The sequence below is a fragment of the Carassius carassius genome, chromosome 24 (genome assembly GCF_963082965.1).
Source record: "Carassius carassius chromosome 24, fCarCar2.1, whole genome shotgun sequence".
Taxonomy (NCBI): Eukaryota; Metazoa; Chordata; class Actinopteri; order Cypriniformes; family Cyprinidae; genus Carassius; species Carassius carassius.
In genome coordinates this window covers 10,221,492-10,365,670 of record NC_081778.1, presented here as the reverse complement: position 1 = coordinate 10,365,670, position 144,179 = coordinate 10,221,492, and the positions used below count along the sequence as shown (strand labels likewise).

Here is a 144,179-nt window from a genome sequence, read left to right as displayed (position 1 = left end):
GACAAGTGGAGTCCCTCAAGGATCAATTCTTGTGCCACACTTGTTCAGCCTGTGTATGCCTCCACTGAGTCAAATAATGAGAAAGAACCAAATTGATGATACCCAGATTTACCTAGCCTTATCTATCGCCAAATGACTACAGCCCCACTGACTCCCTCTGCCACTGCACTGATAAAATTAACAGTTGGATGTGCCAAAATGTCTTCAGTTAAACAAAGAGACAACTAAAGTCATTGCATCTGGAAACAAAGATGAAGTTCTGAATGCATACCTTGACTCTAGGGGTCAAACAACTAAAGATCAAGTCAGGAATCTTGGTGTGATTCTGAAGTCAGGCCTTAGTTTCAGTAGTCATGTCAAAGCAATAACTAAATCTGCATACTATAATCTTAAAAACATTGCAAGAATTAAATGTTTTGTTTCCAGTCAAGTCTTGGAGAAACTTGTTCATGCATTTATCACCAGCAGGGTATAGACTATTGTAACTAACTCCTGACGGGCCTTTACAAAAAAACCATTAGATAGCTGCAGCTCATCCAGAACGCTGCTGCCAGGGTTCTGGCTAGAACCAGAAAATCTGAGCATATCACACACCAGTCCTCAGGTCTTTACAATGGCTTTCTGTTAAATTTAGGATTAAATTTGGTCTAGGACCTCAATACATTGCAGAAATGCTCAATGAATTTAAACCTAACAGACCACTCAGATCATTAGGATTAAATACCAAGTGTTCACTCAAAACAATGGAAGTCCGCTTTTAGCTATTATACCACCCGCAGTTGGAACCAGCTTCCAGAAGAGATCAGATGTGCTAAATCAGCAGCCATATTTAAATCCAGACTCAAAACACATGTTTACTTATGCTTTTACTAAATGGGGACTGTGCTACGTCCAAACTTAATGTGTTGTATTTTATGCATCATCATTTTCTATTCTTAACCGTTTAAATTCATTTTAAATAAATTTCTAAACCATTTTAAATGTAATTTGCATTCTTATTATTATTGTTGTGATTACTTGTATGATTATTTTAATTCCTTTTATGTAAATCACTTTGAATTACCATTGTGCATGAAATGTACTTTAAAAATAAACTTGCTTTGCCTTGCACTGCAACTTCTGTAACCAACTCCCTGAATGGAAACTGAATTGAACAGTATGCACAGCTGAACTTTGTGTTGAAACACCCTGTTAAAATGATGAGAATCATGCGTGTTTAATACTCACAGATATAGCGCTGACCCTGAGTGCATCCACTGTGGAGTGTGTGAAGAGATACCAAAGTGCAGGTCCCACCTCTGCAGTGATGAATCCCTGGGCGTATTGAGACTCACGGCTGCACACGTTCTCTATGGTTTTGGCAGCCATGTGGTTCACCACCAACTCCTCCTGAGAAACAAGAGAGAGAGAGAGAGAGAGAGAGTTTACTATAAACTCAGTTTCGTTAATAAATTAATGATACATCTGGACAATTAATTTACATCTTTCTAAACAACTGTTCATTATTAGTTCATGTTAACTCAGGTCCATTAAATAACAAACAGATACAAATGACGGTTATTTTTATGTTGAAATTAATATTCATTACACTGAAAACAAAATATGCGTTCGAATTTCTGCTAAGAAAATACTTTCAATAAATTGCTAATAAAGTTCACAAATAATTACAAAATAATGGTAAGTAATGTTGAATGAAACATGAAATTTAAAAGCAGAGAGACTGAAATGGTATTTTCTTTAAGTGCAGGTAGACGGAAATAGTATTTTCTTCTAATAATCTAACCAATTTTGTTATGTTTAAATCAAAATGTAATAAACTTGCTCCAACTCAAAAACTATTTTGGTTGATGTTACCAGGACTTCCTAGTTTTTAACTATTTCCCTGTATCCACCTCCTCTATTCTATTATGCAACACCCCCTTTTCAAGATCCAAACAATTCCCCATGGCTAAAAGCAAGCCCCATAAACATCAGATTACATAAGTAAAGTATGTTGGGCTACTAAGAGCAATTCATGCAGTCTTTAAACCCAATCATACTCTCAAAAACGTGCACGTTTTATTGAATCTAAATTAGAGGCTGTAGCATTAAGCATTACACTCAAAGACATGCATTCATAAATTCATTTGTAAGTGGGACACACAGACCTTTACACATTTCACGCAATTACATCATGACCTAATAGTCCCTCAACACCCTCCAAACTTGAGTGAAATAATTTCCTTACATTTCATACCACAACGAATCTCGCTCGCAGACAACGAACGCTGGCTGTGTTTTTATGTATTTGGACCCCTGTCCTTGAGCGTGTCTCACTGCAACCGTATCTGGTAGAAATTAAACATTTAACAGCATTCAACAAACGGCAAGCATGCAGAGTTGAGTGAGGAAAATAGCAAATGGAGAGGTTGGGCATATTTTACAGGCGCAGTTACACTGTGCACTGCTGCTATGCAATATAAACGCCTTCACTGTAATGTAGTTCCTAGACCCCCGTCTCAAAGTTAAAAACAAGTTCAGCTTAGTCCATGGAAGAGATGCATTAATACACATACTATATCTTGGAGGCAAAAAGTAGAAAGAACTCTCATATTCTGACGCAACACAAATAACAGCAGCTACTCCAGAGTCCCTGGGCCAATAGTATGTCTTTGTGCTGGAGTCTGGTGGTCTGGCTTCGTGGAGGCTTTAGGTAATGAACTAGAGCTGGCCCTCGCTAGAGCAGGGGAAATGACTGACAGCTGCTACAGGGTGCAAGAGGTGGGGGGGGATGCTGTGTGCTTTATTTCTTGTAGCACAAGCCTTGTCAAAAAGGCATAGAAAATGAAACTAAAATCTACCAGCCTGAGGTTTCTCAATTCGAATTTAAATTCCACATGACAATTACGCTCCGTTGTAGGTGAATTTTTTGTTTTTCAAATGTACACAGCTAGTCTATTTCCACTGAGGCCTGAGTTCGATGCTTTAGGGATCATCTCACCGTCGAGGGGAGAGTGTATACTGCCCTGACTAGACGGACTAGAAATTACCCACAACTAAATAGAGCACATTTCTCATCCGTCAACATGCACACACGCATACGTGCTCTCGTTATGACCATGCCTAGCAGGCAGCACCATCCAGTGCATCTCCGTTACCTGAAGCCAAGTTCACACAACAGAACTGTAAGCCTGATTTAAGCCTGAATTGCAAATAAATGAACTCTCCTACTGTCATCGGGGGAAAATCAGCGGGTGATCAGTGCTCGACAATCTTTGTGTGTGAACTATTCAACTACATATAAAAGAGGCTTGCTGACATGTCACAGACGCCAAACAAATATCCAGAATGTTAAATATCTGGACCGGTCGGCCGACTAGACATCACATGGTGTCAGGTGGCGCAACCAGATACAGGCAATGATGGAGCAAGGCAGGGATTAAAGTCAGCAGAAGAATAACAGCAGCAGCAACATGGCTTTAAAGGGATAGTTCACCCCAAAATTAAAATTATGTCATTAATAAATCACCCTCTTGTCATTCCAAACCCGTGAGACCTCCATTTATCTTCAGAACACAATTTAACATATTTTAGATTTAGTCCAAGAGCTCTCAGTCCCTCCAATGAAACGGTGTGCATGGTATACTGTCCATGTCCGGCTCGGTGTTCATCTTCAGTTCTCTCTTCACAGCAGTTCAGTCAGTGTCCAGTCATGGCCAAAAGTTTTGAGAATTACATAAATATTGGAAATTGTTCTCTTACGAGAGTTCTCTCGTACTGCGTCTTAGCTAAGACGCTACGGGAAAAGTCTCTTTTCACGAAATACTGAAGCAAAAAATTATCCTTAATTTTGAATTTTTGTAAAGCGCATTTGCAGCAGTACACAGCCATAGACGAGACTGCTTGCTCGCTCATTGGCTGCTCTGCGGCAAGTGCACAGCCTATCGAGCGCAGGCTGATGCAATATCAGACCAATAAGGGCGCTTTGCGCCCTTCACGCCACTTCCCGCCGAAACAGGTGTGGCCCAACCCTATAAAAGGAGCTTGAAAAGGCTGACTCACCTGATTTTTCATCTCTTCAGCGAAGCTCACGCATCGCTGGATCACGAAGGAAGCAAGCGCCGTCTGATAGGCATCTCAGCGGGACGAGCCACTTCTGAAGCTGCTGGCCTTCGCCGCCTTCCACTGCCGTACCTGCTGCGCTCTCCGGCGCACATATCCTTTCAATTCTGTTATATCCAACTGTTCTTTATGCGTGTGTGTGTGTTCGCCCTGCGACACACACTCGTAAAAGAGCATGCGTCTTTCTTAAGATGCCTTTCTGCGGCTCGTCAGAGCCCCACTCAGCGAGGGAGACCGGTACGTCATCTGTGTCTCCTGCCTGGGTGAAGATCATGCAGCGCTCGCGCTCGCTGACGGCGGATGCCATCACTGCGAGCTGTTGCCATGGTGACTCTGAGGACTCGCTTGGCCTTTTTCTCTGAGCCTGCATTCTCCGCTGCGCTGAGGCGCCGTAAAAGCGTCGCTTCCAGCGGATTCCGGAACCGTCTTCATCACAACCGAGCTCGCCGGTTCGCCCTAGAGGACACGCGCTCCCTTTGGGCAGTGAGTGCTGGGCGAGCTCCGAGGATCTCGCGCCTTCTGCTCAGAAGCCCAGCAAACGAGCTGACATCGAGAAGGAGCCGAGGCGAGTGCTCACGCTGGCCGCGACGAGTCTCGGACTCGAGTGGTCTGCACCAGCGCCCCCCCTCTTGTTCCCGGCTGGATGGTAGTTTCCTTTCGGATGAGCGTACTTCTCAAAGCCCGCCTCATTTCTTCCTGAGCTTCACGAAGAGGTGGCAAAGGCTTGGAACGCTCCATATTCAGCGCGAACTCGTTCGTCTGTCTCACTAGCATTCTCCACACTGGATGATGCTAAAAACAGGAACTACCAGTCACTTCCACCGGTGGAACAGGCGATAGCGACGCACCTTTGTCCGCCCTCTCCTGGACGGCGGACGAAAGCGGTGTTGCCATCTAAAGCCTGCTGCATGACATCACCTCTGCTCGCGCGAATCTTTTCTGCTGCTGAGCAGGCTGTGTCTGCACTACACACGATGGCTGCTTCATCGAGGCGCCGGTGTACGAGTTCCGCTGTGGCCGAGCTCTCACCCAAGCGCGCCGCTGTTTCAGTTCCAGGAATTGTGACTGTCTCAGCGTTTTCTGCAACGCGCAAGCCTGCACAGTTGCCCGCTTGCCTGCATACAAAAGCAGTTATCAGAACAGCTCGCTCTACCGGCCGTCGCCCCGCGCTGCGGGACCGCAGCAGAGGATTACGGTGAGGCCGGGAGCCCCGAAGCCATCCTAGGAAAGCGCCGGTGTACGAGTCGCCGCGGCCGAACTCTCACCTAAGCGCGCCGCTGTTTCAGTTCCAGGGATTGTGACTGTTTCTGCGTCTTTTGCAATGCGCAAGCCTGTACGGTTGCCCGCTTGCCTGCACACAAAAAACGTTATCACGGCTACCCAGATATTTCCCGAAAGAGGTGTAATTTCTGGTGTCCCGGCCACGGCCAATGGTGCTATAAATGTAGTGACGATGCCCACTGCTCAGTGCCCATCTCCACATATAAGCACAGCCCTTCACACAGGGCTCGCGCCCTTAAAAGCGACTCAAGGCGATTGCACGCACTGCATAGTAAACGTGCCCACTCCTCAGTGCCCACAATCACTGTCACACGCGTCATGTGGTTTCTGTAAAAACGAAACCCGTGCACGTTCGTCCGGCCACGGCCGATGGTGCTATTAATGTAGTGACGATGCCCACTCCTCAGTGCCCATCTCCACATGTAAGCACAGCCCTGCACACAGGGCTCGCGCCTATAAGATCGACTCGAATCGGTCACGCGCTCCACATAGTAAACGTGCCCACTCCTCAGTGCCCACAAAAACTATGTCACACACGGCGCGTGGTTTCTGTAAAAACGAAACCCATGCACGTACGCTCTGCCCAGGCAGACAGCGAGTCGAAAGCAGTAAATGTGCACACTTGCAGCCCACAGTTACTCGCAGACATCACGAGTCCCACGGGACCCGCTCAGCTCTCCCCCAATCGGTTAAGCGCCGTGACGGGGTCGAGGAGGAGCGATCTGCCCGCTGTGATCAGCGCGCTCCCCGCCTCAAATGCCACAGGCCCATGTTACAGCACACAGAAGCGCCGCCGTTGGCCAGTCAACAGATCGCGCTTCGCATCCAGCCCTTAGCCATTCATGCAGATGCATGGTCAGCGCTTCCAGGGGTTTCGGATTGGGTGCTAGGCATTATAAGGAGAGGCTACTCGCTACAGTTTTTTTTCGGCGCCCTCCGCGTTTTTTAGTGCGCGTCGAAACCACGGTCAAAACAAAAGCAGCACACATACTTCGGGCCGAAATATCAAAACTGTTGAGCAAAGGGGCTGTAGAGCCTGTGTCTCAAGCTCAAAACGAGGGGGGGCTGTACAGCACCTCACATACTTTCTAGTGCCCAAGAGAGACGGGGGTCTCAGGCCCATACTGGATCTAAGACAGCTGAACAAGGCATTGGTGAAACGCAGTTTCAGAATATGCTTACGACCAGGAAGAGACTGGTTCATGTCAATAGATCTGAAGGACGCGTATTTTCAAATACAGATAGTGTCAAGTCACAGGCGATATTTGAGATTCGCCTTCGAGGGCCAGGCATACCAGTTTACAGTCCTGCCGTTCGGCTTGTCCGTAGCTCCTCGTACGTTTACGAGGTGCATGGACGCAGCGCTCGCTCCTCTCAGACTCAGAGGCATGCGAGTGCTGAACTATTTGGACGACTGGCTGATTCTGGCTCAATCACGAGCGGAGCGATCACCTCGAGAAACTCGGTCTCAGTGTCAACTGGAAGAAGAGTTCGCTGAACCCCAGTCAGATGATACTGTTTTTGGGTTTAGCTCTGGACTCACGTTCCATGAGGGCGCGGCTGTCACCACAGCACGCGTTGAGCATTCAACGCGCGGCGAGTTCTCTCCACTGCGGCGTGACCGTTTCGCTCAGAGAATGTCAGAGGATGCTGGGTCTCATGGCCTCTCCGGTTCTGCAGTTGGGCCTGCTCCGCATGCGCCCCCTGCAGTTCTGGCTGAAAGCGCGGGTACCGCACGGAGCATGGGTATCTGGTCGACTGCGTCTCAAGGTCAGTCAGGGCTGCGTTACAGCCCTGAAACCCTGGACAGCAAACGACTGGTACCAATCAGGTGTAAACCTGGGGACTTCCTCGAAAGTGAAGATGGTGTCGACGGACGCCTCCACTTCGGGATGGGGAGCGCTGCTCGAGGGCAGACCGTCCTTTGGCCTGTGGTCAGAACGGGAAAAGCTCCAACATATCAAACGGCTGGAAATGCTGGCAGTGGAGAACGCGCTGACGCGCTTTTGTCCCTGAATCAAGGGCTGCCACATCTTAGTCCGTTCGGACAACATGTCCGTGGTGTCCTACATAAATCGCCAGGGCGGTCTCGGGTCCCGAAACCTGTACAGGCTGACGGAACGCCTCCTGGTTTGGGCTCAGCGCAACATGCGCTCGCTGAGGGCAGTTCATGTGCCTGGGCTACAGAATCTGGGTCAAGTCAGGCTGTCCAGAAACAACATTCCCACGGGCGAATGGTCTCTACACCCGCAAACAGTCCGGCTGTTGTGGGAGAGATTTGGCAGGGTGGAGGTGGACCTCTTCGCGTCCCACGAAAACGCTCACTGCCCCGCGTTCTTTTCCAAGAATGAAAGCGTGCTGTCACGGAGATGGCCGTGCTGCCCGCTTTATGCTTTCCCTCCCGTCTCCCTCCTTCCGCAGGTAATAGAACGGGTGAGAGAAACAAGATGTTCAATACTGCTTGTAGCACCTTTTTGGAAGAACCAACCATGGTTCCCAGATTTGATGCGGTTCGCAGACATCGCCCCGTGGCCAGTGCCGTTGAGGAGGGACCTCCTCTCGCAGGCCAGGGGCTCGATTTGGCACCCTCAACCGGATTTGTGGTCCCTCCATGTGTGGGCACTCAACGGTTACCCGCTGATCTCTCAGTGGGAGTGCTAAATACCATCACTCAGGCTAGAGCTCCGTCGACACGACGGCTGTATGCCTCGAAGTGGTCGGTGTTCTCCAGCTGGTGTACAGCTCGGGGATGTTCACCCCTTAGTTGTGAGGTGACGGAGGTTCTCTCCTTCCTACAAGAGCTGTTGGATAAGGGCAGAGCCCCATCCACGGTCAAAGTTTATGTGGCGGCCATCGCAGCGTTTTCTGAAACAGCGCTCGGTCAGTCAATAGGAAGGAACGATTTGGTCATCCGCTTCCTTAAAGGGAGCTAGGAGGCTGAATCCTCCCAGACCTCCGTCAGTCCCTATATGGGACCTCGTGGCGGTTTTGGAGGCCATGAAGGGTCCCCCTTTTGAGCCTATCCAATCGATTAGCCTCCAGCATCTGTCGTTCAAGATGGTATTCTTGTTGGCTCTCGCTTCAGTGAAGCGTGTGGGTGACCTGCACGCGCTCTCGGTGAGCCAGTCGTGCTTGGAGTTTGGGCCTAATGACTCAAGGGTCATACTCAAACCTAGGCACGGTTATGTGCCAAAGTCCCTCAACACGCCGTTTCGGGCTCAGGTTATTGCCCTGTCTGCCCTGTCGGTGTCAGGAGAGGATGGAGACTCGAGTCTTCTTTGCCCTGTTAGGGTTTTAAGAGCTTATGTGTCTCGCTCCGCTGTCTTTCGACAGACTGAGCAGCTGTTTGTCTCGTTCAGTGGACCTTCCAAGGGAATGGCTGTTTCGAGACAGACTCTATCCAGATGGATAGTTGATGCCATAGCGTTAGCTTACGCTTCCAGGGGCCTTCAGTGCCCACTGGGTGTCAGAGCACACTCCACGAGGGGCGTCGCCTCATCGTGGGCATGGTCTACTGGGATTTCCTTGCAGGATATATGTATGGCGGCAGGTTGGGCCTCGCCGTCTACATTTATTAGGTTCTATAACCTGGAGGTTCCCGCCTTGCAAGCAAGGCTGCTGTCGGTATAGCCGAATCAGGGCCCTGATGGGAATTCTGAGTTCATGAGCGTTATGCGCTGCCGACTGTTATATGGGCAGTATTGCGTAAGACCCGCATTGCCACATTGGTCAGGCCTTGCCTCGTCAGTGTGATGTTGTATTGCCGCATCTACGGGTGCTGCTAGATATGGGACGGAGGGCTCCCCCCCTCTCCTGTCCTGGACTCTCTGTGAGTCCCTCGAGTGACTGTGCACTGTAAATCCTGGGGGTTGCTTCAGGTTTATTGGTGTGTGATCCCTGCGCGCACGGCGTTTTACATGGGGTTCCCGTAGCGTCAGCTAAGACGCAGTACGAGAGAACTCTCATAAGAGAACGTACTCGGTTACTAATGTAACCTCGGTTCTCTCTATAAGAGGGAACGATACTGCGTTCTCTGCCGTGTGTACGATTCACTCTGGTTCGCTTCGGCGATGAAATAAATCAGGTGAGTCAGCCTTTTTGAGCTCCTTTTATAGGGTTGGGCCACACCCGTTTCGGCGGGAAGTGGCGTGAAGGGCGCGAAGCGCCTTTATTGGTCTGATATTGCATCAGCCTGCGCTTGATAGGCTGTGCACTTGCCGCAGAGCAGCCAATGAGCGAGCGAGCCGTCTTCTAGAGAGAACCGAGGTTACGTTAGTAACGGAGTACGTTGCTGCTTAAGTTTTTATAATAGCAATTTGCATATACTCTAGAATGTTATGAAGAGTGATCAGATGAATTGCATAGTCCTTCTTTGCCATGAAAATTAACTTTATCCCAAAAAAAAACTTTCCACTGCATTTCATTGCTGTCATTAAAGGACCTGCTGAGATCATTTCAGTAATCTTCTTGTTAACTCAGGTGAGAATGTTGACGAGCACAAGGCTGGAGATCATTATGTCAGGCTGATTGGGTTAGAATGACAGACTTGACATGTTAAAAGGAGGATGATGCTTGAAATCATTGTTCTTCCATTGTTAACCATGGTGACCTGCAAAGAAACACGCGCAGCCATCATTGCGTTGCATAAAAATGGCTTCACAGACAAGGATATTGTGGCTACTAAGATTGCACCTAAATCAACAATTTATAGGATCATCAAAAAACATCAAGGAAAGAGGTTCAATTCTTGTAAAGAAGGCTTCAGGGCATTCAAGAAAGCCCAGCAAGCGCCAGGATCGTCTCCTAAAGAGGATTCAGCTGCAGGATCGGAGTGCCACCAGTGCAAAGCTTGCTCAGGAATGGCAGCAGGCAGGTGTGAATGCATCTGCACGCACAGTGAGGCCAAGACTTTTGGAAGATGGCCTGGTGTCAAGAAGGGCAGCAAAGAAGCCACTTCTCTCCAAAAAAAACATCAGGGACAGATTGATCTTCTGCAGAAAGTATATTGAATGGACTGCTGAGGACTGGGGCAAAGTCATATTCTCCGATGAAGCCCCTTTCCGAATGTTTGGGGCATCAGGAAAAAGGCTTGTCCGGAGAAGAAAAGGTGAGCGCTACCATCAGTCCTGTGTCATGCCAACAGTAAAGCATCCTGACACCATTCATGTGTGGGGTTGCTTCTCATCCAAGGGAGTGGGCTCACTCACAATTCTGCCCAAAAACACAGCCATGAATAAAGAATGGTACCTAAACACCCTCCAACAGCAACTTCTTCCAACAATCCAACAACAGTTTGGTGAAGAACAATGCATTTTCCAGCACGATGGAGCACCGTGCCATAAGGCAAAAGTGATAACTAAGTGGCTCTGGGACCAGAATGTTGAAATTTTGGGTCCATGGCCTGGAAACTTCCCAGATCTTAATCCCATTTAGAACTTGTGGTCAATCCTCAAGAGGCAGGTGGACATACAAAAACCCACTAATTCTGACAAACTCCAAGAAGTGATTATAAAAGAATTGGTTGCTATCAGTCAGGAATTGTCGATAAAAGCCTTTGAAACGTATGAAGTGCTTGTAATTATATTTCAGTACATCACAGAAACAACTGAAACAAAGATCTAAAAGCAGTTTAGCAGCAAACTTTTTGAAAACTAATATTTATGTAATTCTCAAAACTTTTGGCCATGACTGTACTGTTTGAGTACATGAATTACTCCGGGATATTGGTTTGTTTAAACTCAGAGGGAGTGTCAGCCACATTAAAAAAGTTAACAGCTTAAGTAATTTGTGGATTAATGCTTATTGGAGACGCGAACCATTTAAAATGATTCAGTTCGATTTGGTGAACTGGTTCAAAAAGATCCGGTTACATCGAATGATTCGTTCGCGAACCAGATATTACAAACTGCTTTGTTTTTTAACGCGCTCACAACAGACACGGAAGAGAAGACAATGCTGAATAAAGTCGTAGTTTTTGCTATTTTTGGTCAAAAAAAATTATTTTCGATGCTTCAAAAAATTCTAACTGACCCTCTGATGTCACATGGACTACTTTGATGATGTTTTTCTTACCTTTCTGGACATGGACAGTATACCAGTATACATACACACAGCTTCATTGGAGGGACTGAGAGCTCTCGGACTAAAATCTAAAATATCTTAAACTGTGTTCCGAAGACAAACGGAGGTCTTATGATTTTTGGGTGAACTATCCCTTTAAGAAAAATTTGGACAATTGAAAAGGTTGAAACAACGGATTATCACACAAACAGCTTGAAGCACTGATTTCTTCCAGGATCCATTTTCAAATAAACAACTCTTGTTTCAATTGTTGTTTTGAGTACAAATTCTAGCATTTTTTATTAATTTTTTTCTTATAAAAAGTGTTTTGGGAACCATGTAAAGTAGTTGGTTGACAATTGTTGTCAGCTCGTGTAGTGTGTGACCCCCCTGTTGTGGATCATTTACATAGTGTTATGTAGCGTGAAAACCACAACAACTTCAAGACAGACAGCAAGTCATGTAGTCTGAACAGCACAGTGATCTGCTGATGTTTAAAGTCGTGTAGTGTGAACTTGGCTTGACCAGCCAAAGGCTCCAGGCTGGGGAGTCATTACCTATGTTTCCATCCACCTATATTTATGCAAATTTCGGGATATCGTTGAAATAAAAAATGCAGGATGGAAATGTCAAGATGCATAAAAATTCTAAAATGTGTCAAACTGAGTCAGATCATTTGTGTCAGATCATTTGTTCATTCAATAAGAAGAGATGAGAATATGATGGAAACACAGCATGAAGGTAAGTTTGTCTGAATTAATGAATGGACCGCTCATTTTAAAATGCATTACAATGTATTACAATGCACATGATAACTTTCATTAACTGAAGTAAATCCACTTCACCAGCTAATTACTCTTCAACAGTGATGCTATAAAGAAACTGTAAAAAGCGAAGTTCAAATACAAAACTTTAAAGATGGCTCCACACCTGTTTCTCTGATGCATAAGGTCTATAATCACATCCCATAACCGTATCATATCATTGTGTTCCCAAACATCAGGCATCTAACACAAGATAACACGACATCGTTTAGCAACACTGTTAACCTAGCTAACATACGATTTTATTTTCTCAATAGGCTACTGGCCAACATTAATTACTAACACCTGAAGAAAATGTTACATTAGTTATCTTAAATGTTAATACAAGATAAGCATTGCTTGATAAAAGTAATTTTAATTCGGTAATTCAATAAGCTGACAAAAGTCGTTTGAAGAGAGAGTCGTTTTGTAAAGTTTGTTACCGCTATGTTGACGGGTAAATGTTACTAGGTCAAAGTGGTGTGCAAAAATGTTGACATAAACACACAGATAAACTTACATATATTTTTTACCTTGCTTACTGTTCTTATTCTCTCGTAAGGTGCATCGACACAGTGCAGATGTTCTCCGTAACTCTTACACTCTCGCGGGTTCATCCTCGGGCAAAACCCGTGGCGCTGCGGTGATGCTTCCGAGTCTTTCTCCACAGTCAGCAGAGGCTCGCGAAGCGAAGCCAGGCAAAAGTATAAATCTCGCTTCAGGCGCAAGTGGCATAGTGCAGAGCGACTCGACAAAAGACAATACAGAACATACTATCTACAGTGAAGGCGTACAGTAAAGCAATGCCCTGGTATAAATCTGAAGTACAGATGTACTCCAAGCACTCGCGCTGTTTCTGACACAAAGGTTTTCCGATCATTATAAGAGATGCAACATTAAATGTATTCTGTCCCCAGCACAGGTCCCAAGCTGTTGCAGTGTTGTAGATATGGTGTAAATCTCGTCAATCCAAATATGAGAAATGAGGAAAATGAAGCAACCAATAGAATGCCCCCAAAGAGGTCGTTACGGCAAATACAGTAATATACAGCAATTTTTAAAAATACAGTAAGTCACTGCATGTGGGGTTTGACATCACAGAAAATTTCCATTATGCAAAAGGTATTTCAGTTAATGCAAAGTGAATTTTCAGTATACTGTGTGATATACAGTAAAAACTGTAGAAACTACAGAAATGTCTAAAGTGTGCATATAAATACACACATACACAAAAAGGAAGCAATTTTTCAATCAAACAGCACATGGATAATGAAAATTGTCTTTTACAGAAAACTGGAATGGTTATTTCTTTATTTCTTTAACTTTTTTCCAGTACATCCGAAGTCTCTAGTGAACATACAAATTACTTGTCGCTTGAAACCTGTCACAACAATACTGGTTAAGACACAGCATAAGCCAGATACCCTGACCAAATTGTGCCTCTCATATATGCCATGTGCTCTGCCTGATCAACCTGGTTTGATGCACACAAGAATTATTACAGTATATGTTTATATATAAACTTGCAGCTGCCTCCAAAACCCACACAATGTCAGACTTACAGGGGCTACGGGGTGAGGACAGCTTCTCACCAGAGATCTGTCCTCCAATCCCTGCCTCATTCTCTCTCACACACCTCTGCTGAGCTTCCCAGCTCGATTCTTGCCTCGGGCCAAGCTCAAGCCAAACTTTACTGAATTTATGTATTTCTCCCAAATTCTCTCTCGCAATATCACCAGTCAGTAACTCGATATGGTAACAGGAGGTCAAACCTAAACTAGTCCACGTTTTTGAAAAAGCAGATGCACAAAAACTGAAGATGGAGTGTTAAAAACTTTAACAGCTTCGAAGCCAGTGAAATTATGTAATTTCTTTAAAACAAATTCACTGTCCTAAATGCAGAAGACTCCCCCAACATATTAACACAACTAATCGTTTTCTTTTTTTTTAAAGAAAAAGTGGTGAATACATGTGCAAAACCCATTTACACAATGCTTACCACCCATATTTGTGTCATCGTTACAAAAGCAGTTAGCATTAAATTTGACAATATATTTTACATCACTCCAAACTAACTTTACAGTGATCTGAGATTCTCAAAAGTCTTTCTTGAGTGTTCAGTGTAAATAAAAACTTAATGTCACAATAAGTTACATCAAAAACATTATATACTATTCTACTGTAAATGTTTCCTCTTTTAAGCTATAGAAAACAAACATTATGTAGTAAAGATGTTTCATGGCAATAAACAAGAAAATATGCTTCATTGAAAAAGGACATGAGTGTGTGCTTATTATTTATCATAAAAAAGTCAATTACTAAGGTTTTAAGTTTAATCCAAATATTCCTCATATATTCAATGTAATAATCATCAATATTATATTTATTAATAATCAAGTTTGATAATCAATCAAACAATCTAATAAATAAATAAATATAAATAAATAAAAAGGAAAACCTAATAATAAATACATTTCAGTCATGACAAATCTCAGGATAGTTTGGCATGGTAACTGATGTCACGTGTTAATGTGAGACTTGCTACTGTTAATACATGTGAGCATGTAAGACATGCTGCTGCTGCACATATAGCATACATGAAATTATCCACAGCAGATCTTTATGGGTGGAGCTGGGGGAGGTGGAGGTTTTCTTATAGAGTGCAAGACTTGCTTAAAGCAAACACAGAAACAAACTATTTAAAAGTTGAGCAGCAAGCTCATTTGGTGGCAGAATCAGCAGAGGTCAGTCAGTTTGTGCCATTGTATTAAGAACAGCCTGTGCCATGTTCATGAGAACTGGGTTCTTTTTCATTCAGCAGACTTTAAGTGGCCAGAGTTTAGTTCACTTAGATGACCTTAAAATGTTTTCTTCATCACCGTTTTATTATCTGATGGGTAGGGCTGCACAATTAATCAAATTTCTAATTGTGATTACAATTACAGATGCCACAATTACGTAATTGTTCAAAGTGGCAATTAAACATTCAAAGTCCAATTATGTTATTCTGAGTGCTTGTGTTTTGTTTTTCTGTCTTTCTACAGGTTATCTTAAGGGTTTTTACCCCATTGTTTTAATCCAATATATAGTTTACATTTCAGCCCTACTGACAGATATGAATATCTGTGATCACTAAACAAATAATGGTGTGGACAAGTTAAAAGTTGAAATTTAATACACAGGGTTAGAGGGGTTTGTTCAGATAATATACAGCATGTATCAGCAATAGTAGTTGTGACGATTGCGGTTGCAAGCACCACTAATTATTTCCATCTCAGCCTTGAGTGTCAGTGCCATTTTGCAACCATCTGGGAAACCATTAAAGGGGTACATTTATGTTAAATTATGCTGATTGGGCTCTTTAAAAAAAAAAAAAAAAAATTTCGTAATGGAGTACAGGTGTTTTCTATGGCTAAATACACTCATGCAAGCCTACTTTGGATTTCTATGTGTGTGTTTGTGAGAGAGAGAGATTACATAAAGCTTACAGAGGACATCTCTGTGTGGTTCCTTCTAACAACACAAGTGTCTGTTTGAAGTAGCAGCACACCTGGTCCTGAATAAAGACCTATGTTAATTGCCTGAGCCAGACAGGCCTTTCATTAGTGTGGTCTCACTGTTTGAGCTCTTGCGGTCTCTCTCAGCATCAATCCAATCAGTCCCAGGCATAAACATTCTTTTATTTCAGCTAATCTGGTCAACTCCGATAAAAAAGATGGTCAAGACATGGAAGATAGAAGAACCATCGTTAAAGACACAATATGAATGTTTAAATCCAGAGAAATAAGCCATTTTAACTAGTGACACGACCGTGTCCATAGTGTTATTTTGTCGCCTGCCAATGATGTCACACACCCTCGATTTCTGGTTTTGTAGAAAACATGTAAACACCAAAGACACGTTTAATAAGTTCTCCCCGAGTCCCGTTCGGATTGCGTACGCTGTGGGGATGAAGACCACAACTCCCATAATTCCACACTCTGTTTATTTTGCATAGTTACTTATTTGCAAATTACATATCATCAACATGAAACAGCATTCACATATTGCTTCCATTATGTCACACCTTCTATTACAAATTGAGCTGTAATAAATATGACTATTTCTATGAAAAGGTTAATACATAAGAACAATAATTTCCAAAACTGTTCCATCGCTTTTTAATATTTAAAAAAATGTTTTGTGGTGCAACCAAAGTAATGCAAATTTAACATGCAGAAATTACATTCAGAGAGGCCTAAGCAGACCTCTATAACCATTTGTTATGGTCAGTATGTAATCAGGCTGTAAAATATCGTGTGCAACTCCTAAAAAACACAATGATAGTTAAGAAAATATTGTTTTTATATATTTATAATTATATATCAAATTATATATAATAATTTCTGAAACAAATAAATTAAAATCAAAATTAATTATATGTATCCAATTGTTAGTTTGTTTGTTTTCTCCCAAGTACTTACATGAAACCAACACAGACATTTGTTTGTCATCAGTGTTGAGGAAAGTAACTTTCTATGAAGCCTGTATTTATAATACATTATAAAGGTATTCTTAAGGCATTTTAATGAATGCATAATGCATTATAAAAAACCTTATAATATGTTGTATCATTTCATGAATATTCATAAGAACAGTTTTAATATATTATAATATTTACTTATTTGTGGTCATAGCTTTTAAGAGTATGAAGAATTATAAAACAATGAACACATTGCATCAACATTTACAATGGATTATATTTCTCATAGTTATGTGTTATAAATCTCATTTCTTGCCAATTTTCTGATGCTGCTTAAAGCGGTCAAAGACCACTTATAAGAAGTAATAATAATAATAATAATAATAATAATAATAATAAAAATTAAAAAAAAATTCTCAAACAGCCATAAAATCAGATGAATGTGTAATGACACATTTGCTTTGAACTATTATTATTGTAATATCAGTTTAATTATTTTGATTTAGACAGCTGTTGATAAGTAACTCATCAACTAGTGGTCACTGGAGTATTAGTATATCTGCTACTATATATGCTTTATACACTTTATTTTGATGGTCAACAAACAGATAAAATGATTAGAAGTGTCTTTGCAAGTACGTCAACTTATTAGATTCTACTATTCTTGAGCACACTAATACTGTAATGAGAGTTAGTTGGCATGTAGTTGCATTTGCTTATAGTCGACTGATTAAGGGGACCATCAAAATAAAATCTAACCATATAAAACGTTGCATTTTTTCAATTGGTGTATTAAGCTCACATCAATTAATCAACATTAGCTCCACAGGAAAGTAGATTTAATATGGTGTTCATTGGGTGTTATAAATAATCATACTTTTAAACTTATAACCACATATACGTAAGTATTATGATGCATTATAATTATTGTTATGATTATTCATGAGTTGATGTAAGGTTTTTTATAATGCATTATGCATTTGTTATAATGCCTTCAGAATACACTTATAATGTATTATAAATACGGGCTTCATAGAAAGTGTTACCCTAACTTTTAAAAGTAATGCATTACAATATTGTGGCACTCCATGAAAAAGTAAATAACTGTGTTACTTCATTACTTTTTATGGAAAGTAAAGCATTACGTCACTTTTTGTCACCTGAGTGTGTGCAACTGCCTTAAAGGTCAAGTAAACATCTCAATGCATTCCAATGGATACTTATTTTTAAATCTATGCATATTTGGACTAATAAAGGAACATTTTGATTCTCCATTTTGATTTGGGGTTTCTGTACTTGGTTCTCACTTTTTACAAATGTTTAGGGAAGAAGAAAAGTCAAGAATTCTAAGTAACTGAATAAATAGGGTTCAAGCATCCCTTATGCATGGACCCTTAAAAACAGCTATTTGGCTACTGTTTAACATTAACAAAATACACAGTATACACTACTGTTCAAAACTTTGCACTGTAAACCTAACAGATTAATTTAACAAATGAAATAATTTCACTATACTCATATTGAAAAAAATTATTGTACTTGTATCTGAACTGATCAAGCATAACTCAAATTTAATGTGTTACTGCAAATGTAATTTTATCAGCATGCTGTGCTTCACAGTGTTAATGGAGAGTATATGTTAAAATAAGAGTTATTTTGTGTTTTTACATATATGAATAATATAGGTGGAGTAATGGATGCAAAAAAAATTTTACATCGCCATCACATCAATAAATTCTATGTGTGTTTTTTTTGGGAGAGAGGCGGTCAGATTAGTGCAGCCTTGGCAAACCTAATTTAAATAAAATAATAAAATAATAATTTTACAAAGACAAGCATGTGGAAATATTTGAATAATTTTCATAATGAATCATACACAATATGATCAGCAATGTGTATCATTAAAGTAAACAGTTTTCATTTCATGTAGCACTTTAGGCCATATGGCCAATCTGAGCTTTTTCAGAAGAAGAAAAATCTAAAATCACACACAGCACTTTGATAGCCTTCGGTAACAAAGTCATGTAGCCTTCGTGATCAACACACACTCCATGATATGAGTCCCCAGGGTGATGCATATCAGAATGGCTGTTTGTGACCGATTCAACGGAGCGTCTTTGCTAAATAAAAAAAAGAGTGTGCATGTGGAGCCGCTGAGCATGTTCGATTATGGAATGACGGAGATCAGAGACAAAAACACATAGGTTTAAACTGCATCACAGATATTCATAGAAGGGTAAGCATGCTATAGTGAGGCATTACAGATAGAGCTAATAGGGAGAGGATGGAATATGCACAGTGTGTGTAATAAATATTTAATGGAAGAGTAGTGGGATGCCCAGTTGCAGCCAAAGGCTCTGCTGCACGCCACTTACAGTGAGCACAACCCTTTCATCATCCACACACATGGAATCGCACACACACAATCGCACATGGCTCTTCCAGTTGCAGTCTGACCTGAAAACCTGTCTGTATGCTGCTCTGGCTGTCTCTCTCAATTAAGAGCACTCTCACTCTCGATTGAGCACACAATATTCTCCGGCTAGCGGTGTTACTGTCATCTTTTCTCTGTGCGTTATGCACTTCTTACCCTCCCCCAACCTTCTCCCATCATCACCTCCTGGCCTTTTTTTCTCCTTCTCTCCCTATAATTCCCCATCCCTCCTTCTCTTTCTCCCTCTCTGATGTCTTGTTTCCTGAGCTCAGCTCTCTCTGAATCAGCAGAGGTTCTCAAGCAGGTCAGCAAAGTGAGGCATTACAATTACTGCCTACATCAGCCTTAAAACACACATGGATTTATTACTGTACTCGCATGGCGCTAATGCTGGGGAATCGGTGGAACTGAATTAGCCCGTCTCTTTCTTGGCTTTCCAAAAGATGTGCCATTAATGTTTGCAGGAAGTAATTAGCAAGGCAGCATTGGGAAGGCATGCCGGCATCTGGCCATGGCCTCGGCTCCGATCGTGTCGCTGTCAGTCTAGACCTGCTTTGGAGAGAGTGATCAACTGCACAGCCTTGTGGCAGTGCTGCTGGGAAGAAAATGAGAGAGGGAGAGAGAAGTGGGGAGTAACAGTGCTGGAGGGCCAGCTCTCTCTCTGATTACTGAGCTTATTACTGCGAGGAACTAGACTTGCTTATAAGTCGTGAATCCGACAATTAGAGGTGCTTTTTTTATGCTGTGGTATATGAAGTAGTACTTAAAGTATATGGAAAGCAAAGTCACAATGATATAAAATCTGTCATTTTTTTAATTTTTGTTTTGTTTTGTTTGTATGTTCACATTGATGTTAAAATTTAATTTTCTGATTTGTGAATACTTTTTTCTTTTATGCACTGCTAAAACACTGCTGTTCTCTTTCCGAAGTTGTAGTGATTCTTTCTTTTCCAAGAAAGAATGTGAAACAAATTGGTTCTATAATTTTCATTTTTTTATATTTTGAAATATAATTGAAATAGATTTTTCACACTTTAAGCAATATCGAATACCATATTGAATATCACTTTTTTTTCTCAATATTTTTCAATATAGCCCTAATTATTACATTATAATAGATTAAAAAACACCTATATAATAGAAATAACTGCATGAAGCAGCCTTAAATTTGGATACTTGAATCACATTTTATTGAAGCCATGTCGTTTAACTGGATAAAGAATATCAAACTAAGTAACATCTACAAACTAATTATTATTATTTTTTTCATTGATCACAGTAATATCACATTAACTAAACTGGTGAAATTGTTAATTAAAAAAAAAAAGTTTCTTTAGATTATTAAAATGTTTAAAAAGGAGCTGCTGATGCATCGTTAAACACAACATCTTTTTATTAAAAGCAAAACACACAACAGCTGTTGATCATCACAGGCCATTAGTTTTGAAATGCACATTTGAAATTGACCTTGAAAGTTCAAGGGAATCAGATGAACTCCTGCAAGAACTACTTCAAGCAGCAGAGAATATAAATTTAACCGCTGACAAAAAGTGATGAGAAAAAAAAAAAAATGCTGCATAAGCAGGTTGGAGCAGAGGGCTAAAATTAGGCACAATCACTGGAGGGCACAACTTTTGCCAATTGTTGGCAGCTGACCAGCCAGAAAACAGTAGCGCAGCCACAGAACAGCTAGACAAACTTCAGTTTTACCATGCCAAATTTTTCCTTCTGAGCACTACTTTCTTTTAATGCTGCAGACCAGGGGTTGTCGGCAACACAAGCTGTAGCTCCTAAAACTCACTTCTTAATGGCAGATCTTCCCCTGCTAATAAAGGAATAATGAGGGAGTCTGTATGGTGCACGGTCCCCTGTGGAAGAGAAGCTCTCAGCACTCACAGTAAATAGTCTGCTCAGACTAGAGATGATCAGTTTGATGTCTGTCTCATGCAGATGGTTCCATTCTTAAACAATGCAGGCCAGCGTGGTTAATTGCTACTGAGACGATCGGAGGTGCAGTTACATGAGCATTTCTGCTGGAGCTGAGTGAGTGTTTTTGTGACAGGACTGACTGACGAGCGAGCGAGCAGGTAGAGGGCAATGACTCGCGGCAGGTGAATAATGCCTGTAAGGGCTGGGGGAGGTTCGCTATCAGACAGATCCCCCCACCCCCATATTCGCACACACACTCGTGCGCACACTTACACACACTCTATGAAAACAGAGTAGCAGTCTTACCGCTTCCCGAAGGCACCTCATTAACACGGTGTAGGCGGCAGCAGGAACAACCCACAATCCTCCTGGGCGCTCTTTCTTCTCTTCCTGAAGGGGAAGGAAAAAGAGTATGTGTGTGTGAGCGAGAAAGAGAGAACTGTTACTGAGACTCATTGGGGGAACAATTAAAAGCAGCAAGATGAAGCCACCATCATAATGAGGCTAAATAAATAAAGTCCTGTGACAGTAAATAAGACAAGAGGCTCGCTGGTTCAGGCAGGTAAAGGAAACACAGCTCAAGTGATAAGCAATGATAGTGTCAATTAGAGGGAAAAGCAGGGAATGCTGCGAAGCAACATCCTTCTCTCATTTAACTTCTAATGCTTGCGTTCAGCACAGCGTTGAGACTGATCGTCAACATCAACAGCAGCCCGTGAGCTAAAGCTTCATACAAGTCAAGGCCTGATTTGGATTTCTGTTCATATGTAGTTGCATTATGCAACATGCAGTAGGCTGCTGAAAATGTGAGGATTTTTTTACTCCTATCTAAATTAGTTAAAACATTTAAATACATGTGCCAACAGCTTTATAACTCAAAACAGTGATTCTAATTTATTGAAAAGCAACACTATCAAAAATTAACTGAAAGTTATTAATATTTCCAATGGAGCAAAAATATGCATCCACCGTAAAATTAAAATGATCATGAAAGTAACACTGTCAAAGAGTTTATTTTATTTTTGTTTATTTTTGAAGAATTCTATATAATTTTACAATTTAAACTATTTGTATAAAATGCATACATGAACTCAAGGCTAAGGTTCCAGGTATCATCCTGTGAAAAATAGAAACATATATACATATATATATATATATGTTTGTTTGTTTGTTTGATGATGATGATCCAAGCCAAACATTAAAATGTATCAATTATATTGCTTCAGACAATAAAATATCTAATCATTTAGGGCCGTAACCACCGTAGACACTGAGATATGGTCAAACTGAGATATGAGCCACTGTACAGGCCACAATTAGTTTTCCTGACATAATTATAAACTGGTAAAAGTGTCATTTTGCTCCAAAGCAAGCATCTATCCACATACCTAACACATATATTAATGCATATTGTGGTAGATGTAGCATCTGCTTAGGTTCATGTATGATTGCTGGGGCTTTATGTCTTAGAACATTTTTTGTCCTTTTGACATTTGCATACAAAGCACAGACATCAAGATGATGTTAACCTGTTAGCCAGCACCCCCCATTATGGGACTCAAAGCTGAAAGTGTCCTACCTTAAACTTCCTTAACTAACTTAAAATTTTAACTGTAATGTGTGTATGTTTGTGTCTAGTCAGATGTTGCATGTTCCCCTGTAGTGTAGTTTAATAAACATCCATATGTATTCACACTTGGTTGTATGTGTTTGCTGCTCACAGGACGAGGTCACTTTAACATTCCGGTTTTGTTACATGCTCTGGGAGCAATGTATTAGTAGTAAAACATTTTTTGTTGCCAGAGAAATAATTTTACTTTTACAAATAATTTCATTGTACTATTAATACTATAATGCTACAAGTAATTCCTGAAGATAAATATATATTTAATAATAACCCGTTATGATTATGTTCACCTCACTTTGAGCTAATTTACTACACATGTGTCGGGGTGAAGTCAACAAATAAAACATGGCACATGTGAACATGAACAGAGTCGTGTTGGGCAATGTCTACAAATTTGGCATCGGAGGATGTCTACAGTGAAACATCACCAATGGACGATGACATCGGTGGGGGTGGGGTATTGTGGTTGGGGGGCGGTTGGAGTTAGGGGGTTGCCTGAAACTTGAATCCTTATAAGGGAAAACAAATAACATTCCTAACACCGTGTCTACACAAGAAGCGAGCGGTGTGGTGCACCGCGACAAAATACTATAGAACCACTGATCTATAATAGAGATTCATTATATATAGCTCAGTCAATAGAACTCTGTATAATTAGTGATGCTGTCTAGACTGGATGCGGCGCGGCATGACACCACAAATCCCTGACAGTAAACTGCTGCCGTGTTCTATTTATGACGTGCTGACACAAATTTCAAAAGATTTTCAATGGTCACTTTGTCACATCCTGTGTAGATGGTCTTTATCTGATGAGGCATGGCGCCACACGTCCGTTGTAGACACGGTGATGCAAAGATGACTGAGGATGATGGGGAATTATTTGCAGATCCTCAGTACCACTGACAAACATATCTTGTAAAATGTGTGGTAAGTAACGTTACTGCCGCTCCATAGTATAAACAGAGTACGTGCGATCGCGAATCTCGAAACTAAAAAGTGATTGTGCATTCAATAAGGGGGTGGGGAGTGGATCACGATGTCAGCGCAACATCGTGATGTCTATCAGCCATCGGCGATGGATGATGGCATCGTCTATCGGCCCAACCCTTGAATAGAGAAAGAAATAATAAATGCCAAATATGTCACTACAGTTTGTTGATAAAGTGTTTGGCCATCTTCCTTGGTTAACAGTAATTGCAAAAGTGGCAAAAAACCCTTGTTTACAGATAGCACTTTGGGGCGCTATCATACATCCGGAGCATTGGGGTGCAAAGTGTTTTTGCTAGTTTCAGCCCGACGCAGTTGTCATTTTCACAACCTGTGCCACATTGTTAAAATAGCAAATGCATTTGCACCCATTTGTGTGCCCATAGGTGTGCTGGTCTAAAAAAGAGGTGTGTTCAGGCGCATTGTTGGCGCATTGCTATTTTGAGGAACTGAAAATAGACTGCGCCATAGACCAACTCAAACCTGGTCTAAAGTCTGGCGTAATATTTTTTCTTTGTTATTTAAAGAGCGCATTAGTAACATGCACACAATTTGCTTATTACACACACAGGTAGGCATGGGACGATTACCGGTTTTCAGGTATACCACGATTTGAAAATGTCACGGTTTCAAAACCACTAATATTTTCCATTATACTGTTCCTGCTGTATGCACTATTTTCTATGTCTCCTCAACTACTGAGAGAGTAGGAATCCCTCAGGCTAAGTGCAGTGTAGATAGTAACACTGACCCCTCCTCCTCCTGTTGGTGCGAGTGAGCAGTCAGTCACGTGTGTGTGTGTAGGATGACCGAACTTAAGGCCTGGGTAAACATCCCATTCAGTGTTCCTTTCAGTCTCGCGCACAGCCTCGTCTGCACTCTGCACAGCTTTCAAAAGTATATTCAACCGCAGATGAGTGCAGACGGAGGAGCTCGACACATGCGCAGAACTACGGGGTGCACGGCTGTCTGCGATCCCTCTTGATGACAAAAATAACATAATGTTGATGGTGTGCAGATGGCAAAAGTAGGCATACTTTGGCCTTTACACAATAGGCAACCGGACGTTTCTTGCCTTAATACAACTCTCTGTTCTGGACTTGCACAAATTGCATTGCATTGCAATCATTTTCCAAAATGTAATTTATGTAAACATATATCTGTAAACTCCCATTAACACAGGCCAGAGACACTGAAGACGGATGCAAAGAGAAAAATAATGTAGCATGCAGATCACTCACGGTTCATGATGCACAAACTATTGGAAGAAAATCCTCAATATTGATTTTGGGGTTTATATGAATGTGTTTCTGAGGAGAGCTGACTGTCTTCTGAAAGGTTTACGTGGTATTTTCTTTTCGTCTGGTTATGAGTGTTTCTGTGCAGCCAACTTTGTTTACATCGGTAACTAATGAAATGCTGTAGCTGGTCTGTAGCTGGTGTTCCAGAGGCACCTCCTGCTGTCAGAGAGTGAATATGCATCTCATACAGAGATTCTGTTGTTTTGTTTCGTTCAGGCATTTAGTATTATTTCACAAAAGTTGTCAGAACATTTAGTTTTTGCTTCAAATTGGGTTATTATTAAATTAAATTGTGTATGATTATTATATAACTAAATGGTATGAAATTATATAACATGATATGTAGATGAATTATATAAATAAAATTAAATAACTATAATTACAGATTTAGGTTAAATAAAGATGTCAGACTTATTATTATCATTATTATTTTAAGGTAACAAATATAAACTAATTCTACTGTTTCTAATATTCTGTATGTTGCTCAAAAACAAAATATAAAGATTTTTTATTTACCCAGTCATTTAAAAATAATACATTTCAGAGCTGTAACAACAATACCATGATGCAGTGAAACCGTGATATTTTTTGCTTAAGGTTATCATACCGTCAAAATCTTATACCGGCCCATGCCTACACACAGGGCACAAACATTACATTCTGCCATGTAAGTAGCGAACCCTCCATGGCACGAGCGAAATTGGCTTTTAAAGGGGATGGGAGATGAGACGAGAGAGATGAGGTTTATTGCATGTTATGCCCAAAAAACACCCATTAGTCATTAAAGCCCGGGACACACCAAGCCGACGATCGGTCGTTTGCCATCGTCGGGCCGACAGCAAGCGACAGTCGGGCTACTTTGTTTGGTGTGTTAAACTCGTCAGCTCACATCGGCGTCAGTTTACCCGATTCAACATGCATCAGGGATGTCGGGGCCATCGGGGCCGTAGGCAAGAGTGAGAGCTCTGATTGGATGTTCAGTTTAGCGAATGAATCAGTGTCGAGAATTAAAGCAAAAGTCATGAAAACAAGCATGTGAATGAAGGCAGTAAAGACAGAAGGCTGTTTGTGATCTTTCCCAGTCATTCTAATATGCAAATCTTTTCATAACAACATGAGCCGCTTAAAATGATTAAAGTCATCAACGTTACTGATATTCAAAATGGTAAGCAAGCGGGGTTTTGTTTACATTTAGTATATCTGCGTTTGTCTCATATATCTTTGTTTTGATTTTTCATTTTAAATAACAAATATTTAATATTAATAGCTGCTGATATGAACGGCTCTTTCCTCTCACGAGTAAACGAATGCAGAACACATGAGTTAGATTGCCGTCGGCTGTGCGGTGTGTTCCAGCGCAGCTTTTTGGTCTGATGCTGCTGACATAAGGCGACAACACTGTCGGCTTTCGTTGCGCTAGTTCTTTGAAGTCTGCTTGGTGTGTCCCGGCCTTACGAGAATAGGGACAACCCGTATAGACCATGCATCTGGGTGTGCCCACCATTTTCCTGTCATTAAACTAGCAAAAGTGGATTAGGATACGCACTGAGTGCACTTGCGCTGTGCACTTTAGACCATGCACTTAGATTGTTAAAATAGTCCCCTAGTTTTTATTGCAGATAATTAATCTGCAGATAATTTATCAGTCCATTTATTATATTATTTCTGCCTGTGCACACTATACAGAAATATGAAATGGAATACTGGAAAAGGAGGGTGAACAATGTTAAAAAACTAATATTTTATAGTTGTGTTTTACCGAATGACAGGCTGAAGGAAAAACAAAGTTAGAGCGTGGCTGATCTTGCATCACTTCCATTCATTATGTCACACAGCCATAGTTTTCAACCCAGACTGCCATTGACATTCAACATGTCAACACACCTATTGCTCGCATTACACAAGAACTGAGAAGCAGAGAAAAGTGATTAGATAAAGCCAATCAAGGCCACAGTGTCCCTCTCGCCCTCGCCCTCCCCTCAAAGCTAATGTGATCAATAAAAGCTGTATGCTGTGGTATTGCGTGACCCTGAAAAGCACAACCATACAGGAGGTACACACTTATATAAGCCCAACAAAGCATGTTAGCAGCTAACCTCGGGTCCCTTACAGCGATCAATACAGCGATCAGATTAAGGTGACCAGATGTCTACAACACAGGACAAATTTTGGTGAAAATGGTCTTAAAAGGGTCATCTCATTACACCAGTTGTAATGAGGTAAAATGGTGCTGTGATGAGCCATTTATGGACTCCAGAGGCTGTGCATCATTACACTTTTAGACCTCATTGACAGGCTGCTGTACATGTGCGATGCTGAAAATCCCCAAAAAATGACTTTCACCAAAGCATTGTGTTATAGCAGGCAAATGAGGTGTTACCTTGACAGACAGTACAGGTAACATGAGTAAATGCAAAATAAGAAAAGCGTACAGTTTTCAGCGGTGATCTTTACGGTGCTAAGATTGTGTCAAAGTTTGGACATGATGCACAGGTGGTACTCATGTTGAGGTTAATGAGGTCTGGGAGGTTGTATGAATCTCTCCTCATAAGGGAGATTTTGAAATATCATGGCATACTCAGAGGACAAATATTGTCTGTAAGACATTTATGAGAAGCAAATTGAGCTGTATAAAAATTTCTGGCTGTTGAACATACTGATCTGTTCTTGAGATCGCAAACCCATGACTAGTCCCCCTAGAAGCCAAAGTGGAAGTTGTGCACTGTTCAATATTTACATCAATATAAAATATGAAAGTCTACTTTATTTTGTCCCCTCCTTAATTTCAATCAGTCACTAATTGGACTCGTGTGAATATTGATATGATATGCAAGTTATACTGTAAGTAATTCTTTAATTAGAGGAGCTTAGAAGAGCTTTTTTTTTGAGGGAGAAAAAAGATTTTAAATAACAGATAACAACAACAACAACATTACACATTTGTGCCCTAGACAGGCTTTTTAATTTACCCTTTAATGTATACAAAGTGTTAAATTCAGAGAGAAATATTCTACTAAATTAATTAATTAGGTATTTAGGTGTACAATCTATATATATATATATATATATATATATTTTTTTTTTTTTTTTTTTTTAGAGGTTGACCGATGTATCGGTTTTGCAGATAAATCGGCACCAATAGTTGATTGCTGGAACAATCGGTTATCAGCAAAATCCATGCCAATAGTTTTCCGGGTTGAGTCCGTTGCTGGAGCGGCTGAGAAGGCTCTGTTTTCATTATACAGTGCGAAAGCAGCCTCTAGTGGTTGAAATCACTGACAGCATGTGCTGTTTAAAAAGCAAGAAACTTCAGACCCGGATTTAAATGCAACTGACACAACTTACTTACCATTTGATTTGAGTAAAACTAGCCTCATATCACATACACAGAGCTGTAAAGGTATTCACAGCAACCCGTCAAAATAAAAGTCTGTTCTATTTTTCAGTAGAATGTTCATAGGCTACTACTACTACTAAAATGAAACAAACATTACCTTTCAAAGAATTTTAAAGAACCTTTTGTAGTAGTAGTGAACTTTTGAACTGCTTCATTTTTATAAATTCAACTATTATTTTCTCTTGTGGACTATATGAAAAGGTTTTTTTTTTTTGTGAAATAACATGCATTTTGTCTGATCTCTCTTATTTTAGTAAAATAATTTATTTAATTTTGTTATACCTGTGTAGCAATGAGATAGAGCAGCTCCCCCAGGGGTGGAATCAAGCATTGCTTCAATTTGCTGCTCCTGAAGTTTTCCCGGATCAGCTCTGTGAACATAGCAACTGCCTGAAGAATAAACCAAAAACAAATTTGTAGCCAGTGAATAGATTTAATTAATTTATAGTGCTTATCAGTCAATGTATAGCTTACCCAAAACATTCACCTTTGCAAGTAAGCACATACAGTATGAGCTGTCAGTTATCGTATTAGATGTGTTCTATGTATGTGCGTTGATCAATGTTGCTATGTGAATAAAATCTAAGTAATACAAAGTGATCGTGTCCCTTCAGATGTCATTAATGAAACCACTTGATTCAAATGGATTATTACAAAGCTTTATGAACTTTTTAAAGGTTGAAAATTCTGGTGGTGCAAACTTTCAATGGACAGACAAAAAAAAGAGAGAGAACATAAAACATCTTCATTTATATTCCAACAATTTAAGGGTAAGCTTTGCTTGCTGTTTCTCAAAAAGACACTGGGCAAGATTTTTTTTTATATTCAAAAGAGACAAATGTCTTACTATAGAGCATATGATTAGATGTCATTAGTACAGGATGACTCATTAATACAATCGGTCTGTTTCCCTGCTGTTTTTGGTCGGTGTTTATAAATACAGGTCTCATCCACAGATCTCTGGCCTTAACCATTAGCATTTTATTATCTTCTGTCTCTCTGAGTGCTCATATGAGCAAGTATATATGCTTCTCTCTCTGCAGTTGTTCTCTAAGTAGGGTGCTGTGCAAATGCCCTGTGTAGCACTTTTGGCCCTGTGACGGTTAAAGTCTCGTAAGTGATGATTTTTCAGGGAACAGCTGTTGGCAGCAATGTTTTGATGAGTCTTGGCAGCGAGAGTAGTGTAGTGATGATTCCTGTTACACAGGAAGTAACAAACAAGGCTAAGCTGTCTTATTCAGCCACTCATGCAAAGTAATTTCTTCTTTAGAACGTATCATCATCATCAACAAACACACACACAAATTCCTTTTTAGAGCATGCTGCCATTATCCACATGCACATAAACACACATACACATGCTATCCTGCTTTAGAAAACATTCTTGTTGACACACACACACATAGCGTGTTTCAAGCTGGGTATTAAAAGGTTTAAGCTTTAGAGATGTGGAATGCTGGAGAAGACCATGGAGCAATCCTCTGTCCTGAAATCAGGTATGGGTTTTTAAGCTAAGAATCCAGGAACTCAAGACGGAAGAGACGGAGCCGGATTCTACCTGAGGTCTAGTTGGCTCATTATCAAAGATGTGTATAAAGCATAATTAATGCTGCACTGTGCCACCGTAGAGCAATCCTATCCTTAATACAAAGCTAATCCAAAACTCTCTCTCTTGTAGTTTTATGTTTATTCTCATTGTTCTAGTAATAATTTGCACTTTATATGGTTTAAGGAACAGCTTTATCTGTGTATATAAAAGAGGTGCTTCCAGAAGTCATAGATCCTCTTCTGACTATTATTAATTTCTCATTGTCATTAGGATATGTCCCCAAAACCTTCAAACTGGCTGTTATTAAGCCTCTCAACAAAAAACCACAACTTGACCCCAAAGAACTAGTTAATTATAGACCAATCTCGAATCTCCCTCAATCTCGGTATCCTCACAATTATATTCCTTCTTAGAGAAAAATGGTATATGTGAGGATTTCCAGTCAGGATTTAGACCGTATCATAGTACTGAGACTGCTCTCCTTAGAGTTACAAATGACCTGCTCTTATCATCTGATCGTGGTTGTATCTCTGTATTAGTTTTATTGGATCTTAGTGCTGCGTTTGACACAATTGACCACAACATTCTTTTGCATAGACTTGAACACTTTGTTGGCATCAGTGGAAGTGCATTAGCATGTTTTAAATCGTACTTATATGACCGCCATCAGTTCGTAGCAGTGAATGAAGATGTATCATATTGATCACAAGTGCAGTATCGAGTACCTCAAGGCTCAGTACTAGGGCCGCTACTCTTCACGCTTTATATGTTACCCTTGGGAGATATCATCAGAAAACATGGTGTTAGCTTTCACTGTTATGCTGATGATACTCAGCTCTATATTTCTTCGCGGCCCGGTGAAACACACCAATTTGAAAAACTAATGGAATGCACAGTCGATAAAACTGGATGACGAGTAATTTCTTACTGCTAAATTCTGAAAAAACAGAGGTGTTAATTATAGGACCTAAAAACTCTGCATGTAATAACCTAGAACACTGTCTAAGACTTGATGGCTGCTCTGTCAATTCTTCGTCATCAGTTAGGAACCTAGGTATGCTATTTGATCGCAATCTTTCCTTGGAAAGCCACATTTCTAGTATTTGTAAAACTGCATTTTTCCATCTCAAAAATATATCAAAATTACAGCCTATGCGCTCAATGTCAAATGCAGGAATGTTAATCCATGCATTTATGACCTCAAAGTTAGATTATTGTAATGCTTTATTGGGTGGTTGTTCGGCACGCTTAGTAAACAAACTACAGCCAGTCCAAAATGCAGCAGCAAGAGTTCTTACTAGAACCAGGAAGTATGACCATATTAGCCCAGTCCTGTCAACACTGCACTGGCTCCCTATCAAACATCGTATAGATTTTAAAATATTGCTTATTACTTATAAAGCCCTGAATGGTTTAGCACCTAAGTATTTGAATGAGCTCCTTTTACATTATAATCCTCTGCGTCCACTACGTTCTCAAAACTCAATTGATTTTTACCTAGAATTTGGCAATTTGATAATACCTAGAATATCAAAATCAACTGCGGGCGGCAGATCCTTTTCCAATTTGGCGCTTAAACTCCTACTACCTAACATTGTTCAGGAGGCAGACAGACTCTTGCAGTTTAAATCTAGATTAAAGACCCATCTCTCTAACCTGGCTTACACATAACATACTAATATGCTTTTAATATCCAAATCCGAAAATTTCCAAAAAGGATTTTTAGGCTGCATTAATTAGGTAAACCGGAATCGAGAACACTTCCCATACCACCCGATGTACTTGCTACATCATTAGAAGAATGGCATCTACGCTAATATTAGTCTGTTGCTCTCTTATTCCGAGGTCACCGTAGCCGCCAGATCAATTCTGTATCCAGATCAGAGGGTCACTGCAGTCACCCGGATCCAGTACGTATCCAGACCAGATGGTGGATCAGCACCTAGAAAAGGACCTCTACATCCCTGAAAGACAGCGGAGACCAGGACAACTAGAGCCCCAGATACAGATCCCCTGTAAAGACCTTGTCTCAGATGACCACCAGGACAAGACCACAGAAAACAGATGATTCTTCTGCACAATCTGACTTTGCTGCAGCCTTGAATTGAACTACTGGTTTCGTCTGGTCAGAGGAGAACTGGCCCCCCAACTGAGCCTGGTTTCTCCCAAGGTTTTTTTCTCCATTCTGTCACCGATGGAGTTTCGTTTCCTTGCCGCTGTCGCCTCTGGCTTGCTTAGTTGGGGTCACTTCATCTACAGCAATATCGTTGGCTTGATTGCAAATAAATGCACAGACACTATTTAAACTGAACAGAGATGACATCACTGAATTCAATGATGAACTGCCTTTAACTGTCATTTTGCATTATTGACGCACTGTTTTCCTAATGAATGTTGTTCAGTTGCTCTGATGCCATGTATTTTGTTTAAAGCGCTATATAAATAAAGGTGACTTGACTTGACTATAACGGCAGTCCATTTGCTCTGATCAACTGATCAACTCAGTAAAACATCTGTGTTTGATGTCAAGGCTATAGGATTCAGTTTGTCCATCGTCCTCCGCGTTTTGACGGTGTGGTCTCCACTTTCCTGAAACCGGAATGAGCGCATTTGTTGGCACAGGAATTGCAAGCACAGCTGGACTAAGGGTCCACAGAACATGTTGCCCTACCAGACTGAGAGTCAGACTACTACAGCCGGTATTTTCTGGTTCCCAAGAAAGATGGGGGGGGTAGCATCCAATTTTAGATCTTTGCGGGTTGAACTGCTACCTCTGAACATACAAGTTCAAAGTGCTGTCAATCAAAAGGATTGTTTCTCAGTTCTAATCAGGGGATTGGTTTGTGACAATCGATCTCAAGGACGCATACTTTCACATATCAATTTTGCCTCAACACAGGAAGTTCCTGAGGTTTGCTTTCAGGGCGAAGCTTACCAGTATCGGGTTCTTCCATTCAGCCTAGCCTTGTCATCCCACACATATACACAAAATGCATAGATGCATCACTGGCTCCTCTGTGACTCCAGGGAATCCTCATTTTAAACTACATAGATGACTGGCTGACTTTGGCCCAGTCTCAACAGCTTGCGCTTAAACATCGGGATGTCGTCCTAGCTCACCTCCAATCTCTAATCCAATCTCCAATCCAAAGTGCACACACAACAGAGAACACGCACATCGTGAACACACACCTGGAGCAGTGAGCAGCCATTTATGCTTCAGCACCCGGGGAGCAGTTGGGGGTTCGGTGCCTTGCTCAAGGGTACCTCAGTCATGGTATTGAGGGAGGAGAGGGCGCTGTACATTTACTCCCCCTACCTACAATTCCTGCCAGCGTTTGGATTACGAGGCCGAATCTGTGCATCCTTAGATGGCCGTCCAGCCAATGGGATCTGGAGAGGTCATCTTCTCGACTGGCACATCAACTACCTCAAAATGATAGCTGTATTTCGGGCCTTGAAATACCTCCTCCAGCATTTAAGGGGCTACCATGTCCTAGAGCTGGTGGACAACACTGCAATAGTCTTTTAAATAAATTGCCAGGGCGGACTGCATTCATGCCTCGTGAACAGGCTACCTCAGCAGGTTTTGCTTTGGGCAATGGACAAGTTCCTGTCCCTCAGGGCGATTTACATTCCAGGGCATATGAATGTGGGAGCAGACTTGCTGTCCAGACAAGCTGTGACACACGGGGAATGCAAATTCCCCCCAAAAGTAGTCAGTAACATTTTGGTAAGATTATATGAAGCAGAGATGGTCCTCTTTGCTTCACAGGAGAATGTACTTTTTTCTTTTCTTTTTAGTCCTCCAGCTCCCCCGAGACTGGACGCAATGGCCTATATGTGGCCCAGGCTGTGTATTTGCACATATCCCCAATGGCTCAGCTCCTGGGTGTCCTGGTCCAGGTTGATCAACAAGGGTCTCGTCTCTTACTGATAGCGGCCCGTTGGCTGACCAGAGTGTGGTTCTCAGATCTGATATCCCTCCTCGATCTCCTATCTCAGGCCCATGGGACAGTATTTCATCCCCGGCCCGAGCTCTGGAACCTTTATGTCTGGCCCCTGAGAGGGACCAACTAAGAGATGCTGGGCTCCCAGCCGGCATAGTACAGACTATTTTAAGTGCTATGGCTCCCTCTACAAGAAAAATGTAAGCCCTTAGATTGATATTCTGAACTGAGGAAGTAAGTAATATAAGAATCAAAACTGTGACCAGGAAGACAAAAAATAAGATGTCTACTGATATAAATCTATATTTGATCTCTTTTGGATAAAACGACAGGACTTCTATAATGACTTCTATATTATTATTATGTAAACTTCATACAGTAAGTTCAATTACTAAGAGAGTAACATACTAGAATCTCTTTTATCTAGTGAGCAGCTCTACATTAGTTAAAAGTGCCCATATGAAGTAACTACCAAAGTTAATCTTAATCAATATCCACATAAGTGTGCAAATGTGTGTTCATGCGATTCCTTCCTCATTTTAGTCAGTTTCTGAAACCTCTAATGTTAATATAATGTGGAAGTAAATAACTGAGTGGAGAATTTTATCAGCCAGCATATTTTGTCTTTGACTAATTAAAAATAACAATAATAATAATGTAAATCATTTAAACTTACATTAAGAGTTTTCTAACTTAAATAATATCTTGACTTTGTAGACCTTGGATGAAAATAGTGTCACACCAAAAACCATATTTAAAATGCATAATCCTAACAATGATATCGTCAGCGCAAGACAAAGGACACATAACCATAGAGGACGTATTGGGAGATGTAGATCTGATCAGCTGAAGCTCAGAGAATCAATATTATTCCCAGAGTCATGCAGTCAAATGCAGCAATGCAGTCAAAGTGTGTCTCAGATGTCCAGGGGGCAGAGCGAGGGAGAAACAGAGTGCCCTTGATACTCTCTCACTAGTTTCCAATCACACCAATACTCTTGTGTGCCACTTAAAATTCAACTCTGAAATATTCACTCCCTCCGGCACAAGGCGCTGCAGATTGCGATGCCTTTATGCACTGACAGAATCTGGATTTTTAATAAATTTCTCTATGAAATATATATGGCAGAAGTAACTTTAAAATGACTTTCCAGAAAATGGTTTACCATCAAATAAATAAAGTGAAAAAAAAAATGAAACCAGCTCATCCCTGTGGTACCTACTTCAGAAGGCTCCGCTGTAATTCTTAGGAGTGTGTAATGGGATTGGTCAGGGGAAACACTGTCAGGCTCTTCTGAGAGTAACTGTGAATTTAGGCTAGGGGCACGGGGGATTGCCGGTGCCAAGGACAATGATTAATTTACGACTTCATTAGACTAGTGTTCAAGTATTCATGGAGAAAAACAGGCACATGGGGTTTGAAGGAGGATTAGAGAGCTATTCCGAGAGGAGACTTTTCTGCTCTACCTGTAATTCTGTAATTTCCTTCCTCCTGCATCAAGACCCTGTGTGACATTTCTATTTATAGAGGCTTTTATGGTTGCCATGACGACGAATTAGACCAAGTTTATTTTAGATGATGGATACTCCCAATGGGTGAAACTTACCTATGAGGATGTTCTGACTGCAAACCTTCCTGCTTGCACAAACAACACTCATTACAGCTCAAAATCCTTATTGTGACTTTCAATTTATATAAACTCAAGAAATAATGTTAAGGCTGGAGTACACTACACAACTTTTTGCTTGACTTTTGCCATAATTTGCAGTCGCAATTGACCAATTTCACAGAATACCCCTTGTAGCAGACTCTGATTTTTTAGTTTATTTAAATCAAATATGCTTTCCGACATGAACTTATACTATGAAAGGCTCAATGCACAGATCTGATTTTCTGATTTTATCTAATTGTTGTCTCACCTGTTTACATTCACTTAAGACTAGGCTTGTGTCCAGTATTCGTGTTTATATTAATTCCTGCCGAACTAGAATGATTCCATTGGTAATGGTTTTTAGCGACCTGGTAAACTCTTGGGTTTGAAACTTTACCAAATTTATATAAAGTCAAAGAATCTAATGGTTCTTTGACTTTAAATGCACATCAGATGTGATTATGCCAATTAAACAATGATTTCTTGCTAGCATGGACAATTTAACGCTGTTGTTTACTTAGAATAAAATTTGACTGAAGGGATGAAAAAAAAATTATGATTTTCTATAGTTATTTTATCTACAGGTTATTAGATTTATAATTCTGTTATAAATAGTTGAAATAAAGTAAAGTAGTAAAATTAAATCTATTTGAATTAATCTTATTTCAAAAACAGCGACATTAACCCCTGGTGACCAAAAATAATCAGTGAAGCCATTTTGTTTATAAAATTCACAGAGGTCAGTGTCTCAAAGACAGTTTCTTTGCTCCTGATTGTTTCTGTGTGTGCGTAATCTCTTGCATGAGGAATAAAGTGCATTCAGCCAGTTTTCATAGCAGAATAAACCCCAACAAGGAGATCACCATAAAGTGGTTCAGAATTGTTCCTGAAGAGGTTTATTTTGCAATAACAACCGGCTAAATGTACATTCTCCCATTTATTACATAGCTAGTTCCCGCATAAATAAATAATTGGACACAAAACAATGATTTGAGTTTAAATAATTTATTAGCTCACTAAAAACAAAACTTGCGGGGTAAAAATGGTTTGTAGCAAGTGTCTTTTTGTCAAGATGAATGATCAACCATTAAATAAACTTATAATTGTGCCTTGTTTGTAATTTAATCCACGGTCAAATTAAGTGACAAGGCATTGATCTTCTTCTGTGGAGGTGGTGTTTAGCCACACTATTACGTCATAAAGTGGCACATTCCACAACCTGTCGTTTTGGCAGACTGGCTTTAATTTAAGCTGTTTTTAGACTAACGAGAAAGTTTTGAGTTCTGAAACTTACAGAATGTTTTTTATAGTACAATGACCTCTTCTATGTTAAAAGATCAAGGGAATTTAGATTTCTCAGTTCATGACCCCTTTAAGGAATACGTTTGTATGAAGCAAAAGAGCGAGTTTGTAATGTGATGCCAGAAAGATGAAAGAAGTGCCATCTTAGGATGAGCAATATGTTTTTTTTTCAGCATTGCTATTGACAACGGCTGTTATCAGGGAATAAGACACCTCAGAATAGTCAGTCGTAACAATCAGAATCAAGTATTCTAGAGAGTCGTGTAATAAATCTATATAACGTCTCTGCCTAGATAAAAAAAGACAATACATAATACAACATACATAAAACAAAACATAAAATTTGAGGGTAAATGTGTCACCCTCATATATGCATGTTTCAATATATTGTAGGTCAGATGTCCAGATATTGGATTTGCATCTTTTTTTAAATAACATCTTGTGCAGTTTATTGTTTGTGTTGTTCATATGTGTGCAGATCTGAATTTTTTGTGCTATTTTAACAGCAGCCTTTGATATTTTGAGCCGATTTAGAACATATACTCCTTTTATATGTCATGTGTCCCCTAAGTTTATGTTTGAAACAACCTGAAAATCTGTAGTATGTAATCCTCAGTCATTTAGTGTATGATGCCCAGTTTTCTTCTGTACCCATTTAAATAATCTGCTACGATTTAAAAAAATTGTGTAGTGTATTCCAGCCTTTAGCTCAAAATATTATCTAAGAAGGCCCTCAAGAGTGCAGAAGAACCATAAGAAAGCAGCTCTGCTTTTCTCTTGCACTAAAAGAAATCACCATGACAAGATCAGCCGCTCAGATACAGAACCCCCACAGAGAGAGTCGGCCACTCTGAGCACTTCTTCAATACCGACCCACTGAGCCCAGAAAAGTGAGAAAGAAGAAGTCGCCGAGAGAAGCTGCAAAGTTTAAGACTGTATTGTGTGAAACACCCCAAAAACTCGGCCTTGCTAGATTACGAGGGACGGCCATTTTGTGCCTCTGACCATGCAGAGTCTGGGTGGCCCTGCCCAGTCTCCATGAACAAAGAGGTGGGGAAGTTCATAGCAGAAACGGAAGACAAATGAGTGTTAAATCAAGGACAGGGATGGAAGAAGTAGTTTTTTTATTAACAACAATGCATATGTGCCCCACTTTGATGATTAGTGAAAGCTTGTATAACCCTGTTTGCATGAGATGCTTGCCTTTGTATTTGCAAAAGGCTGAGACAGAGATGTAAAAAGCTGATTTCACCTGGCTTTTAATGGGTTTCAAGTGTTTTGGATTGAGCTGAGAAATAATGTTTTTGGTTTAGTATTTTCTCCTCTGAGTGGAAGCTGAGAATAAGCTAAAACAGAAATGCTACAGTGACACCTGCTGGTGTCTCAGGTTATTTAAAAAAATGTCCAGTTTTAATGTGAAAACGTCCATCTTGCTTTAAATATACAGACACACAAGCCTCACCTCTGTGACAGGAACGTTATCTCGGAGTTCTGTGCAGTGGGAGGCCATCAGTCCAATAACTCTCATCACTTTGCTCCTTCTAAAACACAAATTTGAACAGTTAAATGCCTTTCACCTTTGTTTGATTAAAGCTGTTCCATTTAGCTAAAATCTAACATTTAAAGATAATGACATTTTTATTCCATCTTTTAAGCTATGGAATCTTTCTTACATTGAGGTCTACTTATTTTATATTTTTCTACTCAAGTGTTTCTCTCTCTGTGTGTGTGTGTGTGTGTGTGTGTGTGTGTGTGTGTGTGTGTGTGTGTGTGTGTGTGTGTGTGTGTGTGTGTGTGTGTGTGTGTGTGTGTGTGTGTGTGTGTGTGTGTGTGTGCTTTTCAACTGTATCTTGAACCACTAGTCACAATTTGGTTTAGCAACCTCAAACAGTCTATATTTATTGACTGTATCAAATTACTGTTCATTTAAATTATTTGCAACACAGTAGCATTGAAACGTTTGGGGTCAGTATATACATGCTGTTCTTTTTTCAAATAAACTTTCTATTCTCCTAAGATTTCAGCTTTGCCATCACAGCAGTAAATTACTTTTTTAAAATCATTAAAGTAGAAAATAGTCATTTTAAATGGTGATAATTTCACTATATCACAGTTTTTCTATATTTTAGCATTAAATAAAGGCAGCCTTGATGAGCATTAAAAAAAACTTATTTTCATAAAAACTTTTTGAAAATCCAAAAAATCTTACTGACAAAAAGCTTTTTAACTGTATTGTATATAATCATACCATGATTGCAAACACACACCCTGTGGCACAATCTCTTGTGGCATTCTGCTTTATTTGACAATTTTTGCAATACTGTCTAACCACACCACATCGAACTCTAAACAGAGCAGTGCTGAATGCTGGTTTTCAGTGTCATTTAAAATTTGAATTGTTTTGTCCATTGCTTGGTGACTGTAGTGTGGAGGCCGTGTTCCTGTGAGGGGCCAGTGAGACAGAAGCCTATCATTCCTTCCACTCACAGCCAAAGGTGCTGAGAGGAAAGATCCAGTGAAATTGTGAAGTATTTTTTTTTTATTTTTCACTGGAAAGCTAAATGTACATGATCAATTAATTAAATTATTCTGCAGAATTATATCCTACAGAACTGTAACACTTACATATCCCAGTTTGGAGCATGTCGCATCTGTTGAACCAGCACAGGGAACTGTTAAAAAGAAAGAGACAAAATATGTTTAACATTTTGAGATGTTTCAATATATTTTCATATTTCAAATCAATCAGCCAGCGATATTTTTTGTATATATATATATATATATATATATATATATATATATATATATATATATATATATATATATATATATATATATATATATATATATAGGGGAGTCGTGGCCTAATGGTTAGAGATTTGGACTCCCAATCGAAGGGTTGTGAGTTCGAGTCTCGGGCCGGCAGGAATTGTAGGTGTGAAGAGTGCATGTACAGTGCTCTCTCCACCCTCAATACCACGACTTAGGTGCCCTTGAGCAAGGCATCGAACCCCCAACTGCTCCCTGGGTGCAGCAGCATAAATGGCTGCCCACTGCTCTGGGTGTGTGTTCACAGTGTGTGTGTGTGTTCACTGCTCTGTGTGTGTGCACTTCGGATGGGTTAAATGCAGAGCACGAATTCTGAGTATGGGTCACCACCATACTTGGCTGAATGTCACGTCACTTTTATTATATTATTATTTCACATAGAGCAGCTGTTACTACACAAGAGCCGTTGTTAACCGAGAAGATGCGCAAATCCACGTTCATTTTCAGCGTTTATTTGCGCATCTTCTCAGTTAAAGTCTTCTGAAGACACTTTATATGATAAACATTTAATTTAAAAGGGATGGATGGAGTAGAAAACTCTCAGTTGTCATTAAAAACATTGTCATTTGTGTTTTGAAAATGAAAGAATGTTTAGAATTACACGAGGTCGAGTAAACCAAGACAGAATTTTAATTTCCAGCTGAACCATACCTTAAGGTATTGTATGCCTAATATCTCAGAAGGGGAATGCGTTGTAATGCTTCATTTTAAGTTATTTAAGACAACTAGAAGGTTAATGTTATGTATTTTATTATTACACGTTCTGTAACTAAAATAGGACAGAAAAAAATAAAACCGTTAATACTGTATACATACAGTATTGTTCCGAGTGTTTGTATTGTCATTAGGCTGAATCTATTGATAATATAATTACGATTCAATTCATATCTGTATCTTGAGCCTTCATATTTATTATTCAGTAAGTAGTTGTGTACTAAGCAGCAGCATTAGTCAGCTGATCACTGTTACAAATGAGTTACACATGATACCTGGTCATCCTGTCATGGTTTTTGTGATAATGACCATGTGACTGTACATCATCACATTAATAGCTTGTGTTTCAGATGCATCTTACCAGCGGGGAGTGTATGAGGCGTGTGGCCGTCTCTCTGTGGTTACAGACAGTGCACAGGTAACAGAGCAGGTTGAGTTTAGTGCGTGCTGCGGTGGCACTGGCTGATCCGGCCCGGTCTACTGTCTCCAGAACACCACACACCTGTTGCAGGAGCTGAGACCAGTCCTCTGAGCTCAGACAGGACAATCGCTCCGCTAAGAGAGAGAGAGAGAGAAGACGAAGAGATAGAGCTTTCAGCAGTAGTTTTCTTTATTTTTTTTAACCCAACCAAATGTAAAGCAAGCATAAACCACAATTTTATATTGTGGTTCATATCATATCATATTTAATACATCCGGCTTTAATGGCTCATATATAGCATGATATTAAAAATATGGAGGTCAGATACGAGGAGGAAAAAAACAACTAAATTAACATTCAGGAGGCCCTGATTTGCAAAAATGTCTATGACCAAAAGAAAGGTGAAATTCTGATTGTAATAAAAATGAAATGAATCTTAAAAACAGTATAGTAAACTACAAATATCAGTTGTCACTCTGTACCCAATAATATATCTAAGTAATGTGATATTTAAAAGAATGCAGATATTTAAAAGCTTTTTTTCCCTTTTTTTTTTTAGGCAAATCACAAAATGCAATGCAATAAAATGATAATGGAGCAATTTACATTTTAACAAGATTTTTTCATGAATAAATCCAAACATTAATTAATTAATTAATACATGCATGCATACATAAATATGCACATATTGTACACTGTAGATAACCAAGTAAGCCCAAGATATTTCATTCCCCTAATGGTTCATCTTGAAATATTACCAACAATACCAAGGTTATTCTTACATTTACCATATACAATTCAGTAAAGAGTTCACAGCAAAAATGTGTGTAGCATAACTTAGAGTGGGACATTTTTAGTATTATACTAAAAGGCTTTTTGGTACCTTAAAAAATTATAAACTAATCAATAAGACAACAGCAGACGTAGTTGATTGTGTACAGCAAGTTATAAAGTTTTGATTATGTTGATAATTCAGACACCTTAGAAATTTGCCTGCAAAATAAATAGAGTAGCCTTTATAGCTTTGTGTGAGAAACAGACCTAAACTAACCTAAATTTAAGCATTAAATATTCATAACTAGAAAACTAGATCAGTAAGATTCATGAAAAATATTTTAATAAAATCCTTTTACGTGATCAAAAAAACCTAGATCTTCCAATTTACCTGAGTGTGCTGGTACACAAAGGGTTTTGGGGTCAAAACGAACTGGAGAAACCTTTAAAATCTAAAACAGAGAGCAAACTAACATCAGTGCTGGTTAGAACACTGTCATATTTACACTAGAATAAGGACATACAGTTTAGACAGTAAGTCCCTCAGACAGGGCAATGTGTTCAATTCCTGAAGTTCTCTTTACCTTCGGATTATCCATGATGGGAGTCACTGTAAGGTCACTGTCTGTGTATAAAAGGGGTTTAATACAGGCGTTCATGTCACTCTGCTCCTCCACCATAACACTGGATTCCTACGAAGCACACAGACAACATACTCCTTTCACCCATTTAACACTGGTGTCATAATTCAGCCGAACCTGCACCACTGTGAGCAATCATTTCGGAGCAATTTTATCCAATCATGCTCCCGGAGGGATACCTTCCAACAGAAATTAGCTCCAACCTGCTCCAGTTCATCTGCCTGCTCTACTTAGTTCAGGTACATTTAATTAGAGTCTAAACTAAGTTCTGAAGACCTGTGTTTCGATTGGCAGGGTCCCTACACAGTGTTCACTGCTCCCTATTTGCCAAGCAAGGGGTATTGTTCATTCTGTATGTATGTTCATTCTGAAAATCCTGAGAAGTTTGATCCCTTGGGTATGAATATGTTTGTGTATATAGTACATCCAGGTGCATTTACATACATATTGTTATTATTAATTTAAATTGTCTTATTTAAAAGTGCTAAATTAAATATCTGTTGGGTTATATATCAAAAAAATAAAAAATGTTGCAATGTGATAACTGATAATATACATATAACCACTTTCCTGCAGAGATTACCTGGAGATTGTGAACACTGTGTAGGGGCCCTGTAAGGGATAACAATGAGGTAGTAGCAGATTGTGATGTTGAATATATCCAGTAGATGGTACTGTGGTTTAACAAAAGAGCTTTGTAAACATTACCACTAGCAAGCCTGACATTAAAGGTTGAACAAGCATAAGGAATTAATTAATGGCCAACTGTGTGACGTTTTGTTGGTTTTCTTTGGGCTTTTTGGGCATGTTTGTAGTTTTGGAGTTTGTTAGGATTGAAATATGTATTTGGACACTTTCTGTTAGTGGAACATGTTGATGTGATAAAATACACCTCTGGTTACTATAAATTACAGTGAGACTATTGTCAATTTGTCTTAGAATAGTAAAGTTAGTTTTGAGTGGAGCTAGAATCATTGTTATGCAGATGCCACTTTGTAATATGGAATTCAAATTATACCGTTTTACATGAGGCTTAAGGGTCCAAACAGGTTTTTGGGATGACTGTATGGTTTTGTTTGTGAACTCACTTGAATTTCAGAGCCTTTGTCTTCTGTCTCTCGAGCTGTATTGCTTGTTCTGGGGGTTGGTCTGGAGCTGTTTAATCAGAGATACGAAAACTACTGAAATATGCTGGAATACCCTCATGACATATCACACTATACATACAAGCATGTGGACACCTATATAATTTAAAAACACACAGATATGTGTGTGTGTGTGTGTGTGTGTGTGTGTGTGTGTGTGTGTGTGTGTGTGTGTGTGTGTGTGTGTGTGTGTGTCTGCGTTTTTAAATTATGTCCATAAAACATGTCAATTGTGTCCATATACTTGACTGGTTATGTACATATGGCAAAGCAACTTAAATTAGTACTTCTGATTTTACTGTATTTGAATCTTCACACAAACATGTCCAAAGTACACAAGAAGCATCCATATCCACATATATTAAATTGTTTTAGATGAGTGTGAAATCAAAGATGTATAAATGAAGACACTGGAGAGTGAGTTGAGGTACCTGAGGAGGAAAATCGCCTCTCTGGTGTCAATGTCCAACGCAGACTTTGGTCTAAACTCTATCACATTATCTATGATAGGAAAACATCACAAAAGAAAAGGTCTGACAAAATTCTCAATGTGAAAATAATGTACTGCTATAAATGAAGAACGGGAACTAGATATGCCTAAAGTCTAGAAAAACAGATTAAGACCCAGTTCAGGCTATTTAATAGGTATGTAACACTTTTAACATCTGTAAAACAGGATGGTTAAAGAATTTACTTTTTCCATTTTTTTAATTCTACTGTTCTGAATGAAGCCCATTTTGACAGATTAAGTTTCAACATGATGTACAGTACATGAGTGTTTCAGTTGATTCACAGATACATAACCTCACTCTTCTGTCATGTACTGTATTCCCCTCTGATAATCTGTAACTGAGATATTAACCAGAACCAATCTAATACTTGTGTACGGATGTGTGTGTGATTTATTACTGAACGTAAATATCATTTGTACAGCAATGCAAACTGAACATGAGTACACAGGCTCACTCATGTGTACGTGCTTGCCGACCACACATGCACAGAGCATAAGCATGAAATCCACAGGCCCTTTGAGGGCACACTGAGTGTAGCAGTGGGGCAGGACGTGCTGACTCTCATGTCTGCTGCATTACCTAATGTGAAGGACTTGCTGAGGTTTGGGCTGGCTGGGTCAGCAGGTGCTGTCTGTGCTTTCTTGGTTATCTGAGAGGACACATGGGCCAAATGCAGGCTGAAAACACACACACACACACACACAATTAGAGAAGACACTAGACTCAATAACAGCATACAGGACATCTCATTATAAATGTATGGATCATATTTCACCTCCAAAATTAAAAGAAACAAATATATATTTGTTTGCATAAAGAAAATAATTGTGGCATTATTTTTTAAAACAATTCAGTATGATATGATCCTCAATAATATGATGTGGTTGAACAATCATATACTCACTATCACAATACAGTAATGAAAATCATCCTGTATGGTGATATTTTTTCTTTTAATAAAAACAATAAATGCAGTGCAATATACTTTCAGTGGTATTTAACAGTTTCTAGGTCATCGCTAATAAAAATATCACTGCTATATAAACTGTTGTAAAATATATTACAATATTAAATTTTTTCTGTATTTCTGATCAAATAAATGTAGGTTTGATGAGCATAAGACACTAATGCTGAATAATTATCAAAAATGGTAATATAATAAAGTCCTTTCATGTCACCATTTTGCCAGCCTACACTTCACATAATAGGCCTGTAGGTGGCAATTGTGCTTCATTAACTATACTGAACAAAAAAATTATAATCTCAGCACTTTTGTTTTTACTCACATTTTTCATGAACTGAACTCAAAGAGCTAAGACTCTTTCTATGTACACAAAAAGCCTCTCTCTCAAATATTGTTCACAAATCTGTCTAAATCTGTGTTAGTGAGCACTTCTCCTTTGCCGAAATATTCCATCCACCTCACAGGTGTGCCATATCAAGATGCTGATTAGACAGCATGATTATTGCACAGCATATAATTTTTGCCTTTCTATTACTAATAATATAGAAGCAATTATTATAATACTTTCTGTATACATTAATTCCTTTGTTTAACCATTCTATCTGATTATTAAACAGACTTCTATCCATATTAGACAGAACCGTTTACAACGACAGCGAACAAGAGGGAGAGTGTGAGAGCACTACTTCAAAGGTAGTTAAGTAATATTTTCTCAGTATTAAAATTTTTTTGCATCCTCAGATTCCAGATTTTAAAGCAGTTGTATCACGGCTAAATATTGTCCTATCCTAACAAACCATTAATGGAAAGCTCATTTATTCAGCGCTCTAAAAGCTGCCAAGGCTGAGCATCTCATATTATTAACTCATCATTATCTCTAGGTCACATCCCTTCAAGCTTGCGGTTATTATGCCCCTCATTAAGCAACCACAAGATACCTGTGAATAATTTCAGTCAGGTTTCAGGTTCCATCATAGCACAGAATCTGCACTTGTTAAAATTACGTGTTAAGTGGCTTGCGTGCATCAGACCAAGGCTGCATCTCATTACTAGTTTTACTTGATCTTAGTGCTGCGTTCAACACTATAGATTATGACATACTCACAGATCGATTACAAAACTATATAGGTATATAGGTACAATTAATGACAGTAAAGCACGGAGTGCCACAAGGATCTGTCTTTGGCCCTCGGCTATTTTCAATATACATGTTGCCACTTGGGAATATTATCAGAAAATATTCATTTCCATTGTTATGCTGATGACACTCAACTACATTACAACATTCCACACTTTAACAACACAAGATGAAGCTAATGAATTATCTAAGGTAAGATAGTGGGTTAAAAGATGTAAAAGTTTGGATGACCAATACATTTCTCCAAGTAAATTCAGATAAGACAGAGATATTACTTATTGGACCAAGAAACTGTACACAGAATCTCTGCACAATTTGCATCTAGAAGAATGTACTGTTACCTCCTCCTAACTTGGGTGGTATATTACACAGCAAATTGTCTTTTGACAATCATATTTCACATGTAACAAAAACAACATTCTTCCATCTTAGAAACGTCGCCAATCTATGTGGAGTACTTACCACTTCAGGAAAATATGATCATATTACCTCAAATTTACAATCTGTACACTGGCTACCTATTAAGTAATGTATCAGTTATAAAATATTGCTACTTCCTTATAAGGCCCTAAATGGTTTAGCTCATGCCATCCCTGAACCAACAAGCAAAACTATCAAATTTTCCTTGCATTACTATACAGTACAGACCAAAAGTTTGGAAACATTACTATTTTTAATGTTTTTGAAAGAAGTTTCTTCTGCTCATCAAGCCTGCATTTATTTGATCAAAAATACAGAAAAAACAGTAATATTAAACAGTATAAGTTTAATCACAACTCTTAAACGCCATTAATCATGTTCACCATTTCTTTTTGAATACATGAAATTAACTAACTGTATGATTTTTACCATCCTAGAACCATACATTTCTGCCATATGGACATCTCATTGACATAGTAACCACTGATGGTTAACCACTCCTAAACATTCATTTTCAGTGAAGCTACTTGCATTGTTTATACTGCAACAATGTTTTTTTTTTATTATTATTATTATTTGTTTAAAAAAATAACCGTTTACTGTCACGTGTGATCAATTTAATATGCCCTTGCTGTTAAAATAAATAAAAAAAATTATCTCCACCAACATTTACTTAACAGGAACAAGAAAATGTAATGAAAAATGAAAGTCTTCCTCATTCTCTAGATATGCAGAATACTGGTCAAATAACAATGCTCTTTGTTTTGCCCCACTCACAGCAGCTGACACCAGCTCACAACACAATCACAGCCCAATGTCAGTGCCACCCCACACTCACAGACTTCATCAGATCTGCTGGAGCTTATCAGTTTACTATATTCAACCATTACCAATCTGCAATGTCTTAAAACATCCACATACACAAATTAATTTAAAAATGATCAATAACTTCTACCTCTTCATAGTTAACAGCAATAAAATAACAAACATATGTGCATAACTGTCCTGGAGTCATAAAACAAATGACACCAAAACAATGAAACGTGATCTGTTCCCAGTAGCGGAAGTGCAAATACCACCGAAATTCTTTTTTATAACCTGCATTTGTTGTGTTTTCTAGGGTGGGACAAAGCCTTATTGTGTAAGGCATTTTGCTGAACACAGTCAGTGCATGAAGTGTGCCATAGGGCTGTTTGCCCACTTACTGCACCAGCACTAGACTGTGAGCTTCTGTGCACAAGATGATCTATAAAGACATACTGTATACAAACACCAGACTCTATAAGAGCTTTTGGCATGGACCACACTGTAACTCTCAACAGAACAAGGTCAGGAGCACCAAAACTGATATTTAGAAATGTGTCAGATATACCTGGACATTGATGAAACATCATCTTGCTCTTTTTCCAAAGTGATGTAGGTCTCTGAAAATGCTTCCCTCCAGAACGGGTGCGATAATAAAGGGTCCCAGCTTAACCTACAAATGACATTAATATAGGAGATCCACAGATGAAGCTACAGCGCTAATGTAATGTGACAGGTTCAATGGTGTGGAAGGAATAAATGCTTTCATTGTAGGTCACATCATTCATGGTCTCTGAGCAAAAGTCTGAGACTATGACTTGCATAATTTATTTGAAATTAAAGAGCTGAAAAGATTATTTGGTGTCTATCATTGTTCTGTGTATCAAATATTCATAAGTAATAAGTAAAGAAATTATTATCATTCAGAAAGAGAAATAGCAGTCTCCTGACTAAAATCAAGACAAATGATTGGAATAACACTTCCTTAACTCTAAGAAGAGAGAGTAATATAAATGTTTTACCTTTTCACAGGGTCTTTCTGAAGTAAACCCATTACTAGGTTCTCAAACTCTGGACTGGGCTGTGAAAAAGCAGGTTCTTAAAAAAAAAAAAAGTATGACATTAAATGTTTAATAAAAGGAACACTTAGATTTCTTCATTATCTTGAAGTTGAGGCGTCAGACCTTTTTGTCTTAGGGGTGGAGGACCTTCATTTAAAATGAGATCAACTAGACCAGTCATACTCTCAGAGACAAAGGGTGGTTTTCCTAGGAAACAAAAAAAGACAATCAGACAGAGAATTAAAAATGAATCTGACCAGAATGCATTTTGCTAAGGCAACAGCTGTGGATTAAGATAAAATGAGTAACCTGTGAACATCTCATATAGGATGCAGCCTAAAGCCCACAGGTCACTGCAGACACTGGTTTCTGCACCTCTCAGCACCTCAGGAGCACAATACACAGGAGAACCTGCCAGAGCAACATCTTATGACAAACCACACAAGTGCACAGTAAAAAAGCAGTTACTTCATGTAAGATCGGGATCATCTTAGATAGAAGACTGATAGAAAGTAATGAATCTAGCTGACCTTTAATTCTGTACTTTAGGTTTTGCGGAGAGATAATATTCTCCTTGCTGTCTCCCATCTCCTCTGCCATCACAAGAGAGAAGAACTCCTCTAGACTTTCTCCTTGAGCTTTAGCCAGGCAGAAATTAGAGTACTTCAGAGTTCCTGGTCCATCCAACAAAATCTGTGAATACACAGGGGCATTAGCTACTGTAGGTTTGAAAAAAATGAAACAAAAAAAGACAACTATTTGAGTATAAATAGAACATTATCCAATCATGTGGCTTAGTGTTTTTTTTAAATAATAATGAGTAGTTATTGTATTTATATAGCACTTTTCTAACCTTGAGATTGCTTGTAGAAACAAAACAGAACATTAGAAAAAAAAAAAAAAAAAAACTTAAAAACAAACAACTTCATAAAAGAAAGATGCTTATACCTTTGCAGGTGTGAGATCCGAGACAACAATGCCAGAGTCATGGATGTATTTAAGACCTTTCATCAGGTCGATGGAAAACTCTCGCACTACGTCCTCAGACAGGCATTCATCTTGAGCAACCAGTGCTGCCAGGGATCCACCTAGAAAAAAATGCAATTGCAACAAAGGTAAGACCAAACAAAATTACCCAAAACAGAAGCATTAAGCATAGACATTTCAATACCTAAAAAAAACAAGACGGGGGATTAAAGCAGACTTAGTGCACAGATAAAAGTTTATTAAATTTTTAAGGATCTCACCAGTTTTACTTTGGTATCATTGAGATACTAATAGTTTTATTAATAATCTAAATTATTATTATATTTTGTTTTTGTTTTTATTTTAATTAAAGTTTTAGCCATTTTTTGTTATTTTTTTCATATATATATATATATATATATATATATATATATATATATATATATATATATATATAAACATGTTTCAGGAGTTTTTTAGTTCATATTTTTATTTCAGGTCCCCTAGTTTAAGGATTTTTTTTTACTATAATAATTCTGAATCTTACCTGTGCACATCTCCACCACCAGCCACAAATGGTTGCTGGTCTCATACCATTCATAAAAAGACACCACATTGTCATGCTTAATGTCGTGAGCAAGTCTCACCTGTGGAGATAATGTGACATTTATCAAACAAAAAAGTACAGTGTGACGCAACCTCTTTGATATGCATGAAAACAAAACAAACAGCTGAACAAATATCACGTTTACACACATGGTTTGTGAGTTCAGGTCTCTTGGATTTGTCGCTGCAGATGATGGCCACGAAATGTATGCTGCCTTTCCTTCTGCCCTTATAAACCACCGATCTGTTACCTCTCCCGATCTCTTCATACAAAATAAAGTTCTCCATCTATGCAGTGATGTAAACATGGACATTAAAGCCTAAACAAAACAAATGCCAGTTTTGAAATTCAGTTTTTAGATGCATAGGAATCAAATAAACAAACACACCTGCAGAGACTCGAGTGTGATCACTGCGACTTAGTTTACTGCACTATCTACGAACAACTTCCTGACCACAAGGACACTACAAAAGTTCAATATCACAGACACGGAGCGATTAACACCATATTTTAAACATTTCCTGGTTCATTTTATAATTTTATAACAATATATTTGGCTTAAATACGGCGTAATTGTCTTTTGCATAAGTTTCCTTGCGCGCGGTAGACAACTGACAAACGGAAACACAATTAGAAGCGAAACCAATTCGCACGAGGGGAAGTCACCTCAGTCATACATTCACACCGGTTAAAAATAGCAAGCTGAATTAAAATTGGATAATTAAATTGTATTTTACTTAGAAAATAAAACCAATATGGTTAAATATGCGTATATGTAAAATATCCACATGCATGTTTCGCATGCGTTTATAATTTTGCAGCATTCCTACACCCCTACTATTGGACGGTCCCTCGTTGCTAGGATACTGAAGAGGACGCATTGTTGCGTTTAGGATACTGGTTCCACAGAGCACGCGCACAAGAATATTAACCTTATCATGTTACTTGTACCTGCTTCTTTAAGTTATTGTTGACATTAAACGGTCAAATACGTTGTCTTAAACATGTGAAAGTGTTGAAAAAGCTCAACAGCGAGGATGGGGAGTGGTGTGACGCTCAGAGAGGGTGTGTGTGTGTGTGTGTGTGTGTGTGTGATAGGGAGAGAGAGAGAGAGAGAGAGAGAGAGAGAGAGAGAGAGAGAGAGAGAGATCAGTTTAATGTCTGTGGCGGAGATCTTGTTGTAGCGTGTGATACCGGCTTTTCAGATTCTGGGCATCATAACGTCCTTAGCATTGGGAAGAGCACATCTTTATTCGTCCTTCTTGCGCCCAGAGCTTCGTTGAGGTGAATTACAGATCTTCAGATCTCCTAAAAACGGAGATATCAAACTGGACAGGATCGCTGTGCTACTTTTCATACAGCAGCAGGTCTATTGAAAGGGAGCCGGAGATCACTGGCTTTGTTTGTCGGATTTTAAAGAAATAATGTCAACTACGTCGTAAAAGGTTTGTCAGTTAAACAGGCTACATAATAATTTGCTTTAACAAGCAGGTTTTGGGGGGGAAAAAACTTAAACTTTTCAAGTAAACCTGCATCCAATCTGGACTATTTATTTTTGCTTAAAGGACACCCTTCATTTTATGGTAAGATATCATACATCCTTATAGCTACACAAACACTCGCATCACCTTTGATAAATATGTTTAGCAAGTGCAAATGACCAACACTGTTGTATTGAGGCTTCCTAATAACCTATACCTCCGTTCTGTGTCCCAAAATGTAGTGAGCTGCCTAGCTAGACAGCTGACCGGAACTTGACTAACCTTTTTGAAGCCGGCTCATTTAGGGTTTTGGCACATCCTTAACTCTATGCCTTATTTTATGTATTATGTATTCCCTCTTAGTGGTGAAGCATTTATCCTATTACTTGGCAAGCCAAACTACAAACTTAAGCAAGCGTTAAATAAGCTCACAGTACAACCCAAGAATCTGATTACAAGATTCTAATTTATTTCCTACTTTTAAGATTTGATTCCATTCATGTTACAGCAACCCATAGTGAAGCTGAGATCATACTTGACCTTTCGAGTAAATGTGTGACAAGGAGCAATACCTGTCCTCCATTTGTCTATACTTTTAAATTCTATTTTAAGAATATATTGAGCCTCATCAGATGGAAGACATGCACTCCTGAAACTAAAATTACCTACATTTTTCTATGTAATGTAGTGGAGAAAATGACAGTGATAGCCTACCCTATACAAGCAGATGGACTAAAGTTCAAAATCCCCTGGTCCCACTTTTTTGGCGATGATATCACACAAGGGTTACTGCCCATGCAAAAATAAACATGATTAAACATAAGAGGTGAAACTTTGAGGTGAAAAGTTTATTTGCAAGTCAGTGATCCAAAATCATCTGATGTCATATTGTATAAATTCCACTGAATTATCATGTTGACAGCTGCAGTGTTGTTTCATAGTCTCACTGCCATTTTACTGTAATTAAATTACTTATCCACTTAAAAAGTAAAGCAAGGGATTACTGCTCTTTTTTAGGTAATTTAATAAGAGTTACTTATACAGTACTGGTGTTACATACAGTAAATAATTTATTTAAACTGTTCTAAAATCAGTATTGAATTTAAAATCTAATCTGTATCTAAATCTAGTCTAAAGATAAAATTTAATGCAGCGTCTTTAACCCACTGCCCTTCAGCATGTTCACTTTTAGTTTTTCCTGATTCATAGTAACACTTTAAATACTTAGATACAGATAAGATTAAAATCAATCGAATCTAAAAAGGGCCAACTTTCATTTGTGTACACTGACAATAACAAAAAAAAATTGTGCTTTTGCAAAATAAAACAAACAGGGAGCACGTTCTGCCCTCTAGGTCTCTTTGAGCAACTTTCTACACGTCACAAACCGTGAGAAAACAAATATTTTCTGATTATGTAATCCGTACGAAACTAAAGCGAGGTACAGTCTTTCCCGTATCTGAAACCTTGAAGTGTCTACTTTTAAATTGAACGAATTCAAATTGAAAACAAATATTCTCTGATTATGTTATCCATATATGAAACTAAAGCAGGGTACAGTCTTTCCCGTATGTGAGCTGATTATATGCAGTCACCTGTGCGCAAACACCCTCATCTAGATACAAAACATATATTACAAATAATAATTAAATAAATAAACATCAAGTTTAGTCTAATTTTCACAGTTTTTGAAAGAAGTCCTATGACGAATTTACCTCAGAAGAACAGCACGATCTTTTCAGACAGAGTAATTAGAAAAGTCATTTAAATACACTATTGATGTAATTAGTAATAGTAATTAATTACTTTTTGAAAGTAACTTACCCAACACTGTACAGCTGAATATATTGAATACAGTGTTTTGACTGCCATGTCTCATAAAACAAATCAAGTTATTTTCACAGCTGGCTGTATCTCTAAGTTCTGCTGATGTCAGATCAGATTTAATCTATATCACGCATGTACTAAACTTCACAATATCAGTGCTTATGCTCTGCTCCTGTACATTGTGTTGTGCCGAGGATTGTGTAGAAACCTGAAGGGAAACAGAAACCTGCAAGATTTTGAATCCTTGTCGTTTTTTTCATATTGCATAATAGCGTCATATACCTGAATATAAGAATGTCTCACTTTTGTTTCATAGTCGTATGAATTGCAGACAGCCTGTTCCTCCCTAGAGACCAAGAAAGCATATAAAGGGAGACATATGAGTGCACTCTTTCCTCCAGGGTTAATTTGTTTCTGCATGTGATGAGCACCTGTGCTTGAGTTCATGCTGTAACAGTTTATCAAAAATAGTTTATTGCGCTCAGTCATATGTCCTCTCACATAGAGGTCAAGCTCTCTTTCGCTCACCATAACTATAGCTCTCTAGGTGCTTGGATTTTTGAAAATTCACACTTAAAATATTAGATGACTTATATTTTAATATAAATATTAAAATATAACTGACTTCTTAGTTTGTTTGTTTTTTTTTAACAATTAAGTTATTGCTTTCCTATTTTAAGTGTTTATGAGTGACATGTACATTTGTAATGCTCCAATATTCAAATTCTAGTGATTCATATAACAATAAATACTTTGTTTTGACCAATAACAAATAAATGTTAAATATGACAATTTTCTGCTCTTTAGTATAAATTAGATGTTGGTAAAGGTGATCTAAAAGTAAAAAAAATAGGGTAAATGAGTGTGCAATTAAATATCTAATATTTGCAGATAACTGATAAATAAAAATAACAAATATAATATTGCCCGATCTGTATATCAATACATCATCCATCTCTAATGTAAATGATACTGTTTGTAAGGGTTGTTTATTTATTTTTACCCATTTGTTTGCCCATATGTAGACATATCAAATACATCATGTAAATGCATTTATGATTTCTTGTCTTTGATTCCCAGATTACGAGACATTATAGAATTTTCCATAACCTGTTTGGCAGATAGACATCTACATTTTTAATAATGAATTACTTTTTAATAATATAAGTGATGTAACTGATAGCCTATAGGTAATGCCCCGTCTGCTCAGAGCACTCTGAGAAGTGAAAGGCCACAGACTTGAAATGCACTCAATTGATTTTTCTTAAAGAGTTCATCTGGATTCTCATTGTTATCTTGATTACCATCTCATGAAGGGCACATGTTACCTCTGAAGAAACTCTACTCTTTCTTTTGCTCATCATTCTGAATCTCGAGAGAATTAAGAGAATTGAGCTTCCTGAATCACTCAGTGTGCACTTAGACAGATGTTCTCCACTATCTGCAATCTGACAGCATATGATAAAATATTGGATTAGGGTTAGTATGGGTAAACTTGTTATATTTGTGGCTTTTCAAACATCACATCATGTTTCAGATTTCAGCATCACAGTTTGTCTGATGGTAGTTATCATGCAAATTGTATCATCCACACACTCGTGCACACCAGACCTCAAGTTTCCAACTGAGGTCCCTTACAGTGGTCTCCTAGCAACCGTTTTTTTCCGGTAATAACACAAGGCCTCCTCATGTTTACATTGTCTGTCCTGTTAAGAATGAGTAAAATAGGCCCAGATCTGTCTTAAATGTTCTAGATTAGCTGTTGTTTCTATCTAATGAGCTTTATTCATGTTTCTCAAAAATCTGCTTTTGTGTTGAAGCTCTGCTTCTCTGTGGAGTCTTTCCCAATCACAGAAATGACCTAACACTGAGTTCATGCCATCCTCTCTCTCTCTCTCTCTCTGAACGGTTGGGAAATACAAGGCCTGAGTGGAAGCCAACAAAGGCTTGAGGAGCAGAGCTGAATTTTACAAATATTTTCCACATCATTTGCTTGTTGAACCAGCATGCTTGGGAAATTGAGTGACAAAATGACAAGTTAAGGCAGAAAGGAGGGGAATTATTGTGTTGAGTTTAATAAGCTACAGTGAGCCCTATCTATTCATCTTAAAGCGCGCTCCTTTGTGTCAAGCGAGAGGGTGTGGAGGCCTGGAGGGGGTAGGGCTTTAACCTCTGCCCCGTGGCCTCCCGCATGGCCCCTGCTTTTAAAGACGTTCCCAGAAACATAATAAGAGTAGACTGCTTGTCCGAGACAGAGTTTGAGTACTACGGTTAAGCGCTCGCAAAAAATACAGTACAGACCAAAAGTTTGGACACACCTTCTCATTCAAAGAGTTTTCTTTATTTTCATGACTATGAAAATTGTAGATTCACACTGAAGGCATCAAAACTATGAATTAACACATGTGGAATTATATATGGAATTATATACATAACAAAAAAGTGTGAAACGACTGAAAATCTGTCATATTCTAGGTTCTTCAAAGTAGCCACCTTTTGCTTTGATTACTGCTTTGCACACTCTTGGCATTCTCTTGATGAGCTTCAAGAGGTAGTCACCTGAAATGGTCTTCCAACAGTCTTGAAGGAGTTCCCCGAGAGATGCTTAGCACTTGTTGGCCCTTTTGCCTTCTGTCTGCGGTCCAGCTCACCCCTAAACCATCTCGATTGGGTTCAGGTCCGTTGACTGTGGAGGCCAGGTCATCTGGCGCAGCACCCCATCACTCTCCTTCTTGGTCAAATAGCCCTTGATGCCTTCAGTGTGACTCTACAATTTTCATAGTCATGAAAATAAAGAAAACTCTTTGAATGAGAAGGTGTGTCCAAACTTTTGGTCTGTACTGTATATAAATGTCATGCATTTATAGGTCATGGTAATTGTAGTAATTGATCTATTTAATCAAGTTTTATTTAATTTGTTAATAAAAAAAATAAAATATTTGTGTTAAATGTTTTTATTACTATACATTAATATATAAAAAAAATGTCACAATGCAAAATGTCTTGATAATCCTAAAAACTTGTGTTATTTTATTTATTCAATAATTTGTAAATAATTTAATTTATTTATTTATTTTACTTTTAGGGTGAAATATTTGATCAAATTATTTATATGTTTAATTTAAAAAGAAAAAGAAAATTGTTTGGGCAAGACAGGATCATTTACAGTACGTTAATATATATGTCACTTTTTTAATTTTAGTGTGAAATAAAAAAGTAATTATTTCTCATTTATTTTTTTAATAACTGTTTAGTGAATTAAAATTATTGTCTTTGATTTTAAAAACATTGTGTTTCAGGAAAAATTATAGGTTGATGTGTAGTCAAAATATTTTTAATCCAACATATGTTTAGACATCAGACATGAGACTCCTGGGAATGTTTTCTGAATCAGGATCAGAATTTTCAGTAAGACTATCTAAAGTTATAAAGTCTGAAACCTGGGAGTCTTTATTTATTTATTTATTTATACAACCTATCCAACAATGTTTAAGAGGAAACAGTAAGCAGTTATGTAGGAGATCATGCAGTTTTCTGGTTTTCATGGGAACTAAAATTCACCGCTGCATGTGGCATCGTTTCTGATCTGTGATCCTGTTGAGTCAGCAGGTGTTTTGTTTTGAGTATACACTGTTTGTTTAATAGAATTCTTTGATGTGTTTTTCATTTGCCTGCATCTGATCTTAATAGCTGGGCTTTATATAAAGATGAGAGGTTATAAGCATCTCATAACCCCTTTAGAACATGAGATGGGTCTGGGCCGCAGGGTGTGAAAGAATGGCATCGAATAGAGACCAAACCATTGATCCACCTCAAGGGAGCTGTGGTGAATAGTCTCACACATTGACTAAATATCTTATAATAATAGAAATATGCCAAAATGTTTGCTCAAAGATAACCAATGAGATTTTCAAAAAGAAATGCTATTGAATATAGATAAACTAAAAAGCAAACTGATTTAACATACAGTCTATCACAAACCATGTGGGACATATTGTAAGCTGTCAGACTTGGATGTGAACAAAATGCATTCATTATTTAAATTGAATTACAAAAAATACAATAAATAAGAAATACATTGTGTAAATGAATTAGTCTTCACTGTGTAAGTTATATCCATCTATCTACATATATATACTGTATATACTACATATATATATATATATATATATATATACACGCATAATCATTTGCATTATTTATATTCTTCTTATTCTAGTTACAAAAGTGATTTAGTCAAGACCAGTGAAAGATTTTCATGAATGGCAGACAGGACGATTACTGGACAAATATTAAACTTCCCCTTTAAGACTGAAGTCTGGATCCAATATACTGTTACATATGTGCTTTCTCTCGAAACTGTTTATATTCCCTTAAGATCTAAATGACTGTGTTTATGAGGATACTTGCATTGTGTTTATGCAATCGTTCAAAGCCAATAAAGCGGCAAAAATGCTCACAAGCTCTATTAGCAGCTGATGTGCAGGTTACGCACTCCTCTCACACAGAAACAGAGACAGTGTGCGCATATAGCTCTGTTGTTTGTGTTTTAACGGCCTAAAATCAGTTGTTTTAAACTGCAGTGCTTAAAAACGCATGCAAACATTAAGTTTTCGTGACCACGCGCACAGCAACGTGATGTGAGCGCGCGCATGCTGTTATTCACGCGTCTGCCTGCATCCGCATGTAATGCATGTAGACTGGCGTCATTCAAATAATGAAAACATATTGCTGTAAACAATGGATTTGCACCACCACGAAATAAAAGATAGAGCACAATATGAATCTATAGACTTTTAATTTCGTCCATCCGATTTATATTGTCATATCGCCCAGCCCTACTGTGTAATCATGTTTGGATGACAATCGTAATGTATGTTGGATGTGCGATACCACTTATTTTGTTTTTGATACAATACCTTTTAAAGGCCAGTATCGTCGATATTGATACCAATACGATACTTCTAAAATGAACTTTTAAACTGTGAAATTTATTAAACTCCACTGTAACTTTACCTGCTGGTGTCCCTGTTGGATAATGTTTCTTTAGAAAAACAAGTGATTTATACACACACAAAAAAAAAAGTATATTGTGTAATATTGGCGTTTTCTCCTCCAATATTTTGAGGAGACTCTGCCTCCCTCGCAGGAAACACCCCTGATATACTGTTCACATTATACATTGTGAACATTCAACTACACAGTCCAGCATACAGGAAGTCCCCTCTGCTGCAGTGTTGTGTTTTCTTCTCATCCCATGATGCTGTTCTACAGCAGGAGCTGCTCTAAATGGTGTAATCAGCAGAACCACAGGGGTGGTCCAGGCCATTGCTTAGTACAAAATACAACAGCAAATCTGATCAAGAAATTTAGGGAGGTGCAGTGAAGGATCATTCCTCATTATTAATGATGACTAAATAGAAAACAATTCTGAAAACAAACCCTGCATTTACAGCATCTGTGTTAAAGTAGATTATCTTCCTGGTAGTCTTAGTAAAAGTGGCAGTAGTTGCACAAAGGCTTTGAGTGCTAATACTTGCTCATGGCAGCTGATTTATAATGATGTCATGTCAGTCCATTTACAGTTTCTGGGATTCATGTGCAATTCTTTGAAAACAATGCTGTCAGCAGGATTAGGCAATGCCTCTTTGTAAAAGTGCAATTGCTTGAAGACAGACATTGTATGGCCTGTACAGGGTTGAACTGAATTTGATGTGAACAAGCAGAATCTTGTTGCTGCAGGCACAAAAACCAGAATGGTTTTGTAATCCTGTATTTTATTATTATTAATATTATTATTTTCTGTGCTTAATGTTGGATTTTAAGGTGAATGTGATGTTGATAGCAGGTTCGTTTTTATAGCAGCTTTCTTTTCCCCCCTTTTTTTTCTTTCTTTTTTTTTTTTGTAAAAAAAAAACCCTGGAATAGAAGTCAGAATCTATGAATATTGTTTCAAAAACAGCTGTATTTCCTCTGATCTCACCTTGTGTCATGCTGATTAGTGTGATGCTCCTGTAATTGGAGTGACTGAGAATTTGCAGTCAAAGGTTTTACTGCCACTTTTAGATATTCAGAAGATAAACTCTCCTCATTCATTTATTAACCTTAGTCATGTATTGGACCTTTGCACCAAGTTTGAGCAGCTCATCAAAAGTCATACTGTTGATGTACAGAACCTTAAAAGACTTAATTCAGAATTCTTGTCTGAATAAGGCAACCCTCAAAAAAGTCTAAATGATGCATTAGATTAGAAAAGCCATGTTTCAAGAGAGAATTTCCTCAGGAAGATGCACTGTTATGTATCATTTTGAAAGGCTGTATGTGTAATGATGAGCCAGAGACATTCGGATCCATATGCAGAACTTTAATTATGAGAATGGTCAGACAGGCAATGATCAGTAACGGCGTCAGGTATGTTAGGGATAACCAGAATCGATAAGAGAAATAAGCAGATGTCGGGGCAGGCAGCAGAGAATCAGAGTCGGTATAAACAATCCAAAGGTCAGGTACGGAAGGAACAAACACAAGGAAAAACGCTTGGAAATGTCAGACAGGCTAAACAAGACTTCGCAATGATTGAGAGTCCAAACACAGTTTATATATGGGAGTGGTAATGGGGAACACCTGGTTGTGATTAGTCCTAAGAACAGGATTATGGGAAATGGAGTTATGAATGAGTCCTGAGTGGAGTGCCCTGCTGAAGTTTATGGGCACTCCAGCTGACGATCGTGACCTAGCTCGCTCTCTCTCTCTCGCTCTCTTTCTCGTGCTCTCTCTCTGTCCTGTTAAACTGACAGGACTTAAACACATGCAAATGATAAACTTTCACTCTATGATGGTTAAGCTGTGCAATTAATCCGCAAATCACATTCGTCAAGGGCTTTGGAGCAGCTGGCCCGTACAGTTAATGAATAACGGATCAACCAACAAGGCAGAGCAGGTGGCATGGGAGCCCACCAGGGCGGAGCAAAGGACCACCACAGCCAAGAAGATGGGACAGAAGCCCACCAGGGCGGAGCAGAGGACCACCACAGCCGAGTAGACGGGACAGAATCCCACCAGGGCGGAGCAGAGGACCACCACAGCTGAGCAGACGAGGCAGAAACCCACCAGGGCGGAGCAGAGGACCACCACAGTGGAGTCGATGGAGCAGGAGAGCAAGTCTGGTCAGGTAGGACCGAAACAGAGAACATAAACAGGTTAATGGTGGCCTCCGTGGCCGTGATGAGGTGGTTAGGGAGTTCCCAAACGGCCTCCATAGCCATGCCAGGATAGATGGTGAGCTGGTGGATGGCATCCATGGCCATGACAGGGTAGGACGAGAGTTCTGGAAATTCAGCTGAGATGTGACAAGGCTCTGGAAGTTCGGCTGAGACGTGGTGAGGCTCTGGGAGTTCAGTTGAGGCGTGACGAGGCTCTGGAAGTTCGTGCTCTGGAAGACCCGTGGTGATTTGACTGGGTTCAGGAAGATCAACTGTGACTTGATTTTGCTCATGAAGATCATTGGTGACTTGACTTGGCTCATGAAGTTCAACTGTGACTTGACCTGGCTCATGAAGATCAACTGTGACTTGATTTTGCTCATGAAGATCATTGGTGACTTGACTTGGCTCATGAAGATCAACTGTGACTTGACCTGGCTCATGAAGATCAACTGTGACTTGACCTGGCTCATGAAGATCAACTGTGACTTGGCCTGGCTCATGAAGATCAACTGTGACTTGACCTGGCTCATGAAGATCAACTGTGACTTGACCTGGCTCATGAAGATCAATAGTGACTTAACTTGGCTCATGGAGATCAACTGTGACCTGACTTAACTCTGGGAGGTTAATGGTGACTTGACTTGACTCTGGAAGATCAGCGGCGGCTGCCATCTTGTGCAGCGGGCTGGCGGCCATCTTGTGCAGAAGCTCAGGTACAGGGACCACTGAACGAGAAGTGACCTCCTCAACTGTAAAGGGAGAACCAGTGCTTTCTGTATGGAAAAATCTGTTCTTATGGGTGTGTTTACTGCCAGAAATCAAATCAATGAGTCACATTTAATTTTTTTCCAGTCTAGCATGAAGAGAAGTGTTATCGCAGTTCCGTTTTTTGTAAAACTAATGAAATTCTTAGTTAAGTTTGCCAGAGCAATTTTTAAGAAGGTATAGAAGTGCACTTTATATTTTTCAGATACCATAGATTAAAATCAAATCAAATCAAAGTTTATTTATAAAGCACAGTAAAAACAACAATAGTTGACCACTGTGCTGTACAATTTCATACTAAAAAGGTATAAAATAAGTGATATACACATATGCATATATACACATACACATGTACACATGCACAAATATACATACATGCGTATATACACACATTACACACCTATACACAAAAACATGCATAACACATACATACATACATAAATATAATAAAGACAAAGAAAAAAAAAAAGAGAATGAGTAAATCAGAACACTGATAAATGGTCTAAAAAGTCTAGGAACAGTTATATGCCTGAGAAAAAAAGGTATGTTTTTAGCTTAGATTTAAATTCAGCTTCTGATGAAACTGATCTGAGGGAGACCGGGAGACTGTTCCACAACTTTGGCCCAACAACAGAAAAAGCCCGGTCACCTCGCAGCTTTAATCTAGATCTAGGGACCATCAGTAATTTTTGTTCAGAGGATCTCAGAGATCTAACAGAGGTTTTTGGGTTCATAAGGTCACAAAGATAAGTAGGGGCTGAACCATACAAAGCTTTAAAAACAAAAAGTAAAATTTTAAAATCAATTCTGTAGTGGACTGGCAACCAGTGCAAGGAGCGCAGTACAGGGGTAATATGTTCGAACTTGCGAGTACCAGTCAAAAGTCTGGCAGCTGCGTTCTGAACCATCTGAAGTCGATTTATATTAGATTGACTAATTCCAACATAGAGAGAATTACAATTATCCAGCCGAGATGACACAAATGCATGGATCACTCTCTCAAACTCAGAAAAGGTTAAAAAACTCTTGGTTTTAGATAACAATCGTAGTTGGAAAAAACAAGATCTAACTACAGAGTTTATCTGTTTGTCAAATTTGAGTGAGGATTCAAAAATGACACCCAAGTTTTTTGTAGAGGGTCTTTCATAGCAAACTTAGTCTCCCAAATCATAATTAAAGGTGCCTGAAGGCTCAAAAACCATAACCTCTGTTTTGCTCTCATTAAGGTGCAAAAAATTTGAAGAAAGCCAAGACTTAATATCAGCCAGACATGCAGCTAAGGATCTCAAAGCTGTTTTGTCGTTGTGCTTCAGCAGCAAATAAATTTGGGTGTCATCAGCATAAAAATGAAATGACAGCTTGTGCTTGGTAAAAATAGACCCCAAAGGAAGCATATATAATGAGAACAAAACAGGAGCCAAAATGGAGCCCTGAGGAACTCCAAACATCAGGGCGCAGCTGGATGAAGAAAAACCATCAAGACAAACAGAAAAAGTCCTATCTTCGAGATATGATTTGAACCAGTCCAGAGCGCGACCTTGAATACCCACATATTTTTCTAGGTGCGATATAAGAATTTTGTGGTCGACGGTATCGAAAGCAGCGCTTAAATCTAAAAGTAGAAGTATCATTGAGTCCCCTGAGTCTACAGTTAATAAAATATCATTTAAAACTTTTAAAAGTGCAGACTCCGTACTATGATGCTTCCTGAAACCAGATTGAAATTTTTCAAATATATTGTTTGATTCTAAGAAGCTCTGTAATTGTACTAAAACAACCTTTTCTAAGGCTTTAGAAATGAAAGCCAAATTTGAGATCGGTCTATAACTTGATAAAACGGCCGGGTCGAGATTAGATTTTTTAAGCAGTGGTTTAACAATTGCATGTTTAAAATATCTTGGAACGGTTGCTGTAAGAAGTGACTTATTTATTATAGCTAAAATACTTGGTCCAACAACATCAAAGACCTCAAGAAAAAACCGAGTGGGAACAATATCAAGTGGGCATGTAGTGGGTTTCAAATGCTTAATTATGTCTTGAAAGGAGCTTAAAGAGACTGTCTGGAATTCATTACAAATTGGAGTGCAGAGATGCGGGACAGATAGGTCATAATTTGAAGATACTATACGCTGTCTTATGTCAACTATTTTATCTGTGAAAAACCTGAGAAAATCTTCACATACTGCAGCTGAGGTATTCAAAGAAACAGCACTATTTGGATTTAAAACAGAGTTTAAAATGGTAAAAAGAGTTTTAGGTTTATGACAATTTTTTTGCAATGATATCTGAAAAATACTGAGATTTTGCCAGTTTAACTGATTTTTGATACCCAATTAATGATTCACGTAGAATTTCAAAAGATACTTGTAGTTTAAAGTGTGTAATGAAGCAATAAAGTGTGATGACCTTTAAATGGATAGTTCACCCGAGAAAAAAAAAATGAAGAGAATTCTGTCATCATTTACTCATGTTGTTCCTGTATGACTGACTGATTCTGTGGAACGCCAAAGAAGATATACTAACTAAAACAAGTTCAACTTAATCTACAGCACAGATGGAATCACGTTTTCTTTAATGAAATCCAGATAGTTTCTTTCTGTGTGTGTGCTTGCTTGTGTGTATCTGTGTGCGTGTGTTGGCTCTAACACCAGAGTGTGTGCCTAAACATTCTAGACCATTCAAAGATACATCTAGAAACTGCATCATGCTTGTTACACACATTATGTTTCTCTGGCATATCCATTTAGTAAGCTCAGTTGTAACTTTATCAGCAGTCGTCTTTGTTAGCACTCCACTGCTTTGACAGTGAATTATGCTGTGTTGTGGCCTTGGTTCACCAAGGCTGGGATTGATTGCTTTAACGTACAACTCTGACAGACATGGCAGTCCTAATGGCTTTGTGTGACACTCTGTCAGTTTGTTGATGACTGCTGATCCAAGTGCAGCAGTAAATCATAGAAATGACTGAATGGAAGTGAGAGATCAGAGCAGACTGATTGCATTAATTCTTTATTCGCTAGGCCTAAATGAATTGTTGTATTTATTTGAAGGCTTTCCTGAGAATCATGTGGTGTTTTATTGTGCATCACATGTGGAGGATCCATTTTTTTTGTTTGTTTTTTTTTTTTTGCTTGTGTGTTTTTTAATGATTATGTTTATGCAATTTTCAAAAAAACGTTTAAATTTAATGACAACAAAATGTAAGGTAAATTGTTACAACACAATAATGTTCTAATCATTATTTTCAGGAACATTTATTTATTTATTTATTAAAGTTAAAAAATGTTATATATTTAATTTTATGTTATATATTTATAATATAAATGTCATAAATCTTATATTTTTGGCTGTTGTTTTTTATTATTATTTTTTTTTTTTGATCTGATCATAAAAACTTTGATTTGGTTTTGTTTTCCAAATAGCAATAAACTTTTTTTTTTCTTTATCTGATTTGTGTTTGTTTTCTGATAAATAGTAATAAACGTTTATCCCTTTTATCAGCAATTTAAATGTTACTTCATTATTAATTAATTCTTAATTATTTAATTTTTAAGAATCCCATCCTTTTGAGGATTGTTCTTTTCATGATGATATGTGGAGTGTTGTTTTATTCTTACATTTTGACAAGCTAAAATTATTGACAAGCAGAATATTATTGATGCTGATTGATTCTTTGAAAATTTGTCAACTATAAATCTGTCAACTAGAAACGGATCTCCACCCAGTGACTGTTGGCTTCACATTTCTTACTTTCCCCTTCCTTTCCAGATCCCTCCTATCAGAGATGCTAGTTAATTGTTGACAGAGAGTTAACACACACCTGTTGGAGTGTTCTCTCTGGGCGCTGTCCTATGGCTTCTGGGGTTGACCTGTGAAAAGCAGTCAAGCTGGACACCGCCGCATCGTCCCCGACTGCCAGAGCCTCAGCCTCAGCCCTGCCCATCCCAATCTCCCCCAGGAACCCTCATCCTCACTGCCAGCCACTCTGGAACAATCACACCACTGCTCCAGACCACCAGGAGGAGGAGTATGTAAGCGAGGCCACTGCCAATTATGCTTCGAGGAATTGCAGGGATGCAGAAACCATCACAGGTAAGAGTGTGCAAAGTCCAGCTGGACTGTGAAACTGCATGGGGTCATTGCTGTGGGTTGACATGGTTACCGTCATGGCATCAGGGGTGTTATATTGGCTATATCATAGATCTGTGTCCATTACTGCAAACTTTCTGTTTTGTTTTTATTTGTTTGTTTGTTTTTTCCTAATCAAAATGAAGTGTGAAAATTATTTTACATTTAACAAAAAAGATTATTTTAGATGAATTAAGTCCTAATGTAAATTACTTAAAGGGATAGTTCACCCAAAATTGAAAATTTTCATCATTTATTCACACTCAAGATCCAAATTTATATGAACTGCTGGTAGTCATTGACTTCTGTAGTGTGGAAATAAATACTATGGAAGTCAACGGCTACCAGCAGTTGTTTGGCGAAGGAAATAATATTTCAATATGATTTTTACTTTTTGGCCTGTTTATGAAGTAAGACCATTTTTGATTAAATTGCCCCATGCTAATTATTCACACACACACACACACACACACACACACGCACAAATGAAAAAAGTTCTGAAAAAGTGAGAAATGAAAAAAGTTTTGTACAAGCATATACATAACTTTTGGAAAAAGTGAGAAATGAAAAATGACATCTTACTAAAGAGTAACCTGTTGCATCTAATAAGCTGTTCTGACAAGTTACTCCTACAGTACCTCCCCTGTTTTTCAGCATAAGTAATACTGTATGGACAGCCTACACAAACACACACAGCTCTATTATTTATGAAACTAGGCCACTTCAAGAGTCATAAACTTTATGACTCTCGAGTGGCGCCGATACAGGATGGCTGCCTCCGTAACGTGCTCTGCAGTTGTTTTTGTGTTTTTGTTAGTTTGTCCTGTCTTTAGTTATATTCCTGCAATCAGTTTCACCAGGGACGAATTGCTGGATATTCGGCAACACACATCTCCCGATATTTCACCGTTTTTTGACTATTCTGATGTTTTGCTGGACATTCTTGTCGGCGGAGCGGCTGCGCTGATCACACGCTTCAAGAGGACGCGCAGACGGGGAAAAAGAGCTGGCTCGTGAGACTCAGAAAACGCGGATTTCGAACGCCGTTGCTTAGCATCCATCTGGCAAATCTCCGCTCTCTACCCAACAAAACGGACGAACTGCTTCTGCTCTCTCGGACAAATAAAGATTTCTCTCACTCTGCTGCTCTGTGTTTCACGGAAACTTGGCTGAATGACACCATACCGGACAGCGCGCTCCATCTGCCGGACTTTCAGCTGTTTAGAGCGGATCGCGACGCAGAATCAACGGGGAAATCGCGCGGCGGCGGGACATGCTTTTACATCAATGAACGGTGGTGTACAGATGTAACTGTGTTAAAGAAGACATGCTGCTCAAATCTCGAAACGCTCTTCATTAACTTTAAGCCGTTCTATTCGCCGCGGGAGTTTCATTCGTTCATTCTGGTTAGTGTTTACATCCCTCCTCAAGCGCACATGAGCTCAGCTTTACAGAAACTCGCTGAGCAAATCACAGAGACAGAACAACAACACCCAGACTCTGTTTTAATCATTCTTGGGGACTTTAACAAAGCCAATCTCTCCCGTGAACTGCCAAAATACAGACAGCATGTTACTTGTCCCACAAGAGACAGTAATATATTAGATCACTGTTACACAACAATAAAGGATGCATTTCACTCTGTTCCACGAGCAGCTTTGGGACGTTCTGATCACCTTCTGGTTCATCTTATACCGACCTACAGGCAGAAACTAAAATCAGCTAAACCTGTATTAAGGACTGTAAAAAGATGGACTAATGAAGCAGAGCAGGATTTACAATCTTGTTTTGATCTCACTGATTGGAGTGTTTTTGAAGCTGCTGCCACCGATCTGGATGAACTCACAGAGACCGTAACATCATATATCAGTTTCTGTGAGGATATGTGTATTCCTACAAAGACTCAACTAAATTACAACAATGACAAACCGTGGTTCACTGCAAAACTCAGACAGCTCCGTCAGGCCAAAGAAGATGCTTACGTGAAGGGGGACAATGTCGTGTATAAACAGGCTAAATACACACTGGAAAAGGAGATCAAAGTGGCAAAGAGGAATTATTCTGAAAAAATAAGGACTCAGTTCACTTCGAACGACTCCGCATCAGTGTGGAAAAGCCTAAAGAAGATCACCAATTACAAGACACCACCCCCCAGCACTGTGGAGAATCAACGACTGGCAGACAATCTGAACGAGTTTTACTGCAGGTTTGAAAGAACACCCATCACCTGCCCTGAACACCTCCCCACACAACCATTCACACCATTCACAACTCCTGCAACCCATCCTGATCACCTCTCCAATCAACCGCTCTTACCATTCACAACTCCTGCAACCAACCCTGAATGCCTCTCCAAACAACCGTTCACACCACTCACAACTCCTGCAACCCACCCTGAACACCTCTCCAATCAAGCGCTCTCACCATTCACACCTCCTGCATCCTCCCTCTCCCCCACACCTGCAATACAGATCAGCGAAGATGCGGTGCGCCAGGTCTTCCGGAAGCAGAAAAGGAAAAAAGCACCAGGCCCAGATTGCGTTTCACCAGCCTGTCTGAAATCCTGTGCTGACCAGCTGGCCCCCATCTTCACACAGATCTTCAACAGATCCCTGGAACTGTGCGAAGTCCCTTCATGCTTCAAACGCTCCACCATCATCCCCATCCCAAAGAAATCCAAAATTACAGGACTAAATGACTACAGGCCTGTGGCTCTAACGTCTGTAGTCATGAAGTCATTTGAAAAACTGGTGCTGGCCCACCTGAAAGACATCACTGGACCCTTGCTAGATCCTCTTCAGTTTGCCTACAGAGCAAACAGCTCTGTGGACGATGCAATAAACATCGGACTGCATTATGTTCTGCAACACCTAGACAGACAGACTTATGGGAGGATCCTGTTTGTGGACTTCAGCTCTGCCTTCAACACAATCATCCCAAACCTCCTCTTGCCCAAACTAACTCAGCTCTCCGTGCCCACCTCCGTCTGTCAGTGGATCAACAGCTTCCTGACAGACAGGCAGCAGCTAGTGAGGCTGGGAAAATACACATCCAGCACCCGTACAATCAGCACCGGAGCTCCCCAGGGCTGTGTTCTCTCCCCACTGCTCTTCTCCCTGTACACTAATGACTGCACATCTAAGGACCCCTCTGTCAAGCTCCTGAAGTTTGCAGATGACACCACACTCATCGGCCTCATTCATGGCGGTGACGAGTCTGCTTACAGACAGGAGGTTAAAGAGCTGGCTGTCTGGTGCACTCTCAACAACCTGGAGCTTAACACGCTTTAAAACAGTGGAGATGATCGTGGACTTCAGGAGAAACCCCCCTGCACTCCCCCCACTCATCATCATGAACAGCACTGTGACTGCAGTGGAGTCATTCAGGTTCCTGGGCACCACTATCTCTCAGGACCTGAAGTGGGACATTCACATTGACTCCATTGTGAAAAAGGCCCAGCAGAGGTTGTACTTCCTTCGCCAGCTGAGGAAGTTTAACCTGCCACAGGAGCTGCTGAAACATTTCTACTCCACCATCATCGAATCCATCCTCTGCACTTCACTAACTGTCTGGTTCAGCTCAGCTTCTTAATCTGACCTCAGAAGACTACAGAGGGTAGTCCGGACTGCCGAGCAAATCATCGGTACAACCCTCCCATCTATTCAAGAACTGTACTTATCCAGAGTGAGCAAAAGGGCTGTTAAAATCACTCTGGAACCCTAACATCCAGCACACTCCCTCTTTGAACTGTTGCCATCTGGTCGACGCTACAGAGTACTGAGCACCAGAATGACCAGACACAGGAACAGTTTCTTCCCTCAGGCAATCCATTTTATGAACAGCTGATAATAACTGTGGGACACACTACACTATTTATATTTATATACACTACACTTTTTATCCAACACACATACTTAGCGTACACTTAAATCTTTTGCACATAATATACATGTACATACATGGAACACACTACACTATTTATATTTATATACACATACACTTATTTATCCAACACACATACTTAGCGTATAGTTAAAATTTTTCCACATAATATACATGTACATACATAAATGCTCATTTTAATATACCTGCCATACATTGTCAATTTGTATATTGTCATTCCTTACCCACCTATTTGTATTTTTTTTTGTATTTTTTATTCCTTATTGTGTTTTTTTGTTCTGTCGCTGTTATGTTGCACTGCTGAGCTCTGTCACGAAAACAAATTCCTCGTATGTGTGAACATACCTGGCAATAAAGCTCATTCTGATTCTGATTCTGATTTATTATCTGTGCTGCACGATTCTGAGCCCACACTGATCCCTGACCTGTGCTGTCGTTAGTCTCATGTTTCTTTAGCATCAGTGCTGGATTCTGTTTTGATCATCTTGATTATTATTATTATGTGACACATTCAACTGATCTGGGTCAGCAGTAAACGACTTCTAAATATTTTCTCTGACATAAACCCTTTTCCCCTTGGTCATACGTTTGGAAAGAGCTGACCCACTAACTCTCTCTCAGAGTCAGAAGTTTTCCACTTACAGTGTTAAAAATAGCTGTTGTCTGGCTGGAATTGTGGCTCTTTGTTCCAGTGTTGTAGACGTGCTCAGGTCAGTTGATTACAATGATGATATGATTACAGTGATGATATGCAGAATGTGGACGTACATTTTGGTTATTTTTCCAAAACCGACAACTGACACTCGCTAACAGATTATTAACCATTAACCGAAAAGATTATTAGGGCCCGAGCACCGAGGTGCGAGGACCCTCTTGTATCTGCTTTGTTTATTATTATTATTATTATTATTATTATTATTATTATTATTATTATTATTATTATTATTATTATTATTCTCCCGAATGAATCGCATTTTTGAGGGCTTAAACATGCTCAAAAAGTCATGAAACTTTGCACACGCGTCAAACCTGGTGAAAATTTTTGTCTGATATAGGATTCAGAAGAGGGTGTGGCAAAATGGCTCGACAGCGCCACATATACTAAGAAAATCAACAGCCTTCCAGCTGTTTCACGTACATACACCAAAATTGGCACACATATGTAACACACCAATACCTACAAAAAAGACTCTTGGAGCAAATTTCTAAACCCAACAGGAAGTCGGTTATTTTTAATATTATGAGCAAATTTTGTGTAATTTTGGTCATTTCCATGTGTTGTATTTTAACGAACTCCTCCTAGAGATTTCTTCAAATCAATACCAAATTTGGTATGCCTAATCTAAAGGCCTTTGCGATGTTAAATTGCGAAGATCTTGAGTTTTCGTTGAAGGGCGTGTCCGTGGCGGCCTGGCGAATTTCGATGATTCGCCATGAAAAATGAAGTTGCTATAACTCAGACATACAATGTCCAATCTGCCCCAAACTTCAGATGTTTGATGAGACTCCGAACCTGAACAGATTGACATGCCCATATTCAGTTATAGTCATAGCGCCACCTATTGGCAACAGGAAGTGACATATTTTACACTGCGACTAACTACTCCTAGAAATTTTATGACATCAATGTCTTTTTTGTGGTCAGTCTAATCTAAAGGCCTGTGCGATGTTAAGTTGTGAAGATCTTGAGTTTTCGTTAAAAGGCGTGTCCATGGTGCCGTGACGAAGTTCGATGTGTCGCCATGGGAATAAAAGATGTTATAACTCAGGCATAAAATGTCCGATCTTGCCCAAACTTCACATGTGTGATAAGGGTCCTGGCCTGAACAGATCTGAAGGCCAATATTCTATTGGGTGTGGCAAAATGGCTCGATAGCGCCACCTATACACTTTCAACTGAGTGCATATACACTTTCAACGGAGTGCACCTCGAGCTATGTTTCACGTACATGTACAAAAATCGGTACACACATGTACCACACCAATATCTACAAAAAAGTCTCTTGGTACGAAATCTGAATCCCAACAGGAAGTCGGTTATTTAGAATTTTCTCTGCAAAATTGGCGTTGTTTTTGCCATTTTCAGTGGTTGTACTTTAACAAACTCCTCCTAGAGATTTATTCAGATCAACATCAAACTTGGCCAGTTAAATCTAAAGGTCTTTGCGATGTTAAATGGCGAAGATCTTGAGGTTTCGTTTAAGTGCGTGTCCATGGCGGCCTGACAAATTTCGATGTTTCGCAATGAAAAAGGAAGTTGTTGTAACTTATACATACAATGTCCAATCTGCCCCAAACTTCACATGTTGGATAAGACTTTTGACTGGATCAGATCTAAATGCCAATATTCAGTTATAGCCATAGCGCCACCTGCTGGCAACAGGAAGTGACATGTTTTACGTTGTAACAAACTACTCCTAGAAATTTAATGACATCAACATTTTATTTTGGTCAGTCTAATCTAAAGGTCTTTGCAATGTTAAATTGTGGAGATCTTGAATTTTTGTTTAAGGGCGTGTCCATGGCGCTGTGATAAAAAATTTGATGTCTCGCCACAGCAAGAGAAGTTGTTGTAACTCAGGCATAAAATGTTCAATCTTCCCCAAACTTCACATGATTGATAAGAGTCCTGGCCTGAACACATCTGAAGGCCAATATTCCATTATAATGATAGCGCCACCTGCTGGCAACATGAAGATTGGCACATATTAATGACTTTGACATATTGCAATTATGTTTATGACATGAAATGCATATTTCTCACCATTCATCTTTTTACTAAATCAACTCGCTGGCGGTGAGCCCGGGTGCGAGGGCCCGTTCATCGCTGCTTGCAGCTTTAATTTTAAATTAGAATTGAATTAAATTAGAAAGGATAAGTGTCTGTGACCCTTTAAAAATACTAACATTTGTTTCCCGGGGATTCATTTTATATGCACAAAAAGCAACAAACAACAGAACATGAGGATTTACATGGTCTTCATATCACATCACGCACCTGCAGCGCTTCTGCGAGCAGAGTAAAACATAATAAAGCTAGGGTATATATAGCGAATAAATAGGCCTATACAAGAAATGAAACTTTACGACGAAAAATGGTTTCGGAGTTCCGCTTCATTTTTGTGCTGTGTAAAAAGGACACCGACGGCAGAAAGCGGAATCCTATTTTTCTTTAGGCTTATTTTATGCACAAAGATTTGTTTTAATTGTGAATGTATACAAATAAAGGCAAACCATTTACAATTATGATTATCTGTTACGTTAGACAGAAACAGGATGTAAATGCAAAGCGTAGTTTATTATAAACGGCACAAAGATCAGAGATGACGAAGTAGCACAGCAGCACAGGCGGGCGGACACAAGGCAGAGCGGAATGGTGACGCAGGGACTACGGAGGACAACGGATGGTGGTGCTCAGTCCAGTGATGATCCCTCGAATGAATCCCGGTGTGTGAATAATCCTTGTGACGGTGCTCGGTGATCCAGTGCTGAGTGAAGATCCAGGGAAGAACGACGACAACACGGGGACTCCAGCAGAAGACTAAGACACGGGAACAGGTACAGGAACACACCAGGGAGAACAACGATCTGACAACATGAAACACAGGTTACTGAACTTATAAAGGAAACAAACAATTGAAACCAGCTGGCGCTGTTGATCATCGCTGATCAGTGACCACGCCCACAGACACACACACACACACACACACACAACAGCAAGCTAGACGAGAGAGAGAGAGTGAATGAATGAACCGTGACAGTACCCCCTCCCCTAAGAACGCCTCCTGGCATTCCCAGACGGACTTACCTGACGATTGTAATCATCGATCAGAGAGTGATCCAGAATGTCTATAGCAGGAACCCAACTTCTCTCCTCCGGACCGTAACCCTCCCAGTCCACCAGGTACTGGAATCCGCGTCCCCTCCTTCTCGAGTCCAGAATCCGATTAACCAAATAAGTAGGTTCCCCATCTACGAGACGCGGCGGGGGAGGAACCGGGACAGGCGGATTAATGGGTGCCCAAAACACGGGTTTAATTTTAGAAACATGGAAGGCGGGATGAATTCTCCTGTACGTAGGAGGAAGTTTGAGGCGGACTGCCACCGGACTAATGGTCTTGGTGACAGGAAACGGGCCAATGAATTTGGGAGCAAGTTTATTAGACACGGAGCGGAGAGGAATGTTCTTAGTAGAAAGCCACACCTTTTGACCAACAACGTATACGGGAGGCTTTGACCGGTGGCGATCGGCCTTGGCCTTGGTGCGCGCCCCCACTTGGAGAAGAGTCTCACGGGCTCTAGTCCAAGTGTGGTGACACCTCTGGACGAAGGTGTGAGCGGAGGGGACCGCGACTTCGGATTCCGTACTGGCAAAAACTGGTGGCTGGTAACCTAAACTACATTCAAACAGAGTAAGGCCCGTGGACGACACTGGTAATGAATTGTGGGCGTACTCCACCATAGAAAGTTGTTGGCTCCAAGAGGAAGGATTCTTGGAAACCAAACATCGCAACACTCTCTCCAGATCTTGGTTGGCCCTCTCAGTTTGACCATTGCTTTGGGGATGAAACCCCGAAGAGAGACTAACAGTCGCCCCCAATAATCTACAAAATTCTTGCAAAAATTTGGACACAAATTGGGGACCCCTGTCGGAAACCACGTCCATCGGGAGGCCATGTAAACGAAAGACGTGATCTACGACAGCCACCGCTGTTTCCTTGGCTGAAGGTAATTTGGGCAAGGCGATAAAATGAGCCGCCTTCGAGAACCGGTCCACGACCGTCAAAACGACAGTCTTGCCCTGGGAGGGCGGTAGGGCGGTAATAAAATCTAACGCAATGTGGGACCAGGGTCTCGAAGGGACTGACAGCGGTTGGAGTAACCCATCAGGGGGTCGGTTGGAAGTCTTACCAGTGGCACAAACCGAACAAGCCAAAACAAAACTGCGGATGTCAGGAGCCATTAAGGGCCACCAGAATCGTTGCTTAACCAAAAAACTGGTGCGATTTACTCCTGGATGACACGCTATACTGGAGCAATGACCCCACTGAATGACTTCAGACTGATACTCCTCAGGCACGAATAACCGGTTCGGTGGGCAATCGGGCGGAGGCATTACTCCTTCTAAGGCCTTCATGACCTTCGATTCGACCTCCCATCTGAGAGTGGAGACCACTAATGTATCGGGTAAAATACACTCAGGAGTGGACAGGCGTTCGGAATGGTCAAAAATACGAGATAAAGAATCGGGTTTGATGTTCTTGGAACCCGGGCAGTACGAAAGAGAAAAGTCAAAACGTCCGAAAAAAAGTGCCCACCGAGCCTGCCTAGAGTTGAGTCTTTTAGCGGTTCTAATGTATTCTAGGTTCTTGTGATCGGTCCAAACAATAAAAGGTACCCCTGACCCTTCTAACCAGTGCCGCCATTCCTCCAGTGATAACTTGATTGCCAACAACTCTCTGTTACCAATGTCATAATCAATGCACGGTCGCAGAGACCCATCCTTCTTCCCCACAAAAAAGAACCCCGCCCCCGCTGGAGATGAGGAAGGTCTAATGAATTCGGATGCTAGAGAATCAGAAATATATTTCTCCATAGCCTCCCTCTCTGGAACAGAAAGTGAATATAACTTGCCCTTAGGCAGAGACTCACCTGGTACTAAGTCTATGGCACAGTCATAGGGACGATGTGGAGGAAGAGAAGCAGCCCGAGACTTACTGAACACTTCTCTCAGGTCCTGGTACTCTTCGGGCACGTTAGATAAATTCACTGCCTCCTCCTGAAAAACAGACACAGGTACAGACGAACACGCAGACACTAGACATGACTCATGACACGTATTACTCCACATGGATACAGAATTGTGCCCCCAATCGATTCTAGGATTGTGCTGAGTGAACCAAGGATGACCAAGTACGATAGGAGCCAGGGGTGAGTTCATGAGGAGGAAAAGTTATAGTCTCGGTGTTGTTGCCAGACGTGATGAGAGTAATGGGTTCTGTGGCGTGTTAAATGCTGGGAAGCTGTTGTCCATTAAGAGCATTGACAGATATCTTGTATCTGAGGGGGGTGGTAGGAATGTGAAGATGGTGAGCCAGTTCTAAATCCATAAAGTTACCTTCTTCCCCCGAATCCAGTAAGGCCTGGGTGTCGTGTGTGTGGGTTGCCCACCTTAGTCTTACCGGAAGGAGAGTAGATGATGATGGTGAGGATGAGGTCTTCTCGGTGGAGATCCCACCCGATAGTAGCCTCATAGTTACTACCGGGCTTGATCTTTTAATGGGCAGCCAGGGTGCGGAACTGGATGGAATATTCCGACACCAAACCGTGACCTTGGCGGAGATCGGCGAGTAGTCTGGCCGCTTACCTACCCGCCACCGCCCGATCGAAAACCCTCCTCATCTCCTCGGAGAGTGCCTGGAATGAGGCGCAGCATGGGTCTTGATTCTCCCACACCGCCGTTCCCCAGAGAGCCGCCCTGCCGGATAGTAGCGTCAGCACAAACGCCACTTTGGATCATTCCTGATTAAACGTCTGAGGCTGTAATGCAAAGTGCATAGAACATCGGGTCAGAAAAGCTCTGCAAAACTCTGATTCACCTAAATATCCTTCTGGTGTCGGCAGTCTCGGTTCTCGCCATGGCTGCTGCTCTGGTAGAGTGGGCGGAGTTGGCGGTGTGGGTGGCGCAGTGGAAACTCTTAGCTGTTGTATCTGTTGGGTGAGCTCGGACACCTGCGTCACAAGCGCTTGGACCGCCCTTCCTGTGAGAGAGATGTTCTCCTCTTGGGTGTCAATCCTAGCGATGCTTCGAGCCGCGAACTCGTCCCACGTGGTAGCGCCTGCTACATCCATGATGGGTCAGATCGTTCTGTTACGTAAGACAGAAACAGGATGTAAATGCAAAGCGTAGTTTATTATAAACAGCACAAAGATCAGAGATGACGAAGTAGCACAGCAGCACAGGCGGGCGGACACAAGGCAGAGCGGAATGGTGACACAGGGACTACGGTGAACAACGGATGGTGGTGCTCAGTCCAGTGATGATCCCTCGAATGAATTCCGGTGCGTGAATAATCCTTGTGACGGTGCTCGGTGATCCAGTGCTGAGTGAAGATCCAGGGAAGAACGACGACAACACGGGGATTCCAGCAGAAGACTAAGACACGGGAACAGGTACAGGAACACACCAGGGAGAACAACGATCTGACAACATGAAACACAGGTTACTGAACTTATAAAGGGAACAAACAATTGAAACCAGCTGGCGCTGCTGATCATCGCTGATCAGTGACCACGCCCACAGACACACACACACATAACAGCACGCTAGACGAGAGAGAGAGAGTGAATGAATGAACCATGACATTATCTTTATGACTAAAAGGAGAAGTTGCTTCCACTGTTAGAAAAAAAAAAGTGATTGCGTTGGCGCCGCATGCGTGCACAAAGTTGACAATGCCGCCAGTTCGTTACCATAATAAAATACAGCCAGTCAAACATATGGAATAAAAAAAACACTGCTCAGTTTAAATATGTAATAAAATCTGTGCTGTTAAGTGTTATCACCGTAACGCCATGATGTTATGCAAAACATTGAATTTTACGTGGATATTGGAATGTGAGTGAAGTAGGCTATAATTTGATTTTGTGTCGAATGAGAGACCCAACGATGGTTTCAGTTTCGTTTTAGCCTATATAAATTCGTTTTGGCTGTCATTTATGTTGCTGTAAATTCTTATAGGCTATTTTTTGGTTCTTGTTCTTTTTTAAATAGGCTACTCTTAATTAAAAGGATTTGTTGTGGAGTGAGGTGAACTAAAATAGCATAGCTTTGTTTACAGTGTTTATTATAATGTTTGCAAACATTTCGCATTGGCATTAGGACAATTTTTGAAAGAAATAAAATGCGACTTATTAATAGGCTATGCGACATATTGTTGTGAAGAACCAGACGGAGTTTGATCCATTTGCAGCTCTTTATTTGAGATAGTCAAACAGACGGGGTCAAACGACAGCAACCCAAGAATGCTCCTCCGCACCGAATCCCTCCCAGTCGACCAAGTACTGCAGCGTACCCCTACGGCGTCTGGAATCGAGCAACTCATGCACACCATACGCCTCCTCGCCGTCAATCAGGATAGGTGCGGGAGCCTGGGGTTTAGCTCCTTCCTCCGTCGTTCCGCTCGGACCCCCAGCAGGTTTGAGTAGGGAAACGTGGAAAGTAGGGGAAACACGATAATTAGCGGGCAATTCCAAACAAAATGATACGGGGGTAATTTGTCTAATAATTTTGAAGGGGCCAACATACCTGGGACTGAGTTTCTTGCAGGGTAATCTGAGGCGGAGATCTCTTGTGGAGAGCTAGACCCATTGACCAGGGGCATATTCTGGAGCAGGGCGACGATGACAGTTACCCTGTTGTTCCTGTCGTCTGACTGCATGGAGCAGATGGGTATGAGCCCGATCCCAGATGGCCTCGCTGTTCTGCAGCCATTCGGTTACTGAGGGCAGTTCGGTGGGTTCACCTGACCAGGGGAATAGTGGTGGTCGGTAACCCAGGATACATTTGAAAGGTGTCATACCTGTGGCAGGCTTGGTGAGGCAATTCTGGGCGCATTCTGCCCAGAACAAACACGGGCTCCACTCAGTTTGATTTTGTTGACAGTATGACCTTAGGAACCGGATAACCGCTTGATTGAGATGTTCCGTTTGTCCGTTTGATTCCGGGTGATGTCCGGATGTGAGGCTGACATTGACATTGAGATGTTTGAAGAACGCTGTCCAGACTCGGGAGGTGAATTGTGGTCCTCTATCTGACACAATATCCTCGGGGAGACCATAGAACCTGAATACTTGATTGCAGAGAAGTTCTGCAGTTTCCAAGGATGTTGGTAGTTTAGGTAGGGGAATAAGGCAGCAGGCTTTGGAGAAACGGTCAATGCTGGTGAATATAGTGGTGTTACCCTGTGAGTTGGGTAAGTCAGTGATGAATTTGATAGCAATGTGTGACCAAGGTCGTTGTGGTGTGGGTAGCGGAGTCAGGAGGCCGGCTGGTACTTGTCGGGGAGTCTTTGACATGTTGCAGCTGGTGCAGTTGCGAATGAATGTGCTTGTATCAGTTAGCAGAGTGGGCCACCAGAAGCGGTTTCGAAGGAGTTGTGTCGTGGCTGTGATTCCGGGATGACCTGAGCTGGGTGTCGTGTGTACCTGGGTCATGAGTTGTTTGCGTAGGGTCTCGGGGACATAGATGAGGTTAGCCAGACATTCGGCTGGAGGTGGTTCTTGACTGTTAAATTGTTCAATTTCTGTCAGGATATCCCATTGCACTGGGGCTACGAGCCGACTCTCTGGGATGATATTCTCAGAAAGGGTGGTGTGAACCGATTCCTCCGTTTGGCGGGATAGAGCATCAGCCTTCGTATTTTTGGATCCTGGACGGTAGGTCACAGAGAAGTTAAATCGTGTAAAGAACAGTACCCACCTGGCCTGACGTGGATTCAAGCGTTTGGCTGAACAGAGATATTCCAAGTTTTTGTGGTCGGTGAGTACAATGAAGGGGTGTGTGGATCCCTCTAACCAATGTCGCCACTCCTCAAGGGCCAATTTCATAGCCAGAAGCTCACGATTGCCCACTGTGGCGGGGGAGGCGTGGTTTAACGAAGTCTGCAACGGGAGAGCGAGTGAAGAGACGAGCGGTGGTAAGTGGTTCAGGTGAGAAACAAGTAACAGCTGGATCTCGTTGCAGTGATTGGTGTGGGGAACCATTTAAGGAGCGCGACAGCTGGCGAAGGACGAGAGAGACGGGGTCTCGTGAGAGACCGAGAAGCTGCAAAGACGACAGTAGTGACTCCAGAGTGAGACTGTGAAGTGCGCGCACCTGCCGCGATTGTTTCTTTTGTTTTATTATTATTTCTTAAATAAAGCTTCTCACGAGCCCGTACGCCGACCCTGGTCTCCTTCCTCTACCTCAATCCATCTTTCATTACACCCATATCATAATTGCGTTCGGCATTAGACAATTTGCGAGAGAAGAATGCGCATGGGTACATCTTGGCCGGTTGTCCATGATGTTGTGAAAGAACTGCCCCTACCCTTGTGCTAGAAGCGTCGACCTCGACGATGAACTGTCGTTCAGGATCTGGGTGTCGTAAGATGGGCGCTGAAGTGAATCTGATCTTTAGTTCTTCGAAAGCCTGACATGATTCTGTGGACCAACTCAAATGGGTTGTATGACGTTCCTGATAAAGCGGCGGTAAAAGTTGGCAAATCCTAAGAAATGTTGGAGCTCCTTCACTGTTTGAGGTAAAGGCCATTCCAGAACTGCACTAACCTTCTTGTCCTCCATGGCGACTCCCTGCTGACTGATCACGTACCCCAGAAATGATATACTGGTCTGGTGGAATTCGCATTTCTCAGCTTTTGCATAAAGTTGATGCTGGATGAGACGATTTAACACTGACCGGACGTGACGGACATGTTCCTCCATGGTGTTAGAGTAGATTAAGATGTCGTCGATTTATACGATTACCCATTTATTTAGCATGTCCCGGAAGACGTCATTCATGAAAGACTGGAAGACAGACGGACTGTTGGCTAGGCCGAAGGGCATGACAAGATACTCATAGTGCCCACTAGTGGTCGACAAGGAGGTCTTCCACTCATCCCCCGCATGAATGCGGAGGAGATTATAAGCATTGCGGAGATCCAATTTGGTGTTGAATTAGGCCCGATTGAGCTGTTCTAACGTGGACGGTACCAGTGGCAGTGGATAACGAAATTTCATAGTGATATCATTCAGGCCACGATAATCAATACAGGGCCACAATCCCCCATCCTTCTTTTTAACAAAAAAGAACCCGGCTGAAGCTGGTGAAGATGAAGTTCTGATGAAGCCCTTGGCTGATTCTTCCTCGATGTAGCTCTTCATTGCTTCAGATTCTGGTTGTGAGAGAGGGAAGATTCTTCCCTTAGGCAGTTGTGGTACCGGGCATTAGGTCAATAGCGCAGTCTACAAAGCGGTGTTCAGGTAATTGAGATGCTTTTCTCTTTCTGAAGGCCTCGATTAAGTCAGAATACTCGACTGGTTTAGGCTGTTAACATCCGGAACAGAAGGGTCAGAGGCCTTGCTGTGGATTCTTGAAATCTTGGACAAACAGCGAACTTGACAAGAGGGGTCCCACTGGATAATTTGATTCTCCCTCCAGGAGATGTGAGGGTTATGGGTGCGCAGCCAGGGTAGTCCAAGGATAATGGAGTGAGTGGATGAATTGATGTCATAGAATCGGATGGTTTCTGTATGCAAGGTTCCAATGAGGAGCGTGGCTTCCTCCGTGATCTGAAGAATCCTCCCGTCACTGAGGGGTCGTCCATCTAGCGCCTCCACTGCCAAGAGTGAGTTACAGGGAGTTAGGGTCAATTGGCAATGAGTAACAAACTCACTTGAAATTAAATTCCCAGCTGCTGAAGTCAGAAATACTTTGTTCTGAGTGATTAACTGAGTTGGTAGATTAAAGCAAGAGGAGGAGGGGGTGTTCTTGGTTTGTTGACTCACCGTTTGAGACCTTGTCGACGGGCGTACAGGGCAGGAAGTCCTCATATGTCCCGGTTGACCGCAGTAAAGACTGAGGTGATTTTGCATACGAAGTTCGCGTTCCTCAGGCGTGATGTGGGCCGTTCCTAGTTGCATTGGTTCCTGATTCATGGCCGCTACGTGAGACATGTGGACTGGAGCTTGTGTTGGGCGTCGTGAGTGGATCCAATTGTCAATTCGGATGGTGAGATCAATGAATTCATTCAGATTCCTACCCTCGTCACGGCAAGCCAATTCGGACTGTAACTCTGGTCTTAATCCTTTTCGAAACAGCAGTTTCAGTGTGTCCCAGGTCGATTGAGCTGCTAGTGTGCGGAATGAGAGATCATACTCCGCAGCCGAGCTCCTGCCTTGAGTAAGGGTTAAAAGCTGCTCTCCAGCATCTCCTCTCTCCGTAGAATGTTCGAATACCTCACGGAACTGTTGGAGGAATGCCTCGAATGAGGGGAAAGCAGAACCATCCGTCCTCCAGACTGCTGTTGCCCACTCTAATGCCCTCCCGGTGAGCAGCGAACAAACGAATGCTGTGCGGCTGGATTCCGTGGGGTATAATAGCAGCTGTTGATTGACAAAAAGAGAGCACTGTAACAGGAAACCCCTACACTACAACAGTAGTCCGGCCAGGATATTGTCATTTAAAAAGTGGACTTGCAGCCCTCAACTGATGTTGATATTGTCATTTTGTGTTTTGGCCTGACGCGCCTCCCTCCACCTATCTACCAATCATGAAGTCAGTAGTGTTTCGGGATCCGTGTTGCCAGCTTTGCTGTAACCTACCCTAACTCCAGTCGGATAAAAATGTCTAATGTTACTAAATCAAAAATACCTCGTTATAATTCAGAAATTCGTCGTGACAAAGTCCGAAATAAAACCAGAATTTGTATTGGAGATGCTTTTGAAAGATGGAGACGGCTGAAAACGGAGAAGAATTTGAGCACAGACACCAACGTTGCTAATTTTCTCCAGGACAGGTAAGATTCATCTATGCTTGGCTAACTTGTACTTTATGTCAATGGACATTTCATATATTCATGACAGTCGAACAAAGTTATGCATGTTTGTGCAAAGTAACATAACGTTAGCTCACATGGACGTATGCTAACATTAGCAATGCATTATAGGAGCCCGTTTCTCTGTCATTATGCTGAGACGCTGAGGAAAACAACATTAGCACGCCCATTATGGCAATTTGAAACGTAATTGAGACAGTAGCCTAATGTTACCTCAGTAAAAATGATTCATCATTTGTTCTTCACGTATATCGTGGACTAAGTTACACATGCTGCAAGTTGACCTGTATGACCATTGCTAATGTAATTTAATTACTCTAACAATATTTTCTGATGGAACTGAAAACAACCCTGCGATAGCCATTGGTGATATTGAATTTGTCCTGCATTATAATTGCTGTGGCAAATGTTTTGGTTATTTGTTAGCCTACTTATGACAAAAACTTTAGTACTTGTAAATCGATTTTTTTTTTCTTATTGAAAAATAAGGAATTTTTATTTTGTTGTTTATATGTTTTTTGTTTTGTCACATACGAGCATAAATCTTTACTATTATAGTTAACTAATGACAATTAGTACATTTTTTAAATACATAATTACTTATCAAAATATCGGTTGCACTTTATTTTACAGTACGTGTACTAACATGTACTTCTACTGTACTTACAGTGTATTTATCTAAGAAAGTTCTGGTAATACAAGGTAACTACATGGGGTAGGGTTAGGTTTAGGGGTAGGTTCAGGGTTAGTACCTAGTTATTACATAGTTATTGTAATTACTATAATAAGTACATAGTATGTACATGAGGAACAGGACTGTAAAATAAAGTGCTACCAAAATATCTCTCATGAAGCATAAACATAATTAACAGAAAGAAACTTACTGTGTACGTCTGTTCGTCACTTGCCATTGGAAGCTCATTGAAGCAGTTTCTGCTGAATCCTGCAGCTTATCTGGCAACCTCGAGTCAGGGGGTAGGGGGAGGGGATACACCGCTCTACAGTATTTTTATAGTGATTGCAGTACCAGTTTTGGCCACAATCCTACATACGGCTCCTTTAAGGAAAAAAAAACTAAAGCTGTTGGAATTCTGTAAATTGTTAAAATCAACAACAGGGTCCAAACTAGGGCTGCACGATATTGGGAAAAAAATGACATTGCGAAATTTAATTTTTCTGCGATATATATTGCGATATGAAATCTAATCAAATTTTTTCTTACATACAAAAATGGGGTGAGCACACTTACATTCTCATTTTAAATGATTTAAACATCGACACCATCGTGTCAATTGATTAATATGCGCGAGGGAGAGAGAGCAAGACAGCGCTCATGTTGTTTAAAGACGGTGAGCGTGCGGCCGGGGCTCGCTCACTCTCTCCCTCTGTCTCTCTCTCTCTCTCACTCTCGCTCGCGCTCTCTCTCTCTCTCTCTCTCTCTCTCTCTCTCTCGCGCTCTCTCTCTCTCTGCCCTGTTAAACTGACAGGACTTAAAAACACATGCAAATGATACATTTTTGCTCTATGATGGTTAAGCTGTGCAATTAATCCGCAAATCACATTCATCAAGGGCCGGGGAGCAGCTGGCCTGTACTGTTAATGAATAACGGATCAACTACGACAGCCTACATCGCACATCCTGCGATGTGACTATCGTGGATTCGTACATTGTGATATCGATGCTTAAACGACACATCGCAGCCCTAGTCCAAACATTTAAAATCAATTTCCACTGGTGGTTTAATCTAACCTGGTCTCAACCAAGCTTTTAAAGTTCAAAGATCTTGCCATGCATCAACGTTCATGACTAGCATATACATTCTGGACTGCTCAGTATACATCATCTCATCTGCAGAGTACTCATCATTTTTATTGCAGAAGTTTTCATAAAAAGGTCTCCATTAAGTGCAGTAATATGTGTGTGTGTTTGTATGTGTGTGTGTGTGTGTGTGTGTGTTATACTTTGGATATATGGACAATAGCACAGCAGTGCATTTGAATAGGACTGCACATCCAACTGCTTTCATTCCATTCATTGGAGATAAATTTTACGTAATTGGCAAGTGTAACTGATTTTTTTTTTAAGCTGCCGTAGTCGTCTCCTGGAGCCCTTGACAAAGAGGCTCTCATAAATTTTCTCTGCTCGTCTTTAAGGGTTTGTAGCTGTGTAACCCTACTATAATTATGTGTGATGAGAATTTAGGTGCAAGATGACTGTTTTTGGTCACTTCCTTAGTTAGAGTATAGAAAGGCAGGGTGGGAAAGAGACCTCGGATCGGTTACTTTTAAAAAAAAAGTTTTTTGTTTTTTTTGTCAGAGTTCTAATTTGTTTTGGGTTGTACCCTGTCTTATTTGTAATAGCTGATCCCACAGTTCAGTCATGCACTGTGAAATCACCTTAATATTCTAGAAGAATGAAGCATTTAATGTAACTGTATGATGGACTTATCATTATATTTTGAAGTTGAAAAATATATCAGTACCAAATGGGTTATCAGTCAATATTTCTCATTATCATAATATTATTTGATGATGATGATGATGATGAAAAAAAAACTATATATATATATATATATATATATATATATATATATAGGAAGATATTTTTATTTAGACAATTGTTTAAACATTTATTTATTATGACTAAATGTAAATGTATTGACTATTGCCATTTGCCAGTATGCTCCTATGACATGAAAATAAATATCAGCTTATCAATATGAATTTTAAAATGCATTCTTAATATTGACTTAGATGGTGAGATCCCTGACATTCAAGTTTCTTTTGTGCATTAAATAAGTTGGGGCTGGTGCGTTGGTTTTAAGGTGAGTACTTGAGCAGTAATCACTAACTCTGATTTAATCCATTCAAGGTCTACCTGAGATTTCCTCTGCTGTTATCGCAGACTGTCAGTTGACTGAATTTGCATAGTGGAAATACTAGGCTGCCATTGTTTCCTGCTCCTGACAAATACTCTTTAATGAAACAGTGAGAGGCTTCCTACGCATTACCTTCTAAAAAGTATATATACCATTTGCCAAGACTTTAGATTTTGAACTTGTTTTGTTGTTACTATTGTAATCATAGTTAGATTTTTACATTTGCTGGCAGAAATGTTAGATTGTTGTTTGTAATTGACAGGGTGTTGCAGGGCTCGAAAAATTGTAGATTTTTGCATTGGTCTGAAATAAAACAGTAGATGGCCTAATTGAAAATGCAAATTAAATAACTATTATTATAATAATAAGACTTTTCTTATACCATTTAATGTGTTTAAGACTTTTATGGTCTTAAATGTGATACCACTAAATTAAAGACTTTTATGGATCCGCTGGAACCCTGTTTTTAAAGGGATAGTTCACCTAAAAATGAAAATTTGATATTCATCTGCTTACCCCCAGGGCATCCAAGATGTAGGTGACTTTGTTACTTCATTAAAACACAAAAAAAGTTTTTTAAAACAAACCGTTGCAGTCTGTCAGTCATATAATGGATGTGAATGAGAATCGTGGCTAAAACATAGACAAAACAAAATTAAACCCTGCGGCATGTGACGATACATTGATGTGTAAAGACACAAAATGATCGATCCGTGCAAGAAACTGAACAGGATTTTTATTTTTTTTTACCTCTTATGCTCTGATTCTTTCTTTCTTTCGTTTTTCATTTCATTCTTCACTCATTTCTCTTACTTCATAAGGTAAGTAATAATGTCTTCAGCTAGACCGATAATTCATTGCTTAGAGGAAATGTGGGAGTTTGGTGTGGTTTGGATTTTGTGACCAGCCCTTCCTCAACTGAAGGGTATGGCAGACGTGAGTGAGTGAGATAACCCCCCCCCCCCCCCCCCCCCACAGCATTGTGTTTTCAAAGTTTTGCTTTCATATATGATACAATATGTCGGTTAGAGTGTTGTAATGTTACAGACTCATTAGCTTATGAAAATCTTTAGGTCATCTGACCTACTTTTCTTTAAACTGACCAGACACGACACCATCTAGTGGATGTCCAGAGTTAATGGTGATGGCTGTTGCATTGCATTTTCACACATTTTTTTTTCAGCAGTTCTTAAACACTGAGCATTGTAACTTTTTTGTTTGCTTTTAGTAACTGTGTGAAATACAGCAGGCAGACATGTCTGAAGAGCAGGTTAGCATTTGATCTCTCAGCTGGCTTTCATTTTTGAACTTTGACAAATATTCATTAACTAGTTCAAATTGAAGTATTAAAGTTCAAATTGAGTTTAAATAGTTACATGTTTTGTGTTTGTGTGGTTCAGACAATTTGCTAAGGTCTTCCACATAAAATGGAGCTTACTTTATAGTTAATATAACTTTTGAGCTCTAATATTTTAAAACAATATACTTGATGTGCTGTTGAATATCAGACTTTCAGAAATATGCTCTGACAATCTCTCAAACATTAAATCATCAAAAATCAACACACAGTGTTTTAAAATGTGAATGTCATTTGTGTGGCTTGTGTAACATGATGTATAGCTGTGCGATGTTGAGACATTTAAGGAACCTGTCAAACAGTCCGTACTTTGATGTAGTAACACCATCATTAGTTTTGCAATGGAAATCTTCACATGTCAGACTCCAGTTATTCTGCTCCTGACCACATTTTTATGCTCCTTTTAGTTTGTTTACTTCTCTTGACTACTTTAGGCTTTGAATTTGTCCACTGTTGTCCTCAGAAACAGATCTGGTCTGGGTCAAGTCATTCAAGGTCAAGTTTGTGTTTTAGGATTAATACAGTTGTATAGTCAACTTTAGTTTTGATGCAGTCACTGAGGTCAAACTGTCCATTCTGACTCGCAGAAGAGATTAGAATTCCCAAAACAGTAATATTGTTTGACTGCCGTTGTCATAGTAATGAACCACTGTTTGTTGTGGTTCGTCAAGGCTGTGCCCTAATGGGAAGCACAATATTGGTAATTTTTGTAGTTTTTTTGCCTTAATTTACAGATAAGAAAGTGGGGGGAATTGGATTGGATTGTTCTCTCTGTACTAACAGCTCATTTCTGTGCCCCGACTCCAACGGTAACTTGCAATCTTATTGGCAAATCTTCAAAATGTATTTGAGATTTACAGTGAGATGGCATTACACTTCATTTCAGCAGCTGTCGACTGCCATCTGATTGGCTCTTTCCCAAAGATTCCTATTTATCTCCTTATGGCAGTCATCTGTGCATGTGTTCTGATGCACGTTGGCGTTTCCCACATGTCTTCTCATGTTCTTACTGCTGAGTCATGAAAGCCTTTTGTGTCCTCAAATAAATAGGAAACGCATTAGGAAAATAACCATACACTTTCAACTCTACTGGACTTGATATTATACAAACTATTGTAAACTGTATTGAATGTCCTCTTTTGACTTCGTTCATCTACTGAAACTTTTAAATGCTGTCATTACTATCATTACTAGTGTTTTATAGGTGTGTAGGTAATGAGGTAATTCCTTTCACTCAGGTGGTGTTCTCTATCAGGTAACTTTCTGAATTGTGTGCTTACTGCTTACCATCTGTTGACCGTGTCACATGCAAAGCTAAAGCGTCTTTGAAATGACTCTTGATAAGTGTGGCGACTAAAAACTTTACCTTGACTGTACGTATCTGTATCTATAGATTATTGTTTGTTGTGTGTGAATGTGTTGTCTGCAGCTTGTGGCCAAAAGTTTAACCCCGTTCTGAACTTCAGTTCCAACTAAAGTAACAGCCACTGACATTAAACCACCTTGACATTCTCTGTTTGACTTCTGCTACAGAGAAATAGGGAGAGAAATTCTAGTCGGGAAAGTTATTGCTGTGATACTATGCCACAGTTCATCTGCAAAAAAAAAAAAAAAGTTTTTTCTTTTTTTTGTTTAATCACATTTACATATTATATTTGTAAATTACATTTCTATGAGAAACATAAAATGTAAAGTTAAATATACTTTACATTTTACATGAATATATATGCTATTGATTCCCATACCTGTATACTGATGCTTCTGTTATATGCATAACTATTGGAGCAAAGTGTTTTTATTATAACTATTATCATTATTATTATTATTATTATTATTATATTTTCAGTTTTGTTAAACATTTCTTAATATTATATTATATTTGTATATACTATTTACAATTTGTTTAATAATAATAATCATCATAATAATATTAATAACTTTGTGTACTGCAGATTACCCTCTGTGCTTCAGGGTTAAGGCCAAGTTAACTTTTATTAGGTTCCTTATATAAATATTTAAATATTCATTGTTTAAATATTTGTGTTTATTAATGGCATATTATTTGAGTATTTTATAATAATCATAATACATTTGTTTATTATTATTATTAGTGTAATTTATACTCAGTTTATTTTAGTTTTTAGGTTTGAATTGGATTTTGAATTCTGTTTCCAGACTTTTTGACCTAAATGTATTTTATATATATATATATATATATATATATATATATATATATATATATATATATATATATATATATATATATATATATATACAGGTCCTTCTCAAAAAATGTGCATATATTGTGATAATTATTTTCCATAATGTAATGATAAAAATTAAACTTTCATATATTTTAGATTCATTGCACACCAACTGAAATATTTCAGGTCTTTTATTGTTTTAATACTGATGATTTTGGCATACAGCTCATGAAAACCCAAAATTCCTATCTCAAAAAATTTGCATATTTCATCCGACCAATAAAAGAAAAGTGTTTTTAATACAAAAAAAGTCAACCTTCAAATAATTATGTTCAGTTATGCACTCAATACTTGGTCGGGAATCCTTTTGCAGAAATGACTGCTTCAATGCGGCGTGGCATGGAGGCAATCAGCCTGTGGCACTGCTGAGGTGTTATGGAGGCCCAGGATGCTGACTGTCACTGACTGTGGGTACTGGACACTGGACTTCAGGCATTTTGGTATTTTCTTCTCCCCAGTCTTCCTCCAGACTCTGGCACCTTGATTTCCGAATGACATGCAAAATTCGCTTTCATCCGAAAAAAGTACTTTGGACCACTGAGAAACAGTCCAGTGCTGCTTCTCTGTAGCTCATTTCCTGCACACGCCTGTGCACGGTGGCTCTGGATGTTTCTACTCCAGACTCAGTCCACTGCTTCCGCAGGTCCCCAAAGGTCTGGAATCGGTCCTTCTCAACAATCTTCCTCAGGGTCCGGTAACCTCTTCTCGTTGTGCAGCGTTTTTTGCCACACTTTTTCCTTCTCACAGACTTCCCACTGAGGTGCCTTGATACAGCACTCTGGGAACAGCCTGTTCGTTCAGAAATTTCTTTCTGTGTCTTACCCTCTTGCTTGATTGTGTCAATGATGGCCTTCTGGTCAGCAGTCTTACCCATGATTGCGGTTTTGAGTAATGAACCAGGCTGGGAGTTTTTAAAAGCCTCAGGAATCTTTTGCAGGTGTTTAGAGTTAATTAGTTGATTCAGATGATTAGGTTAATAGCTCGTTTAGAGAACCTTTTCATGATATGCTAATTTTTTGAGATAGGAATTTTAGGTTTTCATGAGCTGTATGCCAAAATCATCAGTATTAAAACAATAAAAGACCTGAAATATTTCAGTTTGTGCAATGAATCTAAAATACATGAAAATTTAATTTTTATCATTACATTATGGAAAATAATGAACTTTATCACAATATGCTAATTTTTTTAGAAGGACCTGTGTGTATATATATATATATATATATATATATATATAATATATATATATATATAAATATATATATATATATAAATATATATATATATATATATATATATATATATATATATATATATATATATATATATATTTATATATTGCATTTAAAATACTGTGTAGATTCAAGCATGTACCATTGTTGAGATATTTGTGTTGCTTCTCTTCCTTTCCTTCGTATGCTCACTGACATCAACAGCTGTTAAACTACTAGTTAAGACTACTATCTCTGAGCCAGCTCCCCTGAGGCTGTCTAACTTCCTGCCTAACACACGCCCCCTAAAACCCCTGATCTGCAGCCCGTTTTGCATGAAGTACTGTAAGTCACATATGTTTTATAATAAAAAGAAAAAACTGATCCAGGGTCAGGGGGACAGGAACAATGAGCACTGAAGCCGACTGGCCTGAGAGAATTTCAGTCTATGTTTAGTGAGGGGCCATGTGATTGATGTCATCAGCATGCCAGACATGGCCGGGCTGTGTCCGCGTTTGCTCACTGCCTCCTCCCTCGTTTTTTCACTCTCCCTCTCTTTCTGCCATAACCACTCGTTCTGTCGACGCCTTGTCTGATCCTGAAGAAGAAAATGTAAGTTTGGGAGAGTCAACAGAAAGCCCGTGGCTGCAGCACCATGAGTGAGTACTGCTGTTCTTCACTCTCACTGGACTTTTGCTCACTATCAGACTTTTTTATCACCGGTGTGCAACCGTAGGCAGAGATTTTGTGAAGATGACCTTCTGTGCTTCAGGGTTAAAGCTAAGTTGTTTGTCTTTAGGGTTCATGTAACTGTGAGTTTGTAAGTTGGCAGATGTTTTTTTTTAATGCCTTCAATTTAATTTATCTTGGATTAGAAAGTTTCAGTCATTTTCTTTGAGATTCTTTGTGTATTTTTCCCCCAGACATATGTTTGTAGTTTTTATTATTTTCATTTTAACATTTTGCCAACATGCACACATAAAGTAGTATTCAAAATCTAAATTAAAAACATAAAAAAAGACAAATTGGCTAAGAACTATGTGGGGTTTGGGGCGGGTAAAAATAAAACAAGCATTTGAAGCATTGTCTATGTTGCCTACTTGGTACAGAAAGTGAGATTTTCGTGCTTCCATTGGAACACAAAATGCTCTTTGGGTCATTCTCAAATCATGATGAACTACGTTTCTACACAAGCTTGATATGCATACAGCTTTTTTAAATATATGCTATATATACAATTATGTTATCATAAGTTTTACAAATTTTTACACAATCTTGCTACATGCAACTTTAGTACAAGCCAGTTTCATAACACTGTTCTTGGTGTATGTATGTATGTATGTATACATGTAACATATATATATATATATATATATATATATATATATATATGTTACATGTATATGTGTGTCAAATTATACTTTCTTACTGAAATAATTTTGATAGTATATTTATTCCAATAAAATTGATCATTTGAAAATTGGACCCCACTGTACATACATCTAGGTACCTGGTTTAGGTATTATTGTCTACTTCAAACTGCAGAAATTCAAAATGAGAATATAGCACAATATGCCTAGGTCTGTTACTTTCAGTAAACTGGTGTATTTCATCAGGTGTCTGCAATAGATCTTCTGCTGGTGTTCAGAGTCTTTAATGGTGAAGGAGACTGGAAGGGCAGCATGATTTTGTCGCTAGTGTTGTAAAATACAAGCCTGAAATAATCACTCACACATGCAGTTGCTTTCCAGGGCAGATGGACAGTTGGACACGGTATTTCAACACATTGCTGTCCCCTAGGTTTAGGGTTTAGGGTTGGGGGATAGAATATACAGTTTGTAAAGTATAAACATCATGTCTATGGAAAATCCCCATAAAACATGAAAACCCAGTCTGTGTGTGTGTGTGTGTGTGTGTGTGTGTGTGTGTGCTGCTGTGAATTTTTTTTGCGCTACAACTCATTTCAAGTCCTATGCAGGTTTTGTTTTGGCCTGCTCTGAGATTTTTTGCCAGTTGGCTCAAGTCAACAAAGAGTGCTTTTTGGTCAGATTTCAACTGACCAAAACCTTCACCCCATACCTCAAAAAAGAATAGATTTTTAATCTGTCGGAAGAAAGAAAAAAAACATACTGTTTTAACCTCTCTTGTAAAGATTGATTTACATCTTGCTCCTTTCAGGGGCTTCATACTTTCCAGCGTAGAGTAGAGAAGAGTGCCTGAACCATACAAGACTATTAAGGAAGTACAATCATATTAATTTTCTAAATTATTCTTGCATATAACTGGATACAGATCAACTTTAAGAAAGACTTAACATTAGATCAGAGATTTGTACAGTGGCAATATCATGTTTAAAAAACTACTGACAAGAAACTACATACCCACAATCCTTGAGTGAGATCAACAAATCAGAGAAGTCAGTTATTTTATCATGGTTTGGCCACATAAAGATTTTTTTGTTTTATATTTAGCAATAAATGTGAAATATAATGTGTATATATTATTTGTATGTTGTTGTTTTACACTTATAACCAGTGTTTTATGTTGTGCCATGCAGTGCTTTTTATGTTGCAAAAAATTAGCGTTTTCTTATTTTATTACTTGTTTTTATGTACATTCTTGCTTAAAAACAAAGACTAATGTTGGCTGGTTTGGTTCATGGCTTATATGTTGAAAATCCCTACAGAGAAAATTAATAGGAAAAGTTCTGGAACAAAGGCAGTTGAAAAAGTCAATTGTTTTACTGTCCGCGCTGCCTGCTACCCTTTAACCCACAGCTGAAACTGTGACTGAAGATCTTTCATTTATTTAAATATCCCCATAAGGATCTTGCCATTTTTGGTGTTCTTTAACTATTCTATCTGTATTTTCATTTATTTTATCTAATTTAACTTTATTTTATTTATTTATTTTTAACAGGTGTGTCTCATTCACACAATACCTTACATGTAGTATTCAAGTTGCTACTATGTGTTACCCAAACTCAGTCACAGTTTCTATTTGCGCAACAGCTGTAGATATCACCTTGAACCATAGTGTAAGCGACGAAAGTGAACATCAAAGATGACAGCATCTATAACACTGAAAATTGTCCAGGGCTTTTCCGTTCGCACAGTAGGCATTCAATTAAAATATGGTTGTGCATCTTGAAAATGTACAGGTGTAAGTTTAGTGGTAGAATGTGATTGTCACTCTTGTATATAACTAATATATATATATATAACTACATGATTTTTGCCCAGATTATTTCCCCAATTTAGAGTCTGGAGATGTTGCTAGTTGCTGAAAGTCAGAGCCTGCGGAGTCTGCAAATCTGAATTGACGGACTTAATAGAAACTTTCATGAAAGTCACAGACACCTATTTTAGCTTCAGACTATGTTTCCATCCAGTTGGCAGATATGATGACCAGTTTTCTTATGTAAGTGTTTATAAAGTCAGCAAGTGTATGAGACCTAGCGTTTTCAAATCTGTTTAGATTTTAAAAGTTGTGTAGTGTATTCAAGCCTTAACGTATATTAAGCACTCAAATACAAGACTGTCAACTTTATACTTTTTGCTTCTTTGTGAATGTTCCCATTATGACATTGTAATGATAAAAGACTTCCTAGTCATCGGGAAGAAGGAGGCGGGAACCGGCGGACAATCAAACAACATTTTAATAAAGCAAAATAAACACAAAACAGCGCACCAGCCCCTCACGGACGACTGGTGCTCGCAAATAAAAACCAAAACACAACTAAAAGCCCAGGCCTGGTCCTCTCTCGTCCTTCACTGTCGTCGCTCCAGTTTTACATCCTTCCATCTCCTCCGTGGGCCTCGAGACCGGTGGGTCGAACAGGTGTAGCTCATCTCCAATCACTCCACCGGCCTCGCTCCCATGTCCCTCGGCCCCGCCCCACTCGTCACATACCCCCATCGCCCCTCGCAGGCCGGGGGGTACTCCCGAGACTGCGCTCTACCCCCCCCCCTCCCTCCGGGGGGGACCGCTCACGGGGACCTGCGGGAACCTGGGGGTAGGACAGGCGAGGCGAGAGAAAAGGAGATGGAAGGAGGAGCGACAGAGACGAGAGAGGGGAGAGAGGAGAAAAAAAAAAAAAAATCCGGTTCCCAGACGCACCGCTGCTCGGCCCTCCACCAGCTGGGTGATCTCCTCCGCGGTGCCTGGCGGTGACACTGGACGGCCCTCGGCGGACGGCACGACACTCCTCCGCCGCCCGGTGGACGGCGACGGCTCCTCCGGTTTTGGGCAGCCGGCAGGAGTCCCCCGTTCCGGCGGATGGCAGCAGGCTCCGGCCACCTGGCGAACGGCGCCGACTCCTCCGCTCCCTCACGGACGGCAGCCGCCCCTCCAGATAGCGGGCGGTCGGCAGCGAGCTCGCCCGTCCCCGGCAACTCGCTCCAGCCCACCGCCTCGAGCGTCCATGGCGGCACACTCCTCGCCAGCTCATTGGCACCGCTGATTCACCACAGCGGCGAGAGGATCTTCAGCAGCGCGTCCCTCCTTCTCCCGGGCTTCGGCACCACTGTAATGATAAAAGACTTCCTAGTCATCGGGAAGAAGGAGGCGGGAACCGGCGGACAATCAAACAACATTTTAATAAAGCAAAATAAACACAAAACAGCGCACCAGCCCCTCACGGACGACTGGTGCGCGCAAATAAAAACCAAAACACAACTAAAAGCACAGGCCTGGTCCTCTCTCGTCCTTCACCCTCGTCGCTCCAGTTTTATATCCTTCCATCTCCTCCGTGGGCCTCGAGACCGGTGGGTCGAACAGGTGTAGCTCATCTCCAATCACTCCACCGGCCTCGCTCCCATGTCCCTCGGCCCCGCCCCACTCGTCACAGACATATGTCTCTTTACTTTAAACTAATATTTTAACATATTATATATATATATTATACATTATAGACCACAAACATTTTATCATCTTCAACTTCATGTAAACTTAATGTGGAGTTGCATTGTATCTGCAGTACAAACTTGGTGAACTTGTATAAAGGTGAACACTGCTGTATCCTTGGTCAAGTACTGTACACATGCCATTAGTGCACTCAAAGTTCACCTAGACACACACACACTCTCTCTCTCTCTCTCTCTCTCTCTCTCTCTCTCTTTCTTTCTCTCTCTCTGCTGATGGTCAGGGGTTCATCTCTTTGGCATTACAGCTGTAACGGGGGTTGAATTGTTGCAAGGCCAGCCCCAATCTAGAGGTTAAACCTGTGTGCTTACTTAAACGCAAACATGTGGCTTCAATCACAAAAGGTGGTTGAGTCTCTCATTTGCCACAAATTTCAGTCCCATAATTCTGCTTGGAAGCTATTTAGTCGTACAGAAGAGAGTTGTTATAATGGTGGTTTGGAATAAGGGCTGTTTGTCTGACAGCGGAAAGGCTGCTGTGTTGAACAACAGCATGTTGTCTGAAGGGAGGATGGGCAGATAAACATATTCTGGTCAGACAGTGGCTTCTTGATAATTAGCTCGAACGTTGAACCTCAGTACTCAGTCGTTCCAAAAACATTTTTATCATTCTGGATTTTAATTTGAAATGTATTTGTTTATTGCTAAACTCCAAAACTTGTTTTAAAAGGTTTTGGATAGAAAAAGTTCCGCTTAGTTGTGTGGTTCTTCACCAGACCACTAGAGGGCAGCGTAAACTTGATGCTTTTTTTTTTTAATGTATTAAGTGTTTATTTTGATCTCAAATGTGGCTTTGACTTCATTTTTGTAATGCTGGTAAATTATTATATTATTACACTGTTATTATACAGTTATTACTACCATAAATCGTAATAGACACTTTTCCCCTCAAATGTTTGTTTGTTTTTCCTTCATTTTCAACATTTTATCCATTGTGTTTTTGCCATCTTTTTTATGTCACATTTTGCTGCTAATCCAGTAATCCAACTTCTATAAAACACGGTTATGGGTAAATGTATTATTATTATGATTATTATTATTATTATTATTATGGTTACCTGGGTTATTTTTAGTACTCTTTTTTATACAAATGATTCTGGTCAGAGTCATTGATTAAATGTTTGTGTATGCCGAATGCCTGATTATTCTCACCATTCGTTTTGCTTTCTCTCTCTCTCTCCTTGTCAGATGTGTGTAACAGCACTGATCTTCCTGAGGTGGAAATCATCAGTTTGCTGGAGGAGCAGTTGCCTCATTATAAGCTGAGAGCTGACACTATATACGGCTATGACCACGACGACTGGCTCCACACGCCTCTCATCTCACCCGACGTCAACCTCGACCTGACCACTGAACAGATCGAGGAGACCCTCAAATATTTCCGTAAGCACAGAATCACTCGTTCTCATCCTGCTTCTCTACTTTTTGCGCTTTAATTCATTGTCTTACCTGACACTCATGAAGTTTTCTTTTCCTCTGACCATATTTTCCTCAAAGCTCTTAAAATCGTTTTATCCAAAAGTCTATCAGTGCTGCATTTTTGTAACTTGTTTATTTGGAGACATCTGCCTTTTATGTACAAATTAAATCTGAAGATTCTTTTTATGATCTCATTTTCCATGATGAAAAGTTTATGTGATACTTAAGATAGAATTTGGTTAATACATGTACAGTTGTTCGTACAGTATGTGACAGCTGTGTTTAGTAGCCACAACAGTCGTATCAACAGGCAACCGTCCTTCACTGCTGGTCATTGGCTGAGTCTCCTGTCACTCGTGACACCAGTGTTTTATGGGAGCAGTTGATAGGTCTGTTAGATCAGTTCCTTTTGCCATGATCTGTCCTTGAGTTCGATTAAACACTGAGGTCGTCACCTTTTGACCACATGCAAAACTTTCATTTTATTCAGTATGTAACAGACAGATCTGCAGTTGACCTTGCATCCTGCCAGACTCTTGTTGAAATAGTAAAATGAATGCAGTTAACATTGTAATGATTATGTTTTGGCCTCCCTGGAAAATTATTTTACATAGATATGCAAATGTGTTCCAAAATGTCCAGTGCTACAGTATGAACAGATTCGGTTCCCTTGTATTTATTTATGATTGATTATAATATTCTTTCTTTCTTGACATTTAAATACTGTTATTATAGCTGTCTTTCGGGGTACAATAAATAATTTACAAAGTAATTTGAAAACTTTCTGTGAGATTTAATTTCACAAACAGCGATTCACTGCACTCTCTCTCTCTCTCTTTCACATTCAAAAAATGTGCAAATGGCTTCAAATCACCACATCACATCTGCACTATAAGCGAGCTGCACAGTTGACACAGGAATTGTCACTTGCACAGTTGAGGCAGTGTCGCATCATCACTGAAGTTTATAATTTGCACTTCTTCATAAGTTTTGCCAGTGTTTAACCCATTCAGCACTCGCATGCTCTTCTAGAGACCATGCATTACACTCATATGCACACTCAAAGCGCTCACACATCTGCCTTACATACACTCAAAAAAATTATTCAGGGGACCTGTTACCTAATTGAATAATTTAATTAAACCTTTTAAATTGCTGATCATTACATTAACTTAATATTCATTTGAATTTCGTAAAAAAATAAGTTGCAGTAACTCCAAAAAAATTTTTTGTTAACTTTAAAATTCGGTAGTGGATTTCTAGCGTCCAGCATACTTTGCATAGCATTGGATAAGGAGAGTAAATGTTGAAATATAAGTCCACATGAAATCAAAAGTGACTTTATTTACTGGGGTGGCTAATATGATTTTAACCAAATTTCTTGCATGCATTTTTTTCCCTTGAGTGCCATTCCAAGAGAGTTGATTTAGTGTACAACAGCGCTGGCAATTTTCATTGTTTGCTTGTCTGTGTTTCTGGCATTCCAAACATACTGTTGGTCTGTGCATTAGTGATGGGGATTGTTTAATGGCTCTTTCTTCAAATGGCATCATCACACCAGTAAGTGACAATAAGTGAAGAAGACTTTGTTGAATCATGAGTGTCATTGAATTATTCACTCAAGTGATTTGTTTAAAACCACTGATTGATTTAGAAAAGAACACCACTACTGTTTCCTGCTTGGAAATGTGTGGTTGATCCTGTTGTGTTTTTGTTTTAAACTTTTTGTTTGTTTGTTTTTGTTTTGTTTTTTAAGCAAAAAGTCAAAGTAACTGCCAATACGGTCTAAAATATAAGTTACTCAATATTAACTTCCTTAATATTAACTTAATCTGGAGTTCTTATTGTGTGAATTTTAGTAACTTTTTTTATTTTTAATGCATTTCAATACTTTAGTTAGTTTATTTTTTATTTTTTATTGACAGTCTCCCCAAATCATTTGCCACCAAAATCGCAAAATCAAGTTTTGGTTAAATAGGTAGCCTAATTCTAATACATGTAAAGACTATCCATCATTACATTTTTATATTTATGTAGCCTACACAATAATATCCTTTTACACTGTAATCCTTTTGTTTTTAATATTTGGCATGTTTGTGTGATGCGCATCCCTGTGTGTAATAAGTAAAGTCAGCACACACTGTGGACCCGCTCAGAGGCGCATTTTCTACCAACGTGCTCCCTAAATAACAAAAAAATATTGCGCCATTGACTTTAGACTTTAGACCAGGTTTGAGTTGGTCTATGGTGCAGTCTATTTTCAGCTCCTTAAAATAACAATGCGCCAGCAATGTGCCTGAACACACCTCTTTTTTAGACCAGCATGCCCATGGGCGCAAAAATGGGCACAAATGCATTTGCTAATTAAACAACGTGGCGCTGGACGGGAAAATGCGAACGGCGCTGGACTGAAACTAGCAAACACACTTTGCCTTGCGTCACATTCCGCCGGGTGTATGATAGGGCCCTATGACTGTCTGGCACAAACCCCCATTTTCTTGAGCCCTAAATAATATGGAAAATATGTGTCATTGCTGTAATGCAAAATATATAAGTAATAGTAGTTGAAGTAGTTTTAATTGTAAAGGTCATTTGTAAGGTACTGAATATAAGTTTTGCCTGATTTTGTGCTAGAAAAAATATTGATGATTGGGTTTATTCTTTGCAAAAGTAAGCACTATGTTCTCAGTTGTCATGAAAAAAAAATACAATGTAAAAAAAAATCTTAATAGTCCTTTATGCATTTTATTTTTCTTATGAGTGTTCCCTTTGTTTCCTCTGATCACTCCTCATATCTCACAACTCCATAAATCCATTACCCCACCAGCATGATGTCATCAGTGTGTGCCTTTCACCCATGAGCCGAAGAGCTGGCAACTGGAAAGTCATCAATAGCAGGTCCACGGCACAGGAAAATGACATCATAGATGAACGCAAGCTTGTGATTGGATAATTTACACCAGGGATGCCCAACCCTGCTCCTGGCAATCGACTGTCCTGCAAAGTTTAGCTCAAATCCTATTCAAATACACCTGAAGCAACTAATTAAGGTCTTCAGGCTCACTTAAAAATTAAAGGCAAGTGTGTTTGATTAGTGTTGGAGCCAAACTTTGCAGGACAATCGATCGGCAGGAGCAGGGTTGGGCACCCCTGATTTACACCATTCAAGAATACATTGTCATGCTCAGTAAAGTCAAATAAGCAATTTGATCAAATTAAATCAATAAAGTATTTCAGTTTGCAATGAATATCAAGAAAAAGCTTTTTATATAGATTAAAGAAGAAAAATCCAGGATTTAAAACATCTAGGACAACTGCACATTAAGAGTGTCTCCGTTTTTCTCACCATCCTATTTGTTGCAGTTCTTGGCACAGTGAATTCTTTTGGCAGGCAGACAGCAGCAGAACACCTACCATCACTGTACAAGCACTTACACTTGAGCTGAGCAGCAAAATGAAAGATTCCACACATGCATCACTACCGCTGCTAGATGCCTGGCAGAAGAGCTCAATGGAAGAGTGATGGGGAAATACATGAGGAAGTTCAGCAGCAGAGCACATGCAGACACATGCAGTCACTAATACAGCCTGGAGTCAGAGCCAGTTGTCATGGCAACCTTTATATAGGGAGGCGCCTTGGAAATGGGGAGAGATGAGGAGACAAGGTCAGGCTGTGACGAAGCAGCTCTGATGAAGTGCACTCTGATTGGCTGGCTTTGCTGGTAGGAGCCGCCCTCCTGAGTGTGATACAACCTTGACTGTAGCGGTACAGTTTCCTTGCGCAACACTGCTGGCTTTTAGAGACACTGCATTTTTCCCTTCATCATCTCTTGTTCTCTGACCTTGTGTGTGTAGAATGTCTTGTGACGAGTCAGTGGCAGATCGGTAGATCGGTAGATCGGGCTACCATGCTGCTGGGAGAATGGGTGGCCATGGGTACATGTATGTGTGTGTGACCTCAGACGCCGGAGAGGAGAGGCTGCAGCTCAAGACTGAGGGAGACTGAGCATGCAGAGGTTTGTGGAGGCTGATTACTACGAGCTGGACTGGTATTATGAAGAGTGCACTGACGGTAAGACCATGGTGGAAAAATCCTGTCGGCTGCCACTAAGTGGGAATAATTGGGCGGAGGGGTGGGGAGAGTAACCCGTGGGAATTAAACCCTTTCAGAAAGTTAGTAAGTAAGGGCTGCCATGGATGAGACTGTGAAAGAACACTGAAATAAGATTTGGGCCGAGGCATGTGAATGACAGAGGTACTGTGGAGGTACCTCTCAGCTCTTGTGTTGCATCACACTCAGCACCATTTCACCATGGAGGGTAACTTTTTAAAATTACTTGTATTAATAAGTCACAGACTTTATATAATGCTTAAAAGATCAGAAGTTCATATAGTGAATATATAAAAAAATAGTCTGAGTTTATTTTTTATTAATATTTTATATTCATTTTAATCATAAATAATAATTTATTATTAATAAAAAATGTATTTATTTATGTATTTATTGAATTAACAATTATTTCCCCCAAATTTAGTTAAAAGTTTAATTGAAAAAAAATGTATTAGATTTTTAAGGACAGCACCACTCAAGCTGACAAGAAATTTACAAATTTTGTGTAAAACCTGATGATCATATTATCCAAAATTATTTAAGAATGTTCCAGACAGCATCCTGGTGACAGGCAAAAAAATAAAATACATAAAATGTACTTTTTTTTTTTTTTTTTTTTAAACATTACATGTAAGATATTCAGAATCTTAAATAATTTGTAATAGTCTTATGTCAACATTACTTGTTTTTTATTTATTTAATGATATTTATTTAATGTATTAATTATTTATTTATAATTTTAATAAGTTTTAAAATGTATTATTATTATTATTATTATTATTAATCAGATTGAATTTACATTTTAAATCCAAGGTTTGTAATTTAGTCTCAGACTTCTAGACCTCCAAGGCATGACAGTTCTTAATATTTGAATGCACTTGTTTTGTTTTGAACTTAATAAAGTGTTACTTATAAGACTTCTTAAAAAGTCTAGATGCCTGTGTTTCAGCAGAAGTGCCTTATAACCATAAGTTTCATTCACTTGTCTCATAGTCTTAAAGCGGAGAGGCATAACATTATTCCTACTGTATGTATTCAGATTTAAATCACATTCATAACCCAGTCAGTAACAGCTATATCTGAATATACATAGCCATGAAATCTCATTTGTCTGTTGTTCTTTCAAAAACTTTTTAATATATTTGTGCAAATCAGTAAAATGATTGTGCACACACTGACATTTAGTTTTAATGCTACCTCCGAGGTCAGCCACTGATGATGCACTCGTGTGTAGACATTATGAAGTAATGCCCCCTGGCTGTTTCACAAGCAGCAGGTTATATCACAGCCCTGCACTCTGATCTATGCCTGCTGGATGTTTTATTGCTTTCTAATGATTGATTGCTGCCCTTATCCTTCCTTCCTTGTAATACCTTTCCTTAGAATTGGGATGGTCACATAATCCTGCATAAAACTGTGCTCTTATGATTCCTGTCATTTACTGCAATGCTGTGTTGACATGCAGCGTATTATTATGCAAGTTCAGGTGTCAAGTAATGCATGTGCAATGTTTATTTAGTCATGCCTGGTCTATGATGAATAGCTAACTGTCTCAATTAAAAAAAAACATCAATGTGTCACATGTGGATCATTTAATACAGTCTAAAGACAGTAATAAACAATGCAGAGGTGTTAGATGGAAGTGTATGTGTTTTAAAACACACTGACTGATGTTGGCTGTCAATCTTGCAGTCGAAACAGAAATCTCTCAGGCTGAGACTGTGGTGTGAAAGACTAGTCAGAGACATGTAAATATTGTATGTGTAATGGCTTACTGGCCAGATATGAATTAATGAGTTTCAAGTCTGTGCTACATTAAAAACCAAATGACCAAACCAAACTATCAGTTACAGATCATTAGTGCAGAATATAAGCACTTTGTGGATGAATCTCATTGTATGTAATAATATGATATGTTTGTGTTCAAAATGAACAGTTAGTATTTTGTACTGAGTTTTTTTTTTTTTTTTTGACCCATATTCTTTGCTGTGGTTTGGGTCTCTATTCCTCCCATACTCCCATTTTCATGTTATTTGGTGTTAGCCGGAATCCTTGTGTTCAATACGGACTTAACCCCAGCATCAAATCTTCTTCGATTGGATTTTTTTTATCACATCCAAATATAATTGCCAACCACCAGCTCAAAATGAATATATATTAAAATAATATATCACAACACCCAACAGCAATAATAGCTTACAATCACCCAAAACCTGGTCCAATGAGACCTTCAACATTAGTTCAATCCATACAAGGTAAACACATAACATGTGTGTAATGGAAATAATGAACCTCCGCTTACATAAATCAATCCGCTTGTTAGTGCACAAAAGTTCAGTTCAAAATTAGATCAGTTGTGACCACAGTCTCATCACCGGAAAAAACTCACTCAGCCAAAACTTGTAGTCCTCCGGGCCAGGTTGGAAAAAAGTATATATAATCCACCAAAAAAAAAAATCCAATCGAAGAAGATTTGATGCTGGGGTTTAAGTCCGTATTGAACACAAGGATTCCGGCTAACACCAAACAACACAATTGAGGAAATATGGCCTACATTGAGTATTGCAAACACACTGTTCCTCAAATAATAGCCAAAAGAGGCATAAACATTGAGCCTCAACTCAAAACCCCTCTTAAGTAAAAAGAGTGATGGTAGCAGAGGATGGTTTGGTTTGTGGTTGAATTTTGGTATGCCCTAAATTCGGCATGGCAGGAGAGCACTGACCACACACCTGCTGAAATTGCAATTGGCAGAAAACTGAAAGGTCCCCTTGAGCGGCTTGTCCACAAGTCTCCAGATCCTGACCAAGCCACTTATAACACCATTTAGAGACAGAAGGCCTTATTGGATTGTGTCAAAGAAAATGTGAGTAGAGTCCAGAAGAGACAGGCCAAGTATTATGATCTCATAAGGAGACAAATCCAATTGAAGAAGATTTGATGCTGGGGTTAAGTCCGTATTGAACACAAGGATTCCGGCTAACACCAAACAACACAACTGAGGAAATACGGCCTACATTGAGTATTGCAAACACACTGTTCCTCAAAAGAGGCATAAACATTGAGCCTCAACTCAAAACCCCTCTAAAGTAAAAAGAGTGAGCCCTCTCCAAATCAAGCCAACCACATGGCCCTCTTTTCAGCTAGATCACTCATTCTTCTTTATATGGGTATTCTAAACCCCTTACCTGAGGGCGTTGCCCCCTGGTGACCAGGAAGATAATTACAAAACAGCTATAGACAGCCAGTAATAGGGAACACACTCTGGAACTGTTACAACCTTATTCTTCACCATTTTCAGTCTGCTTTTTCTTGCTTTTACATTTAGGCTCTTCAATGGAGCTAAAGCACAAAGGCTCAGCCATGGTTAAGTTCACACTAAAGAAAAACCCGCCTCCTTCACGCCCTCAACCATTGTGGCATCGTCCAATTCCTGTCACGCTATTGTGTCTCCATAGGAATGAAGGCCTTCAACAAACCACGTTTACAAGTAGCGCTGCAGACTCCATTGCAATTGCAAATAAACAATTTACATTCTGTCGAAATGAAGAAAATGAGTGATAACAAAACAAACCCAGACATTATTAATATGTGAATTATGTGACATTGTTAGACTAGGTGGAGTTGCACAAGAGTAGAAGTGTTGTTATCAAACACCGTATGCCTTCACACTCTATTTGTCAAGTTATTGAGTTTAAAAGGGTAAAGTCTATTACCATATTACGCTATCATAAACTTAAAAGATTCAGCACGTTCCCTAGAAATTTTTGTTTAGCTATTAGTTTTGTGAGGCAAGTTATTAATCAGTCTGGTCGAAATTGTTTATGCATTGTATGTAAAATTACCAGGTACAGATTTTTTTATTTTTTTATTTATTTTTATTTTGGTAGATACATCAGCATACAATAATGATATATACAGATGGATGAATGCTCGCAAATATTGAACAAAATATCTATTATGTTTTTGATCATTTCTATTTATTATTTAAGTTTTATTTGTATAAAAGTAGTGTAGCTTGGTTTCAAATAATATAAATTACCTAGAACCAGAAGCCCTGTGACTTCAGAAGTCACACAAAACACAATGAAATGTTATCATTTGAAATTAAGAAAATTAGCCGACTGCAGTAAATAAATATAATTGAAAATGTAATATAATTCATTATGACCACACAGAATCAAGCAATCAATTGATTCAAAATTAATGATGACTCGTAAACATTTGTAGGTCTGTAAATTTCATACATAAATGATGATTAATACAAATTAATGATTAATATCACATTTAAAATACATAGAGATTGTGTTTAAAAAGTGAAATAATTGAAAAGTAGTTATGCAATTATTTTTATGATGGAGTAGTGTGTGTGTGTGTGTGTGTGTAGGAGGGAAAATATGTTTAATTAATAGTATTATTTATTTATTTTAAGTAGTGCATTTATACAATAATTTATGTATTTTTGGCACACTACACATACCAAAATTATTCATATTTTAAATTAAAATATGTAGCATATTTTTGGTAACAGGTGTGCCATTTTGTCCTTTGTAATTTTACTTTATGGTTGCTGTTGTGTCAGATGTCCTGTTTGCCTTCTCTATGGCGATGTGGAATGTTTTCATCAGGGAATAGCACAGGCTCCGCCCACACAACAGGTGTAGTCAAACACAACTCAGTCACGCCTAGATAGGTTACCACGGCACGTCAGTGGAAAGTACCATTCTGTCATCTGCAGAAGGGGGGGGAGGGACTTTTTTTAAAGTTTTAAGTTAGACTAATCTTAATCTAAATCCTTCTGTAATTTCTTACAGTTCTATTCAAAAATGTATGCTGTTTTACAAAAATCTAGTTGGGTTATTTTCTTACTTAAGTGACACATCACTTGCTTTTCCTTATCTAAGTGGTAGCATCCAAGCATTGCGTCTCCTGTGACAGGTGTGTGTCAGTCAGAGACCGTCTATCTGATCTTTGAGATAGAGTTAATTGTCCTGCCCAACGTCACGGTCTCACAGATGGCTGTGGACGTGAGGTGGCTGAGACAGCCTGGGCTTAACTAGCCCAGTGTCAGCATGGCATTGACTCTTGATCACTCGAATGAGGAGTACTTTGAGTTTGACTCCTCTTCAGAGGTCCTGGAAATATCTACCTCTTCTTACATTAGCTCAAACAGTGCTGATGATGAGGAGGATGTGGAGCCTTATACCCTGGAGGAAGGTAGAGTACCTGTGCCCTTTGACATTTTGATCCTTTTAAAAGTCAAAAGTCCTAGTGCTTTCAAAGACACGAACTGTCACAGTATCTCAGTGTAAGTGGCTCATTTTGAAATCTAAACAATCTAAACAGGTTTTTCCATCCTTGGTTGGTGATGACATAGGGCATATAAAATGTACACAATGTGTCAGATTCTTCATCTTGTCGGGTTTCCATTTCTTTCTGATCTTATCAATATTTGTGTTTCATAATATTCGGTGTAAACACTCAGACAGTCATTTGTGTTAGAACATCATTACTGATGTTAGTGCCGAAGGACATCGGGGGGTTACACAGTTTGTATCATTTAGTTTCAGTGTAAAGTTTCAGGAACAAGTATTCAAATATGATTTAGCTTAAGGCTAATTAAGGTCACGGTATGCTGTTTAGATTTATCATTAATTTGCTCTGTCCCAGAACATTTCTTAAGGTTGATCATGTCAACACACAACAGACCAATCTCATGGTATTACAGCGTGCATGCCAGCACGTACTGAAAGTATGCCATTATATAACGAGTAAAACTGAACTATATCTAGTTTTTTTTTTCTCCTGTATTGATTTAAAATGTATCTGAATTAAATGTGATATTTTTAAGTAGAAATAAATAGTATTTTCTTGTAAAACACTTTCTCTTTTCTTTTTTTACAGTGTACACTTTGGTGTTGAGTACAATAATAATACTATTTTTTGTTATTATTTTTTTATTACCTTATTACAGTGACAGTCACCCCACAGAAACCTTGAGTAGGTAAAACACACTCTAAATTACTAAGTTATCAAATGCATTTTATCTTTATAATCAGGTTTATAAAGATATGCATGCGATTTTATTCTAGAACCAGTTAGCTGTGCTTTTTAGGGTTAACATTTTTAAAATCAGTTGCATGTGTTAATAATTGTGACATTATTACACTGTTATACAAACTTACCTAATTAATTGTTATGTTTTAGTACTGTGAAATGCATTAAATAATTAGTACCAAAACTCATTATATCCTTCTTGTGTTATGATGCATTATGCTTTTTAGCAGTGTAGCAAACAGTAGGTAGATTTAATCTGAAATGTTAAATTGCATAGTTTATTTTCAAGCATACTGTATATAAAATAAACAGAAGCTCATTAACAGTCCACGTATAATGCATTATGCATAGGCTTAATTGAAAGTGCTATTTAAAAGTTGTAAATGTTTATTTCTGCGTTTGCACAAATGAAAACTAAACTCTTGTTGAAGGTTATTTCAGGACCAAGAAAGTCATCTTTATTAATGCACTAAAGATGTGTGGGAGCTATTTATGCCTGACTGTCTTCTTTGTGTCCTGTTTACATTGTGGGAATATTTGTCTTTGTGCAGTGGGATCTGTTCTGATGGCAGGTCGTCGTGTACGGTTGCTCTTAGTTTGTTGTTACCAGTTGTCTCACCAGTTTGTCTGGTGTTAAGTGTCATGGTACCGGGGTCATTGAAGTGTATGTGTACCCATGCTGGTGGATGGAAATATTTGTTATCAAGTGTGAAGCACCCTGTCCTGAGAACTTAGACCAACAGCTTTTTATAGTATAACTTAGTCTTTAATGAGTCTTTACCCATGTAAATAAACCTCGCTAAGCAGGTTAATTTATTTGTGATGGCCACTGAACTGTGAAAGATACATAATGTGATCTCCCTAAACATAGTGAGATATATTTAGGGGTATATACTGTATGTTGTATATGACATACACAGTCAAACTGAAGTTTTAATACCCATGCTCATTCTTTACATCGGCAATTTTTGAAACATAAGAATTGTCTAAATATGTTTAAACATATATAAATATCAAACATTTATTATTTATATTCCCTATATTGTTTTTATTTTTATGACATAGCTTTAATCCAATTATCCACCCATTTAAAAAAATCTAATTTTTATTAATTATAAAAATATATATATATTTTTTCCCCTAAAGAAATGAAGATGCATTAAATTTGCATTTAAATGTTACACAAGATTTCTATTAAAAATAATAATAATAATTAAAAAAAACTTTTTAAATTATTTAAACAGTTGCTTTAAATTGAAATAATATTTCACAATATTTTATGTATTTTTGATCAAATAAATGCTGTCTTGGTGTACAAGAGACTTCTTTCAAAAAACATAAAAAACATTTAATTAAATTAAATCTTCCCTTCCCCAAACTTTTCAGCAGTAGTGTATATTTTATTGTGAAGTGTGATTATTTATGTTTAATAAAAGTAATTTCATGCATTTAAGCTTAAAGCCTTTAGATCTAATGGTCTTTCAAATCACAATAAAACATATTTAGTCCAAACTGTCCAAACATTTAAATGATCATTTCAGTGATCTTTTTTTATTTTATATTTATTGGAGTTAGTATGGAAAGCTTTAGTCATGTATGACATTTTCAATGAATTTTTAAGGTTATGATTTTTATTATTGATTGTGGTGGTTGAATTATTAAACACTATTGGAGGCTGATCTGTTCAGGACTTTGATTTGTTCTCAGGAACTATGGTAATTGTTCTTAAATGAGAATAATATCACAGAGCAATACCATTGCTGTACTTTGAGATGCATTGGGTGGATCTGTTATGTTACTATTCATCCGTATCCTATCAGCCATTGTTGTAGTGTGACTCACAGTTCATAACAAGATCTGCTGATCTAAGTTTAACCTACAGTACTGTATAATAAAACCATGAGTTAAACTATTGCTCCTAAAGAATTATTTTCAACCTTGATCAAATAATAACACTGAAAATATTCTGCATTATTGCCTGAGTTGATAGTTTCAGGAGAAGAATAAAATATGGAGCTGATGAGTGTTTAAATGAGTCTTGCTCAAGAAATGTTTCTGTGTAGTTAATAGTTGGGTGTTGCAGGCAGGTCAATATCTAGGTGTTGGGTAGAGTCTCTGCTCTCTTTGTGCTGACTGTGACGCAGATGGAAATGTCTGCTTTGCATTTGATTCTTGAACACCATACTTAACTCAAAGAGTTTTTTGTACTGCTTTTGAATAGTTGGAAGCAGTATCATGGTCTCTAGTGTCATTCTCACCAGCAGTACAGCAATAATGTAAATGTAGTGTTTGTTGTCCTAATTAAAATGAAAAATAGATTCCCTTAAAAGTGTAAACTATCATAATTTTTGGGGCAGGAATATGTGTTTGTCAATCCAGTGAAATGTATGTTTTCTTATGCATATATTTACTTTATGATGAATTATATGGTGCATTGCTCTGTAAAATAATAAATTTCATATTTGGACCACATTTGTAATTTTACATGATCATATATTTTTTTATCATGCAATATAAACTATTTTCTTATATTGTAAATGTATCTTTGGAGCACATCTTTATTGCTTGATAATATTCTTATCACGCAATAAAATATTTTCTTATATTGTATTAAAAATGCTTTGCTTCAAACATGTCGGCAGGGAAATATCTGCTGGTTGTGACTATAATAAATCCATAGAGTTATTTATCATCTGGAGTATGATGACTTGTTGATAATGACAGAATATGATGATGGTAACGGTTGTGTTTCATCTCCACTGTGATAAAATACAAGATTTCCCTGGAGAAGCAAAGATAAGATTGTAAAAGAAAAAAGGTTAGACCATGTGATGACAATATAACCTGGAAAATAGCCAAAACATTGGTTAATTATAAATCAGTTTATAAATCATTATTTGATCCTTCTATAGACCTTATGTAGCTCCGCCCCTTTTTTCAGCACTGTGCTCATTGTCTTCTGTCGTCTGTTGGTATTTCTATGTAAGGTCGCACAAATTTATGAATTAACCGCTCATTTTAAAATCTTCTGGGTTTGCTGACATTTGTTATGACATCTGCTTCGAACATTACAATGCTCATGACAATTTTTTTGTTAACTCTGCAAAAGTAAATCCACTCTTCAAAAGTGATGCTATAGCGCTACGGCAAAAGACTAAATTCTAAAGATGGCTTGTTTCTCTAAGGTCTATATTATTTTTCGGATTTTGGAATCACTGCAAAGAGAATCAAAATTATGCGTCATCCCTTGTGGAAAAAAAGAAGTGCACTTAATTGTATTGAATCCATTAAATGTATTCAAATTCTAAAAGTATATTAAAAAATAATAATAATTCTTGCAGATGATATTAATGAAATTAAAAAAGGCCATTTTAAGTGTACTTTCAGAGAATATTTTCATGACTGTTCATGAGATATAAAGATGTACTTAAATCTTAATTAAGCGGGTTACACTAAAGCAAACTGAAGCTAACTGTGTTTAATATAAACTACAGTATTATGCTGAAAAACTGCAAAAAAAAACATTCAGTAATGTTAGGGTTAGGTTTAGGGTTATTATTTTCATAATAAGTATGTTTTATATATTCAAATTAGTATATGTTATAAATATAAAGTAATAAATATCCAGATGTGTTCTGAGCATGCAGACACCTCTTATATTACTGTATATACAGGTACTTTTGTGTTTTAAACACAGTGTAACTGTAACTTAGAATTGTTTATTCTGAGTTTGTCATTGAGTATGTAATTTTTTCATTTTTATTCCTCTGTTCCCACAGTTCTATGTGCTGATCGAGTGGGCCAGATGACTAAGACATATAATGATATAGATGCTGTGACACGTCTCCTGGAGGAGGTAAGAAGTGGTAAGGGGGAGGATGAGTCACAGCTATCATTAAAAAAAAAGGTTATTTTTTGGGGTGTAAAATGTGTTGTGATGTAGGTCTACCTGTGTACCATAATAGTGAATGTAAAGCTAAATACAAAACTTATGGGGTCACTTTGTGTTTCAATTCAGAAAGAGCGGGATTTGGAGTTGGCGGCTCGAATTGGCCAGTCTCTGCTGAAAAAGAACAAAACCCTCAGTGAGAGGAACACCCTCCTGGAGGAGCAAGTGGAGCACATACGAGAAGAGGTAAGAGACGAAATCGAAAGGTGAGACAAGCATGTAGGCTACTGTCATCTTTTCTTTCCAAATTTAGTGCCTAAAAACATTATTGTACAAAACAACACACTCTATTCGAGTCTACAGTTATTATTGCGTGCATACGGTGACTGTTTGTATGCATCCGTGCAGGTGTCTCAGCTGCGTCACGATCTGTCGATGAAGGATGAACTTCTGCAGTTCTACACAAGTGTAGCTGAGGAGAGTGATGGAGAGTCTGCTTCTACCACACCGTGAGTCCATGAGTCCAATAATAATAGAACTCCACACAATTTGAGGTATCATAAATGCATCAATAAATACCTGAGTTCTATTATTTTTCTTTTTTTTGCCTGAAAATTTTACAAATCAGTTATTTTCAGTGAGGAGATTTCTATGTACTAAAGGAGGCACATCTTTTTGTGATTTTTCTTTGCAGTATTCGCACAAATGACTCCTCTTTTACGGTCCCGAATTACCTTCCTCTAGATTCACTACAGAAGAAACTCTTTGACCTGGAGGAAGAGAACATCGTCCTGCGATCAGAGGTGAGAGAGTGAGGCCTGGCCTTACATCCTTCAGCTGCTCATAAGAATGTTTTGCATAATATTATTCGAAACAGCCTCCAGTCAAACTTATCAGAGTTTCAGGTTTATCACATTTCCAAGACAAACACAATATGTAACCGATTAATTCCCAGATAAAGATATTTGCCAGTTATCTGTGCACTTTATATAAATAAAACTTGGAAACAATAATACAATAATAACTTATAAGCAAATATAAACACACCCACATAGATATGTGGGTATTTGAAATATAACTTTATACCTTTAAAAAAAATAATAATTTTTTACTTTTTAGATTATCTGTTTTTGACACTGTAAAACAGTCAGAAGTGAATTCAGTGGCACATCAGAATGTCTGTCTTTCTTGATGCATTGCCCCCTCACTGTAACTGTAGATCTGCAGTGAAGTGTGTGGGGCATCTGACCCCAGCAGACAGGTGGAATTGCATGCCTCACTGATATGAAATCTTCATCCACACAAGACCTATTCACAACAAAACATTTTAGAACTTTCAGTAACAACAGATGAGTGCAAATCCAAAGACATCACAGTATAACATTCCTCAGCTAATGTGAACCCCCTTAAACTGGGCCATGACATGAAAACATATGCTGTGGATATAATTCAACCTAGATTGTTTTGTTCTGCAACACGGGTACTAGACAAAACCACTGAAACAAAGAATGAGACTTGTAAAGTGATACCTCCATTGTTTATTCAGATCATTCCTTAAAACGTCTGTGTGTGTGTGTGTGTGTGTGTGTGTGTGTGTGTGTGTGTGTGTGTGTGTGTGTGTGTGTGTGTGTGTGTGTGTGTGTGTGTGCGGGTGTGTTTGTAGGCAAATCACTTGGAGACCGAGACCATCTCGTATGAAGAGAAGGAACAACAGCTTGTAAATGACTGTGTTAAAGAACTCAGTGAGTAGATCCCAGTGTAAACTGATATTACATAATCATCCTACACTAGTTAAATTCATGTATGCTATTCATTACCTTATTGGTCCATTGGTAGTATAACATTGGTATATACTGATTGGTAGTATATTTAGTTATTAATGTCATAAACTGCACATACTGAGGGGCTAATGTATAACTTGCTTTGAATGGGGATTGGGTACTTTCCATGGTTTTTGTTTACCAAGGGTGTTTGTGATACATGAAGTCTATCTCTTCCCCCTTAGGAGATGCCAACATACAGATCTCTACGATTGCGGAGGAGCTGGCTAGGAAAACAGAGGACGCCTCTCGGCAGCAAGAGGAAATCACACACCTCCTCTCTCAGATCGTGGACCTGCAGAAAAAAGCTAAATCCGTGAGTTCTCCTCACTGTCCAGTAGACGTGATTAATGCATGGCTCTCTGAAATACTTGTTTCAGATTGGTCAATATAACAGAATTGGACAATATATCACAACATGCAATCTTATAAATATAAAACTATATTTCAAAACTTTTCAAGATAAAACCATTTAACACAACCTGCTAAATAGCTAGTTACAGGAATACGTCACCTGCTATTTATTATTATTATTATTATTATCAATATTATTACTGATACATTTTAATAGTAATATTATTAATATTGTTGGTAAAAGAAAAAAAAATCACTAGCTTGACTAGTTTTCTTTAGTGTAAAATAAGAACCAAAATTAATGTTACTGTGTTCAGTGTTCATTGCTAATAAGAAATGTATTAGTGAAGCATAATCATGACAGTTTTTTTATATGGTTCTCATTTTGTTTTTTTTTGTGCTGTCAGTTATAAGAAGCAAACTTCTGTCTGTGAATTAATTTATAATGTTTGTTATTTTTCAGTATGCACTAGAAAACGAAGAGCTCACCCAGCACCTGGGAGCTGCTAAAGATGCCCAAAGAGCACTAACAGCAGAGGTAATGTGCACACACACATGCACCAGCATATTCACATATTGTAATTCAACTAAAATGCTGCAATGTAACAATCAACCATAAAATTGGTGTGTATTATCCATTGAATTGTATTATTTGAATTGAAACAGTGATCTGACTGATTAAATTAATTTTAGTGCTGTTTTCACCTGCTATCAGTCTTTTTATATCAGTCTTTATCTGTTTCTTTCTTTCTGTAGCTAAGGGAGCTGGAGGATAAGTATGCTGAATGTATGGAGATGCTTCATGAAGCTCAGGAGGAACTGAAGAACTTCAGGAATAAAACGCTGCCTCTAAGTACACCGCGACGATTCCACTCTCTCAGCCTCTTCCCCATGGTGAGAAATGGACAACAAGCTGAAATGGATTATAAAAACTCCTTGATTGCATTTTGCCCATGTCGAGTAACCGGCTTAATACCGGAAGTGCCGCATTTCATGGACAATAATTCACCAAATGCATTATTATACAGATTTCTAAGGCTGCATGATATAATAAACCCATTTAAAAATATAATTAAGCAAGTACTATTGTGAATTCACAAATGCTACAATTCAATTAAATAAATAAATGCGATGCAGGTTTAATATATGCGAACATGCGTGTAGGTTATGTTTGTGCACCTCAGAGCGGCTCCGTTCACAGGAAATGCTATTCCACACAAACGTTTGCATGTGTGGAGCGTCTCAATCTCCATCTCTGCATATTTTGTTTGGATTTATTATAATGTTCATCTGGGAATGCAACGTGCAACATTTCATCAGATTAGTAAGGTAAATAATTTATAAACCTTTGCCAACACAGGAGAATAGATCATTATCTTTCGCAGAAAGTTTCGCAGGCCACCTCGCTCCAGAGGTATCATTCAAACTATGGTACGGGACAATGATGTTCATGTTCTCCGGTCCAAAGTACAAACACTGCTTGCAAAAGGAGCCATGGAAACGGTTCCTCTAGTGAACAGCAAGTTGGGCTTTTACAGCTGTTATTTCCTCATTCTTTCCTCATTTCAGGCATCTGAACCACCCACTCATGAGCCATCAGCCATTCAAGATGCTGACTTTGAAACAGATCCTCCTGCTAGCATTACCTGAAGACTGCTTTCTATCAGTGAATCTGAAAGATGCTTACTTTCATATCCAGATAGCCCACATTACAGACCATTCTAGAGATTCGCATTCGAAAGAGTGGCCTATCGATATACAATGCTGCCATTCGGACTGTCTCTGGCACCATGCACTTTTGCGATGTGCATTGACGTGGCTCTTTCCCCTCTGAGATTTGAGCCAGTTCAGAATAGGAACTCATCATTCACAGGCTGCTTCTGCTCAGCCATCTTTAAAATAATTAATTTAGCCAAGAGATTTCTGTTATATCAGCCAGCGAGCAGTCCTTCTGGGGGCAGTTATTGATTCTGCACGGATGCGGGCATAAATTACATTAGTTGGGACTGACCTCCAGAAGGAAGGTGGTCACGCCATATGCCTCCAACTCAGGTTGGGGAGCCCTGTACAAGGTCAGACTGGCATTCGGCTCCTGGTCAAACCTGGAGCAATGCTTACACCACGTCCTGGTCTCTTCGGACAACATGACGGTGGTAGCCTTTTTAATCACCAGGGCAGTCTCAGGTCACATTCCCTTCACATGATGGCTCGACGCCTCCTTTTATTGGCACAATGCATACTCCTCTCACTGAGAGCAGTTCATGTGCTGGGCAGAATGAACCAAGCGGCAAACATGTTGTCCAGGGACAACATTCAAATGATGTGGTCTGTCTTCGGCAAGGCAGAGGTGGACCTCTTCACCTCAAAAGACAACTTTCACTGCCCAATTTACTTTTTGATACAGCAAGATGCCCTGGCCCACGATTGGCCCAGCACTCGCCAGTATGCTGCCAGTTGCCCCTGCTTTCTCAGGTCAACAGACGAGTCAGGGAAGTCAGATATTCAGTCCCCTTGGTGGCCCCACTCTGGAAGAATCATATATAGTTCCCTGATTTGATTCAGCTGCTATGGGCAGCCCCTTGGCCAATACAACTGAGGACAGACTTTCTCTTGCAAGCGAAGGGCATGATTTGACATCTCTGGCCAGAGATGTGGAGCCATCAATCAATTATCAAAATAATCATTAGTGACAGCCCTCAATGTATTATAAATTTATGAATTATTTATCATAAATATCTATCTATCTATCTATATATCTATCTATCTATCTATCTATCTATCTATCTATCTATCTATCTATCTATCTATCTATATACAACCCGAATTCCGGAAAAGTTGGGACGTTTTTTAAATTTTAATAAAATGAAAACTAAAAGACTTTCAAATCACATGAGCCAATATTTTATTCACAATAGAACATAGATAACATAGCAAATGTTTAAACTGAGAAAGTTTACAATTTTATGCACAAAATGAGCTCATTTCAATTTTGATTTCTGCTACAGGTCTCAAAATAGTTGGGACGGGGCATGTTTACCATGGTGTAGCATCTCCTTTTCTTTTCAAAACAGTTTGAAGACGTCTGGGCATTGAGGCTATGAGTTGCTGGAGTTTTGCTGTTGGAATTTGGTCCCATTCTTGCCTTATATAGATTTCCAGCTGCTGAAGAGTTCGTGGTCGTCTTTGACATATTTTTCGTTTAATGATGCGCCAAATGTTCTCTATAGGTGAAAGATCTGGACTGCAGGCAGGCCAGGTTAGCACCCGGACTCTTCTACGACGAAGCCATGCTGTTGTTATAGCTGCAGTATGTGGTTTTGCATTGTCCTGCTAAAATAAACAAGGCCTTCCCTGAAATAGACATTGTTTGGAGGGAAGCATATGTTGCTCTAAAACCTTTATATACCTTTCAGCATTCACAGAGCCTTCCAAAACATGCAAGCTGCCCATACCGTATGCACTTATGCACCCCCATACCATCAGAGATGCTGGCTTTTGAACTGAACGCTGATAACATGCTGGAAGGTCTCCCTCCTCTTTAGCCCGGAGGACACGGCGTCCGTGATTTCCAACAAGAATGTCAAATTTGGACTCGTCTGACCATAAAACACTATTCCACTTTGAAATAGTCCATTTTAAATGAGCCTTGGCCCACAGGACACGACGGCGCTTCTGGACCATGTTCACATATGGCTTCCTTTTTGTATGATAGAGCTTTAGTTGGCATCTGCTGATGGCACGGCGGATTGTGTTTACCGACAGTGGTTTCTGAAAGTATTCCTGGGCCCATTTAGTAATGTCATTGACACAATCATGCCGATGAGTGATGCAGTGTCGTCTGAGAGCCCGAAGACCACGGGCATCCAATAAAGGTCTCCGGCCTTGTCCCTTACGCACAGAGATTTCTCCAGTTTCTCTGAATCTTTTGATGATGTTATGCACTGTAGATGATGAGATTTGCAAAGCCTTTGCAATTTGACATTGAGGAACATTGTTTTTAAAGTTTTCCACAATTTTTTTACGCAGTCTTTCACAGATTGGAGAGCCTCTGCCCATCTTTACTTCTGAGAGACTCTGCTTCTTTAAGACAAAGCTTTTATAGCTAATCATGTTACAGACCTGATATCAATTAACTTAATTAATCACTAGATGTTCTCCCAGCTGAATCTTTTCAAAACTGCTTGCTTTTTTAGCCATTTGTTGCCCCCGTGCCAACTTTTTTGAGACCTGTAGCAGGCATTAAATTTTAAATGAGCTAGTTAAGTGGATAAAAGTGTAAAATTTCTCAGTTTAAACATTTGCTACGTTATCTATGTTCTATTGTGAATAAAATATTGGCTCATGTGATTAGAAATTCCTTTAGTTTTCATTTTATTAAAATTTAAAAAACGTCCCAACTTTTCCGGAATTCGGGTTGTATATATATATATATATATATATATAGAGAGAGAGAGAGAGAGAGAGAGAAAGAGAGAGTTATAAGAGGATAACATTTCTGAATTAAATATTCTGATAAGGTCATGTGATATCAGCTATAGTATTGTTATTCCCCTGGCTAATGGTGTGTTTTGCTTTGTGTGTAACAGGACTCTTTAGCTGCAGAAATTGAAGGAACCATGAGAAAAGAGATTCATATGTCTGATCCAGACGTAGAGGAACAAAGGTGTGTTAGTGTTTCATTTCCTGTCCTGCCTATGTCCCATATCCTGCTTGAGTTAACGAGTCAGAGTCAGTTTCAGTTTCAGAGCAATATAAATATATATTATAATCTCTGTTACAAGGCATTGTATGTTTAAAATCTTTTCCTACTATATATTTTTTTTTATCAATTTAGCTTATTGGTTAAAGATCTGAGCAGATAATCCAATGGTTGTAGGATGGCACTGTAATCAATCTGAACTGCTTAAGGAGAGTAAGGAGAGAGATAAAAAACCTCAGAAAGATTTCCATGAACCTCTGTACATTCTTGTCTTCTCTTTTTGTTCAGGTTGCACCCTAAACGTGTCTTTGAGACAGTGCGTAACATCAACCAGACTGTTCGGCAGCGTTCCATGGGCCCATCCCCCATGAACATCCCAGGGTCCAATCAGACATCCTGTATGAATTCCAGGCATCCTAGTTGTCTGAGCACACCCCGTTCAAGCATGTATGGAGGGGACGGTGTTGAAATGGACAACCGCACTAACAGTATGCTAATGGAAACCCTGTCACATCAGGACAGGTAAGAGCATCAAACGTGGTTTTAAACCATAAATATTTCAGCAGTATGATAGAACACAGTGTGTTTTCTTAACTATAGTTATAGAAAAAATGTTTACTATTTGATTACTAATTCTAATAAATTACATTCTACACTATTGTAATTAGTTACATTCTACACTATTGTAATTAGTTAAAAATGTTTAATAAATGATAATAACTGAGCATCAAATCAGCATAGTAGATTGATTTCTGGATAATAATGTGTCACTGAAGATTTCCATCACAGGGATAAATTATTTATAAAATGTATTACAGCCGAATATATATATATATATATATATATATATATATATATATATACATACAGTACAGTACAGTACAGACCAAAAGTTTGGAAACATTACTATTTTTAATGCTTTTGAAAGAAGTTTCTTCTGCTCATCAAGCCTGCATTTATTTGATCAAAAATACAGAAAAAAATTTAATATTGTGATATATTATTACAATTTAAAATAATTGTTTTTAAATTTATTATACTTTAAATTATCATTTTTTATTTCTGTGATGCAAAGCTGAATTTTTAGGATCATTATCACATGATACTTTAGAAATTATTCTAATATGATGATTCATTATCAAAGTTGGAAACAGTTCTGCTGCTTAATATTTTTTCAGAACATGTGATACTTTTTTAGGATACTTTGAGGAATAAAAAGTAAAAAAAAAAAAAAAAAGAAGCTATGTTTTTAAAATAGAAATATTTTGTAATAACAATATACTCTACTGGTCAGTAATTTGGGGTCAGCAATTTTTTTTCTTTCTTCTTTTTAAACAAAATCAATACTTTTATTCAGCAAGGATGTGTTAAATTGATAAAAAGTGATAAAGAAAATATATTATTAGAATTTTTTTTTTATTTTGACTAAATGCAGTTCTTTTTAACCTTTTATTCATCAAATATATTAGACAGCAGAACTGTTTCTAACACTCATAATAAATCAGAATATTATATATATATATATATATATATATAATAGAGAGAGAGAGAGAGAGAGAGAGAGAGAGAGAATATTAGCCTTTATCATATATTGCAGTTATACTGTAACAAGAAAGTAATTATCAGCTTATATATTTGCACAGGCAAGAATTACTATACATTGATATGTTGGTACTATTTATATTAAGACAATAGAAGTTGTTACATTTAGGTATGTGTGGGTGTGTGTGTGTAAGTTCTTCATTAGTGGACATTGGACCACACTGTATTGTTTTTAATGTTTGTTTGTAATATTTGTTTCAGCTCTGATGACTCCAACAGAAAGCCTGGCATGCCTGGCACACCCGGCTCTCGTGACCTGGAGGCAGCACTGCGTCGTCTTTCCCTTCGACGAGACAACTACATTAGTGAGCAGCGTTTCTTTGAGGAGGAGAGAGAGCGTAAACTCAACGCCCTGGCAGAAGAGAAGAGCGAATTGTACGAGGAGAGAGATGGTGGGAGTGGCAGTGAAGACAGTGGCCCCCTCACTCCGGCAGAAAGCATCATGTCTCTGGGCACCCTGCACTCAGTTTACTCCATCTACAGCACCCGATCCTACCTGCCGGAGAAACTCCAGATCGTCAAGCCACTGGAAGGTGACCGAGCCAAGTCCAGGCCTTTCAGCCTCTCGTTGTTTGATGCTCTGTGGGCATTAATGCACCAAAGTGCTGAAGACCTGTCTACACAACACTCCTTCTATTTCAGACACACACAACCTCGTTGCTGGTTTGAGATTTAGACACGTCACACTATATACACACTACTGGTCAAAAGTTTGGAATGTAGAAGTTGTTTTTTATGTTTCTAATAGTCTCTTATGCTCACCAAGACTATGTTTTTAAGAATTGCAATTAAAAACAGTATTATTATGAAATGTTATTAATTAAAAATAACTATTTTCTATTTGATTTTCAGCAGCCATTATTCAAAACGTCAGTGTAATTTGATCTTTCAGAAATCATACTTATATGCTGATTTGGTGCATAAAACATATGTTATTAACATTATTATTATTAATGTTGAAAATATTTTTTGCTGCTTAATATTTTTGTGGAAACATTGATGAACTGCCACTAAGTTAAATAAAAAAAAAAAATAAAAAAAAACTTAATTTCTAAAAATGCTTTAAATTAAAATATTTATAGATACATTTATAATGTTATAAAATATTTTATCGTAATCAAAAACTCTTCTAAATGCTAATCAAATTTCACAATATTACACACATACCACAAATGTTTTTTTATGTTTATTTGCTGCATATAACCGATCATATAAATGCAGTCTTGCTGAGCATAAGAGACTTTTTAAAAACATAAAAACTGTAGTTATTCCAATTTTTTTTGTGTATATGTGTGTGAGTGTGTGTGTATATATATATATATATATATATATATATATATATATATATATATATATACACACACACACACACACACACACACACACACACACACACACACACACACACGCAAATATAACAGCATTTGAAAATTAGGATTTAATGTGAGGAGCACAACTCTATCCCTGATGCACTTTATAGTCTATATTTGTTTTGTTTTTTGTGGTTGTTTTTTTTTCAAAGAGGAACTATTTAAAAAATTGTGTTTTTCAATTACAAAATTTTAGAAACACGCTTCTTTAAAGCTTATCTTTCACTAATTGTTTTTGTGAAGTTTATTATCTTCACGTCAACAACATGGTCACTGAATTAATTTAGCTTTGAAAAATAGTGCTACAACAGATTGTCATGTTCTTCAGTTTTAGACAAGTTTAACTGTAAACCACTCACAGCTTTATGATTCATAATCATATTTCTAGCGACCTCTGCTGGTTTTAGTTAAAAGCTAAACTAAGCAGTGTGACAGCCTACCCGTTATTAAAGCTTATTAGGGATTGCAGAAATCTAAAACGCATGTTTACAAATTATCAGTGCTCTGATTTCATTAACATAGAAGTACATTTAATAGATTAGCTCCAGAGAAAGAGCTATTGAGGAATAGTTGGCTCAAAAATTTTTATTCTATCATTCACTCACCTTTATGACATTCCAAACCTGTATGACTTTCTTCTGCTGAACACAAAAGATTTTATTTTAAAGAATGTTGGTAACCAATTAATTATGCTTACCATTGAAGAATTTTTTTTTTTTGAAAGAAATATCTTCTTTTAGAATTCCACAGAAAACTCATGCAGGTTTGGAACAATATGATTTTTTTGGGGGAGTGGGGGGGGGGGGTGAACTGTACATTGCAATATCTGTGTACTCCTTTCTTTCTGTCAAATTTAAGTTTGTGTGTTTGCATCCTTCTTTTATTTTCTTAACTTTTCATTTCCCCACCTGTCTGATTTTAGCTCTCTAATAAACACAACATTAATTTCTCCCTCCTCCTTTTCTCTTTCTTTGTTTTAGTCTGTCCACAGCCAGAGTCAGTGATTATTACAGCTTTGGTTATGTACCATGAAAATTTCAAGGGCACAGATTGCATTTACAATAAAATGTACTAGGTTAAATTACCTAAAATGAATACCTGCACAGGTAATTAAATCCAAGACTACATACTATAATCTGAAATGAACCCTTAATTAAAATTACTCAGGGATTAATATTACATATTTTTATATTTAATTATGATCATGTTATCAGTTAAATATGTATTTGCTGAACATCTGGACGTATGTGACCCTTGACCACAAAAGCTGGGGTATATTTTTAGCAATAGCCAAAAAAAACATTGTATGGGTCAAAATTATCGATTTTTCTTTTATGCCAAAAATCATTAGGACATTAAGTAAAGATCATATTCCATGAAGATATTTTGTACATTTCCTACCATAAATATATCAAAACAGAATTTTTGATTAGTAATATGCATTGCTAAGAATTCATTTGGACAATTTTATAAGTGATTTTCTAAGTATTTAGATTTTTTTGCACACTCATATTCCAGATTTTCTGATTTTCTGAGTTGTATCTCAGCAAAATATTGTCCGATCCTAATAAACCATATATCAATGGAAAGCTTATTTATTCAGCTTCCAGAAGATGTATACATCTCAATTTCGAAAATTTACACTTAGACACTTAGTTTTGTGTTCCAGGTTCACATATAGAATAGAATAGAATAGAATAGAATAGAATAGAATAATGAAAAACACATATTGTGTAACTTGTTAGATTATAATTTTATCCCTAAAATGTAATGGAATGCATACCTTACATTATCACATATCAGTTTTACGTGTTGAACTATGTCTTTTATCTTGATATTAGATTTAGTGTTTCTGGACGAGCCATTTTAGCAGCATTTACATTACTGAACAGAAACCCAGTATTTAGATCATGTCATGATGTGTTCATTCTTTCCTCATTTCTTTCGGAATGCATCAAATGCTAATTTGAAAAAGTTTATGTCACACTTTATGCACATCACCTTGCATTCATGATCTCAGAGTGTTCTCAGGTGTTCTGTGGCATTTACTACAGTTTGTTTCTGATCTCTGCTCTCGTTTCCTCTACCCATCAGGTTCGGCCACTCTGCACGCATGGCAGCAGCTCGCTCAGCCCCACCTGGGTGGCATCCTGGATATGCGGCCGGGGGTTGTCACCAAGGGCTTTCGAACACTGGAGCTGGACCTGGAAGGGGTGTACCAATTCACTGACCTGGAGGAAGATGAGCCAGGACAGCATTCCCCTGCCATCTCTACCTCTTGCCTGGGCTCTCTGCCTTGTTCACCTGCTTTGCGACGACCTTTTGCCAACAATCCTGATAACCAGGAAGAGCAGCTCAGTAAAAATGGAGGGAACCCTGGAGTGGGGTCAGACCAAATGGAGGCTGTAGAGGAGGAGGTCTTATCTGGTGAGGGACCCTCATAACCCCACTAACCCTCCGGACAGGCTTAGGGGGAGGGAACATAAAGCCTCACTATAAAACAGACAATGCCCTAGTGGAGTACCCATAAGCCCCAGTTGTATTGTGCCTGTGAGGGTCTAGGACAAGCTGGTTCTCTCCTTGTTCAGCTGCAGGCACACACCCACTGCACATCATCCACTCCCCCTGAAGACAGCTGCCATAATCTTTTGAGTACAGTCATTTTTTTATTATTTTACTCTTTACTCTTTTACTTTATTCTCATTCTGCCTGTCAGTCATCTATCTGGCTCCTCGTACTGAAAAAAAAATGAGAATTGAGGCATTGGAAATTCTGGAATAGGGGTTGAAAAATACTTTAAATATTAATAAATAAAAAATAAAATAATTATAAATAATAATAAATAATATTTTTCAAGCAAAACTGAAATCTTTTGCAATTTTAGTTGAATTAATTACTATATAAAGTTTAATAATATAATTAAACAACATAATATAATGTTATAATTATATATATATATATATATATATATATACCCTTTATATATAAAATTATACTGATATACGGCATGGATGGTATTATATAATGGGCAGTCTGAATTATCAGACCCAGACATGGTCTTTACAGGCTTTCATTAATTGATATTATATAAAATTGGTAGGTCTCTCTAAAATACTAATACTTACAAAATTGAGTGTAATAATAAGATATATTTAGTATTAGCTTCTAGACTCAATTCTCATTTTCAGCACTAGTTAATTTCCTAAAGACTGCTCTCAATCTATCTTCTTATCTTCATTACCAGAGTACCCTGAGGGGGAAAAACACATTTATTTACTCACTCTCTCCACACATTTCTCCCCTGATAAACCTGTATGTTAGCACAGAGTTTGATTTTTGAAACTAAACTGTACAACACACATACACATCCCTGGATGCATTTAACACACATCATCACACATTCCCCACAGGAGCCCCAGCATGTAACTAGCATCCAGCTGGAGTTCTGAGTGTGTTCAAAGGATAATGTTACAGAGTTCTATTAAAGACATGAAGGTGCGACCCACGGTCATGTGAGTGAACAGATTCTAACGTCACTGGAAAGAGGTCACATTGACACCACATGTACACAAACACACTCCACATGCTTTCAAAGTCAGGCTTGTCAAATGCACAAACACTGAAAGCCACATTTTAGAGTTTTATACATAATGCTCACATACTTTCTGTGAATATCAGGGCTTGAGTACACTTGTAAATAACTAAGATCATACAGACAATTGTTGTGTTTGGTTTTTGCTTTTGTTTTAATTTAGTTTTTGTTTGGTTTGCTTTGGGATGAACTATCCCTTTAATGACAAATGACAACTTTCTGCAGAGAATTATTGAAACACAATGCCAGCTCCTGTATATAATATTTTCTAGCTTGTCCGTAGTAACCAAATTCATAATTTGATCTTCCTTCCTTCCCACTGTTCTCTCCTGCTGTGTGAAGCTATTTAAAACTGCATCAGGATGAATCTTACAATTTAAACTTTGGTTTGTACAGGTATGTAAATGTAAAGATTCTAAATCTGCAGTCTCATTTTTAAGCACAATAATAGAGTGCATTATGCCACATTACATTGCGTTAGGTCTCCTCAGATCCTGAAGCAGTTTTAACTTCCTCTGTGAGTTCCTAAGTGTGTTTATGGTGTTGTGTACTGATGTGTGCTCTCTTGTTCTCCCCAGTTCATTTCCCTGGTAAATGTATGTCTCACACCAGCTCCACATACACCTTCACCACCTGCAGGATCCTGCACCCTACAGATGAACTCACCAGAGTCACACCCAGGTAAAAACTCTGTCTGTCTTAAAAACGTGTTAGTATACATTATTTTATGGATAATATCAAACCTTTTTGGCTATTGCACACAGTCAAAAATATGTGCAAAAATTGTACCTTTAGGATTAAAGCTTGTCACTGGAGCAATACCTTTATATATATATATATATATATATATATATATATATATATATATATATATATATATATATATATATATATATATATATGTATCCCCAAAAGGTACTATTATGAATCTTTTGGGGGTAAATAAGGTACAGAGTTTTGATGGTACTTCCTTAAGATGTTAAACACTTAAAGGTACAATTTTTGCACATTTTTTGTGAGAGTGTAGGTGACAAATAAGAAAAAAAAACACAATGTTCAGGCATAATTTGAGCAAGAAATCTAATCCTTTATGAAATCTGTGGGCTTCCAAATCAGACCACTTAAGCAGGAAGAAGCAACCTTTAGAACCTTGAAACAACAAGTGGGACGCCCTATGGTTTATTGTACAGTCTTAAATCTGTATTAATGATTCCAGACAAATAGCTTGTCTCTATAGCAAGCATACTGTGTAACTTGCTCTCTGCAGGTCATATGACGAGGATGATGAGGAGGCTCTCTATCATGTAGTTCTGGTGGCGGGCTTAGAGCAGACTCACTGAGCAGAGCCCCCTGGGGGTGAGGAGTAGTAGCATGGCTAGCCTAGTACTGATTAAACCTTGTGTCATGGGAGTGTGCTATTCTCACTATAATAAACACATACCACTCTAATGTTCTAACTGGATGTATTGTAAAAATGTTTCTCAACACCCTTGTGTGGGAGACTTTAAGCATTATGACAGAACCAGTTTATATGTAAATAACAAACTATGTAAGAATCTATGATTATGTCTGTGGGTGTACATAAAATATTGTAAAGCAGAGTGCATGATAACGGAGCCATGATATCTAATCAAACAACATAATAATATATAAATGCAGTGAGGTTTGATGCCAACAGGCTGTTAATCTATAACCAAAAGAATTTGTATCCAAAATGAAAATGCATGAATGCCATTGAATTTAATATATTAGCTTATTTTTTTATTTTTAAATATAACAATGGCATTCATGTAGTTCAAACAGGTGCTAACAACGTCAGGGTCATGGGTTTGATTTCAGGCAATGCATGAAATGAGAAAAAATAATTATCTTATAATGTAACTCAAGTCACTTTTTATGTATTTGTGAAATATGTTAATTTAATTGTATTCACAAAGTTTTCAATGCACAGTTTGACATGTGGCTTATGTAACTTGATAAGTGAAACTAATGTAGTGTTTCTTTTTCAGTCTTTTGTCAGGTCCCTCACTGGCTTCCTGTTTGATGTCAAACAGCAGTCTGCGCTCCACCCCTGTGTCCACCCCCTGCACACCTCGTCGCCTCAGCCTGGCGGAGAGTTTCACCAACCTCCGCGACTCAACCAAGACCACCAGTACCTCTCTGGGACTAGTGCGCCTCCTACAGGAGAGAGGTATATCTGCTGCTGTCTATAACCCTCTCAGTTGGGACCGGGTGGATCGAGCCCCTCCACCAGACCCCAGTTCATCACACACTGCCACCCCCACGCACACTGCCCTGGACACTCTCCCCTCCACCCCTCCGAACTCCCCCAGCAAAACCAAACCCACCAGTCATGTGTTTCCTGTAGACTACAGCCCATCAGACCCCCCGTATGAAACCTTCCTGGCTTCACGGCCAGCCAGCTCAATTCTGAAGGAAGTGCTGGAGGCAGACAAAAGGGCTCGGACAGACATACAGTGTCAGACTGGAGTCAGTGTGCAGAACTTGAGACTGGTGGACAAGGTGAAGAAGTTTAGCCTGGCTCCCAGAACTTTGACCCCAGGGATGGGAAGGCCGGGACCGCCATTTGGAGCCCACGCTGTTGTAACTTCCCCTATGGGGGGACTGCCAGTGCTGAACTCAGGGATGAGAAGAAACCGCAGTTACCCAGCTATGGTTGGGGCTAGTATGGCTATGAAGGGCCCGGGGCCTCCCAGTCGAACTAGCCTCAATGAAAAGTGAATGTTGCCTCTCTGTTGTCCCCTTTTGCTTTCATTTATTTGTAATATGCATTGATACAGTATATCATCCCTGTGACAACTTGAGTGCCTGTTATTAAGATGATATTTGTATAGATTATTTTGTTATAACAGTTGCTATGACAACCTATTTTATCTATTTCTCTGTCCATCTGACCACCATTTAAGAACAATTCATTCAGCATTGTCACATACTGTATCTTGGTATATTCCAAGCTTTTGTCATTGTGTGAAAAAAAAAAACTAATGGAATTTGCACTTGCTAACTGCGAAAAAATGTAGCTTATGAACAGAGCAGAAAATTCATACCCCAAAATTACTTTTAATTTAAGCACTTTTTTTTAATCTACTCAAGGATAAAAGGATAAGCAAGAAAGTGTATTTTTTGTCATTGTTAATCTTCCAATGTAACATTTCAAAATGGGTTCATTTCGTGATGCTAGCAAGAGCACTGATAGCACCTTAATGCTAATGGTAGCCTAGACAATGAAGTTATGTAATTTATTATTAATTTTTAGGTCAGAATTTACTTTTGAATGGCCATGTTGTAGCGCTTTATATCAGCCCCTATGGTGTGCCAGAAATTTGTAAAACATGCTTTTATTACAACAAATACCTTCACAGAATCCTTTTCCATATAGTCCAGCTAATTAAATAAAGACAGTGTAATATTAATAGTCTAAAAAGGCTTATTAATGCATTATATAAAAGTAATTCTAGTGTAATACCAGAGTTCAATATCGCGACTCTCAATAGGCGCTGACATGAATTGGTGATAATTTGCACGTTAGCACAAACTCTGTGTTTTACATCCTCATAAGTCGACTGACTGAAATACTTCAGAGAGAAACAGAGACCACGGGGCTGTGAAGGTGCTGCATGGAGAATTGCAGCAAGTTTGAACTTGAAACACAATCGTGTTCATGTTAAGTCATCTTTTAATGACGTTTTGTTGAGACCAACATTATAAGTGTGGATGTACATGGCATTTGGAATTGCAGTATCAAAGGCTTTATGGGAAAATTGCACAACTACAATTTCATTGTTCAAAAGTATGTCAGGTTCAACTGAAAAAAAACAACAACAACTGTACAGTTGCTGTGGTTTTGAAAGCTATTGACTGATGTGTGTCGTATGTAAAGAAAGTGAAATATGTATTGTAAGCTTTAAAGATTTCAAGGGTGCAATAAGAATTTATAGTGCCTGATATATATATATAATTTTTTTTTATTATTTTTTTTTTTGGACAGACTGGTATAATAATGTCTTAGTCTGTCACAGTATGCACTGACATAAATACTTTAACTATGTGTTATGTTGACTTCCCAATGCAGATCTTTGAAGGATATATTATATTTGGTGTATTGCAGAAGAAGCACATATTGTTGAAAGTGCATGAGCCGTTCTGCTCAGGTGTAAATGTGTGTGTGTGTGTGTGTGTGTGTACTGTATGTGTGTGTGTGGGCACATTTAATTAGCATGACCTTCATTGAATGTGTTTCAGAACTACAGAGGTTTCTGCCATGACTGAACATTGATTTCAATGGCATTTATTTCATCAGATTACCGAAAGGCCGTTTTACTTGTATATTGCAAATGATAAATATAAAAAGGATTTAAACATGCTACATGACATGCTAACTTTTTATGTATAAAAAAAAGAAAATAAAGAAACAACTGTAAACTGTGTGTGTGTGTGTGTGTGTGTGGGGGGGGGGGGGGTGTAAAATCAGTGAAACTTGTGAAAAGTGGGTTTCAGAAGCTCCTCTTTGCAGAAGATCAATAAACCAGTTGTGATCATTTATCAATAGTTTTATTTTGCACAAGTAATAATGTTTTTAGGTGTTTGTTCAACTATATGTCAATGAATATCCAAAGACATATTCAACATTCTTTAGAAAACTTGAGATACACTAGCCTTGTTGGCCACAAGAGGGCATGCTTCACTATCACTGAGTATTCAGAAAAGCTCTACATTTGGTTGCCACACCAAATAATTTAAATTCTATCAATCTAGGTTCAGTAGCATATCTGATTCAGTTATAAATTCGGGTCCCTACAATCTAAATAAACCAGCAACTCTGTCACTATATCAGTATAATGTAATTTAAATACAGTGTGTGACTGAGAGAAACAGCCAGAGTGGCCACAAGAAGGGAGTCAATAATATGCCAGTTCATGTTTCTGAATTTGTCTTTGTTTGATCTTGAGATGACAGTAACCTTTTAGGGCCCTTGTCTTGTAAATTTGCATGGTGTGAGTAGATGCTTGTGTCCAGACCACAGCTGACTGATCAACAGGCCACTTGGTGTTGAAGAGCACCAGCTATTTACTAACAAGTGATGATATTCAGATGACATTCTCTAGCTGAAGAAAATTTCCATAGAAACACTCAAGTTAATGTGAACACAAATTAAAAACACTTTGTTCTTTCGAGATTGTACAGAGTGGGTCTATTTTCTCCTTAAACTTGAGAAACATTATGGTTGGACAAATATAGAAATGTTTTATTTATAAATCCTCTTTTTATAGTTGTTACAACATAAACGTAGGCCTCTTAACCATAAACCTAACCACTGTTGAACTAAATAGTTTAATAGGCTGATAAGTCACAATAATTATCAATAAACATTGATAATTATTGTTTTAAATATACCACTGAGATAAAAGTAGAATTTTACATTGTAAATCATTGAAAATTGAGACACATATAGCTTATATATACACATTACAGAAATATTTAAATCATTTTCTCAATAAAGGAACTGATTTTAAAACAATAACATGACCTGTGAGCTCTGTCTATCCATCCATCCATCCATGCATTCATTCATTCATCTAGCATGTATACATGGTCAAGATAATCTGCTGAAGTTCAAACCAAGCATAAGAATGGGGAAGAAAGGTGATTTAAGTGACTTTGAATTCTATGGGTGAAAATGCCTTGTTGATAACAGAAGTCAGAGGAAATGCACTTTGAATTGCACAACACATTGAACCTTGAAGCAGATTTGAACCTACAGCGGCATTAGACCACACTAGGTGCCACTCCTGTCAGCTAAGAACAGGAAACTGAGTCTACAATTTGCACAGTCTTTCCAAAATTGGACAATATACAGTTGTCACAAATCGCACACACAAACAGGGAGATGTGCAGTGTTTTATTTGGGAAATCCAAAAATCATAATCCAGTCAAGCAAAGGTCACAATCCAGGTAAGCAGTCAGAACAAGAAACATGAAAGTCCACAAGGAAACACGAAGCAACAGGGAACACGAAAAAGCAGGGTGACCAAAAACAAGGACTCCATGAAAATGATAGAAACAAACAGGGTATACATGGACAGGTGAAGTGGGAACAGCTGAGTGCAATTAACAGGTGTACAATTAACAGTGATTAATCCAGACAAAGGCTTGTGGGAAATGCAGTACCTGCAGTGGGGTGACTATATGGGGAAGTGAGACCACTAGTAGACACGCAGGGATACAAAGACCAGACACTGTGACAACAGTAAGATTGGAAAAAGGTTGTATGGTGTGATAAGTCTCAATTTCTGCTGCAACATAAAAGCATGGATCCATCCTGCCTTTTATCAATGGTTCATGCTGCTGGTGGTGGCGTAATGGTATGTAGATATTTTCTTGGCACACTTTGGGCATTGTTTAAATACGACCAGTCATCGTTATGGCTACTTCCAGAAGAATAACATACCATGTCTCTGAGGAAAGTTTCCAGCACCTTGTCGAATCTACGCTGCAAAGATTTAAAGCAGTTCCTCAGACTTTGGTTCTGTTTATGATGTATTTGTTTACTCTTCTTCAATAAACTTTCAGAATCAGATAGAGATTTATTGCCAAGTGTGCTTACAAACACAAGGAATTTGTGACACTGGACCACAAAATCAGTCATAGGGTCAGTTTTTGGGAAATTTTTGGAACTGAATAAATAAGCTTTCCATTGATTTTGTTAGGATAGGACAATATTTGGCCAAGATACAACTACATGAAAATCTGGAATCTGAGGGTGCAAAAAATTTTAATTTTGAGAAAATCGCCTTTAAAGTTGTCCAAATGAAGTTCTTAGCAATACATATTACTAAACAAAAATTAAGTTTTGATATATTTACAGTATTTACAGTTTTTGTGGTGAGAACACAATTAAATATTTATCTATCTCTGGAGCTGTGGTGTGCCTAGTTTGATGTTTTGTTCTCATGTATTTACAGTAGGAAATTTACAGAATGTCTTCATGGAACATGATCTTAATGATTTTGGCATAAATGAAAAGTCAATCATTTTGACCCATACAATGTACTGTATTTTTGGCTATTGCTACAAATATACCCCAAGACTTAAGGCTTAAGGATTTGTGGTCCAGGGTCATATTTGTTTTTGTGACAGAAGCTTCCTGGACAGGTTGACAAGTGACAAAACTCAGATAAAAATAAATAAATAAAAATAAGTTAGTAAAAATAAATATGTAAAATCATTATACAATAGACAGTAGACAGTATATTGCATGTACATGTATATACATTATGTACATTATTTATACATTATGCAAGGGAATGTTGATAGATGTAAGATATATTAAATCAATAACATACATATAATAAATATAAGTATAGATAGTTGGGTATTGCATATGTTTTATTGCACAGTGGCGAGAATATTTAACTGTTAAATAAGGTAGATGGCCTGAGGGAAGAAACTTTTCCTATGGCTCTTTTGGTGCTTAGTGCTCTGTTGCGCCAGCCAGATGCCAATAGTTCAAAGATGAAGCTGGCTGGGTGTGAGGGGTCCAGAATAATTTTGCCAGCCCTTTTACTCACTCTGGATGAGTATAGTTTCTGGAGAGTGGGGAGGGTTATGCCAGTGATTCACTCACAGTCCGGACTATCAGCTGCCATCTTCTAGGGTCTAATTTGGTAGTTGAGCTAAAGAGGCATTTTTTGAAGTTAAGAGGGTGGATTCAATGATGGCCTAGTAGAACTGATTCAGCAGCTCCTGTGGCAAGTTGAACTTCTTTATCTGGTGAAGGAAGTACAGGTTCATCTCAATAAATTAGAATGTTGTGGAAAAGTTCATTTATTTCAGTAGTTCTACACAAATTGTGAAACTTCTGTATTAAATAAATTCAGTGCACACAGACTAAAGTAGTTTAAGTTTTTAGTTCTTTTAATTGTGATGATTTTGGCTCACATTTAACAAAAACCCATTAATTGACTATCTCAACAAATTATAATACTTCATAAGACCAATAAAAAATAAAAAATTTTTTAGTGAATTGTTGGCCTTCTGGAAAGTATGTTAATTTACTGTACATGCACGCAATACTTGGTAGGGGCTCCTTTTGCTTTAATTACTGCCTCAATTTGGTGTGGCATGGAGGTGATCAGTTTGTGGCACTGCTGAGGTGGTATGGAAGCCCAGGTTTCTTTGACAGTGGCCTTGAGCTCATCTGCATTTTTTGGTCTCTTGTTTCTCATTTTCCTCTTGACAATACCCCATAGATTATCTATAGGGTTCAGGTCTGGTGAGTTTGCTGGCCAGTCAAACACACAAACACCATGGTCATTTAACAAACTTTTGGTGCTTTTGGTAGTGAGGGCAGGTGCCAAATCCTGCTGGAAAATGAAATCAGCATATTCAAAACGCTGGTCAGAAGAAGGAAGCATGAAGTGCTTCAAAATTTCTTTGTAAACAGGTGCATTGACAGGTGCACAATGGACTTACACCAGCAGATGACATTGCACCCCAAATCATCACAGACTGTGGAAACTATAAGCTTTTCCACCCATCCTCCAGACTCTAGGACTTTGGTTTCCAAATGAAATACAATACTTGCTCTAATCCGGAAAGAGGACTTTGGACAACTGGGAAACAGTCCAGCTCTTATTCTTCTTAGCCCAGGTAAGATGCCTCTGACGTTGTCTGTGGTTCAGCAAACTCCTTGACACGTCCGTGTGTGGTGGCTCTTGATGCCTTGACCCCAGCCTCAGTCCATTCCTTGTGAAGTTCACTCAAATTCTTGAATCGATTTTGCTTGACAATTCTCATAAGGCTGCGGTTCTCTTGGTTGGTTGTGCATCTTTTTCTTCAACACTTTTTCCTTCCACTCAACTTTCTGTTAACATGCTAGGATACAGCACTCTGTGAACAGTCAGCTTATTTGGCAATAAATGTTTGTGGCTTACCCTCCTTGTGAAGGGTGTCAATGATTGTTTTCTGGACAACTGTCAGATCAGCAGTCTTCCCCATGGTTGTGTAACCAAGTTAACCAAACTGAGAGACCATTTTGAAGGCTCAGGAAACCTTTGTAGGTGTTTTGAGTTGATTGGCTGATTGGCATGTCACCATATTCTAATTGGTCTAATTGCTAAGTAAGAAAACTGCAGGGGGTCCAGTAAAGATCCCAGTGATCAGATAAACCAACACCAGTCTTCAAACGACTTCATGACCAAAGAATTTAAAGCAACAGGTCTGTAGTCATTTAGTCCTTTAATTTTGAATTTCTTTTGGATGGGGATGATATTGGAGTGTTTGAAGCAGGCAGGGACTTTGCACAGCTCCAGTGATCTTTTGAAGATATGTGAAATGAGTGGGCCAGCTGGTCAGCACAGGTTTTCAGACAGGCTGGTGTAACACTGTCTTCAGTTCCTTACATTAGTGTGTTACACACATAATTTTGGTGTGAAAGAATACCCTTTGGGCTTTACTTTTCATTATCCAAAGTTTATAATGCTCAGAAAAATTAAAAGTTATAGACACTGAAGTGCCTTGAAAAAAATTGTTCCACACTGATTTTTAATTTATTTGATATAAAAATATACCAAATCAGTCCTGGAGCAATCTAGGAAAGTAATGGGTTGAAAGTCACATGTGTCATGAGTTTCTATTTTAAATCTAAAGAAGATACTATGTAATATTTGATTCCGGCAACCATTTTTCTGAGACTGTCTACCCCCCAAATATGAAAAATACTTACCAACTGTGATGAAGGGTTCTACAAACTATTTGAGTCATTAAACATACCACTGCATAGTTTTTCTATTATAAAACAATAGACAGAATCTTAGACATCATATAAATGATTTATTTGAGCACTAGAATAATACAATAAGAATAATTTGAGTAATAAAAATAAATAAGAAAAATATATATTTTTTTAAATATTTGTCAATTAAAGTAAATCCTCAGATTGCTAGAAATACCGCATTTACACTGATTTCTGCTCATATAGTCAATTATCATGTGCTGACGTGCAGTTATAGAGATCGTAATCATACAAATGCATCATAAAGTCAATAAATCACACTCTATTCATACAGATGGTGTTCACATTGATAGCTGTGATTACACAGTAATAGCATGCTGATTTGGAATTAAACAGATAGTTATTATGCAGATACACCCACATTCCCCATAAAACACACTCACACATATATGAAAAATATTGAAAAATATATTTTTTTTTTAGAAAAAGTCCGTGCTGCGCTCAGTGCATAGACTGATCAGCGTATGACATCAAAGTCCCGCAAAAGCGATAGGAGAGCGGACAGCAATTTATGCTTTTGAATTGCTCTTGTGGTACTTTGATGTCATATGCAATTGATTTGCACAGTGCCGATGCACCTAGAACAAGCCAAATACTACAGTGGTACAGTACAGTACTATGTGTGGGCGTGTTTTATGTTTTAGGAAGGCGTGGCTGAGCATTCACTTTTATAAAGGATATGTCTTTGGGTTTGAGACTTTAATCTTTGCAACTTTACGGACCTTCTGTATACACAGATTTTAACACTCCAAAGGCAAAGGAAAACATGAAATCGCATCATATGACCCCTTTAAAATTCCAGAGAATGATTATAACAGAGTCCAGGTGTTATTGTTCTGTGTCTGTGATCTGATCAGTCAGCTGTTGTAACACTGCTTTCATGCATGCTTGTGGAGAAAAGTAATTATTTTCAATTGTTTAAATGGGCAAGTCTCTTTTTAGACATGTGAAAACCCATTGCTTATGGTTGGGTGACATCTTTGCACATTAAATAAGTATTAATTTGGAACTGTTAAGAAAAATGTAGCAAAAGTTTTACTATTATAGCTGCCATGAAAAATCGTAGAAATGCTGATTATATTATATGATTATAGCATTATATTTAGATAATGTTCCACACTTCGGGTGGAGTGAACCTTGACCCCCCAAGGGCAAGAGAAGACCAGAGGACTCGTAAGATATAGCAATGGCATCAATGATCCACCAACTGAGGGTCTGCTCAGTGGGAGGCAGACCCCTCTTGGAAGGACCATAACAGACAAATAACTGGTCAGACTTCCTCCACATGGCTGCTCTGTGGACAGATGTGTTCAGTGCTCACACTTTTTAGCTTCTGCTTGTCAGGCTACCGAAAGGGAGGAGGACAGAAAGCCTGAAGTACGACGGGCAGTGGTACTGAGGAGGGCACTTTAGGGACATACCCTGGCCTAGGGTACAGAAAAGCTTTGGCCAACCAGGTCACAATGTCTAGGAAGGATGGAACCACTGACAAGACCTGCAAATCTCTGACTCTTTTCAGAGGAGTGATGGCTAATAAGAAGACCTTCTTCTAGTGTTAGAACTCGATCTGAAACCTCCTCTGTTGATTTAAACAGAGGTTTACAGAGAGCCTCGAAGACCACGGCCAGGTCCCATGGTCCGAGGTCCAAGAACCATACTCGGCCCAGCCAGAATGGGGCTACTACCAGCGACAGACCCCTTCCTGGCGTACTCTCTCCAGAACTCCCGGGAGCAGAGCAATCAGGGGAAAGATGTACAGACGAAGCCTCAGGCACTTTTAGGGCAGGGAGCTTAAATGCTGCTTGTCTTTATCACCCCCTTTATGTTTTTCTGTCCTATGTGACAAATGACAATGTGACAGTGACAAACAATGGTAAATAAGACATACACACACAGTGCGCTTCGCTGAATGACAGAAGCTGCCGCTGTCTTCACTGCATGTGCTTTTATAGCTTTCTGGTCACTACATCACTCCGTTCATGATGTCGCGTCCATCCATTGGTCTGATTACACACAAGATTCAAAGCGTAGTCATGCTGAAGGTGTTTTTAATGGTGTTGGTTGCCTCAAACACAAACAGACCCCCCCCCCTTTTAAGAAAAGAAAGTTCAGGCACCAGACGGGAGTAACTCCATCAAAAGTTTAACTTAGATAAACCTAAATGAGCTCAAAAAGAAAGCCACTGGGTTTAAAAATAATTAAACCTCTTTATACTTTTTAGTCAAAAGATAAGATATTAGTGCACAATAAAAATCAATAAGAATGCACAGTAACCAGGTTTTAGTTGTGGTTCCAATTATATTTTCACAAATGCAAAGAAAAACAACAACAAAATGTTTTGCACACTTTAAACTTTGAAACATCAAAAGGAGGGGGGAAAATTATAGTTAATATCACGAAAATGATGTGGATCCACTCTGTTTTCTTGTTCAAAACAGCAGTTTCAAGCATCCAGTTCTCAAAACAAAGTATTTCAAAGAAATAAATAAAGGGAAAATGCAAGCACAATTAATTCAGTAACTTCTCACTGTCTCAAGCAAAATGTATAAAATAAAGAGAAAAGATGTATATACTGACACGCTGTCACACTTTATGGACTTTTGTGTTTGTTTTCATTTCCATCCCTCATATTCTTTGACCTAGTTTCTGTCTCCCCTGGATTGTGTCATGTTCAGGTGTTTCGTGTCAATTACCCACAGTAACGTTCCACTTATAAGTAGCATTCTGTTCAGTGTTTGGTTATCTGGTCTCATGATGTGTATGTGTGTTTTTGCCTTTACCTTGTGGATTACCCCTATGTGGATTATTAAAGACTTTGTATCATCATCTGCCTCGTTTATGTGCTTCTCTCCCTGGACCCTGAAAAGTAAAGTGTTTCCCTATGTTATATATATATATATATATATATATATATATATATATATATAAACGTTATTACAGGCTCTAGACCCAACAACAAGACAAACAACATAACAATAGGAATAGATACATAAACACATAAAAACATAATTTGATTCATGAGTGTTAACAGGCACCCATACCAATGTTTTCCACAAATATGTTTAGTTTTTCCTTTTTGTCAGTTTTTGTTTTATTTTATGGATGATCCTGCCATCTTCCTCCTCCAGCTGGAGCAGAGGAGCCTTACCCTCATGGATCACACAAGACTATTCCTGGAAATCGCCAACCATACCCACTACCTGGACTTTTGCCTCTGCACTTTTTACAAGATCAGCCTGAAAGACGAGTGGTCCTCAGGGGAATTTCGCTGCGTTTGTGGAGTGGGTGCTGGTGTCTTGTCCATTGGCTCTGACTGTGGACATCACAGATGACTTCAGCCCCACTCCGGACCCAGAGCCTAGCCCACCATCTCCCCGATGTGCGGAGTGCATGCCGGAGCCCACCGCTAACAGAAAGCCAGAGCCTGCCACGACTGACGAGCTCCGCCCCCTGCACCGCAACTGAGGGTGAGCTGAATACGGCGTTGCCCAGGCTCATTGGCTCTCCGTCTCCACCTCAGGCTCCTCCTCCACCTGCTCCACCATCCACCATCATCACCACCCTGGACTTTGTTTATAGTCCTCCTCCTGGTCATCTGGCCACCTCCTGAACCTCCCCCTGTCTGTTTGTGCCAATCTTTTGCTATTCCCTATGTCTCCTTCCTTCTTTGCTGCGCGGGGTCATGCCTTCCGGGAGGGGGCCAAATGTCACATTTTATGGACTTTTGTGTTTGTTTTCATTTCCATCCCTCATATTCTTTGACCTAGTTTCTGTCTCCCCTTGATTGTGTCATCATGGTTAGGTTTATCATGTCAATTACTCTCATTAACGTTCCCCTTACAAGTTACATTCTGTTCAGTGCTTGGTTGTCCAGTTTCGTCGATGTGTACGTGTGTTTCTGCCTTGACATTGTGGATTAACCCATGTGGATTATTAAAGACTTTGTATCATCATCTGCCTCATTTACATGCTTGCCTCCCGCACTGCACTGTGACACATGCCAAATGGCGATAGATGTGAATGAGGGCGTGTTTTGAAAGTGTTGGTAAATGTTTAGGGTGTGTGCGTGAGTCAGTCACGCTGTCCAGCTGAACCACTACTCTTGGCAACTGCAGAAAACAATAACAGGGTGGCAAATCGGAGTTGGATATTTCCAGGAAGTACCCGGAAAAACACATACTTGTCCATAGCTTGGAGATTACATTCCTTGGAACACTTCGGCAACTGCATCAGCATTCCACACCAGTGGATAAAGCTGTGTATTTTTCATGACTGGTGCTCGCATTCACTGTCTTCACTTTCCACGTTCCACCTTCCCATCTTTTCCCACACCATTTGTGCATTTTTACAAAGGTATTTATAGGATTACCTCACTTTCTTCCGAGTTGTGTTCACGTTTCTATTGGCTGACGGCAACACAGGTATGATTTGTTTATTTTTTATGTTTCGTTTTTCCGCCACAGCGTTCCCAAAGCATTTGTGATGCAGTTTGAGTTCCTGATGGGGAACTCCTATTATAATCACTGAAGCTTTTTATACTGTAAAATGCATATCTTACTTACATCGTATGTACATCTGCTCTTGGTTGTTTCTGATGAGAGAATAATTACACCGAAGATCTGAATTCAGTCAGTGACGTGTGCACTGAACAAAATTTTGAAACTTCAGCAATGACTCATCTCGCCTCTGATTTGTCATTACATTCATAAGCTCAACAGAATCATGTGTGAATGGTAATAATGCATTTGAATGGGCATGACGCCACAACTCGTGGTGTGATGAAAGGAACGTACACTCTATTAAATCCTTCTGCTCCCCTAATCTGGAAATTCATATGCTTCTGTTTCAACCATTCTGGCTACGGAGGGAATTTACCGTGCTCATAATCACAGCTGTTTACATTCCCCCTCAAGCCAAAACAGACCAGGCACTCTAGGAATTGTATGGGAATATAAGTGAGCTGGAAACCACATACCCAGATGTGGGATTTACTGTTACAATTCAATGCTGGTCAGACAAATCAGATGTTATACTACAGGACTGTTTTGATCACGTGGACTGGGACATGTTCCAGGCAACATCTGATGATGACATAGAGGCATTACTCAGAAACTGTAATGTGTTTCATAAGGAAGTGTGTAGAAGATGTAGTGCCGAAAAAAACAATCTACCCCAACCAAAAACCATGGATGTTCGAGCAGTCTTTTCAGTGCGGACATCCACTTATAAATCCAGGAACGCTGATGATCGCAAACAAGCCAGTTACGATCTCAGGAAATCCATCAAAGCCACAAAAAGACTATATAAAAACAAAGTTGAAGAACAATTCTACACCAACGATGCAAGAAGCAAGTTGCAGGGCATCAATAACATCACAGATTTTAAAGGGAATAAACTAGCAACTGTGAACATTGCCACCTCTCTAACGGATCAGCTTAATAACTTTTATGCTCGTTTTGAGGCTCACAACACCGCCCACACAGAGAGCGCTCCCACGACTGCTGCAGAAGATGTGACTGCACTTAGCGAATTTAACCCGATCCTTCCGACAAGTAAATATCTGCAAGGCTGCGGGTCCTGATGGCATCCCAGACCGTGTGCTCCGAGCATGCGCATTCCAACTAGCCTGTGTTTTCACAGACATTTTCAACCTCTCCCTCTGTCTGTCTGAGGTTCCCTCATGCTTCAAAAAATCCACCATTGTGCCCATACCAAAAAAAACAAAAGCACATGCTTAAATGACTGGAGGCCCGTTGTTCTTACACCCATCTTCAGCAAGTGTTTGCCAGAGACTACATCTGCTCTGTGCTGCCTGCCTCAGTATTGGCATTTCACAAAAACCTAGGGTATGGCATAATACAGCTCTGCATTTAACACTATAGTGCCTGCCACACTTGTTGCGAAACTCCAGACTCTGGGACTAAACAGATCTCTGTGCAGCTGGATCCTGGACTTCCTGACAAGCAGAAGTCAAGTGGTGAGAATGGGAAACAATATTTCGTCCCCGCTCACCCTCAACACTGGTGCTCCTCAGAGCTGTGACCTCAGCACACTCCTGTACTTCCTGTACATACATGACTGTGCAGCCACACACAGCTCCAACAGCATTGTCAAATTCGCTGACGACACAACGGTGATAGGCCTGATCACCAACAACGATGAGACGGCCTACAGAGAGTAGGTGAGCACCCTGACTAAATGGTGTCAGGAGACCCACCTCTCACTCAACATCGACAAGACCAAGGAGCTGGTGGTGGAGCAGAGAACACAGACCCATCACCATCGACAAGACACCTGTGGAGTGGGTAAGCAGCTTTAAGTTCCTCAGCGTTGTGGTCTCATCAGGTTCCATCAGTGGTCTACATCAGTTCACGTTCAATCTGTTGCACCTTAGCATATTTTTATGCGTATATATGTTTATATAGTGTAGAATATGTACATACTGTGTATAGTGTATTTTGTGTGGTGGTAACTGTATGTATGTACATATTGCGAATATTTTGTGGTGCTAACTGTAGGTATGTCTAATAGTACACAGTGTGTACTGACTAAATGTACGTACATATTGCACATTTTCTGTTGAAGTCTGTATGGTTATATGTAAATTGTTTCTGCAATTTCTGGAGCACGCTCCCAAGGATTTTAATCATCAAGGCACATGTGCTGTGGTGATGTGACAATAAAAGTGACTTGACTTGACTTAATTTGACTTGACTTGACTTGTGTAGTTGCTTAACAACCATTCTGCATTATATGCTTTTATATGCTTTATTCACCAATAAAAATTTAAATGGGTCATATGATGTTGCTAAAAAAAAAAAACAACATTATTTTTGTATTTGGTATAATGAAATGTCAAGGTGTGTAAACAAGGTGCACTCTGATTATCCAGTGTGTTGTGATTTGCCAAATACATACCTCAAGTGTGTGAAGGAAATGTTATGCCCCTCACCATACTGTGATGATGTGTGTCCTGGCACAAGAAGACAAAAACAATAAAACCCATTACAAATGAGGCATTTGTTGCATCGACAAGACACCTGATTTCTAGTTGTGTCCTCTTTTGAAGGGCCAAAGTAGTTTTGCTTTCACAATGAAACACACAGCTTCTCCTCAACATGGTGCCGGCGGCAACAGTGAGAATAAAAGTTATGCCTTCTTTCTTTGTGTGAACATTTGCGCGGGGTTATGCAAATCTTCCCACATGGTGACGTGGACATGTGGGGGTGTGTTAGAACGAGCTGTTTTAGGATGGCATGATTGGCTCTTAACTTTCATAAAGAATATCTCTTTGGATTTGAGACTTTAGTCTTTGCAACTTTACAGATCTTCTGCACCAAGAGCTTGTAACACTCCGAAGCATGGGCGTAGGTTTAGGGGGGGACGCTAGGTACTAGTCCCTATCAATATTTTGAGATTACAAATTTGTCCCCACCAATATTTAGCGAGCTCATTTGTACTGCTATTTGGATCTTTGCACTGCTATTTGGATCGATTCTAACGGCCAGGACGACGACAGTACAAGAAGTACAAGACAGTACAGGCTACATGCGCGGGCCGGGACTACTTTTGTGCTTGCACTAGCAGCGAGCGGGTGGTGGTGGTGTGTGTGTGTGTGTGTGTGTGCGCGCATGTTAACGATGCCGACGGTAAGTTACCAGGGCGGTCTCTCTGCCACATACAAAGGCCAGAGTAAAAACATTTTAATATTCCGTTTTTTTTGCCCCTTTTTGTAATTTGGAAATGCCACCGAAGAAGAAAAAAGGGGACATAAGAAGCTTTTTCATAAAGCAGAGTCAGAGTGTAAGTAGGCAAAATAACTAGCTAGCCACATAAATAAACTAGCAGTATTGACTGACTAGGCTTTCAAATGAAGATTCTACTGTGGAAAATAGTATTAACTGGTGATAGTATGTGTTACCCAGGATGATAGAATGTTAGTGTTTATAATAGAAAAATGTTATTATATTTATTTAGGTTTATTTACTTGTTGCAGAGTATTTTTTGTTAGTGTAAATACTAATGTACATAATTATTTTTGTTAATAAAACTTTTGGTTGTTCAGCATTACACAGTCTCAGGTGTTTTTCTTTTTTTTTTTCTTTTGAGAGTGCATTTTTGAGATTATACAGTTATACTAGCTCTTTAGGGACAGTATACAGGATGGTATATCGGGGTCAGGATACAATATAATGAGATGAAGTAGATTCACTTCTGTATTGTAATATTCTGTATTGCCAACAGTCTGAAATAAAAAAGGAATTCACCATTAAATCACTGGTATCTTACAACAAAAGAATTCCGGGGGGTGGGGGTGGGGGGTGGTGGTGTTGGGGTATGGGGGTGGGGGGTGGTGGTGTTGGGGTATGGGGGTGTCCCCACCAAAGCTGAGACCAAACCTACGCCCATGCTCCGAAGAGAAAGGAAAATTTGAAATCACATCATATGACCCCTTTTAAAGTTCTTATCTGTGTTCAAAAAGACAAAACCAAACTCTTTCAGTCAGTGAAAAGCACTTCAAAGATACATTTGTTTATGTGTGAAGAAGGTGGTGGTGGTGGTAATGGGGATTTTAGTATGTATCTACAGTGCCAGAACACATTTAATTGCCCTGGTTGCAAACCTTTTCTTGTTTGGCATTGTGTGTAAGCGTGCATTTATTGGTTCACTTTATTATTGTCTAACGAAATGAAATCTCTTTCACTGAGGCACACCTGTGGCATAATGGCTCTTTTTGTTTGGTGTAACCCTTAATTCGCTCACAATTATCAGCCTACGATTCATCTATTATGTGCTAACTCAAGTGTTTTTCACAATAAACCATAGAACGTTGTCTCCCTGTCTAATCGACTGTATGTGTTTCTTTCTCTGTCTCTCACCCTTTTCTCACAGCAGAATTGGGTATTATTGCCTGAGCTCTAATCTATCCCTCGGGCAACAGAAAGAGAATTGGATTTGAAGGTTACTTCTGGTGCTAGTGCTAGCCTTTCAGCTTCAGGGGGCAAATAAGAGAAAGCTCTCATAATAAGATCATTATAGCTTCGTCCCTCAACACCATACAAATGGCTCAGTATTGGCATTTCATGAAAACCTAGGGTATGGCATAATTCGATAAACCCACATATACCTAAACAAAATGCATGATGCACTATTAAATAAAATTAACAGTGAACAGCATTAAATATAAAAACATATGTCTTACCTTGCCTGCGCAGTTTTTATTGCATAAGTAGGTAGTGGCGAGGTGGGAGCTAATCTAAAATATGTGCGATAATTGATGCAATAAACTGCGATTGCACACTATCCACAAAGAGAGCAAATTACTTTTGCAATAATGCATACATGTATATGATTTTAGCAAAATTTGCTACATTTTTAATTTTCCATTGTTAAAATAATAATAAGAAAGAAATATTGTAATGACCAAAACCTACACTAACTACAATCCTGAAGTGAGATCCAATCAACAGCAGGCTTCATCTGCCCATTTTCTTCTTGTTATATTTTTCTTTCCTTTTTTTCTGTTATTTGTTGGTATTGTTTTATGGTCCAAAATGCATATTATATTGGTCAAACTTGGATATTTCTGTCACAGGATTTTTTTTTCCCTGCACAATGTTTCAAGTACACAATGAGTTACGATAGCCATGAGACTTTGGATGAGTGAGTTAAGGCAATGATTTATTCATAGACACCTGTGATATTCCTAAAGTGAGGACAAAATCATATGTACATGACTTATGAGAATAAAAGCAGTAGAGACTACATTCTCACTCGTGTTTTTTTTCTGCAAAATAAATATATATAGATGGACACATATATTTATATATTGCATCATCTCTGATGTACAAACAAATTAATATCAGACCGAGATCTCAGACTGTGATTTGAGTTACATAAAAATGGGTGACTCTGTACAGATCATTGACTTATCAGGCTGAATCTTATGATTTGTTGAAAGGGTCTTATGAGGAGTATTCATATTCCTCTGCACTCCGTCGGCCAAAATCCATCCATCCTAAGTAATCTCTGTCCTTTATTCTGTGAGAGGTGCCCATGGACCTGCTTTTTGAAGAGGGACTTCTGCGATATGTACCTGCATGCATGGACAAAAAAAAAAAAACATTTATTCATATATTTAAGCCCAGAAACCTTTGGAAAATGTTTATCTATTTAGATAAAGAGATACATTTATTATTAGTAGTAGTAGTTTTATTTATATGTGATGTAATTATTATATAATTCATGTTGTTGTTGAGGTTCAGTAGAAATCTCAAAAAGGAAAATATGACTCCGACCAAAGTTAATGCGAATGAGTGCTACTGAAATGGCATGATCATAGTTTATAGGGTATAACATATGACGCATGATCATAGTTCATAGGTTATAACATATTGTGCATGAACGGCAATTTATAAATGTTCAGTAAATACAAAGTCATTTGAAAGGAGAATATCACCTTTGGTGGAGATGATTCTGGCTAGGAGTTCAGTCAAACTGCTGCGGGGCTCTTCATCATCCTCTGGTTTGGGCAGCAGGCTGAGTTGTCCACTGGAGGGTGCTGCACGGGTGTGGCGTGTGTGTTCCGCTATGGTCCCGAGATCAGACTGACCCCCATCTTCTGAGTGTGTATAAAGAGAAAGGCAACTGCTGGTGGAGAGGGCAGCCAGCAGCACACACACACAGATTCTGGTGTTCATGGCTGAAACGTACACACACACACACACACACACACACACACACATTGAGAGCTTTAATATTGTTTCATTAAAATCGTATTTATATGAGCTTTTGCTAAATGACTTTAGTGAGTATAAAAAAGGTTTTTCAATTAATATGTTAAGAGTTAGACTAGTGAGTTTTACCTGATTTTACATAAGACATAAAATATTAAAACACTATTTTCCAATGATCCACCATCAAAATAAATAGAAATAATTGCTAAATCATTAAACAAACTACTAAATACTAAATAATATTAAATCCAAAACAAACAGACAAAAAGTGTAAATATGTTTGAATTAAACACCAGATATACAAACTAATTGGGCTGCAATGTGTCATATGGGAAAATCTCAG

General features: G+C 38.9%; 3 protein-coding genes across 8 annotated transcripts in view; 1 reads left to right on the top strand and 2 right to left on the bottom strand.

Annotated features, from left to right (window-relative positions):
• The window catches only part of LOC132102784 (serine/threonine-protein kinase ULK4-like), a 261,675-nt gene extending 211,090 nt beyond the window's left edge, over nt 1-50,585 (bottom strand). The window contains exons 1-20 of the mRNA XM_059507432.1: nt 50,220-50,585; nt 49,981-50,118; nt 49,772-49,871; nt 49,207-49,346; nt 48,789-48,951; nt 48,568-48,669; nt 48,382-48,465; nt 48,220-48,295; nt 47,766-47,870; nt 44,451-44,548; nt 43,791-43,860; nt 43,303-43,369; nt 42,158-42,265; nt 41,965-42,025; nt 40,740-40,933; nt 39,461-39,507; nt 38,298-38,376; nt 28,665-28,772; nt 21,377-21,460; nt 1,228-1,389 (exon numbers count right to left, since the gene is read on the bottom strand). Coding sequence (XP_059363415.1) covers nt 1,228-1,389; nt 21,377-21,460; nt 28,665-28,772; nt 38,298-38,376; nt 39,461-39,507; nt 40,740-40,933; nt 41,965-42,025; nt 42,158-42,265; nt 43,303-43,369; nt 43,791-43,860; nt 44,451-44,548; nt 47,766-47,870; nt 48,220-48,295; nt 48,382-48,465; nt 48,568-48,669; nt 48,789-48,951; nt 49,207-49,346; nt 49,772-49,871; nt 49,981-50,118 — 1,986 coding nt within the window. The 5' untranslated portion in view covers nt 50,220-50,585. The remainder of the gene's footprint in view (nt 1-1,227; nt 1,390-21,376; nt 21,461-28,664; nt 28,773-38,297; nt 38,377-39,460; nt 39,508-40,739; nt 40,934-41,964; nt 42,026-42,157; nt 42,266-43,302; nt 43,370-43,790; nt 43,861-44,450; nt 44,549-47,765; nt 47,871-48,219; nt 48,296-48,381; nt 48,466-48,567; nt 48,670-48,788; nt 48,952-49,206; nt 49,347-49,771; nt 49,872-49,980; nt 50,119-50,219) is intronic.
• A 14,399-nt stretch (nt 50,586-64,984) lies between these two features.
• LOC132102781 (trafficking kinesin-binding protein 1-like) lies at nt 64,985-127,055 on the top strand. 6 transcript variants are annotated; one of them, XM_059507428.1, is made up of 17 exons: nt 89,957-90,110; nt 95,562-95,756; nt 109,740-109,816; nt 109,979-110,095; nt 110,258-110,358; nt 110,544-110,652; nt 111,513-111,591; nt 111,855-111,985; nt 112,487-112,561; nt 112,780-112,917; nt 116,610-116,686; nt 117,011-117,244; nt 118,526-118,857; nt 121,789-122,121; nt 123,865-123,967; nt 124,554-124,642; nt 125,296-125,435. In XM_059507428.1, the coding sequence occupies exons 1-16, from the start codon at nt 90,107-90,109 to the stop codon at nt 124,624-124,626; spliced, it is 2,178 nt and encodes a 725-aa protein (XP_059363411.1). In that variant the 5' UTR covers nt 89,957-90,106; the 3' UTR covers nt 124,627-124,642; nt 125,296-125,435. The 6 variants fall into 6 exon arrangements, with proteins under 6 accessions (XP_059363410.1, XP_059363411.1, XP_059363405.1 ...); XM_059507427.1 differs by lacking the exons at nt 89,957-90,110; nt 124,554-124,642 and adding an exon at nt 64,985-65,201 and having other exon boundaries at nt 125,296-127,055; XM_059507422.1 differs by lacking the exon at nt 124,554-124,642 and having other exon boundaries at nt 125,296-127,055.
• Nucleotides 127,056-142,760: 15,705 nt separating this feature from the next.
• Nucleotides 142,761-144,179, bottom strand: part of LOC132103576 (cholecystokinin-like) — a 2,038-nt gene continuing 619 nt past the window's right edge. Inside the window, exons 2-3 of the mRNA XM_059508680.1 lie at nt 143,560-143,802; nt 142,761-143,196 (exon numbers count right to left, since the gene is read on the bottom strand). Coding sequence (XP_059364663.1) covers nt 143,066-143,196; nt 143,560-143,800 — 372 coding nt within the window. The 5' untranslated portion in view covers nt 143,801-143,802 and the 3' untranslated portion in view covers nt 142,761-143,065. The remainder of the gene's footprint in view (nt 143,197-143,559; nt 143,803-144,179) is intronic.

Bases quoted from the DNA above. Each gene is read 5' to 3' on its own strand.
- LOC132102781 (XM_059507422.1), top strand. The intron at 112,562-112,779 runs GTAATGTGCACA...TTCTTTCTGTAG, and splicing joins AAAGAGCACTAACAGCAGAG to CTAAGGGAGCTGGAGGATAA. The intron at 112,918-116,609 runs GTGAGAAATGGA...TGTGTGTAACAG, and splicing joins CTCTCAGCCTCTTCCCCATG to GACTCTTTAGCTGCAGAAAT.